Consider the following 104605-nt stretch of genomic DNA (forward strand, 5'->3'; position numbering starts at 1 on the left):
TGATAACAGTGGCAAAAAGAGCAAAAAGTTGCAAAAATGGGTTGAAGTGGCAAAAACAGGCACAGAAAGTGGTAAAAGGGGATTGAAAAGTGGCAGAAATAGGTTTAAAGTGGCAAAAATTAGTGAAATGGGATTTGCAAGTGGGAAAACATGCTTTAAACTGGCAAAAATGGGTTAACTGGGGCAGATAAATTGGCAGAAATAGGTTGAACTGGTCAAAATGGGAATATCAAACAGTGAAATGTGGTTGAAATGGGAAAAAATGGGTGTAAAATATGATATAAAGGGATTGATAGTGGCAATAATGGGTCAACAGAGGCAAAACTATATGGATAGTGGCAAGAATTGGTTTAGAAGTAGCAAAACAGGCAGTATAAAGTGGTGAAAGGGTTTTAAATGGATAAAAATGGGTTTAGAGTGGCAAAAATTGTAGGTAATAAGGAATGCAAATGGGTTAAAATTTGGCGGGAATGGAGTAAAGTGGCAAAAATGGGTCCAAATTAGGCAAAATTTATGAAAAGTGGCAAATAATGGTAATGAAATTGGGTGAGAAAAAAAATCATTTCAAAAGTATTACCCATTTTTTAATGCATCTGGTGACCCCCTCTTAGTATTTCACGACCCCCAATGGGGTCCTGACCCCCAGGTTGAGAACCATTGCTGTAACGTACAATATTAGCCAAGCTTTTTTCTAAATATTGGTTGTATTTTCCTCCTTTAACTGCTTGTTAAAGCACACTTTGGTAAAACCATGTCAGCTTCTCCCTGAAGCCACATTGATGTAAGATAAGTCCAACACTGCTCCTTAATGTCTCATTTCACTTAGAGGATAAGTCAAAAGCAGAAATGTACCTTTTAACTGTTCCTTTATTTCCCTTTCAACCCATGTCAAGTTCATTTTTCTGTGATTGTGTTCATGTCATAATCTTTGATTCACTGAGAGTTTATTTTCTTTCAAAATAAATGCAGGTCTGTATCTAACTTTGCAAAGAAGAGGGATTCCCTAGAATCCCTTGCTGTCATCAGGCAAATCCATCTTGCAAAACTCCACTCTACAAAAATTGTGCCGAACCGTTTTTGGGTCTGGCCAATCAGCTTCTTTTGGAGGTGGTTGCTGGGCGGGATTAAGTTGTACTGGAAGCTGTTAGTAATAGCTGCCACAAGTGTAGGGATACCCTCAGCTGTAGCTGTAGAAAAGCAGCGTTTTATCAGAATTGTGCCACATTTATTTATGAAAACAAGTGCAAGGAGCCCAGTTGAATGCTTCTCTTGGTGTAGATGACATTTTCACAATTCTCTCAACATAGCTTGAAACAACAGATAGACAGCTTCATATATCCATTGCATGGATTTATTTCACATTCATCTGGGAAACCTTAAAGCGTTTGGGAAGGGAAGGACTCCAAAAAATTCTCAGTACCTGATTGGACAAATGTTCTGCCTGTCACATTCATGACGGACCAATCAGAAAAACAAGGCAACATGAGGTCGTACGCCTTCACAATTCATGTACAAATGCTGCTGTAGTATTAGAACAGTGGATGATGATGTGGCTAGAACTTACGCTGAGTCCAATCGTGAAAGAAGCAAAAACATTAGCTTCACAAAGAGAAGCGTCCAGCATACCTCTTTGCTCATGTTCAATAAAAAAAATGTGGCAAAATTCTAGAAAAAATGCCACTTTTCTCCAGCTACATCTGAGCTTCAACGATAGCAAACATTGTACACTCTTTCATTTTCATCTCAATGAGGCTTTCCTGGTTGAATAAATCTAAATAAATAAATACAGTACAATTGAACTCTGCCTGGAAAGAATGCAAACATATGCCGGAGCTCCCAATGTGGCTCTTTACTCTTGTTTTTAATAAAGAAATGTGTTTAAGTCCTGATAAAACTGCCACTGTGGCTACATCTTAGCTAATTGCTCCACCAGCAGCCACTGTACACATGGATCACCGTTACAAACACCGTCCCAGCCCTGTAACAAGTGCAAACTCTTCCCAAAGTAGCTCAGCAGACGAGTGAAAACTCCTTTTCTGTCATAAAAACCTTTCAGTGCTGCTCTTTGCTCTTTGTTTCATAAAAAAATGTTGACGTCTGGTGAGGTCAGGAAGTGGGGGACATCCATAAATGACTGGTAATGGAGGAAAGTTAGTACTTTAAAGCTCTAAATGAGCCTGTATGCTGCATTTATCATCAGAAAATGTCCACATACGAAAACGATTCCTACAGTTTACAAAAAAGTTATTTTTTTAACATCTTAACTGATTCACTTGGCATCAAGGCAATCAATATTACACTTTTTTCTGTCCTGCAGACCTCCTAGAGTCTAGAGGAGTTTTGTACTGAGCTAAGAGGCTAGCTGAGCCCCTTTAATATATAAAAATATCCTTATTATGTCATGAACATTCTTTTAATTGAAATGCTGATGCACTATCAAGAGAATAAACCTTGTGGAGTGAGTGACCGAGTGATGATGAGCGATTCATGACAGTCTGTTCTACACAATGACTCTTTTATGTTAGTCACTGTAGCTGGCTCCTGTTTGAGTACCAGTTTCCTTTCCTCCATACTTTGTTGTTATTTAACTCACATTTAAAAAGCCAATCAAATGAAGAGCTGTTTGGGAGCTGAACAACCAGCTCCACTGATCTGAGCCAAATGATCTGGATTTCTAAAAGGAGACGGATTTCAAATCACAACGAGAGAGACTGGATGGACATCAGCTGAGTAAATCTGGGCAAGATCAGAGTTTACTGAGCTAAACCATGACAACAGTGGACTAAAACAAACCAGACCTCTTTGTGGACATGAACCATACATGAGACTGCTCATCCAGGCTTTAGACAGAGGCTTATTTAATCCAAACCTACTGCTGTTTCCACGTGAGTTGTTTTTTTTTTTAACCTAAATATTGGCACACAAAGTAGCTTAAGAATTAAGACTATTTTTGCACTTTGAGTGCTTGGCATAGTCGTAAAAAGCACAAGACTTGGCCTTTTAGGTATCGTTTCTTCATGCAGAAATCGCTACCTGCCCCCCAACAGAAGTTCTGTTCTCTGCTGCTGCGTGACATCATCTTCAAAGAACTTATAGCTACATCCGAGCTAATCACTACATGGTAGCCATTACTAATGGCCTCCAGTACAACTAAACCCCACCCATAGAAGCTGCCTTGTTCTCCTCAAATGACACTGATTGGTTGAATGATGCAGACTGGACTTTTTCGAGATGGATTTGCCTGATGACATGCATGGATTCTGGCAGATGCATCTGCTTTGCAAGGTTTTGAGGATTTTGCTATCTGGCAAGTTTGACATCATGTCTTATATTGAAGATCTGCTATCTCATATTGACTTTTTTTGGAGTAACTATGGCTTTTTAATCACCATTGAGACATATGATATTGGAATTTTATCTAATAACTTATGATTTTTATCTCCTACTTATCTTTTTTTTAACAACTCTAATGTTTTTTCCTCTCAAAACTTTTAATTTCTAACTCATATTTGACTATGTGTCTCATAAAGGCTCAACGTTAAATGAGAAGCCAGATACGGACGGAGCCTTCTGTCCGTGCTCCGTGTTCATTTCGTCCGTATTTCTGCACGTTTCTATAAAGCTTACGGATAAGGGCCAAATGGAGCAGTACCACCGGAAACTGTGGGGGCAGTGTTGCTGTCACTACCTGATACGCAGAACTTTGAGGAAAAGTTGTGCGAGTTAGCCCCCAACAACGCTGCCTCTGTTTTTATCTTTTATGAAGGAGGTACATTATCAATATCTCCTCCACAGTCGCCATGTTTGTTTTTGAGTTTGTTGTTGTCATAAACTTTTGACTCTGGGCTGCCCCCCCCCCATGGATGTATTGGTTAACATCCATGCCAACGTAAAGGACGCATGGAAGTATGTGAGCAGTGACGGTAACATCGTTTGAAAAGGACGTATACATTTTTGTACGTAAAGGGAGTATAAATGGGTCTTTAGACCCTGCAAGCACATATGAGGACGTTACATTTTGGCTGTCCTACGACAAAATAATTATTCATTTCTGCTTGTAGATTTTTTGAGATCATGTCAACTGACGTTTAAGTCATTTGCTTGAAATGTTTGGAGAATTTGCTGTTTGGATATTTTGAGGAATTTGCGTGGAAAATGTCAAGTATGTTCATGGAAATGAAGGGAATGATAGGGGAAAATGCTTTGATCTGTTTTTTTTTGCATTTTCATGGGAATTTGAGAAATGTATATGTAATTTTTTTTTTTTTTTTAAATTTAATTACATTTTATTGAAATTTCGAAGAATTTGTTTGGATGTTTCCTTCATTTTCATGGATTTTTTTGGGGGGAGAATTTATCCTGTAAATGTTTTTGAATTTACAAAGATATTTTAGGGGGAATACATTTGATATTTGGGGAATTTGCATGGAATTCTGTGGCAAAATTTGTATTGGAAATTTTAGCCTTTATGGAAAATATTTCCATAAAGACTTTTAAAACATATTATACAGTACTTTCTATGGGATATTGTAGAAATATGTTTAAGAATTTTCACAGAAATTTTAGGTACTTTCTTTGAAGACTAGGGTGATTATTTTACTCTTTCTTCTCCAAAATAAGTGGGAGAAACTAAAAGTCCTTTCCAAAGAAAATCTCAGTAGCCAGGAAAATATACAATATTTATGTCATAGTTTTGACTTGGTTGTGAATTTAGATTTAGAATTCTGACTTTTGTTTAATAAATTGAATGTATTTTTATTGTTTGAACTTTTTGGTCTTATGATATTTAATTTTTATTTCATAGTTTCTGATTTTTGTCAATCAATTCTGCATTTTAATTTCATAATTGTGAGTAAGTTCCTCATAATACAAGATTCCATAATTCCAGATTTTTTCTTATTGATGTCTCCGTAGCTTTATCATAAGTTAGACTTTTCTCCTTGTAATTATGACTTTGTGTGCCATCATATTAACATTTTGTGATGATTTTTACCTCTTTTCTTATATTTGTGGCTTCAGAATTTTTTTAAATCAATGTTCAGCTTTCATATGTACTTTCTATTTTACTGGCAGGGATGGGCTTCCATACATTCAGCCTGTGTCTAGACGTAAAAGTTTGCAACACAAATAAACTTGAAGATGTAGTGGTAAAATATTATCCAAGGCTTTTTGTTGGGTTAGTATGACCTTTGCATTTTGAAATCCTGACTTCAGTGTTGCTTGTGAAAGCTTTTAAGGTGGTACTTTTGCTTCTTTTTATGTGCAGAACGCTCCGTCTGCTGCTGCCTCACAAATAATACATCTGTCATAAATGCATGACCTACATCGAAACGCAATCTACACTATTTCACGCGAGCTGTCATATCCTGCACCATCACACTGTTTCATTGAGCGCTTTGCACCGAGTTGATCTAAAATAGGACATCATGTATGACAGTGGTTGGAGAGGAAGAATGTGCCTGCAGCCTGACTGTATGCACACACGCCTGAACATCTGGATGGGGGCGCTGTGACAATAAATGCCCAGAGAGCGTGGCGCTATACATCTGACACAGGAGAATTATAGAGTTAATAGTATTTGGCATGACAGAGAGAGAGAGGGAGCGCAGTGCCGTGCCTGAATGCAGTCTCATCCTGTTTAGTATTCACTGTGCGCAGCGCCTCCAGGCCCCGGAGGGCTCACCTGCCCCGAGTCTAGACGCACTATCACACAGCTTCACGCGGCGGGATCGAACCGGCGGCACCCAGGCTCTACTGTCCGTGAAGGAAAAAGCCACCCAAGGGAGAAGGCACTCCGGTGAGTAGAGAGAGTGGGTCGAGTGGGTGGACTGGTGGGTGGGGCTCAGACAGTCGGGTCGGCTGGGGACGCGCTGCCTGTCTACCTGCCTGCAGCGGCTCAATCAAGCTGTAATCCCGTTACTTCTCGCGATGTAATCTGATTACTTCCACTTTTAATACCTGATGTGCCACATAACTCATTGTGCAGGCTGTACTCGCCATAAAAAAATATTTCTAGCGTCTTTTAAAGGTAGATCAAGACAAAATAAACAATGAAGATGGTTTAAATAGATTTTTAAAAATAAAAGCAAAAAAATTAACAACAAACTCCGGTGATTTCAATGATCTTGCTTTTGTTTTGATAGGATAAAATCACGATATTTTCACTGAGAATGCTCAAAAATAAAGTTTGGCGCCATTTCTCATACAAAGTTTGTGCTTTTGCGAAGTACATTTAAGAAATAGAGTAGGGGTGGAAAATGTATGGCGTTTTTCAACTCTATTGGTATATTTTCAGATTAGACATAGTGTTAGACTTACTAAAAGTGCTGTCCAATCGTTGCAAAAATATCTCAGTCATGATTATTTTGAATGATATTGATGTTTTTGACTAAAAAATACAATCAAATCACTTTGATGTTAAAATGAAAACAAATTTCTGCAGAGAAAGTCTCACAATTAATGAAATGGGGATCACCTGAGTGCAGTCACTGTGTCCCAAGTGCAGGTGTGCAAAGTGGGGGGGCAGGGTGGGCGGTCGACCCCCCGCCCAATTGTTGAAAAATGCGTGTTAAAGTGCCCTCTTTGGAAGCAAAACGCACTCTAAGGCGCCCTCTTGGCAGCCAAAACACACGTTAAAGTGCCCTCTTGGGAGCCAAAATGCGTGTTAAAGTGCCCTCTTGGGATCCAGAATGTGTGTTAAAGTGCCTTCTTGGGAGCCAAAACGTGTGGTAAAGTGCCCTTCTGGTTGGCAAAACACACTAATATGCCCCCTTGGCTGGTTAAAAAATGATTAACTGCCCTCTTGGGTGGCAAAAAGCCATGTTTAAGTACCCTCCTCATTGGCAAAACACACTAAACTGCCTTCTTGGACCAAGACATACTATGAAACTTTACTGTTGCAATGACTTTTATGTTGGGCCCTTTTTTTATCTATATTGAGCCAGAACTATATCTCACAGAACCAGTTTGGATTATCTGGAGCTAAAATGGTGCTAAAATGCACTAGAATACAGGAAATGGCAACTACTTAATTAAAAATGTTCTGGGTGAAGCCCCCCAGACCCCCAAGGGATTTATTTATTTATTTGTATTCTTCACAGTCCATCGTTGAATCTACACAGTTCTTGTGGATGCTGATCCTAACTACAAACTAACTTGAGTAGTCTGTCTAGTTAGTCTGTTTTAAGGCTTTATAATGTGCCATTTGTATAACATATAAACATGTCTAAAGTGCCCTTGAAAACACACCAAACTTAGTGCCCTCTTCAGTGGCGAGAACGCGTTGTATGTGTATGTTGTATGCGCCCTTTTTTTTCTTTTTGCTCCTGACCTTGAAAAAGTCTGTGCACACCACTGCCCAAGTGATTGTAGCATAAAGACACCTGTGTCTGGAAGGTCTGGTCACTGGTTAATCAGTATTCCTGGCTACCATTACACTGCTAAGACAAAAGAACACTCCAAGCAACTCATAGAATATGTTATTGAAAAGTACAAGTCAGGGGATGTATATAAGAATGTCCAAGGCTCTGAACATCCCCCAGAGTTCAGTTAAATCCATCATGAAGAAATGAAGGAATATGTCACATGTGTAAATCTGCCTAGATCAGGCCGTCCTCACAAACTGAGTGAGCGTGCAAGAAGAAGACTAGTGAGATAGTCCACTAAGACACCTATGACTACTTTGAAGGAGTTACAAGCTTTCTTACCAGTCAGCTTTGTGGGAGAGTGGCCACTGTTGAAGAAAACTCAGATTAAATCTGGACTAGAGTTCACCAACAGGCATGTGGGAGACTCCATGGTCAAAAGGAAGAAAGTTATTTGGTCTGATGAGACCAAAATTGAGCTCTTTGGACATCATACAACATGCCAAACATTGCACATCATCAAAAACGCACCATCCCCACTCGGAAGCATGGCGGTGGCAACATTATGCTTTGGGGATGCTTCTCAGCAGCTGGCCCTTGAAGGCTTGTAAAGGTTGACCTCAATCCAATAGAGAACTTGAATCTGGAAATAAAAAGGACTGTTCACGCCTGATCCCTGTGCAAACTGACAGAGCTTGAGCAGTTTTGCAAAGAAGAATAGAGTAAAACTGCAGTGTCTAGATGTCCAAGCAGCACAAAGGTGGCTCTAATAAATACTGACTTCAAGAGGGTGAATATTTATGCAGTCACTTATTTTACATCACAGAAAGGGATTATAAGCTCAGCCTTAAATAAAAAGCAGTGTAGTTAACCCAGGGTGAATTCAGGGTGGTTGTGACATGGTTGAATCTGATGGATGGTGTATTTTCTCATGTGGTTAGTGAAAATAAAACCTGTGTTTCTCAGCCCAGTCAGAGATACCTATTAATGATGCCCTCAATGCTTTGACATCATATAAATGATGCATGGGCAACAATCTAAAATGACACTGAGGCACAGCTTATCCGAGGTAGTCCAAGGACTGACATGTGACAAACGCAGATACCATCATAAACTTGAAATATTTGGGTTTAAGTCAAAATTAAAGACTTTATTTCTTAGAATTCTGAGGTCAGAATGAGAATTCTGAGATCAAAGTTAGAATTCCGAGATCAAAGTTAAAATTCCAAGATCAAGGACTTCTGACATCAAATGCAGAATCCTAAGGTCAAAGTTAGAGTTCCATATTAAAGTTAAAATTACAAGATCAAAGAATTCTGAGATCAAAGTTATGATTTGAGATAAGTTGTAATTCCTTTATCAAAGTTGTAATTATGAGACCAGACCTTTGAGATCAAGTTAGAATTCCGAGATCAAAGTTAGAATTCCGAGAACCTTAGAACTCTGAGATCAAAGCGAGAACTCTGAGATCAAAAAAAGAAGTATGAGATCAAAGATGTAATTCTGAGGTCAAAAAAATCTGGTATCATTGTAAGAATTATGAGGTCAAATTAGAATTCTGAGATCTAAGTTAGAATTCTGAGATTAAAAAAAGAATTCGTAAGTCAAAGATTAAATTCCGAAATCAGAGTAAGAATTCTGACATCAAAGCTAGAATTCTGATATCAAAGTTAGAGTTTTGACATCAAAGTCAGACTTCTCAGATCAAAGTTAGAATTGTGATATCAAAGTTAGAATAATGATATCAACGTTAGAATTCTGACATCAAAGTTGGAATTACTTAGGATCCGGAAATAAAGTTAGAATTCCAAAATTGTAGTTAGAATTCAAGATTGAAGTTAGAATTCTGAGATAAAAGTAAGAATTCTGAGATCGATATTAGGATTAGATATTAAAGTTAGAATTTCAAGATTGAAGTTAGAATTCTGAGATTGAAGTAAGAATTCTGAGATCAAAGTTGGGATCGGATATTTAGAGAAGAATTTCAAGATTGAAATTAGAATTCTGAGATAAAATTCTGTTATCAAAGTTAGAATCCAGGATTAAAGTTAGAATTCTGAAATTGAAGTAAGAATTCTAAGATCAAGGATGGAATCCAGGATTAAAGTTAGAATTCTGAGATTGAAGTAAGAATTCTGAGATCAAAGTTAGAATCTGGGATTAAAGTTAGAATTCTGAGATTGAAGTAAGAATTCTGAGATCAAAGTTAGAATCTGGGATTAAAGGTAGAATTCTGAGATTGAAGTTGGAATTCTGAGATCAAAGTTATCAAAATTAGAATCCGGTATTAAAGTAAGAATTCTGAGATTGAAGTTAGAATTGTGAGATCAAAGTTAGAAATCTGAAATCAAACTTAGAATACTAAGCTCAAAGTTAGAATTCTGATATCAAAGTAAGAATCTGAAATAAAAGTCAAAGCTCTAAAATGAAAATTAGAATCCGAGATTAAAGTAAGAATTCTGAGATAAAATTCTGATATCAAAGTTAGAATCCAGGATTAAAGTTAGAATTCTGAGATTGAAGTAAGAATTCTGAGATCAAAGTTAGAATCTGGGATTAAAGGTAGAATTCTGAGATTGAAGATGGAATTCTAAGATCAAAGTTATCAAAGTTAGAATCCGGTATTAAAGTAAGAATTCTGAGATTGAAGTTAGAATTCTGAGATCAAAATTAGAAATCTGAAATCAAACTTAGAATACTAAGCTCAAAGTTAGAATTCTGATATCAAAGTAAGAATCTGAAATAAAAGAACTCTAAAATGAAAATTAGAATCCGAATTTTTTTTTTAAAAGTTTCTCCAATATTATTTTTATCAGTGGCCCTGATTCCCTTCCCTACAATCATCCTGAATTTACCCTACATCTTGTTTCGCCTGACGTATACTGAGTCCTGAAATCACTGTAGCCTTCATAAGGTGCAGAGGAAATTCCAGTACGTGTTAAAGAAGTGAGACGACGCACACCGCCACCACACCTGTCTGTCTCTCTGTCTGTCTACCTGTCTGTCTGTCTCGCCGATCGGTAGCTCTGCGATCTGTCTGCAACCCCTGGGAGAGTTACAAAAAATCCCCGCTCTGGCTCCTCTGCGCCCCCCCCCCGATCGCTCCGCGCTCATCTCCCCTCTCTCCTCGCCTTGCATGTTTGAGTGCGTGCACATGAAAGTATATGCATGAATTGTGTGCGTGCTCCGGCTGCTGGTTCTCACACACAGCATACATACATACAGTCAGTCAGTCACAATGAATGGCTGCCTGTAGCTAGGCGGAGGGAGACACTACACCGCTTATTCAACGCTGGTCCTCCATTGAAACACTTTCCAGCGGAATACAGCCGAGGGGGTAAGTTGAGCACGGCGGGTCAACGAGGACAACGGTACGGGCTCGGCCGTTGGGACGAGTCGGCCGATTGTCGCGAGACCCCAACTGTCCCTGAATGTTTGTGTGCGGCGGGGGGTACCTTCTTAAATTCGGGTATAAGGGCGCTGTATGGTCTGCGGCGGTTTTCGCTTTGTTGTTTTGTTGTATTTTAAGAGGATGAGGTGGTAAAGTTGTGCTAGCCACTATGGGGGATGGGCTCATGGGGACAGACCAAACTTTAACCACTTCACCGGCTTCACTCACTCTTCGCCGCGGGCTGTCCCCCCCCTCCTTTCCCCCCGGTGAGTGAAGTCCTCCGCGTCTTCTCCATTCTCCCGCATTCCTCAACTTTCTCAACAAAAACTTAAAAGATGCTGAATTTACCACTCAGCAGCTCGCCTAACACCCGACTGTCCCGTCGGTAAACGGGTTAAGATTTTACAGCCAGCCCCCTACTTTCTTTTCCCCTCCTCTTCTCTCTCTTCTCGCCTCGCCATGCCGGATCCATCCGTCTGTCTCGCCCACAGTTGCAGCGCATTTGTGTCCCGGGATGACCTGTTGATGTCGGGTAAAGATGGAGGGCCAGTGTCGCCCTCCGCTCCACTCTGTTGAAAGAAATAACAGTTTAAGATTGGAGTTCGGACAAGTGAAAGCAGCCCGTGTGGCTTCCTGGGTGCTCTCCTTTTAGTGGGGATTTAATAAATAATTTATTCGCTGTGATATATCATAAGCGACATTTTGAAGAGGGGGGAACAACGTGTGTCTGTCCCGTATCGGTTGCTGCCATTCGGCTGTTGGAGGAGGAGGGAACTCGGTGTAAGCGGACAACGAAAGAGAAGACTGGGAGAACTGCTGAATATTTCATCCCCTTGACTATTTTTGTGGCAGTCAGATTTCGTGTCCCCCTCGGTGCCTCGGACGGTTGTGCGTGTTGGAAGGGGAATCTGGCATTACAAAAAAAAAAAAAAAAAGGAGAGCTGCTGTCTTTTTTTGTCCTTTTTTCCGTTGCTGCACTCCCCGCTCCTTCCCCTCTCTCCCTCCCTCCCTTCGCGGAAAGCACGCACACACCGGCCCGGGCCATCCGAGGACTCCCAAATCCTGCCGGGCATCGAGGCTGGCACACGGCGGGGCACAGAGAGCTCTCTGCCCGGTCTGACTGCCTTGCTTGCCCCGCTGCCGGCGGGCTGTTTCTCTTTCGAGGCGTCTTCCGGCGAGACATCGGCTCTGCTAGACTTTCATGTGAGATTAATTGATGTATAATTCATGCGTATAAATAACATTTCGTTTTTGAAGTTTGAGCTCTAGGGAGGCTACTCTGTAGCCACAATTAGGTGCACACGAGTGTCGCTAAATATTGTCTTCTTCAGCCTCAAATGTTTCTTAAACTTACAGCCACACATAACTGGAATTAATTCAGTGTAATATAAAGGCATGTTAACGCTGTAAATGTATAGTTGAAGTGTTTTACTAATGCCACTGCTAGCCTTAGCGTTAGCTTGCTACTAGCTAACAGGCCACCTTTAACCCCCCTTAACCAGGAAATTGAATATGATTAGGAAGTGATTGATGTTGATATCACAAGCATGTGCGAGCATTGATGCAAATGGGTGCTTTGATTGATTATATGCCCTCAAGCCGGCTGCGATGATCAAGTTACTTCTAGGTATTTGGGAGCTACCTGGAGCATGTGGTTTGTCTCTGTAGACAGAGTTTATATCACTGGAGATTATAGTTTTTTTCTCAGTATATTTCCAGGAACTGTCTCACATTTTACAGACTGAGAAGAGTTAACTTTGTCAAAACTCCTTGCAAAATGAAACAGCAGTCAAAACCACACATTCTTCCTAACACTCCTTACTCCAAAAAAGCACAGCTCTGATGAATAGATATTTAATAATTCCTAGGGGAAATTTAAGCATCCAGATGCACCTTTAAAGACACTATATATGAAGCAATTAAAACAAATAGGGATGCACAATATTATCTGCATGATGTCGGCAGATATAACCTTAAAAATTGAGTTATTCTTTCGGCAGATATGGACTTTTCTTCTGATATTTACAACCAGTATTTTGGCTATAAAAATCTACAGATATCAGCTATAAATATTGGACAGAAACAAATAAGCTAGTACAGTTTTAGGCTGCGCCAACAGACCTTTGTCAACATTCCTTACACTTAAATGTGTTTTTACCTCTGCCAAGGAGGTTATGTGATCAGTTGGGTTTGTTAGTTAGTTTGTTAGTTTGTTAGCAACATAACTCAAAAAGTTATGGACGGATTTTCATGAAATTTTCAGGAAATGTCAGAAATGGCATAAAGAAGAACTGATTAGATTTTGGGAGTGATCTGGATCACCGCCTGGATTCAGGAATTTTTTAAAGGATTCTTCATTATTGGGAGATAGGGCTAATGGCGGAGGTCTGTGCTGTTACCACTTTACACCAGGAGATGGCGGACATGAGTAACTTCAACCCCAGCAGTATTTTGGGTGTGTTTCTATTCAAAGTTTCGGCGTTTATAGAGTTTGACAGACGCACGCCCGGTCGAGGAGACTGCCATGACTTCCAGTCGTCCGGTGAGACCATTGGTGAGATTGTCAGTGCATCTGTTAGCACCGACAGGCAATGTTTCCACCCCACCGGGGAGGGAGTAATCGGCGAATGCCATGGTGGGGGGCACATGAGGACGGATCCAGGAATGTTTTGAAAGGATTCTTCACTATTGGGAGATAGGGCTAATAGTGGAGGTCTGCGCTCTGTGGGTGTTTTGCTAGTTAATGACTGAAATTTGTTAGTTTGTTTATACTCACACTTCAAATTGTGTCTTTTAAGGACTGAAATTTCAGGTCTTAGCTGAACTACTTTTAGATATCGGTATCAATGTCCGCTAAAATTATTTTTTAATTATCTGCATATTCAATAACGGCAAAAATCCAATATTGTGCATCCCTACTAGAACGATAGACAGATACTTAATTAATCCATAGGGAAAATCAAGCATCCAGTAGCAGCTTTAAAGACATCTTATACTTGTAGAAACAAAACCAATAGGGGTGCACAATACTATCAGTATAATATTGGCAGATATTACCTGAAAAAGTTTATTTTTTACTGGTAGATATGAAAAAATCTGCTATTATTCATGACCCGTATCCCTGCCATAAAATCTGCCTTTATTGGCCGTACAAAGAAATAAGTTTGGAGTTTTTAGGCTGGATCAACAGATGTGTGACAGCTGAAGTCTTTTGCTTTTTTTTCATTATCATTCCTTACACTTTAAAGTGTAAATAAATGTGTTCATTTGTTTGGATATCGTCAAAAATCCAATATGGTGCATCCCTAGTATATAAATAGACAGATACTTTAATAATCCTGAGGGAAGTTCAAGCAACCAGTATCAGCTTTCAAGACACATGATATGAAACATCTTATTTGAGTAAAACAAAACAAAATAAGATTAAATAAAATCCCCTTCAGTGATTAACAGGTCTTGGATTTAAGTTTATAAACTGAAGTAAATGAAAAGTCTTGTTTTTACTAACTTTAACTTTAACTGTAGTTAGTAGTAGTTAGTTTGTAGGGCTGTGCAGTCAATCAGAAATTAGATTAAATCACCATATGCTGCAATTTTGAAACTGCAGAATGTGTAGTATTTCTTTGACCTGAAATTTGTGTCAAAATACCAGTTTTAAACTTTTTTTGGCAGCAGAGATGTTATGCATGACATATCATGCAGTCATTCAAGTGGCAATTTTTTAGAATAGTCTATAAAAAAATCCTACTTTCATTTTTGTACTTTTTACCTCCGCCAAGGAGGTTATGTGATCAGGTGGGTTAGTTAGTTAGTTAGTTAGTTAGTTAGTCAGTTAGTCAGTTAGTTAGTTAGCTAGCTAGCGAGCAACATAACTCCAAACATTATGGACGGATTTTCATGAAATTTTCAGAAAGTGTCAGAAATGGCATAAGGAAGAACTGATTAGATTTTGGGACTGATCCCATTCACCATCTGGATCCAGGAATTTTTAAAAGGATTCTTCACTATTGGGAGATGGGGCTAATGGCAGAGGTCTGCGCTCTCTAAGTGCTTTTCTAGTTTCTTATAAAATAATGAGAATTACAAAAACCCTGCAATGCACCAATCATATCCAATTTGCAGTACGAGTCCAAATCATCATAATCAGATAATTTTGAAGACTTATCAGCCCTTGTTTAGGAATAAAAGAGTTAAGAAATAATCGCATATCAAATCGAAATTGCAATATGGGAGAAAAAAATTGCAATTAGATTATTTTTCCAAAATCGTTCAGCCCTATTACTTCAACATATCCTATCAAGTCTTTCTTTTCACAGCGTACTGATAGAAAAGGGGCATTTAATTTGCAACAAAAAAATGTCACATGCCTTAAATCTGTGACCATTTGCAGCACATATTATAGAATACGTTTTTACCAGACCTTCATTAGACCTGTGTAAAAATTAAAAACAGTTTTATGACGGTTGTGCTGGTCCAACATGAATCTGTACCAGCTTCTAAGGCAGGGGTTCTCAGCCCGCGACCCCAAAAATAAAGGTGTGAGAGACCGGGGACCCCACTGTGAGATTAGTCATGTGCAGACTTACATTTCAAGGTTTATTTGAAACATTACTTTGGTTTCAGCATATATCACAACAAATAACAGTCTTTTATATTCAATTTAACCAGTTTAATGCTTTTTTAAATTTAAAATGAAAAATATACAATTTGAAATCATTTTGAAATATTCTTTGGTTTTTAGAAGGCATCTGGTGACCCCCTCTAAGTCTCTCATGACCCCCAGGTTGAGAACCTCTGTTCTAAGGTACCAGTGTCTGAATAAGTAATTAGAAGTTTTCACGTGTCCAGGAGAAGAACAAGACAAAGAGCTGTATCCTAAAACACCAGGGTAGCTGAACAACTGGAATGCCTTATGTTTCTATCTAACAGCATCATGAAAAGTGATATTATCAATTCAAAAGCATTCAGGTATTTTGTGGAACCAAGTTTCCTTTCATCCCTTTGGTGATGTGTCATGTTTTTGTCCTAAAATAGCCTGCAGCACTGCTAGAAGTGTGCCCTATTCCATGTACTATGTGGAAAAACCCAGTAAAGTCACCTATTTGAGTAAATTAGAAACAGAACAGGGAAAATCAGCTAACAAAAGAAATATTTATTCATTACTGCAGCTGAACTGACACGTAATTGAAGTGCTCTTCACATTGAGTTTGCATAGCTGCAGCATGACTGAGACAGATTGATAATCAGGGTGCTGCATTTTGAATGCCGCTGTTAAAGTGTGCTAGATGATTTTTTAGTGCACAGAGGTTTGCACATGTGTGATTTAGATTATATCTGAGTAAGACCAGGGGAATTGGCCTTAGCAGTGTGGGGTGATGTTGATTGTGTGGATCGATCTATTCTGAGTGAGTGATGGGGAAAATATGTTATTCTTAACAGCTGTAATAGCATTAATGCCAAAGCTGGCTGCACCCTACGTGATTTTCTGAACCTTTTTTTTTGTAAAGATTTATTTTCAGGGATGCCAGAGTGGACAATGACATGCAGGAAAGGAGCCACAGGCCAGACTTAAATTCAAGCAGCCGGTCCACAGGGCACAACCTAACTGCTAGACCATCTGTGCCAAGATTGTTTAATTTTAACTGGTTTTAAAAATGTGGGAAGCCACAGACTTAAACAGTTTTAACCAAATTCAGTCTCAAAATACATCTGCAGTCATCATCTTCAGTTTAAAGGCAAGATTCACTTTTCCATGTGGTGTTTATTTAAAGGCTGTCTCTTCTCTTTTCCCAGGAGTAGCTCCGCTCATCTGAGGAATCAGTGCACTGTACTGCGGCTTTACTCGTGCTCACCTCAGCAGAATAAGCCTGAAAAAGCAACACATTTTAATGTGATTTTCTTATAATCAAGTGGAACGTTATTTGCAGATGGCTGATTTTTGTCAACAGTATTTGGGTGATACAGGAATTGCAGGTATTCTGTTGGAGGTTGCTGATCTGGAATTGTACATTTTTATTCTTACAATTCCAGATCAGGAAGGCTCTAAATAGATTAGTAAAATAATCATATTAACATCAAATCCCTCAGGATTATTGGGACCAAAAATTGTTTACAACACCTCGAACTAGGCTGCACCTTCTAAATATTGGGAGATCAAAAATGGGGATCAAAACCAGGGCTAAAATGGTCAAGCTTCCCACCAGCCTTACAGAGAGAGAGAGAGGAGAGAGACACGTGCAGTTTAGCATTAAGTCAGAGCATATAATGGGGCACATGGGGCCCTGCAGGCCAAGGGTCAAGTGGTGGGAATTAACTCTCCTTTTATGTTTCCTGGAAGTTGTTGTGACCTCTGCCCTTTAAGTAGTGAAAGGTGGCGGATAGGATGCCCTTGGTTGAAGTCTCAATGCTCCGCAGTGTGCTGAACTTAAATGAGGCATGCACTTTACTCGTGTAGGAGGAAAACTTTGCTTTGTCACACTTGAGCAATAATTAGGAATATCAGACAAGACAGAGTGCTGTTGTTCTGAACACCAGCACGGCTCTACCGAGGAGAAGCAGAGTAGGGCTGGTATTTAGCTCAGCAGGAAGACAATGGGTAGATCATTGCTTTAGTGACATTTTTAGATTGAATGTTTGTTTATAAAGAGTAGAAAACTAGTGGTATTCTAATTGGTTTCTTGAGCAATTTCCTTCATTTTCATTGTATTCATTGAGTTACACCTTTTATTTCTAATTGGATTAACCGTCATTATTAAGGACATCAGCATTGTCAATCAAATTAAAACTAAATGCAGCATCTTTGACTGCTGGCTGGAAAACAAGTCCATCAGCTCATCTGCTGCTGGTCGCTCACTAATCCACTTAAAGTGGCCGAGGTAAAATCCCCCAAACTTAGTTTGAAGTCCCGTTAGTTAAAGATATTAATCTGGTGTTCAAATCTGTGCTAAACCAGCAGGTTCAAATTCAGTGTATTGTTGACATGTCTGCATCAGCAGATCATTCTGAACGTTTCTGCTGTTATATCGTCTGTAAATATCGGCTGTATTTATAAAGTAGTTTGTGTAGTTTGAGGCTGGAATAACAACCCTCTGTCATCTGAAATCTTTTCCTCTGTTACTCCTCAAACTTTAAAGTGATTTTAGGATTAAAGTTTTACATCTAAACTAGGGATGCACAATATTATCAACATGATATTGGTAGATAATAGCTCAAAAAATTAATACTCTCTAACTTCAAGTATGAAAAGTTTTGCTGATAGTTAATATATTGGCCATACACAATGGCAGAGTGTTTGATTAGATTTTTCAGTTTACAGAAGAATTAATGGACCTACCTCAGCTGAAGTTTGTTTCTTTATCACCTTTATTCCTTAAACTGAAATGTATTTTAATAAACTACAGCTAGTTTCAATTTCTACTAGGACTGTCAAACAATTCGGCTTTATTTAATTCATTAGCAGGTCATTCGGCTCAGTTCAGCAGAAGTCAGCATTCAGAGATTAAAGTCAGAATTCTAAGATTAAAGCCAAAATTCTGAGATTAAAGTCAGAATTCTCAGATTAGAGTCAGAATTCTCAGATTAAATTAAGAATTCTCAGATTAAAGCCAGAATTCTCAGATTAAAGCCAGAATTCTGAGATTAAAGTAAGAATTCTCAGATTAAAGTCAGAATTCTCAGATTAAAGCCAGAATTCTGAGATTAAAGTAAGAATTCTCTGATTAAAGCCAGAATTCTGAGATTAAAGTCAGAATTCTAACATTAAAGCCAGAATTCTCAGGTTAAAGTCAGAATTCTCAGATCATAGTTGGAACTCTGAGACTAAAGACGGAAAACTGAGATTAAAGCCGGAACTCTGAGATTAAAGCCGGAATTCTGAGATTAAAGTCAGAATTCTCAGATTAAAGTCAGAATTCTCAGATTAAAGCCAGAATTCTCAGGTTAAAGTCAGAATTCTAAGATTAAAGTAAGAATTCTGAGATTAAAGCCAGAATTCTGAGATTAAAGTCAGAATTCTGAGATTAAAGTCAGAATTCTCAGATTAAAGCCAGAATTCTTAGATTAAAGCCAGAATTCTGAGATTGAAGTCAGAATTCTGAGATCATTGTTGGAACTCTGAGACTAAAGACGGAAAACTGAGCTTAAAGCCGGAACTCTGAGATTAAAGCCGGAATTCTGAGATTAAAGTCAGAATTCTGAGAAACAAAACAAATTATTGCATCACAAAAATCTTTTTTCAGTGGCCCTTATCCTCTTCTGTTGTTTAGCCTGGTGAATGGGCTTGATAATAACATTTTTGTAGCTTCTTGATAATAGTGTTATTTAACACACATAAATGAACACGTAATGAATGAAGCATCCCATTGTGTGCTTGAGTTGTCTTTACTGTAGGATTCTTGTTGCATCGCTCCTTGCGAGGTCTTTATGCTGCTCTATTTATCAAAACAAAGATGTTCTGTTTTTTTTTGTTTTTTTAAGATTTATTTTTGGGCCTTTTCATGCCTTTATTTGATAGAAGAAGGACAGTGGATAGACTTGGAAACAGGGAAGAGAGTGGGGAGAGACATGCGGTAAAGGGCCATAGGCCGGATTGGAACCCGGGCCACCCGCGTACATGGGTAGCGCCTTAAACCACTCGACCATCTGCGCTCCCTCAAAGATGTTTTTTTATCTGAGATTTAGGCATCCCTAACTAAACTGTATATAATCACCCCCATAATCTAATAATAATGATACAGATGTGGACTTGGAGGAAAATATTTAAAGAAGTATAAAAAGTAATGTGTGGTGGTTTATAGCTGCTGTTTCCTCATCATTCTTTGGCTCTCTTACCGATCTGTGGTGTGACATTTAAGTTGCTCGTCATATCTGAAGCAAACAGGGGAAGAGCGCCTGGAAGCAGGCTCTGATTTCCTGCATCACTAACTGCATGCATGTACATCCTCATGATGTGATGTAGAAAGTTTCTGCTGTAACTTTAAGGCTTGTTCAGTGAGTCATTTCAAACTTAATGCTACAGTTCAACAAGTTCCCTTACATAACCATTCTTTCAGCACACAATCTCTACTGCTTGAAGGGCACATCATCAGGAGGAAAATTAGAAATTAATTTAAAAACTCTAAACTTAACTTCCCCCTACAAGGTCAAGTGTGCAGCATGAGTTATCATTGTGATCTAGCCAGGCTTAAAGTCTGTTGTCTGTTTTGGCACAGAAAACTCTTTATGTTTATAAAACCTTACTTACCAATCTATCAGGGTCAGTTACCGAGTAAAAACATTTTCCTGCAGTTTTGACACTGCCATTTCTCAGTGCTAATGAAAACAGACTTTAACTTCTCATTGTCTCCTAAAGTGTCATGCACTTTATTAGTTTGATAAAGCCTCGCCTCGATGGCAGCTGAAATCGGGTGACTAGTGCGTGATCTGTGAAAGTTTAAAGGCTGTAGCTCAGCGCTGTTTAGTGACTTCATAGCTCCAGGTATCTTCAGTGAAACTAATCAGTTTTACATTCATTAGCTTTGCAAATAAATGTTCTTGCATGTTCTTCTAAAGGTCAGACAGAACGTCTTTTGAACGTTTTTACATGATGATTAACTGTACCGTGGTTCCAAGTGTTGTGTCTTTTTCAAACTGTTACTTATCAGTTTCCCCAGCCATTGCAATGCATCTAACAAACTTAACTTCTTTGCTTCTTTATTTGCTTTAACTCGTTGTTTTACCACCATTAGGGCTGCTCAACTCTGGTAAAAATAGATTTTACATTTTCATTGCATGCATTCATCAAACTTTAATTCTCTTATTACTTTAAAAAGCAAAAAATGAGCAGATAGAACATAAATAATGATGCATAATAAAACTAAATACACAAAAACACTGATTTGACAGTAAGCATTGAAATATTTACAACAAGATTAAACCTGTGGAGAAAATATGTGCATAATGATGTGTGATAAAGTAATAGTTTAATCTCAGTTATCTTGTTCTTACGATCAGGAAGCAAAAATCATGATTGAAATTGAAACTTGATCAATCACTTAGCACTTCTTCTGGTGTAAGACTTCCACATCGCCAATTTTTTATGCATTTTTTTTGCTCAGAAAAAATTCAGTTTGTCCAGCAGGCAACTTCTTCTGCTTAATATAAAACTACCTTTTTGAATCAGCAGGTCTGAGCTGCAACAGTAAATTTGACACGACATTGGGCATTTATTCAAACCACAGCGGCTGCTGATGTCTGCTGATAGTCTACAGATTATAGATCGGCTGATACTGTTAAACTGTTGCATCAATGCATCGTACTCTTGTGGTCAGAGCAGTTGTTGGCACAAAAAGCTTGAGGTACAACCAAACTACTTGGCTTTTGTTGTTAGCTTCCTCCATGCTGTGTTGCCTCTGCCTAGTTGAATGCCCAGCTGTGTTAATTCTTTTCATTTCAGTCTTAGTCTTCTGACTGGTTTTAGTCCCATTTTAGTAGTTTCTACCCTTTATAGTTTCAGTCGACGAAAACTCCAACACATTTTAGTCTTTACTTTTAGTCCAAGCATTTATTTTCTTGCCTAAATCTGGTACCAAATCATGCTAGTGTGTTCTCTGCACCATTTCAAACCTGGGGTCCCTGACTTCTACAGCTGAGAGGCAGAATAGATGCAGATGCATTGCATTTTGAAAGATTTACCCACAGTGGAGAAATATCATGGACTTTGAATGCCCAGAGAAAATTGAAGAACATTTTAGTCTTGCTTCAGTCATCTTGACGAAAACTAAACTTACTTTTTTCAGTTTTACTCATCAAAGATCTATTTTTTGCTAGTCTTGGTCTAGTTTTTCTCATGGATAAAAAGCTGTCGACAAACATTTTTAGCCATAGTTTTAAGCCGGCCACACACTACAGGATTTTAAGCCTGATTTAGCCAAGATTTGACTCCCTCAATGATTGTGGGGGCGTATACCGACTGGAGCCTCATCACAAACGATTATTTGTCTGAGTATTCTGCATGTGTGTGGTGTCAACATGATTCATTTACTGCTCCAAATCCCGTCGTAGCCTCCCAGACCCTGAATCGTAAATATCAAAAATGTTTGAAATTTACGATTCTAGGTCGTAGTGCCGCTGACTGAGTACCCATAACAACCAATAAGAGCGAGCACACCGGGTAGCGTCACCAGATGAATCATACGTACTTTCACTGCTCCAAACCATAAACACAACTGTACCTTAATTCCAGCCAGGATTTCATCCTGAGTCTCTCCCCTGTTTTATGATTGTTGCTGCACCTGTTAAGCATGCCAGGACAGCCTGTTGTGGAGAGACAGCAAGACGGTATCGACAGACATCCATGTTTTTTTTTTTCTGAAGTCACATGATCATGCAAGGCCGTAGGCATGTCGGCAGGTGTGTGGTCTCCAGTGATCTGACAGTCTGGCTGAGTCGTCTAGTGTGTGCGTTCAGAGGATTAAAGATGAAAAATATTTGGAAATTGTCCTGAAGTCTGTGGTCTCTTATGGTTTTAAAATCGTTTCAGATTAAAAAATTGTCTAGTGTATGGCAGGCCTTAGTCGACAAAATTAACCCTGATGCACAGACCGAGTAGTATACTGAAATCAGTGCCATAAAAGTAGTATACTGAAATCAGTGCCATAAAAAGAGAGTAGCATAGATTTAAGCTTTAAAGATTGGCCTCATGTAGCTATTTGACTCTAACGTTGCAAAGTCGATGGACTGGCCAGATTCCACGTCTTTCATCAGGAAGAGCATATTGGAAAGCTACAGTCTACGTTTATGCTAGGGCTGAAAAATGATCCGACCAATCATTGTCATTGGAGGCTAACAAGCTGGTAGCTACAGGCTGGGTTTAGTTGAACAGAAAGCTAATTGCAATGGCTGCTGCTGCTTTAGCTTGCATGTAGCTTTTGTGAAGCAGCAGTTTTCTCAGAATTGGGCGGCATTTGTTTATTACAGCAAGAGCACAGAGCCACAGTGAAAGCTTTACTTGGTGGAGAAGGTGTTTTTTGTCCTTCTGCCGACCGGCCATGGCAGTTTTATCCAACTACAGGCTCCATAGCTGCATCTGCTCATGCTGTCTTGTTGCTCTAGTTTGCCAATATTGAATGTGAGAGAGAGAACATCTGTCCAATCATGTTACAAGCCATTTTTGAAAAGTCCTGCCCTTCCCATACACTTTCTATGGGAGGTTTCCCAGATGAATATGCACAAATAATTTGTGATGGACATATGAAACAGTCTATCTGGCATGTTGGGTTAATTTGAGTCAGTTAGGTGTTAATATCTGACCCAAGAACCCATCTGCACATCCTTAAATGTCTACTGTCCCATCAGATTACTGGGCTGCAAATTCAGTACGTCTTGTTTTACAAATTGCATCCTGAAAAGCTTTTGCATGATTTTAAATATTAGTACATAAACTCTCCTACATTGCTGCTTTTTGTTTTTGCCTTTTGCTGAAAACATATTTACACCTTAAAACAAGCATCTTTTGCAGAAAAGCTCCATTGAGACACACTGGTTCTGTTGCATTCTCTAGGCATCCAAAGGGGCAGATGCTTTACTGTTGATGCTACATTTTAATAGTTTTCCCAGCATGCATTCAAAATCAACCTGCAACTTTACATCGTAATTCAGCTGCTCTGTCAACAAACATAGATGCTTTCATCATCTCTAATAGCACAGAAATGCACTACTGTCAAGATCACAACATCTTAGTACAAGGAGGACAACGGTATGTAAACAAAGCCTGGACCAGAACCAAAAATGCATGGAAAAATACCACCCCTAGCCACTTGAGCTGAATAATAATTACATTTAAGTAATGCATATTGATTTCCTCACATCGACACGGACTGTCAAGGTGCAATATTGTGTCTAGGAGGCACAATAGCCAGCAAACATGAACTTGGTTATGTCAAAACATTATCGATTTGAACAAAATAAGTAGCAGAAAATGAAGTTAATTTATTCACTTGGGGCTTGTCTGGGTTTAAATGATGGAAATGTTATTCACATCAGATTGTACAAAGTGTTCCCAAATCTAATAAGGAGTCTACAATCACATTGTTTTGGCCGGTCAATTAATTAAGCTAATTAACATAATAGAGACACTTTACACAATTAATACACAAACAAATGTTAGCTTGTGGCTGATTCCAAGTGTCATGTTCCCACCCTGAGATGTTGAGCACCAAAGTTGTTGTTAAATCTTTATCTCAGTAGGAACTGACCTATAATTTTCTACTTTAAACATTGAAATATAAAATTAAAAGCCTCTTCATGCTGAGTGCAGCACTGGGGTTGTAAATAGACAGGCTTTACTCCCTCCCTCAGCCCACTGCCCCTGGTGTTATGGCCGTATCTATCAAAATTAATTAGTTGCTATAAACTTAAAAATTAATTATGATGAAATGCTGATGGCCCTTTTATTCTCGGTGGCGCCCTTACGTAGGTGTTAGGCCTGCGCTCAGGACTGCTTAAGCTGGCCTTTTTTTAACCTTTATTTATCAACCGGGGAAGGTTTGCTGAGAATGCACACCCTGGCCTCCTGCTTCACATTCACACCTGTGTGCTCCAACCACTATCTCTAGATGGCAAGGGGGGCATATGCACCTTTTAAAGCTCTTATTCTGTTTTATTATTTAAAGGAAGCTAATACCAGGAGTAGGTGGATTAAGAGTTGGAATTTGCATGTGTTGTTTGTATTTAATGATTGATAGCACTGAAAAGTACCAAAACCAGATCTGTCATACAGGCAGGAATGTGCAAGAGGACTGGTTATGGGCAAACTTTTGCACGCTGTCTGAAATGTTGCCAAAGTTTTTGTGCAAATTGGCCAAAATGCATTTAGCTTGCCCTTCCATAATCTATAATATCTTACATTGAAGTTTAAGATTCTGGTATCAGGAAATGCCTAATTACCTTCGCCAAGGAGGTTATGTGATCAGCAGGGTTTGTTAGTTGGTTTGTTAGTTTGTTTGTTAGCAACATAACTCAAAAAGTTTTGGACGGATTTTGATGAACCTTTTAGGAAATATCAGAAATGGCATAAGGAAGAACTGATTAGATTTTGGGAGTGATCCGGATCACTGTCTGGATCCAGGAATTTTTAAAAGTATTCTTCACTATTGGGAGATAGGGCTAATGGTGGAGGTCTGTGCTGTTACCACTTTACACCAGGAGATGGCGGACATGAGTAACTTCAATCCCAGCAGCATTTGGGTGTGTTTCTATTCAAAGTTTCGGAGTTTATAGAGTTTGACAGACGCACGCCCGGTGGAGAAGAGGAGTCGAAGTGTAACAGAGAGAAAGACAGCGAATTGTAGCGAGAATACTCACAATGCTGGGAGGAATAGAGGAATATTCACCCTCTGCCATGACTCTCAGTCGTCCAGTGAGAGCATGGGTGAGACTGTCAGTGCATCTGCTGGCACTGGCAGGCACTGCTTCCACCATGACAGTCCACAAGTAGGGAAGCCAGTGCTTTGCCTCACCATGTTTGCACCCCACCGGGGAGGGAGTAATCGGCGATTGTTGTGGTGGGGGGCACATGGGGACGGATCTAGGAATTTTTGAAAGGATTCTTCACTATTGGGAGATAAGACTAATGGCGGAGGTCTGTGCTCTCTGAGTGATTTTCTAGTTCTGAATGTGGTGCTGCTGAAACTGCCAACAGTTCATCCCTCAGGCCTCGATACTCAGATGATAAAAGCCACCAAAGCCCAACTTAATGTGTGGTAGCTTTCAGAGGATCCAAACTAGGGATGGAGATTGAAACCTGCAGTTTGAAAACTTGAAGATCAGTCTTTAATATACATCGCTATCATCTCAAGGGCAGGGGAAAACCTCTACCACAAACACGAGAATGATGGCTAGCAGTCAGTTCTTCCTTATGCCATTTCTGACATGTCCTGAAAATTTCATCAAAATCGGTCCACAACTTTTTGAGTTACGTTGCTAACAAACTAACAAACTCGCCAGATCACATAACCTCCTTGGCGGAGGTAATAATAACACAAATAATCAATGTATAATGAAATAAATCTGATTAATTAGATAAAACAATAAGACTAAACAATAATAGAAAAAAAATACAAAATGAAATAAAAACAAATATAAAAAGATAATAAATGAATAAGTGAAATTCAGTGTGTTTGTTGGGAAGAGGCTGATTGGTTGTCCCTCAGGCTATGGCAGGATGAAATGTGTTTAGCAGCATCTATACAGACAGTTCTGTGTATGTCATTTTATGTTCATCTTGTAGTGAATCCGTTATGTTCATATAAAAGCTTCACCTCTGCTTGTATTTTGACAGATTATATACACAGTGGAGAAATCTCAGATTTTAAATGCTGAAAAGCCAACCCCAAACATTTTAGAGTTGTCTTATCTTAATAAAAACTACAATCAAAGGTCTATTTTTCCAGCTTGCTATCGTGTTGTTTTTGTTGTGGAAAAAGATGGTTGACAAGGATTTTTCTTCATAGTTTTCAGTGACAAATGTTGAGGCTCCTCTTAAAGTTGAGCCTTGTTTCAGAGTGCTGTTTTTGGTTTGTTTTTATGGAGAGCTTTGCAGAGGGACGTCTGCCTGTAGCAGTGAGGTCTACTGTGAAAAGTTGTCCAGTCTCTCAGAGTGATATTAACAAAAGCCAATCAGCAAGGTTTAACCAAATTACCACACTGCCATGCTTCCGTTTTAGCAAAAGTCTGAACTCTTCTTCTTTCACTTGTGACAAGTTTCTGTATGATTTCCCATGAAGGGATACATGTCAGAGCCTTCAGCTTTGATCACCCTGCCTCTCTTCTTTCGCTTAAGGCTAAACGCCCAAAATAGTGCTGTGCAATTCAGCAGAACGTCTTACTCAGCGTTTGACATGGCTCTCTTTTTTTGTCTGACTTGTAATTAACGCTTTTGTGACTACATGAGAGCTACACACCAATGAGTGAGCGAGATACCTTTTCAAATGATGGTGAAATACTGGAGCTTTGAGGTGAAGGATTCAGCTCTATATGAATTTGCTTAGTCGGGCTCTCCAGTGATGAATGATGGTTTAAGGCTTTTTTTTAGCTGACCTACTTCTTCATAATGCTCTGATGACCTAAACCTAAAACTAAGCAAAGGTTTCATGTACGTTATTGTAGTGCACACTTCTCTTCATGCATTAGAGGTGGCCTAAATAAAGTTATTCTGTTAGAAGTTGATGGAACTGCATGGATCATCTTATGGCTGTTGTCCTTTGGTGCATAGTGCAGACACGATTAGTCTATGTAGAGCAGCATTGCTCAACCGTGCTCAACCTAAGAGCCAAATTGTTGAAAAATGCCTTTGCAAGAGCCACATTGTAAGTGGTGAAGTGGCAAAAATTGGTTAAAGTGGCATTAAAAAAAGTTAAAGGTGGCAAAGAATGGTTGAAAAACAGCAAAAAATGGGTGAAAAGGAGCAAAGTAGGCATAAAATGGTAAAAACTGGGTAAAAAGTGAAAAAATGGGGAGCACAATTGGCAAAAAAGGATGAGAAGTTACCAAAAATAAGTTACCGATGGCAAAAATGGTAATAAAACAGGTGCCAAAAATTAGTCTAGAAGTGACTAAACTGGCAAAAAGGTAGGAAAAATGGCAGCAGAGAGCAGCAAAAATGGGGAAAAGAGTGGCATTTAATGTCAGCAAGCAGCCTCAATGGGCGAAATGTGGCAAAAAAAGGAGAAAAAAATTGCAGTTAGAAAAAAAAAAAAGGGTTGAGAGGTTTTGCCTGGGGAAAAAAGTGACAAATGTGGGATAAAAGTGGCAGAAACGGGCAAAAAGTGGCAAAGGAAGTGGAAAAAGAAGGCTTAAAGCAGTGAAAATAGATTAAAAATGGCAAAAAAAAAATTCAAATAAGGGCAACAGAAATATACAGACAAAAAAATAAAGGTTGAAAATTAAAGCCAACTGTATAAGTGTGGGAAACAAATGGATTAATCCGACGTGCAATGGATAATTTCTGAGGTCAAAGTTTCCATTTTTTAAGGTCTTTCTTGGGAACAATATTTCAAATTGAGACATAAAAGAGCCAAAAATAATCACAGAAGAGCCACACGTTGAGTATCACTGAAACAGAGTAACAAGTTTGGTTGTTTGAAATTATACAACAGAGTTAGACTGAATAAAGTTATCGAAAAAAATGACCAAAAAATTAATCTATAAAGTCCATACAGACAGAGAAAAATTTATTTTTCACTCAACATACTCCCATTGGGGAATTTTGGGGAATAACTTAGCAATATGGTTCTGTCTTTTTTAGTAATTTATTGAATTAACTCCAACCCACAAGTTAGCTAAAGGTGCTACAGTGCAAATGAAGCTTTAAAATGTATTTTTCTGTCATAAAAAGTTAGACTGAATCCATCTTTTCCAGCTTAGAGTCAATATCTTGGATTGTACAAACTTGTAATTCAGGGTTTTTCCTGGTTCACAATGAGGCAGCTGATATGGTAGGACTTTTCTTAACATGGACATGTGCATGTTTTATGTGTGTACAAGCTCCACCAAACACTTTCTCAAGCACATCAGGACTTTGCAAGCTCAGTTTTTTATTGCAGCATAACGCTGACTTTGTGAAGTGCCCAAATCAGAATAAAATAAAAAATTAAAGCCAGATTTATGTTTCTGCATCCGATCTACACTCTACAAAAGCCTATGCACAAAGCTAACATGCACCTCCTCGAAACAATAACCACAAGCTCTGTGATTGTTCAGCTGGGTAGCAATGCATTTCCTAAAGCCACAAAGAGCCGTACTTTCTATCTCCTCTAATGTCTTCCCTCTTTTCTTCATTGTGATAAATCAAACCCAGCGTTAGATCGTGCAGTCATATTCCCTGCTGCGATCAGCTGATGGCCAGCTGATCCTAATTATAGCCTCCAGGCTCCCACAGCCAATCACAGCTCTTTCTCTCAACACAAATATGATGTACTTCTCACTAATCCCTGCTTGCATTAATGCTGCTTCTGCAGGCAAAGCTTAACTCCACCCCAGCCTCCTCCTTTATAGTATAAAGCTTAATGCAACCTCATATTGAGATTCATGCTACTGTGGATTAATTGCTTTGAACTAATTTTATTGTATTCAGTATGCATTGTCATTAATTTATCTATCCATATGGGGGTTTACAGCTACGGAATCCCTGGAAAGTCAAAGCATGCTGCTTGACTAACCCAGGGAGCATCTGTAGAGTAGAGCCGTCTCTGCCAAGTAAAACTGTAGATCCATTTTTCAATAAAATGGTACAATGGTTAGAGTCACTGTCAGATGGGGCCTTTCTGTGCAAAGTTTGCGCATTTTTTCTGTGCATGCATGGGCTTTTTCTGGCTATTTCAGCTTCCACTGACCAAAGAAATACTTACTGGGTTAGCTGGTGACTCTAAATTGGCCGTAGCTGTGAGTGTGTAATGGAGCATGCCTGGTTGTTTATGTCTACATGCCAGCGCTGTGATTGACTGGTGACCAGTCCAGAGTTTATGCTGCTACTCCCCCCATGACTGCTGGGATTTTCTCCAGTCCACAGCGACCCTGAACAGGAGATAATAGATGGTCATTACAATCTTTAAATTACTGATATAATCCTCAAAATTAACAATGAGTTATTTTTTAAACTTTAAAACTGTAGCTATAAAAATATAAAATAAAAATAATAATTTATTCTACTTTCATTCAGCTATTTTTTTCCACCTACAACTGGCCTATTTATTGATATCAAATAATTATTAATTTTTAAAGATTTTAACCCTTTGAATGCATGTTTTTGTCATGATATCACCATGTTTTTGGATTTAAAAAATATGAAAAAAATAATGAAAACCCAGATTGACACTCAGATGTAATAAAATGCATGTATTAGGCTTTAATGGAAGAAAAAAATTACAGAAACTGCCATTTGAATGGGTTTCAATGGTGCATTTTTGGCGCTTAACAGCTTGAGTATGACTCTTTCTTGTAAACAGTGTATTTTAGACTTACTGTAGGAACTGAGCTGGAAGTAACAAGATCAGATAGAAATATACAGTCTTGTCAAAATTCTTGTCATGTGCATGGACACAGCCAAAATAATCAAAGAATGAAAAGTGCAAAAAAATGCACACAACCTCCTCTAAGTGTTAAAGACATCTAGCTTATCTGCTTGTATGTAGAGCTAATTTTTTTTTCTGGTCAAAAATTAACATCCCAATACATTGTAAACAAAGATACAGCTGTTGCTTACAGGAATTGTCGCCCCTTGATCCTTTCTAGATGAACCAAATTGTCAAATATCACTAAAAACCAACATTATCTTCTCCAGTATGATAGAATCCAGGCTTTCCTGTGGTTTGTCTGGCATTGAAGTGTCTTTTTGGCTGCTTATATAAAGACTGGGGTGACCTTTGGCCCAAAAATGAATAAAAACAAAAGTTTTAGACGCTTAAAGATGGTATTTTCTTATTGTTTTAAAGCCTTTACTATTAAGTCAAACAGAAGGCAAAGATTTTGTCTCATGCTACAGTTCAAGAGAACACGAACAGTGCTTGAATATCTGCGGCAGTTTGATCAAAGTTTCCAAAGAAATGAAGAACGCTCTGCCCTCCCGGTAACCTCTCGCTCTTTGGCTGCCTCATCACAGCACGTTCTGCGCTGTGTTCACAAGATGAGCTGGAGGTGATGCAGCAGCCTGCTGCTTAGGTTACTAGGTCTCGTCTGTGAGTCTTCCTCCCAGTGGAGGAACACGGCTCATCACCACTATCATATTGTTTCCTATTAGTGGTTTGTTTTGGGTTGCAGCCAGGCTAAGAGCTCAGCATCATCCACTTAGAATCAGCTTCTGGCCCAATACTTAGCCTATCCTCTAAGCTTGTACACCATCAATCACTGGGAGGTCATGATCTCTTATAAAATGTTTTTGCTGGGTAGATCAGAGTGGCTGCCTTTTTCTTCTAGTCTCTTTACTTCTGCTTGATGTTAGAGTACCTCTTCTATGTATATTTTGTGTATTTAGGACAAAAAAGGGTCCACTCCGAAGATGATTTTATAGACGTCATGGGTTTGACAATTCCCTCCACGTTTGATCACACGCTTCTTTGTGACGAAGACGAGTGAAATAGACGAGTTATGTAAGCGACTGTGTTTTGACTGGGAAAATAACAAAGTAGGCCAAAAAACCACCAAACAGTTTATTAACTGTGAATTAGATGTAATGAAAGAAGGTTAAAAAAGGAGAAAGATGGCTTATATAACTGTCGCTGGTGGCCCAAAATTCTCTTTCATTTGGATTTTGACTTTTGAATTAAAGTTGTTTACCAAATACTTTAATTTATTAATCATCATAGGCTTTACTTACCCTGTTTCTTCCATTTGAAGTTCCTCCCTCCTAATTTCTGTCATGTTTGCCTCACTTTCTTATTCTCTTCTCATCATCCGTCTAATTTCTGTTTCCTTGTCTCATATTTGGCTTCCTCATCTTGTCCTCCTTTCCTCATCACTTGTCTGATTTGTCTCTTCCCGTTCTTTTTTCCTCTCCTCTCCAGTCCTGTTAACTGTTCCTCAACCTCTGCCTCTCTGTCTTCCTGCAGACCCTGTGGTGCTGGGCAGAGCGTTATGGCTCAGACGCTGCAGATGGCGATCCCTAACTTTGGCAACAACATCCTGGAGTGTCTGAACGAGCAGCGGCTGCAGGGCCTCTACTGTGATGTCTCCGTCGTCGTCAAGGGACACGCCTTTAAGGTGCCAAAAGATATAATAAATTATTTCCCTTTCAAAGGATGACAACTTTAAATTTACTGCTCCATTATAAGTTGTCTCCATGTTTCAGTAATTCAATTGAAAAGTGAAATTTAGACTGATATATTTCAAGTCTTTATTTTTTTTAATGTTGATGATTATGGCTTACAGCTAATGAAAACCCAAAATTCAGTATATCAGAAAATTAGATTGTTACTTAAAAAGGATTTTTAATACAGAAATGTTGGACTACTGAAGAGTATGAACATCTACAGCACTCAATACTTGGTTTGGGCTCCTTTTACATGAGTTGCTGCAGCAGTGCAGCTGATAGTGGCCTTCAGCTCTTCTGCGTTGTTGGGTCTGGTGCCTCACATCTTCCTCTTCCACAGATCCTCTACGAGGTTCAGGTCTGGCCAGTCAAGCGCAGGGGTACCATGACCCTTAAACCAGGTTTTGGTACTTTTGGCAGTGTGGGCAGGTGCCAAGTCCCGCTAGAAAATTAAATCAGCATCTCCATAAAGCTGGTGAGCAGAGCGAAGCATGAAGTGCTCTTAAACTTCCTGGTAGATGGCTGCGTTGACCTTTGACCTGATGAAACACAGTGGACCAACACCAGCAGATGACATAGCATCCCAAACCATCACTGACTGTGCAAACTTTACTCTGGACCTCAAGCAGCTTGGATTCTATGCCTCAGGCTTCATTTCACAATCCTCTCAAGGGCCGTTTTTACACAGAGATTTCGCAATAAAGGCGACAAGGAATGTCGGTCTCTGTTCTGCAACGAGCAATTCACACAAAGGTGTAACAGAGCCGTGCACGCCCGAGCTTACACACACCCTGGTGTCCCATAATTGGATGGCAGCAGCTGCTGTTTTCAATGAAACTCGAAACTCAGGATTGCTCGGTTCAAAACTTTGTATTTTCTAAATGAAATACGGGGAAAATAACATGAACATTCATTTTGATCGATTAGATCCTATAGACTTTTTTTCCTTAATGTTTCTGAGTTGGAGGTCTGACTTTAAGCAGTGTCACAGCGCACGTATTTACGTCGGAGGTCGGAAACTTAAGAGTACCAAGCTCACTTGAAAACATCATGGAACTTTTCAGACGCTGCTGTGAGCAGAGATGTGTCTGCTCTCTCCTCTCCTGTACAGAGTGTGATCAGCTCTCTAACCTCGCAGTCTCTCCCGTTAATCCACATTATTCTTTGTTTTATCCCGCTGTTGTTTTCTCCAATGAAATGCCGCTCGATTAAACCGCGCTGGTTTTTAAATCTCCCATTTATGGAGACAGCAGCGCACCCTCGCCGTTGCGGAATGCCGTGATGTCTTTTCACACTCGTCGCCGAAAATTCTGTTACGGCTCTGATACTACCTCTCAATCCGGATCAGAGGTGGGACAAGATCGACCCCCCATTGCGGAACAGTCGCTTTCATACAGAACAGCGTTGCGGAACGAAGGCGTAACAGACATGGAAAAGAGAGGCAGTGTGAAAGTAGCTAAGCATTCAGTTGTCCCTGTCCCTGTTGTCCTTCTAGTCAACATTCCATGAATATGCTTGGATACAGCACTTTGTAAACAACCAGCTTCTTTAGCAATAACCTTTTGTAGCTTACCCTCCTTGTGGAGGGCATCAGTGACTGTCTTCTGGACATCTGTCAAGTCTGCAGTCTTCCACATGATTGTGTAGCTACTGACCCAGGCTGACAGACCATTTAAAGGCTCAGGAAACCTTTGCAGGTGTTTGGAGTTAATTAGCTGATAGGAGCAGGACACTATGAGTCTCCGTTATTGAACTTTTCACAATATTCTAATTAGCTGAGATACCGAATTTGGGATTTTCCTTAGCTGTGAACCATAATCATCAAAATTAAAAGAAATAAAGACTTGAAATATTCAGTCTGTTTTGATGAATATATGAGGTCAACTTTTTCATGATATCTAATGCATGGAGATGCACCTGTAAAAGGAAAAGTTGGCATTAGTAGATCTACAAACAGCACAGTAGACCACAGCCTTTTGAGAAAACTGTTATGACATGCTGTAAAAACTCCTTAATAATACTATCTTAGGTTACTTTCACACTAGGGGCTTGGCCCTGGATCTGAGTACACTTGAGCCAAAAGTTCAGTCAGTGTTGGTCAGTTTGAATGCAAATGAACGCCATCTGGGCACCAGGACCGGGTCCACTTGCAGGGCTTTTCTGTTACACTGAGCGTCCTGGTTTTACTTGGTTTGACTCGGCACAGTAGCCCAGCACAGCAGGGGCTTTGCTTTTCCACCACAGCCGGGTTGCCTGTTTGAGGGCACGTCTGGAGCTGATGGCGTGGCGGTTTGAGCCCTCATTGATATCATCCACAGTCATTTAAACTGTACCTGCTAAGAGTCACATGGGATTTCACTACTGCAGTAATGTTTCTTTTAAAACTTACAAAAACCAACAAAATGAATAAGGAAAGACAGATGTTGCGGCTGAATGTTCCTGTCTGATCTGATTGTCTTTACATGGTCTTAAAGCAAAATCAAACTTTTTCAATGCAGCTCTTCTCTCTCTCTTTCTGCAATCGATAAACAAACAATCATTCTTGCTTATTTCCTACATAAAAATGGCATACAGTGGGGATCCCCACTGTACCTGAAGGTGGATGAACACAGCCATGAACATTCAAGAATAGTCATGTGCAGTCAAGGCTGTCCACTAGGTGGAAAAAAAGGGAGAGCTTTCTGGGGCCCAGCCAAACTGGGGGCCAGCAAAATCATGGCCCACTGTAAGTTAAGCTGTGGTATTTTATATTTAACCTGAAAAATAACCACTCTTGTCAAAGAAACAGTTTTAATTTTTTTGTATAGTACGTAGCCCTCTTAAAATGTAAATCCTGTTGTTAAAAACAGAGTTAAAATGTTAAAAATAGCTAAAATGGGTTAATAATGGCAAAAAATGATGGAAAAGGGGGTGAAATTAGATTATAACAATTGGCAGAAATGGGTAAGAAATGCCAAAAGTTAGATCAAAGTGGCAAAACATAACCAAAAAAAAAAAAAAAAGGCAAAAATGGGTTAAAATGGCAAAAATGGGTGTATTAAGTGGTAAAAAGGGATTCAAAAGTGGCTGAAATGGTGTTAAAGTGGCAAAAATAGGTGGAAATTTGGTGAAATGGGATGAAAATTGTTATAAACTGGCAAAAAAGGGTAGGCAGTAAAAGTCAGAAACAAATTTGGCATATTAAGTTGTGAAGTGTGGCTTAAAAAGTGGTAAAAGGGGTTAGTAGTGGCAATAATGTGTCAACAGAGCCAACAATATACGGAAAGTTGCAAAACTGGGAAAAACAGGCAGAAAAATGTGGTGGAAAGGGTTTGAAATTGACAAAAAAGGGGTTTTGAGTTGCAAAAATGTGTAAAAATTGGCATAATTGGTGGGTAAAGTGATAAAAATGTATTTAAAAAATAGGCAAACTGGTGTAAAGTGGCAACAGTGTACTTCTGAAGTGTTCTTATTTTTTGAAGGTATCTGGAGACCCCCTCTCAGTGTCTTGCGACCCCTAATGGGGTCCTGACCGGTTGAAAACCCCAGGTTTAGTGAACCTCTCGTTTGTGCAGATTGAATGTAAATGTGACCAGCGTTTCCTTGTTACTTGTCTGCTCACTGAAGCAAACCACAAAAAGTGGTGATATCTGTACTTCCATGTGCTTTATTTTTCTGTATTTGTTACTATATTAGTCTCCCATTTAGAATCAGTGTATTTCTGACTTCTGTTTTACCTTGTCCATTTCCCCCGCCCAGGCCCACCGTGCTGTGCTGGCAGCCAGCAGCTCCTACTTTCGGGATCTGTTCAACGCCGGGGGGAAGAGCTCGGTGGTGGAGCTGCCCCCGGCCGTACAGCCAGAGAGCTTCCAGCAGATCCTGGCCTTCTGCTATACGGGACGCCTCAGCATGAACGTGGGAGACCAGTTCCTGCTCATGTACACCGCCGGCTTCCTCCAGATCCAACAGATCATGGAGAAGGGCACAGAGTTTTTCCTTAAGGTAAACTTGCTCATTATTAAGTATTTATAGGAAGTGTTTTTCTGAGTTTTAATAAAAAATAGTTTGTTTTTAAAGATTTCAACACAGAATCCCTTAGCTAGTTTGTGAAAATGGTGCAAAATGGATCAGTGGTGTAGAAAAACCCCTTTAAAAGTGCCGGGAACGCTTCATTAATGCATGTGGGTCTGTGTTTTGACATTATGCGTGGCATGATGTTGTGATATGGGTCTCGGTGTTTGAATACATTCTCCTGACTCAGAATAATTGAGACATCGTGGCGACACTACAGGTTCCCTCTATAGAAGCAGATGATGTGATTAGGTTTAGAGTGCCTTGCTGCATAAATCTGCATATTAATGAGAGAAACCGGTTTCCTTCAGAGTTGCCCTTAACACCTCCCTGCAGACATGCTGTTTATGAGGAACCAGCTACTTTGTGCTACGTTTAGTATGAACACATTTTAGTATTTACTACAGCAGGATGTGTTAGTTTTCTTGCCAGTCCTAAAATAATGGCCATCAGACACGGGGGCGTTTTGGCACTCAGATACTCCACCAGCCAATTTGGCAAGCTACCAAGAACTATTGGGAACTTATATTTAAAAACAAAAACATCATTGCAGCTTGTAGCGTTAACAGAGGGGGAGGAAGGAAAATAGGTCCTCTGTAGTAACAGGGGAAACTTGATTTGATATAACTTATTTTCTAAGACTGTGTTGACTGATCCAACTCGTCTTTGAAGGGTAAAATTTCTGCATATGTCAGGAGGATTCATTTACATTGTTTTCATGTTCTCTTATTGATTTTTCTTTGAAAAACTGAGGAGAAACTGCATCTGAGTAAGCATGCAAAACCGTTGGGGAATAGTTGTACTGCATGCCGGAAAAGAATGCAACTATAGCATAGTCGTAGATTTTACCAGAACTGGACCACGTGTTTTCCTCAGTTGGAAAAGGGTGGAATGCCCTCTCCAGGTTGGGAATGAGACCCAGGACACGCTAGAGAGACTATGTCGCTCGGCTGGCCTGGGAACGCCTTGGGATCCCCTGGAAGAGCTGGACGAAGTGACTGGAGAGAGGGAAGTCTGGGCTTCCCTTCTTAGGCTGCTGCCCCCGCGACCCGATCTGGGATAAGCGGAGAAAGATGGACGGATGGATGGATGGACCACGTGTCTTTATTAATAGAATTGCACTGAAAGCTTTTTGCAGAAAAGATGTTTTTGCCCTTTTCCTGACCAGCTTCGGCATGAGTTTGTGATAGTTACAGGTGGGGGTGCGCAGTATATGAGGTAGATGGTATAAATGATATAAATTTGGCCTACGGTAGAGATTTGGACTCTACCGACCAATCGCGATGATGTCATCATATCTGCCTCAGTGTGACAATGGCTTCAAGCACAGAGACCACAGAGCAGGAGGAGCTGGTTAAAAAAACTGTGCTACGTAGAGATGGGCGGTAAACCGGTATTAATACTGTCCCACAGCTGGTGGAGAGAGTGATTTGTGACACACAGCTCAGGCTAAGTCTAGTTAAAAGCACATTTACATGTAGCCAGGTAACTAACCAAATGTCAAGGACTCTTGACGCTGTAACTAGGCACAGTTATCAGGCAAAAACACATTTTTTTCCTCTCAAAGTCTGACGGCTATACTGCAACAGAGTCAATGTGCTGTCTCTGTCAGCCTGCCTGGGGCTGTAACACAAGCTAAGTGCTGCTCAGGCTGGTCTCAGAGCCCAGCGCTGCAGCTCTTCCTCTTACAATGGCATAAACAGTTGTTTAAAAGTCTATTTTAACTTATAACTTTCTTTTCTAAGTCCACAGGGAGTCAAAGATCCAGGCTGCGATATTAAATGAGGTCAGAAAAGCTGCTGTAGCTAGCCATATTCTCTGATACAGCAGCCAAAGCTAAGCTAACTCAATGCTAAACACAATACTTCCATCAAGCTCTTCAAAATAAAAGTCCGCGGCTGCTTTTCGCAACGCTTTTATTGTGAATGCCTCTTCACTGGGACACATGTTCAAGTCATTAGTGGCTTAACACACCTCATCAGGTTAGAGATGAAATGAGAAGAGTTGTAGTGAATGCTTTTCTTGGTGGAAAAGATAATGTAGCTCTTCATCCAACAGACTTTGGAATTGCTCCTGTTATAGTTAGCCACTGTAGCTACTGTGACAAGTTCAATCTGGAGCTGCGCATGCCAACAAAGTCATACAATTTGCTGCTCTACTGGCCAATGAAGAATAGGGATTTGAATCCAAAACTAGTACCAACACATCAGATACCTAGCATACTAAATTACAAGACTAACTTCGGTGCTTCATTTTGGTACTTACCTACCCCACCGTGATCCCTGTCAGTCTAAAGGAAAGGCACAAAATGCGTAATGTAAAGAAGTCACACCTGTTTCCTTTACTCGAATGTTCTACTGGCATCTTATTTCTGAATCATTTACGATACCAAGACAGCATTTATTCAGCTGCCGACTTTTAAAACGCTTCATTTCTTTGGAGTATTGATGCAGGCACTGTTTCGGCACCCTTTTAGAAAAGAGTCGATTCAGTACATGTATTGGAACAAAACAAACGATACCTAACCTTAATAATGAATGAGACAGAAAGAAAGTCTGTCCAATCACCCCCTGATATGTTTTCCAAAGGTCCCACCTCTCCCAGACACTTTAAATAAACAGTTGCTCTGATAGATGTTAGATTATCTCTTGCAATGGACATTTGAAACAGTCTATCTGGCATTTCAGGTTTGCAGCAGAAGTCAAATTTCCATTCCTAGCATCTATAAATGCCAATGAGAAGAACCTGCTGTGCTGGCTGTGGACACAGGCCCTTGTTTTAAGGCAAATTAAGGTCCAAAATTAAATCCTTAATCTCATTAACCCTGTTGTAGCAGGATGGCAGATGGATGCTACTCACCATAGCATCTTCCTGCTCTCACAGTGATGTAACATAAGGATATTGCTATACCTTTAAATGTATCGTTTCACTTTTTAAAACTTGCAGAAAACTCAGTGGGCACATCTAAATCATCTGCATCTTGTGCCTTCTGATGTTTTACTTTGAACTATAGCTTTCAGCCACTTAGTTGGGATGCACCATATCACACTGATATCGGTACCGGCAGATATCAAAATTCTGCCGATATTTACGTCTAATATTTTGCCTGTGTATTTCAGCATACATCAACTGTAAATTTTGTCCATATATACAAATAAATTAGTGGAGTTTAAGGCCAGACCAGCAGACCTATGTCAGATGATGTCTTTTTCCGTCTTTATCATCATTCTTTTAACTTTTAAGTGTTTTTTAAGGACTAAAGTTTGTTTCCTTGGTCATCCTCAAGCCTTAAAGCAGTGATACTCAACACGTGGCTCTGGAGCCACATCTGGCTCTTTTGTGATGATTTGTGGCTCTTCTATGTCTCCATTTAAAATATTTTTTACCCAGAAAACCTTTAAAAAAGGTCAACTTTGACCTCAGTAAGCTACACTCATGTGAAGCTATAGCTTTAATTGCCAACCTTTATTTTTGGTCTCTATATTTCTATTGCCCTTATTTGTGATTTCCCCCCCTTATTTTCCTTTTTTTGCCACTTTTAATCATTTTTTTCTGCTTTTTAAGTGCATTTTGCCACTTCTTTTTGCCACAATTGTCCTAGTTTTGGCCCCTTTTAAATCAGTTTTTGCCTCTTTTTTCATCCTTTTTGCTATTTGTAAATTTTCCCCTTTTTTGCCTTTTTTTTGCCACTTCTTGCCAAGTTAAGCTGCCTTTTTCCATTGGATGCCACTTCTATTCCCCATTTTTGCCACTCATGCTGCTTTTTGCCCATTTTAGTCACTTTTCATTCATGTTTTGAAAGTTTTTACCACTTATTGACCATTTTTCTATTCATTTTAGCACTTTTTCTCCATTCTGGCCATTTTTACCCAGTTTTTTCAATTTTATGCCTATTTGCCCCTTTTCACCCAGGTTTTGCCACTTCTTTGACACTGTTTGAGCATTTTTCCCATTTTAACTTTTATTCCCACTTTTTATTGCCACTTTAACCCCTTTTTCACCACTTAGACTGTGGCTCTTGCAGAGGTATTTTTTAACAATTTGGCTTTTGGTTGAGCAGGGTTGAGTAACACTGCCTTAAAGTGTGTCCAAAAGGACTAAAATTTCTTGTTTGAAAAGTAGGGCCTAATGATTTGCCAAAATAATCTAATTGCGACCTTTTTATCTCAGTATTGCGACTGGGATTTAATATGCGAGTCTTATTAGGTTTTCAACTTCTGCATTTTCAACAAATTAAAGTGATAAATAATTCTGTATTATAACCTACAATCAGTCAGGAACACTCATTATACATTTAACTATTTTATTGCAAAATGGATCTGCATTTTAACTGCTTGGACTTTTCAGGGAGTGCATGGTGAGGAACCGCCGTATGAATAGATGCATAAATGACAATGTGCATTGAAAACACTGAAATTATTTCAGAAGCAATTTATCCACAGTAGCATGAATCTGAATATAAGGGTGCAACAAGCTTTAAGCTATAAAGGAGGCAGCCGGGGTGGAGGAGGTGAAGCTGGCTATAAGCTGACTGCAGCTGGGAGTATGAACTAATGCTAATGTATGAAGGGGATTATCATTTTTATGTCACTCATTTTGACTAACACAAAACTTACATAAAACATGAAAAGGAGGATTCATGTAAACAATTAAAAAAAAAAATCAAAACTTGCATAATGTGCATAAAATCTCTGCTTCTGCAAAAAATAATGTATTGAACTACTATTTTGATAAATTTCAAATTAAAGTAATATTGCAACTTCTGAGTTTTGTAAATTGCAGCAGACCATATTGCAATTTAATCTAATTTGTGATTAATTGCCCAGCCCTACTGAAGAGCATATTTAAATATCGGTATCAATATCGGCATGGGCTAAAATGATTCCGTAAATGTCTGCATATTGGATATCAGCAAAAATCCAACATCGTGCATCCCTACTATTTTTAGTTACTTTGCATTCGTAGCAGGTTATTTTTTCTGGAGTAAGATAATTTCATATCTTTTGAGTAATCAGAAGTTCTTTTTCCTTCAAAATGAGGCATGCATTTGTCTGATCAGTAGGTAAATACCCTTAGCTACATATTACGAAATAAAAGCAGAACATAGAACAGTTTCTTGAGAAAATTGTTTGTTTACTCACCGTGTTATTTACTGGTAGAAAACAGCTAAACATGAACTCCTGAAAAGTTTAAATGCTGTCAGCTAAACAGAGTATGGTTGGAGTCATTTTCTACACGCACTCCAGCATATTTGTTCATGCACACCAGTGTTTGACAGTGCATTTGACCCTTGTATTTTGTGTTCATTGATGTCTTAATGCCATGGAAATTCTGCAGGAACTCTCTTTGATGGCATGCTACATACTTAATATATCAAACTGTCTGTCCTCCAGGTCTCATCTCCAAGCTGCGACTCCCAGGGTCTTCACACCGAGGAGACCCCGACCTCGGAGCCTCAAAGCCCTGTCACCCAAACAGTGGGTGGGGGTGGAGTCGGTGTTGTCGCCACAGCTGCTGGACGTCCCGCTTCCTGTCTCACGCCCCTCCCCCTGGTGTCTAAGGTGAAGACAGAACAGACGGCCTCCACACCTCAGCCCACACCTCAGCAGCAGCAGGTAGGCCGCCCTTCAAACCCCCTCAAACAAGTCAGATGTTTCAATAATGAGTCAGTGAATAATGATTTAAATCCTCCTGAGCGAGAGTCTCTTTGAATTTGAAAAGGCTTTGATAAACTTTCAAGGAAAAATCACCCTCAGCAGTGACTTTAAAGATGTTTTTATAACAGCCGCTAAACAGCTCTCAGAAAACACCGTACACTTTAGACGTGTCATTAGCTGATCTAAAATGTGGCATAGATGGTTTCACAACTTTCTCAGGCAGCAGAGCTGGAATATTCTGATGGGTGAGGTTCTTTTTGAAGCTGTTAAACTGAACCATACTATGAGAGCTTAAACTGGAGGTGAACTCTGGTTTGTTTTTGTGTGTTTGTCACATCACCGCCCATATCAAAGAGCTGTGGGAGTTTAAAGAAGACATAAGTGTCTCACTTTTTTTCAAAGCCAACAGAAGCTTAATGCAAACACTTATACTGGTCTTTAGATTTATTTATTGTCATTAGTATTTTCTGTATTCCCTGTAGTGATGCCCAGATCCAACTGTGTGAGCTCGGATACCAAGATCTGGTACCAGTACTGATTCAGCCCATTAACAGAGTCCTGACACTGACTGGGAATCATTTATGTGAATGGCAAGGTCTGCCAATACCAGGGTATTACAGCCCAAATTCCAAAAAAGTTGGGACACTTTATATAATGTAAATAAGAACATAATGTAATAATTTAAATCTCATAAACCCATATTTTATCCACAATAAAACATAAACAACATATCAGATCCTGAAACTGAGATAATTTACCATTTCATGAAAAACATTAGCTCATTTTGAATTTGATGGTAGTGACACATCTCAAAAAAGTAGGGACGGTGGGGGACAAAAGGATGAAAAAATAAGCGGAACTAAAGAAAAATAGCTGGATGATTGTTTTGCAGCTAATTAGGTTAATTGGCAACAAGACTGAGCATTAAAGGAGCACTTTAGGGAGGCTCTCAGAATTAAAGACGGGCAGAGGTTCACCAATCTGTGAAAAAACTGGATCCAAATATCGTGGAGTAATTTCAGAAAAATGTTCCTCATTGTAAAATTTCGAAGACTTGACTTATTCCAACATCTAAATTCCATAATTTCAACAAAAGGTTCAGAGAATCTGGAGAAATCTGCATGTGCATGAGGCAAGGCTAAGGGTCAATATGGGATGCTCACGATCTTTAGGACACTACATTAAAAACAGACATGATTCTGTGCTGGAAATCCCTGCATGGGCTTAGGAACACTTCCAGAGCTCAATGTCTGTCATCGGGGTTCATCCACAAATGAGTGTTGAAGCTGTATCATGCAAAGAAGAAGCCATATGTAAACAGGATCCAGAAACACTAGGGGTGCACCAATTGCAATTTTCTGGCCGATCACTGATCTTTAAAAAGCTCGACCTGCCGATTCTGCTTTTGGCTGTTACCGATTTTTTTTATAACTGACATTAAACACCTTCAATGTTCCAATCTTATTTTACTGAAAAACATTGAACAATACCCGTAAAACAATACAAACATGTTGTTATAACTGCACATGAGGTTGTTCTCTCAAATATAAATGAGAAGTTTAGAGCATTGCTGTCCAAACTACTAAATTATATCAGTTTCTTTGGTCTTTCATTTTCCACATTTTAGTAGGTAGGGGTAGATAAGGTAGGTGGATAAGATCGGTTTCATATGCAAGTATTGGCCACTTGCTGATCCCCCAAGATTAAGGAAATTGGCGCAGATAGATCGGTGCACCCCTAATAAACACCACTGTCTCATCTAGGGCTTGGACTTAATCGAAAATTAGATTAAATTGCAATATGCCCTACTGCAATTTTCAGATTGCAAAAGGTGCAATATTTCTTTGCCCTGAAATTTGTGTCAAAATAGCTGTTTAATTTTTATTTTTCTGCAGCAGATGATATCATGCAGTCATTCAGATGCCATTTTTTAGAATAGTCTTCAAAAGTCCTACCTTCTTCATTTTTGTACCCTTTTCTTATTAAATCTAAGAATGACAAAAACCCTTCAATGCAATAGTTAATATCCAATTTGCACTACGAGTCAATAGCCTCAGAATTAGACATTGTTAAAGAATTTGTTCAGCCCTTGTTTAGGAATAAAAGAAAGTTAAGGAATAATTGCATATCAAACCGCAATCGCAATATTGGGGAAAAAATTCACAATTAGATTATTTCACAAAATCGTTCAGCACTAGTCTCCTCTGGGCCACAGCTCATTTAAAATGGACTGAAGCAAAATGGAAAACTGTTCTGCGGTCAGATGAATTGAAATGTGTACTTTTTTTGGAAACCATGGTAGCCATGTCCTGCAGGCTAAAGAGGAGAGGGACCATCCAGCTTGTTATCATCCAAAGCCTGCATCTCTGATGGTATGGGGTTGCATTAGTACCTATGGCGTGGGCAGCTCAAACATCTGGAAAGACACAATCAATGCTGAAAAGTAGAGAGAGGTTTTAGAGCAACATATGCTCCCAGAGAACACCCCTCTCACAACAGCATGTGAAAGCATTTGGAGCATTGTAAAACTAAATATCCAGCTAACTGATGAGCAGCTAGAATGCTACATCAGACAAGAATGGGACAACATTCCTCTCTCAGAACTCCAGCAGCTGGTCTTCTCACTTTCCCAATGTTTACAGACTGCTGTTAAAAGATTAGGGGATGCTATAAAATGGTAAACACGACCTTGTCCCTACTTTTTTGAGATGTGTTGCTGCCTTCAAATTCATCATGAGCTAAAATTTTTCATTAAATGCTAAAAAGTCTCATTTTCAACATCTGCTATGTTGATTATGTTCTGTAGTGAATAAAATATGGGTTTTTGAGATTGAAAATCATTACATTCTGTTTTTATTTACATTTTACACAGTGTCCCAACTTTTTTGTAATTCTTTAAGTCAGGCGTCCTGAGCGTGTTTCACAGCTGCACCAGGCTTTGACCTGGGAGTCTTTCAGCTTCAGCGATATGTAAGCAACAATCACATATTTATATTGACTTATGTTTTAGTTTTTTTAGCATGGGTCTTAACATTCACTCTGAAGGGCTCTTATTGACCTTTAGGCTCATCAAAGTCCCCTCCTGACTTGATGATTTACAGTTTTTATATAGATTTTTGTGTTGAGTCATGCTGGGTTTAAGGAGAGAGTGGAGAAAATGTGAGAAAGCATTCGTCTGCAGCTCAAAAATAGTTTTCATGTGATGTCAGGTGCTAATCTGCATATCAGTGTGTTTGCTGCAGAGGGAGAGCTGTGTGATCATCATCACAGTTTGGGTTTAGATGATTGTGCAGCACAAATAAACTCAACATCCACAGATTTTTTTTGGGTTTGTTTCTTTACCTTTGAAAACTGTCTACACATTTTTGCTGTAGAAGAAAGAGCTGGAGAAGAAGGTGGAGTTTGTAAATCACTCGAGGGGAAATTCAGTTCCTACACTCTTTTATTGAACATGCCACAGACACGTAGGCTGAAAGAGAAGCTCAAGCAGGATCCTTGGACATGCACTAAAGGAGACTGTGTTCATTTACCTATAATCAATATAATAAAGAATCAGGCCTGAATATTTTATCTAGACCAATAAAGGATCAATAGTTGGATCCAAAACATTTTTTTCTTTTTTTTATCAGTTTTATCCTGATTCAAATGTCTTCTGTTTCCCATTTCTACTATTTCTGATCAGATATCTTTGAAAATAGATTTTTGAAGCTGTGGTTTGATTAGAGAAAAAATATTTTTTTATATTTAAGATCTAAGGTTGGTAAAATTTCACAGAGAGAGAGCAGAGGAAACGAATGGAATGTGGATTTATTGACTGATTCAGTTGATGAACAGTTTAGTAAATATTGATCCATTCAATCCCATTTAATTTGATTCTGTTTCATTTGGTCCACATCCAACTAAGATGTTTTTATTGCTTTATAGCAGGGGTGTCAAACTCAAGGCCCGGAGGCCAAATCTGGCCCGTGATATAGTCACACCCGGCCTACAGAATCATTTCATATTTTTAAATCATTAGTGGCTGACTGTATGAGGTCTGCTGATTTCTTCCAGTACAAAAATGTAAACTTAATCTCCATTATTTCAAATATCCTTAAGTCATAAAAAATAAAAAAAGAAAAAATTAATTTGTGTTTTCAGTTCATAGTTTCAATTTTGCATCTCATAATCATGATTTAAATTTATGATGTGGACTTTTTATCTCAAATTTTGATCTTTTAGGTTCACAGTTTTAAATAAGAAGTCATATTTTGACTTTTTTAGCTCAATATCTCACATTTTATCTCACATTTTGATTTTTTTCTCATATGTTGATGTTTCAGATTCACAATTTAAAATTTCAACTCATATTTTGACCTTCAAAGCATGACCGTATGTTTGCCTCTTAAAAAACTTTTTGGCATTTTTATCTCAGATTTTGAGCCTTTAAACTTTTAACTTTTTTCAAATCTCAGAATCATTTAGAATCATTTCCCCCCATAGTTTACTACCTTTTTAAAAATGAGGCTGACAGTTTATGGTTTAATCTTGATTCTGTCAGGCCCTCATGTTGGACATAAATTCAGAATCTGGCCCCTGCTGTGATTGAGTTTTACACACCTGCTTCATAGCAGGGGTGTCAAACTCAATCACAGCAGGGGCAGGATTCAGGATTCAGGTCTAATCTGAGGGCCTAACAGGGTCAACATTTAGCCATAACTGTCAGCCTCATTTTCACCAGTAATTAAATGTGAAAAAAACAGCATTAATGATAAATCATTTGGAAATTCAAAAAAGTTGAAAGGTTTAAAGGCTCTAATCTGAGATTGAAATTCCAATTTATTAGTTCAAAAGATCAGAACATGATATTAAAAATAGAAAAAAAAGTTTTTGAAGTGTAAATATATGAGGAGAAACTTGAAATCAAAAGTTTGAAAGGTGAAAATATGAGATCAATTTTGAATTTATGAGTTTTAGAGTCAAAATATGACTTAAATTTTAAATTATGGGTCTGATGGGGCAAAATATGGGATTCAAAAGCCAGAAATTAGGAGTTGAAAATGTCAAAATATGAGCTAGAATTCAAAATGATGACTTAAAAAGTAAAAAATATGACTTAAATTAATTCGGAGTGTAAAAGGTCAAAATATGATAGAAAAGTAAAAATCAGTCATTTAAAATGTCAAAATATGAGGGAAAAAAATGAAATCATGTTTTTAAAGTCAAAATATTGGATTAAAAAGCCAAAGTAAGGAGTAGAAAAGGTCGAAATATGACTTGAAATTTAAAATTGGGAATCTTAAAGATAAAAATGTGACATATAAAGTACAAATTCTGAGTCGATAAGTTCAAAGCATAAAATGAAGTCAAAATCGTAAGTTTGAGTCGTAATCTTGAGATGCAAAAATTGAAAATATGAAATAAAACCCACATTAATGTCTTTCCCCACATTGTTGACTTTTTATGAAATCTTTCTTACTCTGTACTTTCTCAGATTTTTATGGTTAAATAAAGAAATTTTAAATAACCAAGTTGTAGTTTACATTTTTAAACTGGAGGAAATCAGCAGACCTCATACTGGTGGGCCAGTTATAATACAAATTTGATATGATCTTGTGGGCCGGATATAATCGTTCCACAGGCCGGATTTGACCTCAGGCCTTGAGTTTGAAACCTGTGCTATATACGATTATGGTACAACTTCATGACTGTTCAAACAACGCAAACGCTTTACCCCAGTCCCGTCTCCAGTCCCCCAATTTCTCTTGTCCTGCTTCACTTTCAGGTTTCTCTGAAAGAGAGCTGTAGACAAGGGTTGATAAAAATTTGATGATAAGACACTACAATCCATTTTAAGTGACCTAAGCACCTTAGATACTATGGCAAGAGTTGAGCTTGACACATGTTGACACACATGCTGCTTAGACGTCAGGGTCAAGCTCAATTTTCTCCGGGCCTTTTCACCCCTGGTAATCCCGAGAAACCGCCGGTGGTTTTTAAGTTCTTGGGACATCCACAGCATGACCAGGGGCTAATGGCAACCCTGCTGCCTACCCAGACAGAACCCTTGGGCATTCTGATTCACCACACCAAAAATGTTTCATTTTACATCCCTAATTTTTAACTATCACTGTCTATAAGCTCCAGGTTCTCCAGATGGCTGACCGTGTTTCTCTTCAGCAGGAAGGCTCTCCATACTCGGTGGTCTGCACCCCAGTGGCCAAGCGGCTGTGGGAGGGGGCAAACCGTGACGGAGGAGGGGGGTCTGGAGGGGGCGGGGGAGGCGGGATGAGGAAGACCGCACGTTACTCTTCCTCGTCATCATCTTCCTCCTCCTCCAACAACACTACCCAGGATGCCTCTGCACGTGCGCCCACAGCCAACGCTGCCATGATGGGCGGCGGTGCCGGAGTCGTCGGTGCCAACCCAGCAGGAGGAGCCGTAGTCAATAGTAACCACAACAACAATAACAACAACAACGGCGGGACACCTGAAGGCACCAGCCCGGGCACGCTGAGCATGTACACCAGCGACTCGCCAATCAGCTACCACGATGACGAGGAAGAGGATGACATAGCCGAGGACAGCGCCGAGGAGCAGTACAGGCAGATCTGCAACATGTACACCATGTACAGCATGCTGAACGCCGGAGCAGCAGGTACGCTCTCTCTGCAGATGATTCTTCCGAGTTCAGATAAAGTTCACTGTGTTTTCATGTGACTCTGAAGTTTTCTGTCTTCAGATCTCGAACTCTGACTGTGCTGTGTTTGCGAGAAGCAGACTTGTAAAGCTTGTTTACCCCAAAACTTCTCAGGATGTAGAGGAGAATAAAACACTCAAAACACAGACAACAGTGAGCATCCCGCTCAGAGCTCATGAATTGTTCATGGTTCATTTAATCAAGGCAGTCCAATTAATTGAATATTCTAGAATACAAACGAAGGTCCACTCAGAACATGTTAGAAATAATCTGTAAAGACAAGTTAAGCCTGTTTTGAGAGGGAAAACATCTACATGTGACCAAGCAAGTTATCTGTTGGAAAAATCTACTCAATCTTAAATGATACTACTGACATGCTTCTCTCCTCAGTGGTCGGGGAGCGGGTCGAGGCTCTTCCAGACTTGGCCCCAGACTCTGGCGGTGGGCGAGGAGGCAGAGGGGCTCGGTCCAGGCAGGACCTGGCGTCGCTGCCGGCAGAGCTCATCAGTCAGATCGGAAACCGCTGCCACCCGAAGCTGTACGAGGAGGGCGACCCTGCCGAGAAGCTGGAGCTGGTGAGCGGCACCTCCGTGTTCATCTCCCGCGCTCAGCTCATGAACTGCCACGTCAGTGCCGGCACACGCCACAAAGTGCTGCTGCGACGCCTGCTGGCTGCTTTCTTTGACAGGTCAGTGTGCAGTTCATCTATCAACAAGTGGGTTTGGGTTACGAAAGAGAAAACTTGCCTTAAACTTCTTTGTTTAAAGACTTTTTTCCTTATATATTTTATCAATGTGTGTTTTCCTTGCTCAGGAGCACTCTGGCTAACAGCTGTGGGACCGGCATCCGCTCTTCGACCAACGACCCCAGCCGCAAACCTCTGGACAACAGAGTGCTGCATGCTGTCAAATGTGAGTCATAGAGAGAGACACTAAGGGAAGTTATACTAGTACCACAGAGCTGGGGAGGTTTCAGGGGAGATCCATCTTGCAAAGCTCCAATCTAAAGTGATTGTGCTAGGTGTGAGAACAGACCTGACCAATCAGTGTCATTTGAGAAAACGAGGCGGTAGCTAGGGGCAGGGGTTAGTTTTACTGCAAGCTGGTAAAAATGGATGCTGCTGGTGTAGCGATTAGCTTGGGTGTAGCTGAAGTACCACCCCAGACAAATTGTTTCTACAAGAAAAACCCAACATTATACATACCCAACATTATACATACCTAAGTTGAAAAGACGTTCCTGCTCTTCTTCCAAAAGGCCTGAACTTAAGGTTGTAGTTCCCTGCAGGGTTTAGTTGTGTTGAAAGCCGGTGTACAGTATGGCTGCTGGAGCAGCAATTAGCTTAAATGTAGCTATAGTGGCAGTTTTATCAGAACTCAAAAATCAAGTCTTTATTACAGCAAAGAATTGCACTGAAAGCTTTCTTGGTTTTGGTGTAAGTTTGTTTCACTAACTGCTTCCATTAAATGTTAGCAGCCAGAATAGCTACAGTGGCAACTTCTCTCTGGAGCTGTGCATGCCCACTATGTTATTATGTTGTGTTGCTCTGATTGGCTATATGGGCCTAGAGAGATGGACTGTTTGTCCAATCACCTTCTGAGGTTTCTTTTCAAATGCTCAACCCTTTCCAAATACTTTTTATGGGCTCCTGCCCAGATGGAAATATATATTCTCCCATTATTCACTGGTCGTCAGCTGGCGGCCCAAGGGCCATATCAGGACCCGCAAAGCTTCCTATCCGCCCCCCAGGAGATCATTAAAGTCAGAAAAACAAGAAGATGTTGTGGTTTTAAGGGTATCTTTTGGCTTTAAATGTCTGCAGCTGTTAAATTAATCCCAAAAACAATTAATATTGAATGGTTTTAGAATGACTTAATATTTGATCTGTTTTAGAGATATTCATTTGTCAGCCATTATTAGTAGATATTTATAAAAATAGATTAAAAAAAATGGGTTAAGACTGGCAGTTGGCGGCTTAAAGAGTGGGAAAAATTGGAGATTAGTGTCAAAATGGGTTGTAAAGTGGCACAAAAGGGCAGAAAGAGTGGTGAAAAGAGGTTAAAATGTGGCAAAACTATAAAAAAATTGGTTAAAATGGCAGAAATGGTGCAAAAAGACATGAAAAGGGGTTAAAAATAGTTGAAAAGTGTTATTAGTGGATTAAAGGGTGGCACACGGGATAAAACATGCAGGAAAAGTGGTTCAAAAGGGCTTAAAGAATGCAAAAATTGGGTTACATGGGGCAAAAAGTATCACAACTGGATTAAAAGTAGCAAAAATATCCTGGAAAAGTAGTGAAAAGGGGTTAAGGAGCAGCAAAGCAGGTGGAAAGTGGCAAAAACTGATTTTAAAAGTGAGAAAAAATGATCAAATATGGGTTAAGAAAGGCAAAAAATGTTGCAGAAAGTGCAGAATGAAGTAGTGTCAAAAATGAGTTAATATTGGTGCTTAATCACAACTGGGGAGGGCACCTTCTCTGGGGTTTTCAGGGGCCCAGCCACTTCTGTGGTCAGGTATTGTAGATAATAGGAATAGATCTCACTGTTAAAGACTAACTCCGTAACCATTTTTTTGTAAGAGGTAATCTAGTAAAATACTTCCCCCAACATATACTGATTTAAAATGTACTCAAAAATTACAAATAAGCAGAAAGGCTGCTCAGTTACGGGGATTTTAGTAAATATAATAAGTCACTCTTCATCCTTTCACACAATATTTTTGCATTTAAAAATGATATGGAGCACAAGTTTTGCTTTTATGGTCAGTTAAAAATAAGTATAAAAATCAAATTAACAAAAAGCTGTGAAAGTCTAATTTTTTAGATTCTTTCAAAGTCCTAAAATTACATCGGAAACGGTGGATCAGTCCATCTAAACATGTTGCTGTTTGCTCGTCTCTAGCAGGGCATGCCTTCACTTCTCACTGAAAGTGTGGTGGCGTAGCTTTGATTCATTCTGCTGCAGACAGCCAGGTTGCAGACGTTTGTGTGATATATTGCATGGAGTCAACCTGGATAGACTGACAGGCACCTTACAGCAGAAACAGAAGGCTGAAAAGTTGTTTCCATGCAAGAAACCCTGCTGCTGAGCTGAGCCGGGGCACGGCCTAGCTAACAGGTCATCACCCTGGACAGAGGTCGGCCTCAAGAAGCTTGGAGCAGCAGAGGAGTTAATCTGGACTTCCTAGAAAAGGAGGTTAGAAATAACAGACCTGTGTGCTCCTTCAGGTGATGTTATGAAGACATGACTATGCCTGGTTTTATCTTAAAGGAGGAATGTTTGCAGCTTGTGTTCAACCAATTAAATAAACACAAATCATCCAAACTTGCAGAGTTTTACAAAGAAGTCCCTTTGTTTTGCTTTCTCTGCATCTATAGACCACTTTATACTTTTTCCTCATCTTTCCTCAGTCTCCTCTAATTCCCGCCTCCTTTCTGTCCTCAGTTTACTGCCAGAACTTCGCGCCGAGCTTCAAGGAGAGCGAGATGAACGCCATCGCTGCCGACATGTGCACCAATGCCCGCCGCGTCGTCCGCAAGAGCTGGATCCCCAAGCTCAAACTGCTGATGGCCGACAGCGACGCCTACTCCGCCTTCCTTGCCGACAGCGTGAAGATGGAGGCGGACGGGCTGGGGGCGGAGCAAGGCTTCGACCCAGCCTCCCTGGAAGCTGTGGCGGTAGCAGCAGCCGCCAATAATAGCGAAGCTGGAGGCGGAGCCACGCAGGCAGACGCTCTCCAGGGAGCGGGAGGAGACGGCAGCACTTTGTTTTGAGTGAGTGAACGGACAGATAGACTGATGGACAGGTTGTTGGCGTCCCTCTGGGGGCGATGAGTGGAGAGCGGTGGTCGTTATGACAGTTGTCGCTCGTCCCCTGACGCCGCCGTGTGTTCGGGGATCTGTTTCTTCTTCTACACCTCTTTTTGTTCGTCTGTTCTGCTTTCCTTCCAACATTTCTGTCTCTCTCCGCCACCCAGAATGCCTCACTTCTGGCCGTTTCTCCTTCCTTCTTCTGGCAGAGAGACACAGAAAAACAAAGAGAGAGGCTGCAGAGGAAGAAGGTCGACATCAGCCCCCCCCTCGACCTTTCTCATTCCTCTGCAGCCTTTCCAGACCTGATTGTTTCAGCCTTTATTTTTTTATGTTTTTAAGAGCGTGTACGGTCACTAAGGCCCTTTTCTGACCATAATCAATCACAGACATTCCCTGGGGAGGGGTTGGGAGGGTGAATCTGTTCGGAGAAAGTGATATTTCCTTCCCCAATCTCCGGTAACACTGTTGTTTTTGATATTGAATGTATGCGAGGTGAAGCATCTGGACCGCAGCGTCAGAGAGAGAGAGCTTGTACAGAAGCCCCTTTTTTTGTTTGTTTGTTTCACTGTGTTTTAGAGCGTGGGGTTGTTGAGGTGAGGGGTTGAACTGAATATTAATATGTATATCGGCATGGTTTATGATCTCCCCGACCTCTGCTCTTTAACCTTGTGCCGGGCATGCTGGGAAACGGACCTACCAGCTCTGAAAGAAAAGCTGATGGGGTTTTTTTGACTGACAGATGAGAAAAACAAAGATTTGCTTTACTAAAAACTTTCTCATGTCCTTTAAGCCCAGTTTGGACCAAAGATTCGCGAGGTCCACTTGTGATGGAGCGCTCTGCAATGTTCTGAAAGCTGACCGGTTCACGCCGCTGCAACTAGACAAGACGATGCATTGTTTTTATCGCAACACTCTCTAAGTCGCCCAGCTTAAAGTGATTTATTTCTGACTTTACTGCAGATAAATCTATCTCTCCTAGAGGGACAGTGCTGCACATTCAGAGTCTTTTTGTCATTATGACATCATTTATGTCCTAAACAGTGCAAGACAGAGATTCATCACACAATCCTGTTGTTTTCAACATCCTAATAAAAGTTCCAAATTTTTAGATGAAATGTCAAAACTAAACAAGAGTACCTTGATGCAGACAAGATGGCCGACATACATCCAATCCATACTGGAAGTCCCAACTGTAGGTCCGTATGTCTAAGGTTAGGCTTAGGCATTAAAACCTGAGTGGTTAGGTTCAGGGTAAGGCAGTGGGGAGGGTGATATATTTGAGATCCAGCACCAGGGGTTAGGCTTAGGCATGAAAAAGACTGACAAACACCGGCAGCTGAGTCCAACGCGAAGAAGAAACTTCCGCTTGAGACTTCCGTCATGGATTGGATGTATAGCGATGTCCATGTCGGCCATGTTGACTGCAGTTGGGTCCCTCTCAAATTAAATGAAAAAATCTGAATTATGCAATAGTAAGTAGGACTTAACAATTTTGGAAAATAATCTAATTGGAATTTGAAATGCGAATATTTCTTAACTTTCTTTTATTCCTAAACAAGGGCTGAACAATTCTGTAAAAATGTTGAATTCTGATCATTTTGAGTCATATTGCAAATTGGATATGATTTGTTGCATTGAAGTGTTTTTCTCATTCTCAAATTTAGAAAGAAAAAAAGTACAAAAATTAAGAAGGTAGGATTTTTTTGTAGACTATTCTAAAAAAATGGCACTTGAATTATTGCATGACATGTCATGCATAATGTCACTGCTGCAAAAAATAGTTCAAAACTGGTATTTTAACACAAATTTCAGACCAAAAAGTATTGCACCTTCTGCGATTTGAAAATTGCAGCTGGCCATATTTTGATTTCCCACCAAAAACGTTGCTTTTTTGGCAGCCTTAACATGCCTATAAAGTCCCAAGTTTTGCACACTCATAAGCCCTGGTGAAACATTTTTTATTGTGGTGGTTTCAACCATGTATGGCAGAAAATGGCCCCACAAGGGCTAAAAATGACATTTTTTAAGGGCCCCTCCACACAGTTTGAGCTACATGCATAAAAAAACAGCACACATATACATCATATCCAGACAAACAAAAAACTCATTTACATTTTATTTAAAAAATGTACAGGAAGTGAGATAATAAATTCAAATTGTCACATTTTTGGGTGTTTTGGGGCCAAATTGCCAGTTGACTATTTTTTATAATTACCCAATTTTCATGTGTTTTTTAAAGTGGTGGAAATGGTCTTCCATATGACTAAATATCTACTTAGAATAATTCATTTTCTATGGAAAATTTTGCACCTTTAGCGTTGAATTTCTAATGCATTAGCTCATATAGCGCTATGCATCCTGCTTATGTGTGCAGCTGAGGTTGGAGACAGGAGAGTGTTTCCTAGAGAAAAGCGTAGATGTAGTCTTTTTCAAAATTCACGACATGATTATGAATAGTCTACTTTTAACTAACAAATTCTACCGTTTTAGCCTTTTAAAATGAGATTTCCTTTTCTGATTTCCTTTTTTTTTTAATGTGGCATTGAATGCGAGCTAAATCGGTCTGATTCGAGCATCGTCTGCGATGCTCTATCTGGTTGCGCATCTTACGTCTGAACTGGGCTTAAAAATGCTCAAAAAGACCATCTTTTTTACATTTTTGTGTTTGAATTCTTACTTTTTCATGTGTGTGATTTCTGCCAAGGCTCCTGATGGAGAGGAAACATGTTAGCGATGATTGTCAAAGAGTTCGGGCGTGATAAATGCACTGTTATTCCTGCGGTATGAGTACAATCGTTTTTATCAGAAAGAGAGGAAGGTGTTTTTTATTTAAAGAAAAATGCACAAAAAAGAGAAAACAGTAGTCGAGACCCCTTTTTTTTACCCCCGTTTATCACCGTTTTCAGAAGAATTTGAAGGAGAATAATGCGAGTTTCTGCCTGCGAGCTTAAAGGCGTGTGGTGTGTTTGCATGTGGAGATGCAGCAGTCTTCTTTTGTTTTCCAGCTCATGTTTAAATTGTTTCCCCTAAGAATACTAGCAGCAATGCCAGTTAACGGCACAAGTTTCCTCGGGCTCTGCCGCTTGGCTGCGTGCTCGCCTGGCATGGACAAAGGTGCTAATTCAGGCATTGCCACACTGCAAAGGGAGAGCAGCTCTGTGTGTATATGAGTAGGTGTGTGTTTGAATGGTGTGTGTGCCGCAGCAGAGAGAGAGCGGAGAGGCCAGACTGTTTTCACACACGCTCAGTGGATTCATTCACCCATCACTGCGGTGAGCACACATACACGCTAATACGCATTTGGGCGCTGTCAGCCGCATCAGCTACAGTACACCAGAGCAACGTGGGAATTAAAGGGGAATCGCACCACAGCAGAGCACAGACACCACTGTTTGTCGCATGTAAACACTCGTCTTTAACGCAGTTTGTGCCTGAAAAAGTTGGACTGCACTGGCTGAAAGTTTTCTTTGTTGGTTTGACAGTAAAGTTCTGCTTTTATTTAAGGTTAAAGCTGGAAAACAGCAGAATGTTGGCATAGAAACAACGCTGAGTGTCAGATTCCTGCCCTCTCATTCTTGTCTTATGTGCCTGAATATTAGCCTTTAATCAGAAGAAGGAGGAACAGAGAGGTAGATGTTCCCTCTTCAGTGGGTTTGACCTCCAAATTTCACAGTACATCCAAACATTCTGATCATTAAACCCCAAAGAGGGCGAGCTTCTCTTGTTCCGCTCAGACTTGAATATTCAAGCTCGAGGTGAACTTTGGGTCCTCAAAAGATTCATGCCTCGTCCTCCTCCTCTTCAGACAAGATTAGAATTTCATTGTCAGGCATAAAATCAATCCCAGAGACCAAAACACTGCTCTGAAAATATAACAGACCACTGTTAAAATGATTGTTCTGCTTACAGGTTGTTCAACATTTCTTCAAACTCTCAGATATAATATTCTCATTTACCATGAAATCCAGATTAAAAGCTGCATCGATATATAAAGTGGTTTGTTTTTGACACTCCCATAGATAAACAAAAGGTTTAAACGGCCTTCCTGCATGACAGTGTCACTATAAAAATGTTTATTTCTTGAGTTGTTACACTAGTAAAAAGAAAAAATTAAACCTGGATTAAAAATTCAGATTGTGGTAGCTTTGTTTTGCAGAATCTATTCTGACACAAATTACAAAGAAGAGAGAAGAGAGAGAAAAGGAAACCTATTTAAAACCTACAAAAACATAGTTAACACTCCAAAAATTATTTAAAAAACAACTATAAAAAAAATAAAAGTGCTCAAGGCTCCACCATTTAGGTGGAGTGTGAAATACTGACAAATAAAATGATTCTCAAATAAATAATCTCCTGAATGGAGCAGCTTTAGAATGCACTGGTTTACAAGATACACATCTCTGTGCTTCATTTTTTAAAAAAATTTCAACAAGAAAACATGAACCCACATAAAGGACTCCTGTCCTAGCAGAGGCATCAGCTGTAGACCTGGACGTTTTACCCTTTAGACCAGCGTTACTCAACCCCGCTCAACCAAAGAGCCAAACTGCCGAAAGAAACCTTTGCAAAAGACACAAACGAAATGGAGAAAAGTGACAACAAAGGTTAAAGTGGCAATAAAAATAAGCTATTGGTGGCAAAAATGGGTGAAAAGGAGCAAAATAGGCACAAACTGACATAATCTTTGTTAAAAAGGGGCAAAAAAGGGCGAGAAGTGACAAAAATTGTCAAAAAGAATCAATTATGTTGCAAAAAATGAGTTAAAAGTGACAAAAATATGCAAAAAGCAGCAAAAAGGTGGCAATAAAAAATGCATTTAATGGAATAAAGGGGGAAAATAGTAAAAGCAGGATGAAAGTGGCTAAAATGGGTAAAACAAGATAAAATGGCAAATAGAAATGGCATAAATTTATTAAAAATTGGCAAAAAAATAGCAAATAACGGGTAATGAAAATATACAAACAAATATAAAGGTTGACAATTAAAGTCTGCTGTTTCAGTGTGGGAAACAACCTTTTTTCTTTTTTTCAAAATAAGTCAGCCTTAGTTTAATCTATGTATTACTGTAGTGGTTAAAATATAGAATAATTTATAATAAAAAAAAATGTAAATAATAATTGCATGTCAAATTGCGATCAAAATATTGGAATAAATAATTGCAACTAGATTATTTTGCCAAATTGTTCATCCCTGATTTGCATAAGTGTCAGGTCCAAACAGAGCATGTCTCAGCGTTCATACTGGTATATTGGTGGCACTGGTATGCAGGATGCAGCCTACTTTACATTAAAATTAGGTAGTTAAAGTGCGTCTTAAACTCAGTTCAGACTGGAGATTGCTTGTAAGTCTAGTTGAAAATCCCAGTTGCTTGCAACAAGCTGCTCTACAACATCCTTATGATGTTTATAGCCAATAAAAAAACTGATTTCTATTTCCCATTTATCTAGTTGCAATGCCCAAATACCAGCTATTAGCACCATTAGAAGGCCTGATTCAAGCTGTGATGGCTCAGGCTGCACAGCGGCAGCAACTGTCCACAACAACTGCCGGTTTAGTTGCAACTCCTTGACCTGAACTGGATCTTATAAACCAGAATCTTAAGGACTTGCTATTATGTAAGGCGTATTTACCACGGCTGCTTTGATGACTTACCTGCAGCAGCAAGGAAGACATCGCTCTATCTTTGCTATCAGTCAAAGATGCTGCATTTCAGCTGCAAACACCAGGTTATTAACCACAGGTGATCTGTTTGCGGGGTAATTAACCAATAGTGATTGGTCCTCAATTAATTATGGCATCTCTAGTTGATGCCACTCCAGTAGAAATCACATATAAACACCTGTTTAAAAATGCAAGCCCTAAGCACCAGTAACGAGTAATTTCCTGTTTTTTCATTTACCAGAAAATTGCATACAACCTCCTGCATATACCCATAAACACTGACTAAATTTGATCATATCTGTGCAACTCAAACAGTGTACTCTATTTTACTCTCAGCAGATTTTTTTGGTGAACATATAAGAGAAAATCTGGAGTTTTTTACAGCTCAGTACTGTAGATTTTGAGATTTTATTGTTATGATATAACACATCGATGTGTTTCAATATTAATAATCTTATTATTTTTTTAACACGTATTTATACTGGTTTCAATCATATTTGGTCTGTTTTTTTGGTGTTTTTACTGTTTAAAATCACAGAAAACTTTCAGCACCTTATCTCCAGTGTGGGATCAGAGCTTGTCAGAAGCGTCTGTAATGGAGCGTGCGTCACTGTTTATACCTGATGGATGTTTTGACTCACACACACCCACAAACACACACACACTGTCAAGGTGAAGGGCCTGCTGTTAAAGCGCCTCTTAAATGAAACACAGGAACGTCGCTGCACAAAAATCTAATCTTTGAAACGAACCCGTAGAAAAACCAAAAAAAACGTCTGAGGCAAGGGACTTTAACTGAAGCAGTTTTGTAAAACAGTGGTATTATAAAAATGTCTGATTTTTACAGCCTGGCTTTTGAGGAAAGATGTTTACGTTTTTTATATATCTACATGTATATCACGATTTTTATTCTGAGGCTTTGAGTCAAAGAGACGAGCGCCTGAAGGTCCTAGACTGAGGAAAGAGGGTCATTTAGGGGTGTTTGTTTGGAGGCCCTCTTTGCCTCGCTTTCTTTCCTGGAGCACATGGTACGACCTGTTGAGACTGAGGCCTGATTTATATATTTCTGGGTCAAATCTACATCATAGCTACATCATGCACTGCTAACTGCTATCGATACTGGCCCTGAAACACCTACATCAGTCAACCCTACTATTTTGTCCTCTATAGGGGTCAGCAGCTGGGTGATACTCAGCGTAGCGTCTTTCTTGCCTCACGGTGATGGAAAATGACAACTCTGCTTCTCCTTAAAATGTCTCATTTTACTATGAAAGAGCTCGCAGACAACTCATTAGACAAATCCAGAGTAATCTGCATCTTCTGATCTCAATCGTGACACTTTCTAGTGTTGCCTTAGGCTATTTTCATTTATTTTTCAATCAGTAGCAAGTTCTTTTTGCTGTGGTCAAGCTAAGTTAGTAGTCTAACTACTACTGATCCTCAAGAATTTCCTAATTTTCCTTTAAAATAAATGCAGGTTTTTATCCAAACAGGAAGTACAGTACTGTTGTATTTTGGTGGTACAAATTACAGGTTAAAAAAAACCCACAATAATAGTTTGTAGCTCCAAGCTAAATCGTTATTCTTAAACCAAGAAATCAACTAAATGTCCTCTCACAAAATGTAAATACCGTCCCATTAGCAAGGCTCGCTGGATTCAACTGAGTCATTTTGTACATGCACTCCTCCACTGATAAAATTTTGCTCCTTTAAATGTCTCATTTTACTTTGAAAGAACTCACAGACAGCTCATTGGTAAAGTCCAGAGTAATCTGCACCTTCTGACATCAATTATTACAGTTTTTGGTTTTGTCCTAAGCTATTTTAATTTACTTTTCAATCAGTAGCAAGTTCTTTTTGCTCCTTATTTTCTTTCACCAGGTTTTTATCCAAACAGGAAGTAGAGTACTCTTCGCTTCAGATGGAAAAATTCAGAAGGGAAAACAAAGGCAATTTTTTGGGAAAGTTTCTCGACTAACTTGACTAGTTCCTTAAAGAAAGCAACTAAACTTGAACTCCTGAGAGGGAAAATGCTGTCACTTTAATCAGGATCATTGGACATAATAGTCATTTTGTACATGCCCTCCTGCATAGAGAAAATGTTGCCTTTTTTGTCTTGAGATTTAAATTTGCAACCCCATTGCAAATTGAAAAGTTCTTAATGACTCAAAACAGTTTTAAATGCAAAATGGTGTAATTAAAGGATATGATTAATCACAAGTAATCAGAGAAATTCTGAGATTAATCTTGATTAAAGTTTTAATCTTTTGACAGCCCTTAAATTTGATGCATTTTTCTGTTGCCTGCAGCTATGTAGCTCACAAAAGTGGACACACAAGATGCTTGTAGACACTGTTCAGAGGCTGGCTAAAAAGCTTTCTGTCTGTGAAGTTTGGACTGGTAGTGACTTCATCAGGTGTTGCACGTCTGTACGAGGCTTCTTCATGGAGTCTGGGCTGTCTGAACTTAAGGGCGTTTGCTACGGCGTAGATTTGACCCAGAAGTATGAATCAGGTCGCAACCGAGTTCAGTAGGTGAGGACAGAAGCAAGAAGAAGACAGAAAGAAAAATAAAGAGAAATTTAAAAAAGCAAAAAGGATTGTGGGAGTGTAAGGTGGGAGGAGGAGGGGGGAGACAGTTTGCACATTTCTGTTTTTGTTTAAACTCTTTTTATTCCAATGCTTTGTTTAAAAAACCGCCGCCTTAAACGAGTCAAAAAAAGCTGGGATGGATAGAGAGGGAAGAAGAGGACAGTGTGAACCTCCCCAGAGAGGAGGGATGAATGAGGAGGGGAGGGGGTGAGGAGAGAGAGAGGTGGGGGGGTGGCTGGGACGCTTGGATGATTTGGTGTGAATGCATGCATGCATACTGGTGTGTGTTTTTGTGTGTCTTTTTTGTTGCAGGGTGGGTTTTTGGAGAGCTGTTTGTGGAGGCTTTGTGTGTGGGGGATCAGAGAGCGTGGGTGTGTTTTTAATGTGTGTGTGAATATTAATGTATGTATGCAGCTTCCTTCCCTCCATCTCCATTTATGGCATGTTAATGTCTGCCTCCACACAGCTTCAGACACTCGTACAGTGTCTGTGTCTGTGTGGATTGCGCATGTCTGTGCCCGGCTGGCTTTGCTGCTGCCGCTGCTGCTGCTGCTGCGTCGTCTCGATCTATGTGCTGCATACGTGTTTGTCTGGCTCCACGCGGAGACTGCGCATGTCTGTCACTGTGTGTGTGGGTGGTTTGGGTGCTCAGCTCTGCAAGGTCTGTGTATGTATGTGTGAGTGTTTGAGTGGGTGGTATGTGCGCAGAGGTTGAGATGAGTGGCTGTTTGTTTTTGTCTGCCTCCTCTGCCTCTCACACAGACACATCTGCGGAGTCACATATCTATATCCACAGCTCCAAGTCTATACATCTGTACGGCATCGGAGCTGCAAGCACGGCCGCCATGATGCTCAGCTGTTTTCTGGACAAAGAGTTTGGTTTTAAAAGTCATTTGAATGTAAAGTCAAGGAGTCTTTGCAAACTTTGACTTTCTCTTTACCTCCTTGAATATCCCGACTTTACACTCTTGCACGGGACAGCAGACTTTGAATTTTCCCCAGCTTTAGGGATGTCCTGACTATGTTTGTTTTGCTGCTGGTACCAGCTAATAGATCCCCCTTTTGAATGAAATAACAAAAGATGATGATCTAATGGAGGGTTATTGCACACATAAATGTAAAGAAAGCATCACTACAGAGCTTAACAGTTTGAATACAATGGTCCAAACTTTTTTTTAAGTCTCTGTCATCAACTCCTCCACAGACTAATGCATGCTGCTCTAAGATAAACTAGCAAAGAGTAACATCTGACCCCATGGAAAGACCTGTCCACAAGTCTGCCGTACCTTGCACCTTATTGACACGCCTCTTTTTCCTCAGAGGTTGTAAAGCCGTTGTTCTTGCTGTCAAAGCTGGCTCAGACTACACAAATTTAGCCATCGTCCAACCTTGGGCCTGAGTGTGAGTGTTGGGAACCAGAAACGCCCTCGTAGTGTGGCATAATCAATGATGCATCCGAGGCTGTCATGTCAGAATTTTCTTGTGTCATCGTCTAGCTTTTATCTTGCCTCTGTGCGCCTAGCGATGACAGCCCACAATGGTTGGTCAGGGTTACACTTGTGTGGCCAGGCTTTCTGCTAAGACAGATAAAAAAATTGTTATGTCTTAGTTAACTGTAACCCAACTTACTGTGCTGGTAAAGCCAGAGCTGGGGCTGAAGAGGGTCTACCTCTGTGTACCATTTATATCCTTACTTTTTATTATTTCTTACCAAGTATACTCAGTAAGATATCGGGAAAATTCAAGTACATACTGTATGGAGCAATTATTGTTGCAGAACTATTTGCAGAATGCATACAGAGATCTGTAAACCAATCTACAAATGTACAGATAGATTTACAAATGCGTGCACTGATTTACAAATGTGTTCACAGTTCTGCAAATGTGTGCACGATCTACAGATGCATGCAAAGATTTGCAAATCTGTAAAAAGATTTGCTAATTTGTACACTGATCCATAAATTCATGCACAAATCTGCAAATGCGGTGACCAACCTGTAATTGTGGACTTCAGAAAACTCACTCTTTTTGCTTTAAGTTGTCAAAAAACTCACAAGCCATCAGTTAAGACTGAAATCTTCCTCTCAGTTGGCTGTTATACACGTGACTTTTGAAACACTTCTGCTGTGCAGTATCTGCAAATGTGCACTCAGATCTGTAAGTGTCAGCACTGGGTTTTGTTACCCTCAGCGCAGGCTCACAGGCAAGGCTGCCTTCCTCATCACATAGGCATAACATGGAAAGCAGTAGTTTAGACCTAAATAAAGCTCTTTATAACATCAACATGCAAGAAGTAAGACTGTTGTGTAAGACTGTTATTGTTCATATTGCACGCATTTGCAGATCTGTGCACACATTACATGTGTTAATTGATGTGAATCAATTAACAATCAAGCCTTTTCAACTGAGTTAAAAGTGCAAATAGTGTAATAAGAAAAAGGCAGTAAATCCCAAGACATTAACTCTATATTTTGTAATTTGGGGGATTTTACCGTGGCTGATTTGAGTGGAGGAGGATGACTGACCTGCAGCAGCAGCAGATGAGTTGACACGTTTTTCACAGAGCTTTTCTCAACTGGAGACACCAATCAGTTTTGGTGATGCATGACTAAAAGCATCAATTTTGGTCTACATTTTAATATATTACAAATGAAAGTCAGCTGATAATGATTGGTTACCGATCAGTTGGGGCATCTCTACCCTCCATGTTTCAGAAAATCTCCTTCTCTTCCCTCTTTGTCTTCGTCTGTTTTTATAATTTCTTTGTTTACGTCTCTCTGCCTTGGCTCCTTTTTTGTATACATTACTATCGCTATCCCCCGCCTCACCCTGTCTCTCTCTCTCTCTCTCTCAATCACACACACACAGGAAGGAGCTAAACACTGTCGGTCCCTCGCCGCTTCATTACGTAAACCACCTTTTTTTTTTCACCCACCGCTGCTTCATTTGTGTCGACTCCATTTTCTTCATAGGATGCAAATCCCTGCCAAACTCTCACCCGTATATCTGCATCCCTCTGTGTGTGTGTCTGTGTTTAGTGTCTGCAACAACAGATGGAGCTGCCAAATATGTTGCTGCTGGTCTGTGTGAGAGATATTTGAATGCAAATATGCAAATAAGTGGGTGTAGGTATGTCTGACCAGGCACACCAGAGCTTTTTGTGCATGTTTGTGTGTTTGCTGCCCAGCCCCCTCTCCTGGGACAATGTGTTGTGATTTTTGTGTGTACTGCACCTTTAAATAATCAGATCAGACTATCGATGAAAAAAGGTCTGTCTGTCCCTATATTCCCCCAAAACCGCTGCAAAGATGAATCAGAGCATCCACACCGCCAATCATGAGGCATAAATGGCCAGACTGTTTGAACCGAGAGTCCAAGTGGGGTTAAAAAAATAATTACAATCATCCCAGACTTGAGCAGTGAGGAGGGGATGAGGAGGGAGGGGTGTCGTTCTTCCTGAGGAGGAGATGTTTGTTAAGAATCTCCCAGGACAGATGAGGCATTGCGGCAGTCTGCCGTCACATGAGCGAAGCCACAATCCAGACAAAGAGACGAGAGTGAGAGGAGAGGAGAAAGGGAGAGGGGAGGAGGTGGTGAGGGAGGAGGTGAGGGTCTCTTTATGCCCCCGTGCCAACAAGACAAATACCTGGGCATTTGTTTGTTGATGCAGGGTGGTGTTTTAGCAGAAGGGTGGGGTCGTGGGAGAAACTGTACATTTGTCCAAAAATTGACTCCAGAGAGAAAAGTGCCCTCCAAGCAGGCGATGCCGCTGGATATCGAGATAAAGCTTCCAAAACTTGAGTTAGAATTTGTCTGGAGGATGAGGAGAATGAGCTTTTATCCTTCTATTGAGGGAAGAAAAATTGCACTAAATAACTGTAAAACAGTCAAAAAATGTCTTTAGTGTAAGGTGTAACACATTTGTGCAGAAGAATTCAAGGACCAAGCAAAAGAAAAGGAAATAAAAGGTGGAGAAATCCCTTTTTTTTTTTTCACATATGCTAAAATGTGAAGGGCAAAGTCAAAAGTTGAGAGCAAAGTTAAAGAGAGGCGTAACTTGGAGAGAGGCAATCAAAGAAAAGAAAGGTCTTTTGGTGTCGTTTTTACCTCTTTTTGGTTTAAGTTTGACCAAAATCTAGTTTGGTGTTCAACACTTTGCTGTTTGTTATCACTTCATTATATTTTAACTTGATTAATAGAGCCATCAGCATGTTTGAGGATGAGTTTAACACTTGAAAATGATTGCATACAAATTGGCACTAATCCCATGCTTTTTTGCCATTTTAGGTGCTTTCCCTAGTAAAGCTACTGTACCAGTGCAGTAGCTGGGTGCTACTCACTGTAGCATCCTCCTGCTTTCACAGTGATGGAAAATATTCACACTGCTGCTCTTTTTAATCTCATTTTACTTTGAAAGAACTCTATTTTCATTTACTTTTCAAACAGTAGCAAGCTCTTTTTGCCATGATTGAGCTAAAGCCCAAAACACATTGATCGCCTCCACTAATTTCACACCGCATAGCTGCTCATTCCAGCAGCTGGTGGAATGTTCTCCTGCGAGAGCAGCTGTTTTTGTCTATCTTGGCTGCTGTGGTAGCAGCTCTGTTTGAGAGCACAGAAAAATAAGTTTGGTGCCATCTTTAGTTTCAGATGCAGAATAAGTCGGCGTCCTTGGCGTCAGGCTCCTGGTACAGCAGTGGCTGGTGGAGAGATTGACCTTTGACGCACTCCTACTGTCGTTGTTTGCTAGGGACGGCAAATGACATGACACCATGGTTTGGCCCTGGTGTGTTTTGGGCTTTAGTGTTACTATTCTCGATCTTTCAGAAGTTCCTTAATTTCTTATCCAAACAGTTTTTAAAGTACCCCTATATTTTGGGGGTAAAGATTACAAAACACAAGCAAAAAAATAAGTTTGTTTAGAAATTCTCCTAGCTTACTTGGTAACCTTAGAGAAGAGAAATCAACTAAACATGCAGTCCTAAAATTTGTAAATACCGCCACATTCGCCAGGAACATCAAACTTACGATTAATTTTTTACATGCGCTCCTGCATGTATAAACTTTTGACTTTCTTCTTGACATTTCAGTTTGTAACCAACATGCACATAGAAAAATCAGTCCACCATGAGTTTCCTTATTCTTAAACCTTGGCCCAGTACTTGTCTGCACATCTGGCTGAATGTTTTACCCCGCTGTCCTGTTTGAGCACTGCGATGTGTAAATGTGAAGACGGTTTTTCTGTAAATGTAGATTTTTGGCCCCTTTTGCCAAGCTTGTGTGTGATGGTGAAGGCCAAATAAATCTTTATTAGTATTCAGCAATTAGAGGTCGAGAAACAGCCAAATTTGTAAAAGGAAAAGCTTCTAAAGTGTGGTGCAGAATATCCTCATAGTTAGCTGTACAGTGGTTCCCGTCCCATGCTCAGTGAAATGTGTAATATCAGTCAGACTAAAATTATTATAACAGATTGTTGAATCCCCTGGCTTATGCTTCCAAGTGTAAATATTTTAGAGTTTTATAAGCCGTAAATGTACTTTGTTTTACCAAATATATCAGCAGGCGTTTTGACTGCCAGTGGATTGAGAAAAGCAGTTCAAAGATAAAACGTGATGGTGTTTCTTTTGATTATATGGCATTTTTTTAGTACAAAGGTCTATCAAGAAAGCTTCAAAATGGAGAGATTGTTTTATTAGTGGAAGCTGTTTTTGAAATGTTAGGGTACAGGAGTGTAGTTTTAGTATCTGGTGACATCTTAAGCCAAGGACAGACTGCACAATCTTTCCATCTATCACAGTGGTCGATGTACCAGAATAGGCGAAAACGGCTCCATATGTTCTTGCTGAAACTTTACAAACAAATATGACAGACTAAACATTTCCCATTCATTACGTCAGACGTAGTGACTTTGGATAGAAGAGGGCTGAAGCTAGATGACACCCAAAAAGACCTGAATGCTAATGCTAACAGCAGTTTCTCTCTATTTCTCGCCAACATTTCTTTTTTTTGTTCAATGTAGAAGTCCAGAGCTGGAGTGAAGTTCAAGTTTGAGTCTGCTGCTGCTTTTGACACAAATATCAAGTTTGAAATTTGATGAGTTTGATCTCAAAGTCCCATTTTATCATTCTTCATCTGCTTCACCATTTGGTTTGTTTACATCTGTGACTTTTCATTGCACAGTGGTCTGCACTCCCATTGGTCATGATGGAATAAATCCTGGAAGGCAGAAAGAAAAATCAAAGATGCTAGACCTCTTGTAGAACGTGCCCCAGGCATAGCTTTGATTGTAGCTCTCATTCAAGACACTTGACGGGATAAAACCATCCAGGGCTAGTGGGTCAGGAAACCCAATGACTGTCATGTAGTTTTTAAACTAAGCAGACCTACGTCAGCTTTCTTGTTTCATCCTCATTCTTTGAAATTTAGTGTTTGAAAGACTGAAGTTTTACGTCTGAACTACATTTATAAATTGGTATCAATATCATATATCAATAATATTTCAATACCGTGCATCCCTAGCTATAACTGTGCTTCCAATGTGTAGTCTGACCTTGGCATAGCTCAGAGGAAGGGAACCACTGTACTTCAGGATCAGACCCCAGTTTTTTAAACAGTTCTGTCATTTAAAAAAAAAGTCTCTTTTGTCACTGTAGAGGATTTTAAAAATCTAAGATTGTCAGTGTTTGCAATCATAAAGGTTTAAGGAGGATCCAGGAGACTTCTTATCCGAGTGTTTCGCTGTTTTGGTGGGCTCTGGTTGTGGATTGGGTGCACAGGGGTTTGAACTTGTTTTTTTTAATATATAAATAAGACGTACGTTAAAGCACAGAGAAAGAGGCGTTTTTCTTGATTATCTGTCTGTGCCTGTTTTTATTTCCTCTTCGATTTTGAGGAAAATGTCAGTAGAGGAAAAAAGAGGAGAATGAAGAAGTTTTTGAACACTCCACTGCCCTGCAAAGAGCAAAAAAATCTAAAAAATAAAAGAAAGAGATGAAATCGTCGTGACCTTTACCTTTGTAGGGCAGCTATTGTCTGAGCACACTTTTAATGTCGAGCGGGGCCAGAGCAGACATTTTTTAAAGAGTTCTGTCGCGCTTTTAGAAGAGCTTTGTACACATTTCATTTTTCTTTTTACTTGGGTTTTCTGTTGCCGTTCTGTTTTTGTTTTTCTACATTTGAGCTAGTGTACTGTAGTCCTTGAGAGTTATTTTTGAAGACAGATGCTACTAACAGTTTGAACATTAACACCTGTACGTAGAGTTTGCCAAGTCATGGAAAAGAAAACGATGAAAAGAGAAAGAGGAGACGTGTTTAGCTGTAAAATAGTTTAGAGAAAGAGAACCACATATTTTTGCATTGTTGTATGACTGAGGTGCTTCGGGGTGGGAGGGGATGGGGAGGGATGAGGGTTTTTAATGCTGGACCAGATGTTTGGGTTTTACTGTACTGACGCTGTCATTGAGGCGGAGCGGTGGGGAACAAACAGACGGAGCGACCAAGGCCACGTTTACACGAAAACGATCAGCTGAAGACGGATTTGTTTTTCTTTTTGAGAAAGTTGCACACTGAGACGACTGGACCGTGCACCTAACAAGACAGGTGACGCTGGTTATCAATGCTGAACAGTGTTGGCTGTCCATGTTGGTACTTCCATCGATAATTGCCCACACTGGCAGATAAAAGTGAACATCTGTCCATGTGACCTTTTTTACCGTTGTCGGCAGGATGCATGGCCAGGAAACAGCAGTGGCATGCCCTTTCCAAGGATTGGCAAGTAAAAAAAAAAAAACATACTAAAATGGCTAAAATGTGAATGTTTGTGTGGCTAAAATCAGGTAGGGTTGCTCCAGTTGACCCTTAAATTGAAGAAAACATTCACTGTGTGCCAGAAAGTCCACTGACTTGCGCATTGCTATTGTCTGGTTCTTAATGCTTCCAAAGAACTTTCATTTAAACCACAACAGTGTTGGTGCCATTTCCAAATTGTGCATTTTCAGACACCTTGAATGCTGTAGTCTTTCAAATGAACAACCAAATTATTGCAAAAGTTTTCCATTTTGAGATATATTCAGAACAGCTGCGTCATTGCCGGTTTTCACAATGATGGAGTTGAAGTCATGCAAAAATAGCTAACTCACAAATGTTTGTGTGGAAGAAATTAGGTGAGACTGCTCCAGTTGACCCAAAAATCTGAAGAAAACACAGACTGGGTGCAAGAACTCAAGAGGTTGCTATTGTTTTTGTAGCCAATCAACTTTCGCGTTGCTATTGCCTGGTCCTTTATGTTCATATGCTTCCAAAGAACGTCATGTTACCCATTGAAATGACAAAGGTCTGGCATCTAATACACTTGTGAATTTCAGGAAAATTGGTGTAAATGGAAGCATACTGTGCACATTTGATAAGTCTTTGTTTTCAGAGCTGCATCATTGCCGGTGCTTTCAAAATTTCTAGTTTCTGGCACTCAGAACAGAGTTTTCAAGCAAATGACTATCCAAAACTGCACCATAAAGCTACCGTTTCCAGCTGAATTTATTGTGTAAACGTGGCCTAAACTATGTAGAGTCGAGACAAACAAAACACTGCTGGGCTCACATCATTTAAAGACTACGAGTCTGAATGTCTGTAAAGTCTTCATGGAAAAACTAAACCCATTTTTTCTCCAAACTTCCTGTAAAAATCGACCAAAATTCAACTTTACTTGACCTGGTCCTTGTACCAGCTTTTTACAAAGAATAAGCTACTGCTGCTTGAATGTTTTCATAAAATGCCTCCTGGTGGTTTAAAAAAAACAGCTACTGCAGCTAAGAGAAGGGGGGGGGGGGGGCTCACCTGCTGCAGTACCTGCCACCTCCACCAGGGTGTGAAACCCCAAGAAGCAGAAGCAGAAGCTACGATTGTAAGAAGAGTCTCGACCACTGTATTCATCTGAGCACCTTAACAGCAGAGCAGGGAGGCTTCTGCTGCTCATTTTTTACAAAATACGACAAAAAAACAGCAGAAACATCCGCTAAAAGTGGGCCAAATGCCAAATAAAGTAGTTGGCAGATTGAAAGTTGCTGACATGACTTCCAAAAAATCCAAAAGAGCACCTCGGATGTTTTTAATACTCGACTTCATCCGTCTGGTTTCTCCGCTCCGCCTCCGCTGCCGATCCACAGAGAGGAAGACAAAGAGAGAGTGAATAATCTTTAAAACAAGCACCTTTGGGTGAGCGCTTGACTGTCCAGTAGAGCCGGAGCCCTCTGCACCTTTCTGAGCACGCTCACTCTGTCACCTCCTGTCTTGTGGCGTGGACGCTGGAGTGAACAGCGAGACTTTAGTTGATGTTTTTTTTTTTTTTTTTTATCGGGGGGTGGGATACGAGATGTAATGTGAGGGTTCTTTTTGTAAGTTCCTTATTTTTGTTGTTTTTATCTTTTTGTACTTTTACTCCCTTTTTTATTTTGTATGTTTTATCTTCGCTCTCTTTATGACATTTGGTTGTTTACTGTAAAAAGATGATGATGTGCCCATCGACCTGTCTCCCCCCCAGGTGGGAAGCGGGAGCAAAGACTGTGCATACTCTCCTCTGCATGTGGGTGGGGGAGGATTTAAAGGGGGGGAGAGTTTAGCAGGGGTGAGGAGTACCAGTGAAGGGTGGAGGATGGAGGTGATCCACTAAGGGTTCCTACACAGATATAAAGCTCGTGTGGAGGGATGTCTGATCATTTTTAAGGCCTTTTGATACTAAAATCAAACAGAAAAACACCAAGATGGGAGCAGTGACCCAACAAGAATTCAGTTTTAAAAGCCAAAATGAGCTCAAAATAGTCAGCGTTACATTAAAAAAGTCCTGATTTCTCTTAAGAAACATGTATCAGGAGGTGTGACTTTAAGGCCACATTCACATGAAAATGATCCATGAAAAACTGACATTTTTTGTTGGTGTTTGAAGCAAACTTCTACATTGTTGAAACAACTGCAGACGTGGTCCCCAAAAGCCACGGCTAATGCAAGAACATTTGTGTGGATGCCCGATGAGGTTTAAAAGAAACCCTAAAATTTAAAGAAAATGTTGACTTGGAGCAAGCTGCACAAACACAACTTACCTTTGGCTTTTGTGCTTCCAAAGCCGTTTGTTTTACCTGTGTAAACAGCAAAATTGGCGTTTTCACATCTCCTAAACGAGCGGAAAAAAATTGTAACAAAAGAGGATGATTTTTGCTTGAAGTCATCTGAATGTGGCTTTAAAATGGTTGGCAAAAGCAGAGATTAATGTCTTCTTTCAGTGATCTTTTTCTCTCCAATGCTTCTGGGTTCTGACGTGTGCTGTGGCATTTACCGCTCGAAATATACAAGCAGGTTATCGGTTGTCAATGCCTTTTTATATTTCTGATTCCTGACAAAATGATAAAGGAAAAATTCACCCTCAAACATTCACTCTGGTGTTAGAAATCACATTATTTAGTGTCTTGCTTGAGCTGCCCTTGCATATTTTTATGGAAACTTTGGATCCACATCCTTCAAACACGGAAAAACACTTCCATGGAAATTTAACACTAGAACTGCCATTGGGTAAAATTTACCCAAGGCTGTTCTTTAATTGTATTTACTTAACGTGGATACAATTTTAAAGACCGTCAGTCTTTCACCTTTCCTAAAAGTATGTTTATAGCACCTGGTGTCATAAAAAAATCTTTGGTTAAACCCAAATTTTATTAATGAACATTTATATCCAGAACTACCATGCAGGTTAAATTTATGCAGTCACACTGTTAAAACATTGGATTAAATCTATATAATAATGGTTAAAAATGCTCCTCATATCATTTTTAACCAGATGTAAATATTCACTTTGGTCTCCACCATCCACTGTTCATATATGCACAGAACTCCTTTTCTATTTGAGTTGCCATTTTTTTTATCTTCCTACCAGCTCCAAAACTGTCCTCCAAGTAACGCTGGGGATGACCCAAGAAGTTTAAATAAATTGCACCAGACCTGAAAAATCTTCCTACATGCAACAAAACTGCTCAATTAAGTCAACCAGTAAGATCTCCCCCGCTCCTGTAATAGTGGAAGATTTCAGAGGTAGTCTTCCTGAAATGTTCAGGAATGCATGTGTGAAAAGTTACTGCAACATGAGCTGTTTTCACACAGGCAGAAAACTCCTGGAAGCTCCTCTCATTTTTGCTGAAGTACATGAACGCAGATAGCTAACCCCCTTCACCTGTCCTTGTCGGGACAGGAAAACTTCTTATGTGGGACAAAACCAGGTCTATATTTCTGCATCGAATCGACACCAGCATGAGCTCTACAAACATCGACACAAGTGCTGCACTAAGGGGCAGTTGTTGTGCCAGTTCCTGGTCCTGCTGCCACATTTTCTGCTTGTTTGTGCACAGAAAACCACTGCAGCTGAACCAAGCATTTTGACTGGAGCTGGAGGTGATTAATGCTGAGCAACAGTTGATTTTACTGCAGAAAATAAAAGAGGGGAGACACTGGAGAAGCTACATCGGCTGAGGCAGAGGGCGGAGATTTTTCATTTGTTTTTTACATTAATAAATGCATGTCTTATTTTTTTTTTAATGCTAGCTAGCAGATTTAATAGCTGCATTGCTGTCTGCAGCCATTTATTAGTCTAGATCAGTGTTACTCAGTGTGGCTCTTGAACCTTAATTTGAAATGTTACTCCCCTAGAAAAAGTTGGAAAAGGGAAACTTTGACCTCAGAAATTATCCTAGCAAGTCACATCAATTAGTTTGTTTCCCACACTGTTACAGTAGGCTTTAATTGCCAATCTTTATTTTTTGTCGATATATTTCGATTGCCCTTATTTGCAATTTTTTTGCCGTTTTTTTTCCTTTTTTTGCCACTTTTAATCAATTTTTACTGATTTAAGCCCACGTTTGCCACTAGTATCCAGTTTTTGCCCATTTTCCCCTGGTTTTTGACTCTTTTATCCTGCTTTTTGCTCTTCTTGCCACTTTTTACCCATTTAAGATGCCCTTTGCCATTAAATGCCACTTTTTTCTCAATTTTTTGCCACTCTTTAGTAACTTTTCACTCTTTTCGTCGTTTTCACCACTTTTTCACCATTTTTGCCAAATTTCCCCCTATTTTTCTCACTTTTCACCCTGCCTTTGGCATTTTCTGCCTACTTCTCACCCTTTTTTTTGCTGCTTTTCAACCATTTTGCCCCCTTTAACTTATTGTTATTGCCACTTCAACCTATTTTTGCTACTTTTTATTACTTAGTTGTGTCTCTTGCAAAGGCATTTTTCAACAATTTGACTCTTTGGTTGAGCAGGGTTGAGTAACACTGGTCTGGAGCCTCGGTTCTGGAAAGAAATGTGGCAAAAAAAAGTCAACAATGTGATTTTATTTTGAAGGAGATGCCTCCATCTCTTTGCTCCGTTACAACTTTTGTTCCATCTCAAGCCCAAAGTGCTGCAGTTTTCAGAAAAATCATGTAGTCATGACTTAAATATTGGGTCATGATTTGTAATTAATGAGGCAGTGGTGAGTCCTGATGCTAGCCCTATGCTTTTAGTACACAAAATATGATTTGTAGTCACCTGGTGCTATCCATTGGACCAATCACAAGTTGTTTTGATGCATTTTTAAGAAGGTGCACATCAGCACAGGGTCAATGCTGCCCAGGTCGAATCAATGCAGAAGTATAAATCCGGCTTAAATGTCAATAAGAAACCTAGAAATCTTCAGGAGTGCATGTGTGGAAGCATCAAGAGTCAAAACAGTAAGACTGCATGGTGCTAAACCAAAAAGTGCATTAAAAGAAGCTAAAATGACACACAGAGCAAGAGGCAAAGCTTCAATAGGATTTAATAGAAAGCAAAAGCGGAGAATTGAAGGATGCACAGAGTGAAATCAGAGGGTGAATTTTTCTTGCGTAGGAACCCTGCTGAGAGCCTGGAGGAACGTGAGACGCTGTGTTGTGTTAAAACTGGCTAAACTTGAGAACAGAGGAGCGAGGGAAGAACCAACAAAGATGGTGTTTTACGTCTCCCTCTCCATCCCTTCCTCCTCCTCTTCCTCAGTGCTGCGGCTCGACCTCATCAACCTCAAAACGCCCCGGCCCTTTCCCTCCTCGTCCCCCTCGCCTCCTCTCGTTCCTGCTTTCTGCAGGTCTGTAGTCTTCTATCCAGAAACATTTACTCCGCTTTTTCCTCCAAATCCCCACACACCAGAGACAACTCATACACTCACTGATAGTAAATATACTGTAAATGTATAAATGAATACAAAACGGGCAAACCTCTGAGATGCCGAAGCTCGCACTCGCACGCCTGCACGCTCAGGATGTGTCTCAGGCCGTGTGCGTGCGCGTCTTCGTGTCACTGATGCAGTTTTTAAAAAAAGTACCAGTTTACCTCGGAAGCTCTCAGCCATAGCAGACCTTAATCCCCTCAGATATGTCAGCGCTGCGAGCAGCTTCTGAACTGCTGTGGCTGCCGTTACAAAGCAGGTACATTTTTTGTTTTTCAGGAACAAACCCGGGAGCCTCAGCAGAGCGCTCTCGGACCATTTTTGAATGCATTCAACGCAGGGTTTTTACAGGAAACGGGACTCCATGTCAACACAGTCTTACCTCAGCTTCATGCTACAGAACAGGAAGGGTGCGGGGCTTTCATATATGATCATAGCAACCGTGAATGACTATTTTTTATTCCCTCTCTTCCTTGTCTCTGGTGTCGTCGGGTGAAGAATAACTGCAGAACTCTTTCTTTTACTCGTTTTATTTTCCAGTATAAATATATAAATATATAAACTGTACATTATGACATAGAAGCACTATCGAAGTTTGATTGTTAGATGTGCACTCGCAGCATGAGGTATTATTCTTTATTATTCTTCATAACCCAGAAAAAACAAAACGAGCTTTTTGGAAGTAAACAAAAAAGAAACAAAAACAAACAATGCAGTAGCGTCTACTGATGTCAAAGAAGATACCCGACCTCACCCCGCCACAAACACAAACACAGACCCCAGACCCTGACCCCGGACCCCGCCGTGTTCCCCCCCAGCCCTGCCCGGACCATTCGACCCGCCTCCGCCCCCTGCCCGGCCCTGTGTACATGCCAGTGTTTCCCCCATGTGTTCCAAGTGCCAATAACTTTGTGAATTCCTAACTGTGACCCAGTAATAAAGATAATTGCACATTAACTACTGTAAAGAGAAAAAGAAACCAGACTGATTAAAATGAGGAAAATCTGAATATCTTAATAAAAGTTTTTAACAAACAGGACTGAAATCACTGTGGTGTGGCGTCTTGATTTTTTACCTTTATTCTGTTTGTTTGACTTTAAAGCAACAATAGGAATTTTTTTTTGTTATTAAAGTTGATCTAAAGGCTCAGTGATGCTCTACACTTTAAACAGATATGGACGAGTTCCTGTCTGTACTACAGAGGACGAATAGCGCCGGTGAATTTTCTTATTTTTATTCATTTATGTTCACTGAGAGTTAGCTTTGTTTCACAAACGCTGAGAAAAAGTCAGAAATTTGTCTGAAAAATGTTTCAAACACCTTCTTTTAATTCTGGGAAGTCAGAATTCTATGAAAGTCAGATTTCCAAAATAAAGTCAAAATTTTTAGAACAACAACAACAACAAAAAATCTGTGTTTAAAATTGGAAGAATTGGGAGATCTGGTATTAAAGTCTGGATTTTCAGACTGAAGAATCGGAATTCTAAGATTAAACTTGTAAATCTGACCACCAATTGAAAATTCTGAGATCAAAGTTGGAATTCTGGGAAAAACTCTTTTGGAATTCCAAGACAGAATCAGAATGCTGAGAAAGATGGGACTCCTGAGACTTGGTGGATTGAAGTCAGAATTCTGAGGTTAAAGTTGAAATTTTAGTGGAAAATTGAGAGTTCTGGGGTTGAAGTCAAAAGAAAAGATTAGAGTTAAAAAAAAACAAAAAAAAAAAAAAAAGAATTTTGGAATTAAAGTCTGATTTGTAAGAAAAAAATCTGAATTCTGTTTAAAATTGGAACTCCAAGGAAAATGCCAGAATTCTTGGATTAAAGTCAGAATTCTAAGAAAAAAAATCCATTGTGAAATTAAAGTTGGAATTCTTAAGTAAATTCTTAAAAATAAAAGTCTGAATGGTGGGATGAAGAAGAAATGAAGAGGTGGGAATTCTTGGATTAAATAAATTGGAGTTGAAGTTGGAATTCCAAGATTAAATCTGAGATTAAAATTGGAAGAATTTGAAGAGTAAAGTTGGAATTGTGGGGGAAAAACATTCTGAAATAAAATTAGAATTCTGGGGGGAAAAAGTCGGAGCTCTGAATTTTAAGAAAATAAAAGTGTGCTGAAAAAAGAGGGAATTCAGGGATTTAAGTCAGAATCCATGGATCAAAGACAGAATTCCTTGGTTAAACTTGGAATTCTGGGATTAAAGTTGGAAGAAAAAGTCCTGATATTAAAGTCGTACTTCTGAGGGACAAAATTATTCTGGGAAATTCTGGGGGAAAAAAAAGCCAGATCTCTATTAGAGCCAGAATTCAGAGAAGGAAAGGCAGATCGCTAAGATTAGTGGGAGTTCTAAGGAAAGAAAGTCAGATCTCTAAAATAAGAGTTGGTATTCTGAGGATAAAACATAGACCTCTAAGATTAGAGTCGGAATTCTGAGGAAAAAAAAAATCAGATCTCTACAAGAGTCAGAATTCTGAGAAGGAAAAGTCAGATCTCTAAGATTAGTCAGAATTCTAAGGAAATAAAGTCAGATCTCTGAGATTAGAGTCAGAATTCTAAGGAAATAAAGTCAGATCTCTGAGATTAGAGTCAGAATTCTGAGGAAAAAAGTCAGATCATTAAGATTAAAGTTGGAATTCTGAGGAAAAACAGTCAGAGCTCTAAGATTAGAGTCAGAATTGTAAGGAAAGAAGGATTTTGAGAGGGAAGTTGAAAATCTGAGAAAAAGGTTGAAAATCTGACTTATTTCAGTCATATGCTACTGTGTTGCATTTTGAGCTTCAGAGAGTCATAGTTAACGATAAATGTAATCCTTCATGATGGAGGAGGGTAGAAGAGCTCTGTGTCTTTGGGTTAAATCAGAGAGGAGTAAAGTGGTCAGATGTGGGAATGGTGTTGTTCCTTAGCCATGACTCTCTAAGTTGACTTTAAAACCTTTATGTTGTATCATGTCATTTTGGATGAATGTATCTTGCAGAGTTTCATTTAAAGGCAAATCTCCCCCTGACCAGCATGGTGATCCTGCAGAGCGCCATGGCGTCCATGTCTCACGTCTTCGTGCCTCCTGCTCGTCCTCAGATCTCCCTGCGGCCATCAAACCACCGAGGACTCTACTCTGCTCTTACAGCTGAAGTAAACATGAAGACACATGACGGCTCTGCTCTCTGAATACGACAGGACGATGTTTCCACATGACGAGCGATTTAAAGTCACTCCAGTAACAGCTGCAGTTTGGTGAAAGCTTTGGACCTGAAGGACAAATCACAGCAGGAAGAAGAGTGAAGGAGAAAAACCCACACAGTGTGAGACTAAACATAGAGTCATGAATGTTTCAGCGCTCTTTAACAACATTTAGAGGAACACTCATGACTAGAAAATCACCTCTGCAGTCCCTGTCGCTTCATGGTTAAAGGAAAAAAACTTTAAATGCACGTGAACTTTTTCAGGAAGAGTTTTAGTACAACTCTACTTCCAAAAGTTTTCCTGCTGCCATCAAATTCAAAATGAGCTATTAATTTTCATGAAATGGTCAAATGTCTCATGTTTGAAAAGCAAAATTAAGGTCTCCAACTCAAATGTTGAAGTTGAGTTAGTTTTAAAATTATGATTTATGTATTTAGGTGAATAATTGCCCCCTAAAACTAATAACTGGTTGTTCCATCCTTGGCAGCAACAACTGCAAGCAAGCATTTGTGATGACTGTCAGTGAGTCTTTCACATCCTTGTTGAAGAATTTTATCCCACTCATCTTTGCAGAAATGTTTGGATTCAGCCACATTGGAGGGTTTTTCAGCATGAACGGCCTGTTTAAGGTCATGCCACAGCATCTCAGTCAGATTGAAGTCCAGACTTTGACTAGACTGCTCCAGAACTTTGATTTAGTTTCTTTGGTCCATTCAGAGGTGGACTTGCTGGTGTGTGTGGGATCATTGTCCTGCTGCATTACATAAGTGTGCTTGAGCTTGAGGTCACAGACTGAAGGTGCATTCTCCTTCAGGATTTTCTAGTAGAGAGCAGAGTTCATGGTGCCAAGTGGTCCAGACCATCACACTGCCACCACCGTGTTTGACTATTGGTCTGATGTTCTTTGGATTAGTTTTACTCCAGATGGAATGGAAAATGTTCAGCTTTTGTCTCGTAGGAATATTTTCCCAAAAGTCTTGGGGATCATCAGGATGTTTTAGTCAAATGTGAGACAAACCTTTGTGTTCTTTTTTGCTCAGCTGTGGTAACTCTCCCATGTTTGCCCAGTGTCTTTCTTACTGTTGAGTCATGAACTCTGACCTTAACTGAGTCAAGTGAGGCCTGCAGGTCTTCAGATGTTGTTCTGGGTTCTTTTGGGACCTCCTGGATGAGTCCTCCATGCACTTTCGGGGTCATTTTGTAGGCTGGCCACTCCTGGGAAGGTTCCTCACTGTTCCAAGCTTTCCCCATTTGTGGATAATGGCTCTCATCATGGTTCTCTGGAGTCCCAGTGTCTTTCCAGAATGATGGATTTTAGATAGATGAGGCCTGGGTGTGGGGGCAATGACTTTTTGGATGGCTATTTACGCTCAGTAAATGAAATCATCATTCAAAAACTGCATTGTGTATTAACTTCGGTTATCTATGTCTAATTCTAGACTTTGTCTGATGATCTGAACCAATTAGGAAATGCTTTTTCACAGCACTGTACTGGATTTTAATGAGCTAATTTGAAAAATTTTAACTGGTAGGTCTGTTGCCATGGCCTGAAAAGTTTTAAATTTGCTTAAAGAAAACCCACTGATGTGTACTTTTTGGTCCATTTACTTGCTTAAATTGTGCAGTTTTGAGATTTGGCATTCCTTACAGTTTCCCCTTCCTTAGGACAGTGGTTCTCAACCTGGGGGCTGGGACCCCACTGGGGGTCACGAAACACTAAGAAGGGGTCACCAGATGCCTTAAAAAATGGAGAATACTTTTGAAATGTTTTTTTTTTCACCCAATTTCATTACTATTACTTGACACTTTTTATCAATTTGGCACAATTTGAATCCATTTTCGCCACCTTGTTCAATTTCTGCCAAATTTTAACCCATTTCATCCCTTTTTACCAACCATTTTAACACATTTTTGCCACTCTAAACCCATTTTTTGTCCATTTTAAACCCTTTACACCACTTTTTACTGCCTGTTTTATCACGTCTAAATCAATTCTTGCCACTTTTATTGTTGCCTCTGCTGACCCATTATTGCCACTATCAGCCCCTTTTTATCGCATTTTACACACATTTTTTCCCATTTCAACCACATTTCACTGTTTGAGGTGCCCACTTTGACCAGTTCAACCCATTTCTGCCTATTTATCTTCCCCAGTTAACCCATTTTTGCCAGTTTAAAGCACGTTTTCCCACTTGTAAATCCCATTTCACGAATTTTTGCCACTTTAAACCTATTTCTGCCACTTTCTGTGCCTGTTTTTGCCACTTCCAACACAAGTTTTTTTTTGCCATTTTTTGCTTTTTGCCACTGTTACCAAATGTATGCCACTTCTAACCCATTTCTGCTACTTCTAAAATCCCATTTAACCACCTTTCCCACCACCATTTTTGACATTTTTTCTTTTACTATTTTAATTCTGTAGGGATGTACATTTTTAAGATGACTATATACTACAGCACAAATGACCAAAAGATATCCATTGCTATGTCAAGAGTGGTTATTATTCAGGTTAAATAGAAAATATGTATATCTTTACAATGGACCCTGATTTTCATGCATTCCATGGTCCCCCAGTTTGGCTGGGTCCCAGACAGCCCTCCCATTTATCCCTTCATATGGGCAGCCCTGTCTGCACCTGACTATTCTTGATTGTGTATGGCTGTTCAACCACCCTCAGGTACAGTGGGGGTCCCCAGTCTCTGGCACCTTTATTTTGGTGGTCGTGGGCTGAAAGGGTTGAGAACCCCTGCCTTAGGACAATAAAACAGGCTGTCCCGGGCCCTTATTTTACATGAAAACAGCCTGGACACTAACACTTTTCTTCACCTTTGTAACAAACTTTTAATGTTTGAAATGTGCTGTTTAGATCAATGTGCCTTTCTTGAGTATTTTAACCCTGATCCTGACACAAGATAAAGCTGTTTATAATTAAAACAGATGGTTCAGGAGTGTGCAGTAAAACTAAAACAAAAATCCCTCTAAGCTTTAACTTTATGGCATAAATGAAGTCATACTAAGGACCTCTCAGTGTGTCTTAAAATGCCTTTACCTCCACAGACCTCTGCTTTGCGTGAGGTCCTGCAGTGACTCATGACTGGAGCACAAACCACATGAGTGCTTCGTTTATGCTCGCAGCCTTTTTCAGTTAATTTTCACCACTGAAGCGTTTAAGGAACGAGGCCCTGAATATGTAAGAGCACATTAAGAGCACACATGAACCACCGGGAGAAAGAGAGTCGATAGAGGCGCTCTACAGAAGTCAAACATCCCTGAACACCACCCCAGATTAAAGCCTGCATGCCTGACTTTGGAATTTTAGGGCTTAATGAGGAGAAATGTCCTCACTTTTATACATTTTTCTGCAACTATGAGGAAAAGGCCAAAAAAGACGCAAGCTCAAATATAAGATTAAACATGAATCATGTTTATAACACACAACTTTAAAGCATCATAGTTTATACATTATACAGTTCTGCACACACCCTAGCGTGGGCAGTGTAACCTGACATGACACAAAAGGAAAAATATGACCGTCAGTGCCCAGCAGAGGGCGCCGTGAGCCTAACTGTGGGCTGCTGTCACAGACATCCTGCCCAGCAACTGTTCGCCCTCTCATTAGCTAAAGCTTTTCAATAAAACGGGCGAAGCCATTCGCTCCGAGCCAAGGTTGTCTCTCATCCATCCAGTGAGAGGAACAAAAGCTGCAGCCAATCGTGTGCTTTACCCTCCTGCAGGGGCGCCAAGGCGGCGGGCTGCAGGACCTCACTTCACCTCGCCCTAGGCAGGAAATGAACCGTTTCTGTCTGATGGCAAAAAAAAAAGGCAGCACATCTGTGCGTTTTACGGCAAAATCGGCATCAAGTATGGGCTTCAATCAGAGCTGAGTTCACCCTGCCATGAGGAATGGTCAGAGGAACCAGCTGCTATCTAACTTCTTCTGCACAATTCTTTCAATGAAATTCTCTCTCATAGTCACATATAGGCACATTAACATACTGCACATTCACAATATAAAAATATATTTAAGGCAACACTGAAAAACCCCATCCCTCCCCTAATCTTCTCCCTCCAAGGCTGCTGCTTCTGATTGCTTGAAAGCACAAAAATCGGCACAAGAAATCCAAATTTTTGTCTTTAAAAGCATTTTAAAGCTGCTAGCTTTGCACAAAATCAAACTTCACCAGCCAACAGAGATTAATCTGTCATTTAAGCAAAGATTTTCACTTTTTTAAAGCACTTTTAAACTAAAATTGCAAGTCAGCATCATTTAAACATTCATAAAGAAGTTAGAAACACAACTTTTCCTAATGTTGGCAACCAGTGTTTGGAGTTTTTTTAAAACGTTTTTCCAAAAAAACAGTTGGAAACTGCAGTTTCAAGCTGTGCTATTAACACCTAGTGACATTTTCCTTCATTAAGATGGGACAAAGTGAGCAAAAGCGGACTTTTGTGCTTCTATAGCGCTGTAAAGTGATGCAAATTCACAGACAGATGCTCTAAAGACAGCAGAGCTTCAATACAGTGCTGATGCATTGTTAAAAAGGCTAGTTAAAACATCCAAATAGCTATTATTGTGTTGCGGTTTGCAGGTTTAAATTGCCAATCTGATAGCAGCAGCCCATCCGATCCCCCCAACACTGTACCTTTATCATCCAACAATAACCGAAATGCACCAGTATGAAATCTATATAACACCACTGGGGTTTGTCTTCTGCTAAAAGCAGCTTTGTTCACAAGAATCATTAAAAGCAGAGAGGAGGAGGAAGTGGAGGAGTCACGTCTCTGCAGGTCAACGGCTTCTCCTCGGAGTGATGAAAGAGAGGACGGGAGGAGGGCAGGGGTTGTCCCTCGCTTCTTTAACTGTCCATCGGTTTGTCTGACAAAGAGGAGACGCTGAACGTGGTCGAGAGGTTCTGCAGTCACTGGAGGGTATCAGAGGGTGAAGAAGAGGATGAGGACGACAATCATGATGGCGACCAGCACGCCGATGGCGCACCACTGTCTCCGACCTGGAGAATGAAACAAGAGACGTGTTAAGGTGAAATACACTCAAGCTGAAACTAGAGATACCCTACTGAGGGGGCTGATTCTCATAAGAAGCTTATGTTCCTGTTTCCTTATCCAAGAACAGGTGTGAGTTTGTATGTCAGTGATGTTGTATTCTCTCTGTCTGGTTCGTATAGGAGCTCATATTTGAAGTATATTTTCTCTGCACTTATCTGAACAGGTGTATCTCCTGTACCAAAATGTTTGCATATGAATTAGGACCTGAATTTTGGTGCAGGATTTGTGCTTAAACATTAAATTTCCACAAATCTTGCAAAAATCATAAATCTACAATGCTTTCTACTGTGCCCTGTATGCAACTTAGCACATGTTTGCACAGTTGCAGAATGGAGTGAGTGGAGGTGAATGGTAAAGTTGCGTACATCGCCTCCTCCCTTTTCTCCACAGTATTTGTGCACGTGTCAGTAGTGTCTGACGTGCTCTACATCGATAAAGCTTTGTGTCATGAATGAGGCTCATCCTTGAGCAGGTAACAACGGACCCGTGAGAAACATTTCCTGAGTTGTTAAACAGGAAATACTGCTGAGAACGGTCCAAACTGGGGGGTGAGTTTCCGTTTGTTTGTGTTGAGTAGGACTGAAGATGAGCACATTCACACCCCTATGTAAGTTATTTTTTGGGTCATTTTTTGGGTATTTTGCCTTTATTTACATCTGTAGTCTGAACTTAACTGGTGTTGGCATAATAAATTTCTTCAGCATCACTAAAGTGGATGTGGATGGTTTTGCAGATGTTAAAAATAGAAGTACACATTGTTCATTCCAATTATTAGTCATGATTTAGAAAGTTCAGCACCACACATGGCAACCCTGAGTCTCAATGCGTTCAGAAATCAGCCTTTCTATAAATCACAGCCTCCATACTTCAAGTTAAACACACTTTCAGAGCCTGTTTGGACTTACTGCTGGTCATGTGCGACACCTTCTCCAGCTTCTTCAGGACTGAATCCATCCGGGACGACGTCTGGTCCATCTCGTCACCAAAATCCCCCAACATGCTGAAAAACACGGGGAGCACGCCGTCTTTTCATTCTATATACAAATTTTAATGCAAGAACCCTACAAATTTCAGCTTTAAATAAAGACAAAGTAAAATGTAATAGAAGTAGTGCTGAATGATTTGGAAAAATAATCTAATTGCGATTTTTTTACCCAATATTGTGATTATGATTTTATATGCAATTATTTCTTTAGTTTCTTTTCTCATGTATTTTCCAACAAAAACAAACAATAATTCATCCTAAACTATAACTAACGCAATATTAGATTAAACGAGGGCTGAACAATTTAGAAAAAAATATCGAATTTTGATGTTTTTGACTCATTTTGCAAATTGGATATGAACTGTTGTACTAAAAGGAATGACAATTTTATATAATTCTCATATTTAACAAGAAAAACATACAAAAATGAAGAATGATCGCATGATATGTAATGCATAACGCCTCTGCTGCAAAAAAAAAAAAGTTGTGAGCTGGTATTTTGACACAAATTTCAGGTAAAACAAATTTTGCACCCTCTGCGATCTTACAGCAGGCCATATTGTGATTTAATCTATTTTGCGAATAATTGCCCAGCCCTAAATAAAAGCTAATTAGCAGTTCTAATTTTAGCTTTATTTCCTGCTTCCTATCAAGAGTATGAATGTTGTGGACACTTACAGCACTAAAGAGATAAGGAGAAATCATGTGTGTTTGGAGTGTCTGAATAACATAAAAACAGACCTTATTGCTCCAACACTGAAGGCATTGGCGTTCAAAACCTCCTATAATATTTCAGCCTCTGCTGAGGAAAACTAACAAGCAGATTTGTGCAGATAAAAACATTTCTGAGGGAAAGGTGACAGTGTTTGTCCTGAAGGTGGTGCTAGAGGAAAGTTCAAGGGTTACTGTGATTCTTGTGAGAGGCGTCTCGTTAAGTCTGCCTTCTCTTAGACTTAACGAGCAATCAGGAAATTAATAATAAAAAAATACAATTAAATGAGGACTAAAACTGTAAGAAAAGGCACTTGATCATTACAAATTTCATTTCTAAGCTGCAGAGAGATTCTTTTAATTTGTCTGACTTGCCTTTTCGTATTTACTACAGCTGTTCTTAATTCCTACATTTCACAGAATCCCCACGGTTGACTTGGAGGGAGGCTGAAGGTTGCATGAGGGGTTGGCTTGTTAATTGTACTTGTGACTTCACACATCCTTTCCTACAAAGGTAATGTCTCTAAAGGACTGATAAATCATTTTAACTGGAAAACAAGCACAAAAAGGGATGTTTGACAGCAAAACAAAGCTTTCACCTTGAATGTCTCTTCTGCGTCTTATGAAGTAAAATTAAAGAGGTAACACTTTGAGTCGCATGTTTTGGTTCTAAGAGGGTTTTGTGGCTCCATGAGATTTTCAGGTTTCAAACTGAGCGGCAGCAAACTGAAGTTCTGGAAAAGAACGATGCTGTGTCTGAACTTACACAGCCTGCTCGTCCAGCTCGTCCCCGATGCGACCTGACATGTCTTTGAGGACTCTGATGCTCCCCGACACCAACTCCAGCTGCTCGTCCTGCTCCTGCATGATCAGCTGCACACAAATACACACAGTTACTCTTATTCATCTGTCCTCCATGCTGCAAAGGTGCTTGAAACAGGTAAAACAGAACTTCTGGATAAAGTCCAAATTACTGTAGAATCTAAGCTGAGAGTAAGCTGAGTAAAATCTCTCATACTTTAAGGCTGTGGTGCTCTTGAGTTTTATACTCTGGGAAACAAATGGCAATAAGACAAGCCTGAGGATCAGTAGGTACCAACTGTACTGTTGTCATGTCTCATGTTCTTATGAGCTGTTCACGTCTGATTGGCTGAAATCGTGCTGGTGGCTCAGCATGTTCTGTTTATTTTGTTCACACTTACAGATCGAGGACTGTGAGCAAAAACTGTTAGTGACGAGGACTGTGAGGATAGCAGATTCTGTTCTATTATTACTATAACAGAAGAATAAAAGCAGCAAAATAAAACATATCTGCACATATCCCATACATGCTTCAGTGCATATTTTAAGTGTTACCTCATGTCTATTTTTACACTGCTGGTGAAAGAATCGAGTTGATTATGAAACATTTTTTCATGAAAAAGTGAGTGACAGTGTCACATCCTGTTGGTAGAGCTGTTAAAACCCCACAGGGTCAGACCTATTCTCTTTATCACTAAATCAAAGACGCGAAGAAGAGAAAATGTTTTTCATTTGATCACTGATGAATCCTCGACCTCACTCACAGGATGTGTGAAAAAAAAGGTTTAATCATTAAAAACCACAGGAAACGCAAACGGCTCGTTCTTGCTTAGACATCGAAAATGAACTTTCCACCTACGTTTAATTTCTTTGGCTTCATTCTCAGCGTGATTCTTTGTAAAAACAGACGGAGACCTCATTTTATAAAAAGACCACAGCAGGAAGTGTGAATGCTGTCTGTGCTTTAATTCTACTCCTGTAGTTTTATCTTTTGATCGAATCTTTCTGCTGACTTTATAAAAACAAAAACAGCAGTGGCATTAGTCTGACTGGAAGGATGCTTCCTTAACAACACCAAGCATGGTTTCAAATCTTTGGCAGTTTTCTTCCTCATGCTCTGATCATCACTTTTTCAGGGGTGAATATGAGGATTTCTGTCTCATAGGTCAGCTGATATCCATTTATTAGGGATGATGCTCATTATTTGTAATAATGTTAATGAAACCGATGGTCAATATGTATGGAATTGATACGCATTTATTATGACAAACAAAATGTTCTTAAAAAAGTGAACTTGCATGATCTGAAGCTGTGGTTCTCAACTGGTAGGCTGGGACCCAAAAGTGGGTCATGAACCTCTTTCAAGTGGGTCGCGAAATGTGTGCCAGGGAAAAAATCCAGCTAGAAGTCTATTGTATGGAAGCCCTAAGGTAGGACTGCAAACTCAATAACAGCAAGGGTAAGATTCTGGATTCAGGTCTAAACTGAGGGCCTAACAGGGTCACCTTTATAACCATAAACTGTCAACCTTGTTTCACCAGTAATAAAATACGGAAAAACAAAACTTAACCCTGATGATAAATCTGAGAAAAGTAAATTTATTAGTCCAAAAGGCCACAAAATTAAATTGAAAAATAATATATTTTTTAAAGACAAATAAGAAAGTGAAAATCATAAGTTTAAAAAGTTAAAATATTAAGTAAAATTTGTAATCATTGAATGAAAAGTCAAAATCTGATTCAAATTTTAAAATCTGAGTTTAAATGGTAAACTATGAGATTATAAAGTCAAAGTCAGAGTTGAAAATATGAGATAAAATACAACATAATTAGTTTAAAAGGTCACATTATGACTTTAAATTTAAAATTATGAATCTTAAAGCTCAAAATATTATATAAGAAGTCTGAATTATGAGTTGAAATGCTCAAAGTATAAAATAAAAAGTCAAAACTCTAAGTTTGAGTCCTAATTGTGAGATTCAAAATTAAGATATGAAATAAAAACAAAAATTAATGTATTTTCCCACATTCCTGACTTCTTATCTAATTATTTTTACTCCTTACTTTTTCAGATTTTTTGACTTAACAAGGATATCTTAAATCATCGAGGATAAGTTCACATTTTTATACTTGAGGAAATCTGCAGACCTCAGACTGATGGGCCAGTTATAACAGAAATATGATAGAATCTTGGGGGCCGGATTTAACTGTTCCACGGGCCGGATTTGGCCCCCAGGCCTTGAGTTTGACACCTCTGCCCTAAGGGCACATACATACATGTACTCCATAGGTTTTCCTATGATGATGAGTAAATTTCAGTGTTCGTCTCAAGATGTCGACTTATCTATCTCCTTTTCCTTTAGATAACACGCAGGTTTTTCCAAGATTTTTGAAATTCCTAATGAAATTAACAAACTGGCATGCTGTCTTGGGAAAATGGGGTAAAAATAATGTTTTTAAAGACCAAGTATATGAGGAGAGAGTTGAAATCATAAGTTTAAAAGTCAAAATATGACTTAAAATTTTAAATTGTGAGTCTGATTGGTCCAAATATGGGATTAAAAAGCCAAAAATTAGGAGTAGGAGCGTCAAAATATGAGCTAGAATTCAAAATGATGACTTAAAAAGTTAAAAAAATATGACAAATTTAAAATTGGGAGTGCAAAAGGTCAAAATATGAGGAAAAAAAAAAGCTTTTTAAAAGTCAAAATATGGGATTAAAAAGCCAAAATAAGGAGTTGAAAAGGCCAAAATACGACTTAAAATTTAAAATTGGGAATCTAAAAGATAAAAATGTGAAATATAAAGTCCAATTCTGAGTTGAAAAGGTCAAAGTATGAAATGAAAAGTCAAATCAAAAGTTTGAGTCGTAATCTTTGGATGCAAAAGTTATAATACAAATATGATATGATCTTGTGGGCCGGATTTGGCCCCTGGGCCTTGAGTTTGACACTCGTGATGTACATAGTTTATTTGCTAGCTAGGGATACAGCAGAGAGTTAAGGTTGCACTGATCACTTCACAGGCTCCATGCAAACAGATGTTGGATCAGGGAAGAACAAACCTACAACCTCTCCTAACAGCTACAAAATTCAAGACCCTATGGCCTTGCAAATAGTCTTTAATGCTTTAAAAAACATATTTCTTGCTTAATTTATTTGTCAACTTTTTATACTTTTTATGACCCTGTTAAAACTACAGGTGTAGTTCCAAAGATGCTGAACACAGAGAGACTTAAATAATATTTTTTAAGTGATCTTATGTACAGAAATGAGTTTAGTACATCATCAGCCTTGTTTTAGGGGGAGAAGCAAAGCTGTAACACCTTGATACCCTTCGGCTGATAACAAATGTCATCAAGCAAGAGTCGAGGTCTGCTACAATCATTCTGATACTGGTATTAGTCTTGTAATATTTATTTATCTACGGCCAAGCTTCCCTTCCTTTAGCTTCCATCTGTACCTGCTGCTGCTCTTGTTGCTCCTGGATGTATCGGGAGTTTGCAGACACCATATGAGCCTCCAGTCCCGTCGACCTGTCCTGACCTGTGGAAGTCAGCAGAGCCTGAACAAACAAACACACACACACCAAAAAAAAAAAAAAAAAAAAAAAACAGAGCAGATGATTGGTTGGGGAGAGGGAAAAAAGGGTCAGTGAGTAAAGTTAGGTCCACAAACAGAAGAAGTAGGTCGCCTGATGGAAAGATGTGGGTTCGACAGTTTACTCTACAGCTGCATCTGACCACAGCTCTTTCATAATCACAGGGAGATGAAGTCATTTGTTTAGTGAATCAGATGGAAATGTGTCAGAGCAACCTGCCAACACAGCAGCTCAGAGTGCAGAACAGAAGTTAAAACGTGCGATGACTCAATCAGCCGGGCTGTTACGAACTGTGAGCGGGTTTAGAGAATCCCTAATAACCATGAACTGGATGATACCACAAACTTCTGCTGTTTTCTTTCTAAGGACCGGTTCCTCAAAACTGCCAAATGCTGGCTTATTAAAGCCTCTCTGTAATGTTTTATATAAGGCTGATTAACTGTGTCATTTCAAGCCTTTTTGCTTTCAAAATGAACTCTGCAGAGGTATTTTTGGTGTGTTTAGGTTGGTTCTGAACATCCACCAACCTGTCTGTTCTTCTTCTCTGCCTGAGCCACTGCAGACGGGCTGGACAGCTGATCCTTCATCTCCTGCAAACACAGAAATTATTAAAATTCTCCCTTTGTGGTGTTTCTAAATCACAGCAAAGATCTGCGGCTCAGAACAGACAGCTGCATTAAGAAGAGGTGCAGAGTGAAGCTGGCGGGTGGATTTAAAATGTCAGAAAGTCTTTTGTTCCGTCTCAGTGAAGCTCTTTGTTTGGCTCAGATGACTCAATCCTCCTCTGGTCTATTTTAAGGATTCTACCTTTGCCTGTAAGACTCGTGTGTGACAATCTAACTCATATTTTCCGCTGCGCCTGCAGCGTGGACATTTTCTGACTCTGCTGCAGAGCAGGTACTGTAGACGAGCTGACAGGCTCTGATGGATAATCAATAGCATGTCTCCTCACAGGTTCTCTGTGTTTTGGCTGCTGCTTTGAGTCATGTTTGACTTCGTCTGACCTGAGCAGAAACCAGAATACTGCCAAAAAGACAGGCTCAATGTTTGGGCGATCATTTCTGCCAACATTGCCTCTTCTGACCTAATCTTTCTAAATAATATAGGCCTTAAAAACATTACAACTCATGCAGTTTTGATTATCAATAGCAGAAACCAAATTCCAAAAAAAGTCTTCTTTCTGTTCTTTTTGGAAACTACAGTCACGTGTCCTGCAGACTAAGAGGAAAGAGACCATCCAGCTTGCTCTCCTGGCTCAGTTCTAAAGCCTGCATCTCTGATGGTATGGGGTTGTACTAGGGCCTATGGCGTGGGCAGCTTACACGTCTGGAAAGGAACTATCAATGCTGGAAACTAGACATGTTTTAGAGCAATATATGCTCCCATCCAGACCATCCATCACAACAGCATGGCTTCACAGTGGAAGCATCTGGGGGACTGAAGTGGCCTGCCTGCAGTCCAGATCTTTCAACAACAGAAAACATCTGGAGCAGCATAAAACGGAAAATCTGCTAAAGATAACCAAGGACTGTTGAGTAGCTAGAATCCTACATCAGCCAAGAATGGGACATTCCTTTCCCGAAACTCCAGCAACTAGTCTCCTCACTTCCCAGACTAGTGTTACTCAACCCTGCTCAACCAAAGAGCAAAGTGTTGAGAAATACCTTTGTGAGACACAATCTAAGTGGTGCAATGTGGCAAAAAAGGGGTTACAGTGGCAATAAAATGAATTAAGGGTGGCAAAAATGGCCAAAAAAAAGCAAAAAAAAATTGCAAAAATGGGTGAATAGGCATAAAATGGCAAAAACTGGGTAAAAAGTGGCCAAAATGGAGAGAAAAGGTGGCAAATAAGGGCAGAAAGTAGCAAAAAAGGGTGAGAAGTGGGAAAAAAATGAGTTACAGGTAGCAAAAATGGTCAAAAATGGTCAAATACATAACAAAGCATGAGTAAAAAGTGATTAAAATGGGCAAAAAGCAGCAAAAAGGTGGGAAAAGAGTGGCAAAAATGGGAAAGTGGCATGTTATAGCAAAAGGCATGTTAAATGGGGGAAAAGTGGCAAAAAAGTGGAAAAATTGTCAATTGCAAAAAGCAGGATAAAAGTGGTAAAACTGGAAAAAAGAGGGGAAAAAACAGAAATGGGCAAAAAAATTGCAAATAAAGGCAATGGAAATATACAGAAGAAAAAATAAAGGTTACTGTATAAGTGTGGGAAACAAACTGATTAATGTGACTTGCAATGGATAATTTGGAGGTAAAAGTTTCCCTTTTTTAAGGTTTTCTGGGGTAATGATGTTTCAAATAAAGACGAGAGTCATGTGTGGCTCAAGAGCCACGTGTTGAGGACCACTGTCCCAGACATTTAGAGACTGTTGTTTAAAGAAGAGGGGATGCTACACAATGGTAAACATGACCCTGTCCCTACTTTTTCGAGATGTGTTTTTGCCATCAAATTCAACATTAGCTTGTATTTTCATTTAATGATAAAATGTCAGAATTTCAACATTGATATGTTGTTTATGTTCTAATGCGAATAAAACATGAGTTTATGAGACTTGAAAACCATTGTATTCTGCATTGTTTACATTTTACACAGTGCCCCAACTTTTTTGGAACTGGGGTTATACAATACCTACAAAAGAAAGTGAAGACACAAATCAGATTAGCATGTGATAGATATTTTTAAGATGGTAGAAATCACATCTAACGCTTCGAAAGAAAACAAAAAGGAGTACTTCACAGTTTTTAAAGGGATATTTTAAAAATGTTACTGGAGTTGTAGAAGTTTACCTGGACAGCTGACCTGGTTCGCTCCACAAAGTCTCTCCTCTCCTGAAGCTCATTGTCACCAAGTTTAAACTTTCCAGGGTTTGACTCCACGATATCTGAGCTGGTTAAGGACCAAAGCAGACACATAAACTGTTCTGCAACCCTAAATGTACTGTACCATTTAACCTAAGCATTTTCCAAACATGGTTGCTGAATTCATTAGCTACTGTCTGTGAGCTTTTAGAATGCAAACTGGTTCAAGGGTTTATCAGGAAGGTAATTCACATCTCCGAGCTCTAACCAGCTGTCATTTAGTCACAGAGTTATTTATTGTTGTCTCATTTAAACTATGTGTCATGGCTGAGTAGTTTTGGCATTTCAAACAATGAAAGCACATTTAAGTATTTTTCTGGTCATTTGATGATGCTGTGTTAAAATAAAGAGAGGCTGACAAAGACCTGGCTTATTTCAAAAATACACACAAATGCAGGAAATGGTCTGTTTTTACTGTTTAAAGCAGGGGTTCTCAACACTGGGGTCGGGACCCAATTTGGGGTCGTGAGATGCTGAGAGAGGGTCTGCAGATGCCTTAGAAAAACTAAGAACATTTTTAATTACACTGTTTCCACTTTTTATCAGTTTTCACCAAATTTGCCTTATTTTAACACTTTTTTGCAACTTAAAACCTATTGTTTGTCAATTTTAAACCCTTTTCCACCACTTTTTTCTGCCTGTTTTTGCCACTTCTAAACTAAATCTTGCAACTCTCTGCCAATTGTTGGCTCTGCTGACACATTATTGCCACTGTGAACCCTTTTTAAAGCCACATTTCACAATTTGATATGCCCATTTTTGCCAGTTTCTGACCTTTTCTGCCTCAGTTAACCCTTTTTTTGCCAGTTTAAATCAGTTTTCATCCAGTTTCACTAAATTTCAGCCACTTTTGAATCCCTTTTACCACTAATATGCCCTTTGTTGCCATTTTGGTCATTTAGCCACTTTATCTCATTTTTTGCATTTCTAACCCATTTCTGCTACTTTTAAAATCCGATTTCACCACTTTTCCTACCATTTTTTTTGCCATTATAAACCAATTTTAGCTATTATTAATGTAACTTAATTCTGTTTTCAACAAAAGGATTTACATTTTTAAGAGGGCTACTTACTACACAAATCAATCAAAGTTTGTTTCTTTGATAAGAGTGGTTATTATTCAGGTTAAATATTAAATTTCACAGCTTAATTTTATGATGGACCATGATTTTGCTGGTCCCAGAATGGGCAGCCTTGTCTGAACATGACTGTTCTTGAATGTGCATGGCTGTGTTCAGCCACCTTCAGGTACAGTGGGGGTCCCCGGTCTCTGGCACCTTTATTTTGGGGGTCACAGGCTGAAAAGGTTTAGAACCCCAGGTTTAAAGGATACTGATGGTTTCACTGAGGTCCTCTAGGTCCCAGTCGATGGCCCTCAGACAGTTCCTCAGTTCATTGGTGCTCCAGTCCAGTTCATCACGACTCACCTTAACCACAAAAATAAAAACAACCAACATAGTGTATTAATTTTACTGTGCTGGCTATGTAGCTGTATTTCCTACACTGACATCATTTCATCAGCTGCGTGGACCGGTTTACGTAGAGGAGACGTGGCGGGTGGTGATGGGCTGAGTGAGTCATCGGGCTCATCTAAACAGTGATGGTATAAATACTACCTTTGCTAAATATAGATTTAGGAGGTTGTTGCAATAACAAAAACATTAAAGGGGATTTGTTAGGAATGCACACATAATTGCACCACAGGACCGCTGAGTCTAAAAAAAACTCACAGGTGAGTCATAAAGTCTCTAAATATAATCACAGCCTACAAAAAAGACAAATGCAGAAAAAGTAAAAAAATAAATAAATAAAAATACTTGGAAATAAAACACAAATCTTTGTCCATAGGTTAAACGAGAGTGCAACAGAGAGAGGGAAAGCACCTTATAAACGACAGCAAAAATTATTACATTTCTGCAATTTGAACCTTGTGAGGCACTTTTATTCTTACTTTTTGTTATAAAACATCAGTTGAAAAATGCACATTAATGGGGTTAATGTTAAAATGTAGGCACATGCAATTTTTGGTAAATTACCCAGTAATGGGTGCTGGTTTTACTTGAGTCACATCAAGGTTTAGAACTCTAGTACTGAAACAACCTTTAAACAGTACCCAGAAAAAAAAAACTACGTTTATAAACTCACAAACAAAGCTATTTTACTAAAACTGATTTAATTATGATCAGAATTAGTTGTATATTGGGGCATTGCTAGTCTAACGCAGGTATGTCAAACTTAATCAGAGCAGGGGCCAAATTCTGAACTTGTCAAATTGGTCAAAATATTACTTAAAATTTAAAACTGAGGAGGACAAAAAGGTTAAATTATGAGATAAAAGTCAAAGTAAGGAGCTAATAAGGTCAAAACATGGCTGCAGTCTTCCATGCAGGAACACAGGTTGAAGTCATACAAGTGGTTTTCTTCCCACGTCATTCCCCGAATCTCTCTCCCTGACTTCCTGCTCTATTGACTATCCTACCTATATAGAGAAAGAAAACCCCAACAATAAATATTTAAACAAATACTTTATTGCTCATTAATTAAGCATTGAATAATGTTTATAGACTTTGAAATTATGTATTTGTGCAGTTTGAACAAATTTTCGTTGTGTTTATAGTAGGGCTGGGCAATTATGGCAAAAATCAAAATCACGATTAATTGGGCTTTTTACCTCAATTATGATTAATGAACAATTATTCCATCCCCAACCTCAGACTCTGTTTTAAATATTTGTATAGTTTTAAAACAAATAACTGAAAGGAGCATGCAGAGATTTACAATTTATGGTTATTTATTGAGACAACTGAAATCAAAATACACAGCTGAAATGAAACTAAATGGCTGCCTATCAAGTGACTACACAGCTAGTAGTTTGTTTTTAAGGGGGTGGTACATTAGTAGAGAGAGATATTACAAGGTGAAAAAAATTGAAATTATTGACATTGCAGGTTTTCGTCAGTTATAGGCTCTAAATGTCGGTTTCGATTATTTTTCGATTAATTGCCCAGCTCTAGTTTATAGCAAGGTCATATTGGCCACAACTGTTGTTTGGCTGCCCAATAGATTTAATTATAATGCAATACAAGTACTTGCATTAAAAAAACTGCTTTATATGTCTTATCTGTATCTTTATATATAAACTTAATTATCTAATTTATGATTTTTTCAGAACTATCATTGTAGTAACTCATCCTCTTAATTTGATCTAATATGCTATTGTTCTGTTTGCCTGAAATCTTTGGACACTGTTGACACTTCAATAAAGTAAAAATATGAGATTTCAAAAGCAAGATTTTTAGAAAAACAACAACAATTATAAATATAAACAAAAAGGTTTCTATCTCAGTTCTCAGTTTTCCTGACGTCTGAGTAGAAAGCTATGCAGTTGGATGAAGCTTGAGCTAGCTAGAAGTCTTTCAAGGACAAACTGGTGCCAGTTTAGTGGCAAAGGTTTAGGGTGTAGTCATCTGTAATCACCTCATGCTTTGTCATATTTTGCATACACTTTTGGCGCTGTTTTAGGATTAGCGGCAACTAGCAGACGCTATTTTCAACCATTAGACTTTTGAAAGAGACTATTAAACACAAGGTGCAGCACTTTATCAAACACTGATTGGACAAATGAAGTAAAAAAAAATATCTGTAAGGATATTTTGGTTAGTTTGAATGTAAAGCTCTCCTAGTTAAGATGAACCTGCGTCTCAGTGGTGCAACCAAACAATGACAAAAGCTAAGTTACAACATAACTTGTTTCAAAGCAGAGTGTAGTGTGGACTTAAAACCACGACTCAAAGCAGAACTCACACATCAACGGGCGTCAGGTGTGCAAAGGCCTAATCAGTTACACATTTTTTAAAAATTAACTGATTTGCACCAGTGGAGAGCATTGCAATCTAGAATCTGACAGTTGGGTGTCACTAATAATCTCACTTTACACACTGTAAATTTAACTGGAGCCACCAGCTATGGGATATAGTTTTGTTCATCATTCCTGCTGCCAAGCAGTTTTACATCATATTTTCTCACTGATATTCTTGCTGCAACATGGCTGTATTGTGCAGTATGCAAACGTATTTTTTGCTAGTTACAATGTTATGCATATTAGGCATACCTTGTGCACAATGCACATAGATCTGTCCAAAAGTATGCAAACTTTTTGTGTAAACTTGTCCGATGTGCACACAAGGGATAAGTAGTTGGCTATTTTTTCCCCAGGCTTTTGGATATTTGCTGACTTGTGTGATATATGAATGTAATAAATGCCTGCACCCTGACATAGCCCTTGAGTACTTTATTCTATTGAAGAAAACAAAATATGATGTTTTGTTGTTGTTTTTTAATGACAGTAGTCAGACATTAATGATAGCTTCCATGAATTTGAACAAGATTAACTTCTATCGATGTAAAAATCTTTCTTGGTGGATTAAAAGTAAATATAGCTAAAATTTGATCAACTTTGCCCACCTCTGATTATGAGTGTTTAACTCCTTTGGCAAACATGCTGTATATTTTGACTTAAAATACTGCCCTCATGTTCTTGCTTAGGGAGTGTTCATAAGTGATTACTGTGTCCAAACACACTGTCCTTGATGGCCTGTGTCAGTGGTAAATGGTTTCAGGCCATTGATTAGCGTAGTGATATCAATGAAGACACGTAGGAGGTGCTCACCTGTGTCCCATCCTGTAAGAGTTCCTCCCACCTATCATACAGGCTCCGAGCACGGGACAAGGCCTTCTGCACCTCGCTGTATGAACATACAAACACACCGAACATTAACAGCTCATAAACATTAAACTGGTTGCCTTCACCCTCCAGACACCTGGTTGTTTGTCAGCTAAGCTCTGCTGCTACCCTCCCCGTTTAACCAAAACAAACACAGGAGCTACATTTCACATCCTTCTCTGACTTCACAGCATGGTGACAACTACCTAATATGACAGCCTCAGAGCCACCGATGTGTTTCCACTGAGAGGCAGATGAAACAAAAACAAACCTGACAAATTACTCGGAGCTAAACCGACTTTTGCTCGTCTAAACAAACATCAACATAGGCTACAAAGCACAGATGCTAGTTAGCTACAGCTAGCTGTCGAGCTAACTTTGGCGATATAACTTTGTTTTTAAGGGAAACATAACACATATCTGTAAAAATGAGCCTTAAACATAACGATATTTGAGTTATGTAGCCGTAACGCTGAGTTTTATATCTTAAATTTGTAGTTTTCTTACCCCTTCACAACGAAAAATGGGTCTTCTATCGACATGATGCTCACTTCCGCTTCAGTCACAGCGCATGCGCAGTTTCAGGCATAAATGAAAGGGTGTTCAATGACACCTAGTAGTTTTTTCGAGATTTTATTTAGCAATTATCAGAAAAAAACGTAATTTATGACGGTTAAACAATTTTAATGATTTATTACAGACTCGGTAACACTGTGTTACTATGAATTACGACTTTCCTGCGCAAACTTGTACAAAAATGTGGGAAAAGTTTGGCAGCGCAGACGGAAGTCTTGTAAAATGACGAAGTTTACATTGAGAGAGTAAGGTCAGTGTATGTGATGTAAAAATGGATGAACACTGGTTTATACTCGGAGAAACGGCTCGTTGGAGCAGAAGAGGAGTTGCCGTAACACATCTGTATGAGATTAGTTGCCATGTTACATCTGTGCAATCACTGCCTGTGTTTTCAATTAACTGGAATAGTTTACACAGACGAAAGCCAGGGACTGAATTTAACTCTTTGGGTGCACCTTCTTCTAACATTCACAGAAAACAGACATGTTTTTATTGATAAAGGCTGACCAAGTTTTAGTATGGGCTCAAAGAGACTTTAATAAGAAAATGTTTATGAGATAAAAAAAATTATAGAATCAAAATAATAACTTTAAATGCTCAAAATCTGAGATAAAAGTCAAACTTAAACGTTCAAAAGGTCAAAACAAGAAATTAAAAGTCAAAAATAATGTTTTTTAAAGGGAAACAGATAATAGTAGTAGTTAACCTTGCAAAGCAGATGGATATGCCCCTTTCCTTCTGGCGAGTCAGGTTAAGTAGTTGTAGTAGTAGATAGTTGAAAATCTAAATCGTATGAAATATGAGATAAAATTCAAAATCATGAGTTTTTAAGGTCAAAATACGAGATGCAATTCAAAATCATGAGACTTAAAGTTCAAAATATGAGATACAATTCAAAATCATGAGACTTAAAGTTCAAAATATGAGATACAATTCAAAATCATGAGCTAAAATTCAAAATCAAGAGCTTTGAAGGTCAATATATGAGCTAAAATTCAAAATCATGAGTGTTGAAGGTCAAACTATGAGACAGAATTCAAAAGCATGAGTTTTAAAGGTCAAAATACGAGCTAAAATTCAAAATCATGAGTTTTAAATTTCAAAATACAAGCTAAAATTCAAATTCATGTGTTTTAATGGTAAAGATACAAGCTAAAATTTAAAATCATGAGTTTAAAAGGTCAAAATAGGAACTTAAATTTAAAATCATGAGTTTTAAAGGTGAAAATATAAGCTAAAATTCAAAATAATGAGTTGATTAGATCAAAATATGAGATACAATTCAAAGTAATGAGATAAAATTTAAAATTATGAATTTCGAAGGCCAAATTTTAAAATAAAATTCAAATTCAAGAGATACAATTCAAAATCATGACAGTTAAAAGGTTAAAACACTGAAATGAAATTCAAAATTCTGAGTTTTAAAGGTCGAAATATGAGATTTAATTCAAAATTCTGAGTTTTAAAGGTCGAAATATGAGATTTAATTCAAAATCATGAGTTTTAAAGGTCGAAAAAGGAATTATAATTCAAAATTATAAGTTTAAGTTAAGATTGTGAGATGCAAAATTGAAAATATGAAATCAAAACAACACAACTTAATTTCTGGTCCCACATTTCTGACCTAATATGTAATTATTTTGAGCCTTTATTAAACGTTTTATCATTTCAGGATTTTTTAAGAAATCTGACCCTAATACCTGTGGGCCAGTTGTAAGAAACATCTGATATGTTCTTGCAGGCCATACATATATAATTATCTATTTGGCCCTTGGGCCTTGAGTTTGACAAACCCGGGCTCTTAACACCTTACCAAAGCTTTTGAATTTTACTGATGAAGCCATTTGATAAGATTAATAGTTATGGTGTATTTGACTGTTTATGATGACATTCTTCTGACTTGTTTACCACCAGTTAAAGCATTTGAAATATATGAAACTTTTATTTATTTATTAAATGGCTTATTTGGTCTCCTATTAACTTTAAATATTATTTAGGGGAATATCTTAACACTAAAAATAGATATTTAGTGATAAAACTGATGACAAGTAAATGTAGTTTACAGCATGGAGGTGGTTATTTCTGTCTAAAAGAGGAGCATGACAAAAAGAGTAAAACAACCTCTGTTTTTAAACCTGTGTGATGTTTGCTGTAAATCTCCCTGGGGCTTTGGGTGATTAATATCAAACACAAGATGGATCCAATCATAAAGACAGACGTGACCTGCCTCTAAAACTAAGATTTAAAAACTAAAACCTGAAGTCAACCTTACTAAAATAAACCATAAAGTTACAGATTTTTCCCCCTCCTCTAAGCAGACCTAAAAACTCCTCCACAACCACTAATAACTACATCACCGTCACACATGAGCCGTATTCAGCAGGTCCCCACTACATGACATGATATCTCTCATTAAAAATGGATAAAGGATGCTCATAGGTGTGGATCAATGCAGAATGTTGCTGTGTCAGCAGATTCTCTGTGCGTGCTTGTTCTCCTTTTACAGCCCTGCTTCCTGCCCCTCCCATCCGTCTCGCTTCCTGTGGGGGTTTCTCTCTCGGTCCCACCCCGTCCTGTTCAGCTCCGTCCTTCCTGCCCTCATCCTGTTTCCTCTGCTCCTCCTTCGCTCCTCTTCCCCTCTCTGTCCTGTGAAAACTAACAGCCATGGTTATAAATGACACTACACCCAGAACGACTCAGAAATGCTGTCTTTTAGAGCTTTCCCTCCCTGTTACATGCAATAAATCTGCTGCAAACTTCACTTCTAAAGTAATAATCCTGTTAGTTTTATGATGCTGGTGTAGCTGAAAGTTCCCTTCCAATGAGTCATTCCTGAAGAACCAGTGAGGGCATGATATTTGGGCTAAATCCCAAGAAGGAAGAAGACTTGAAAATTACTACAACAATAATTTCATGAATTAAAGTTGTTTAAATGTGTCATGACCCTTTCATTTTGAGCAAGCATTTAAGAAGTGGTAGAAATGTCAGGTCTCGTCATCATGTCTGCTTACATAAAGGTTGTTAACGACTACTGATGATGTATTGGAACTTCAAGGATCGTCTCAGTTCATAGGGTAAGCGTTCACTACCAGCCCTTCTAACTCTTTTCCAGTGGTTCAGTGGGCACTCAGAATCAAGGGACTGGGGATGCTGGTTTTGTTCAGCTGGTAGAGCTGATGCCTGTTTAAAGATGCTACAGTCCTCCACATTCTGGTCCTGGGGCTGATTCCCGGCGCTATTTGGTGCACATCTTCCCCCTGCTCTCTCCTCCCCAGATTTCAGTCTCTCTTCAGCGGTCCTATCAAATGAAGGCAAAAGGCCCCCCCAAATAATCTGTCTTTTTTTTTTTTTTTAAATCAAGGGGTATGGGTGAAAGTTAGAGATATGACTGAGGCGCTGTGTCCCTATTTGATGACTTACATTGCATTACGGCTCTGCAGAAGCACAAGAGAGCACAGCACAACAGGAGCTCCACATAAACACAGTTAGACATGCACACAAACACAGCACTGCACCCCCACTGCTGGCTCCTGTTTTCAACTCTGTGACCCCTCTGTTACAGCCTACTTTTACCATATTGTTCTGCCTTTGCACCGGGCATTGAAACAGCAGAGTGAAGGATAAAGGATAAGATACCTAGCTATGTTAGCTTTAACCAAAGCTAACATAGCTACCGCAGCTATGTAAGCCCTAGCTTTAGCTAAAGCTAACATAGCTGCAGTAGTTATGTTGGCTTTAGTTAAGGCTAACAGCTAAGGCAGCTATGGTAGGTTTAGCTAAAGCTAACACAATTACGAGGGTGAACTGAATAGATTTTGGAGGTCAAGGGTCACTGCATTTTATTTTTAGCTTCTTTAGAGCTTTACCTTCTGGATCTGCCTTTAAAATTTTACTGTCTGTCAACGGTAGATGCACGAACGTATAAACCCAAGGCATTAGTTCCAGTTTTTTCATTATTTGGTCAGAGGTCGTGTTTTACCTTTATCTGAAATCATTTCAGTGGTTGATGAAGACTTGTGCAAATACAGGACCCTGCAAGCCCCTTATCTGATTACAAAATATAAACAGAATTTAGATGTTCACAAATCGATTCACATTATTAGGAAAAATTAATGACTATGCATTATTTGTTCAGAGATCTCTTTTTTTAAAGGCTTTTAAAGAAACGTGTTAGTTCAGGTAAGTTAAAAACCCTGAAAGTGCTCCTGCTTTATCAGAATTTAGACTGAGCTTCCTGTCACACTGTTTATCTTGAGGTGTCATGGGGAAATCCTGACAGCCTAAACAAATAAAGCAGCATCATTAAGTCAATCGCTTTTATGGGGATTTTTATGATACACCGGTGACTTGAGTGCATGATGACTCCATCAGTTACATGGTTATATAACACAGCCCACAGCCGCAGAATGTATTTCACTCTTGATTAAAAATGTTCCAGCGATTATGAAATTCACTGTTTTTCCACATAAATGAGAGGCTTAGTATGAGGAAAATACAGTCTTAAACAAGAGGAAATCACCTATTTAATGAGTTTACATGGACGTTTCCTATGTCTTTTGTGGCATGGATGCTTGTTAGGAGGATTCTCCTATCCTGGTTTTACTTTGAACATCTGGAATATTATCAGTATTTAAAGGTTAATGATGAAACTGCAGGCTCATCAACTCAAGCCCCTAGTTATATTTATGAAACACATGACAAGTCAAGTATCAGCCCTCACCTGAGGCGTAGAAGTCAAACATGATTATTCAAAGGTCGGTAGTATTGATGGCGCTCAAGTTACTTCAGATTTCTATTCAAGGGCTTCCCCGTCAGTTTATTTCAACCTGACCTTTAGAAAGCCATGTTGGGTGTAAAAAAAGGTGCTTTAAAGTCAATCAATCTAGACGAAAACAAATATATTTCCCTTTGATTTGTTTTCATTTTTTGCCATCACTTTGTAGAAACCATTGCCCATTGGTTTCATAGAAAACTACCAGTAATCTTCTAGTTTGTTTCAGGGCTAACTACTGGTTAGTTGTATGTGTGTTTCCTGGTTAACAAGCAATAAAGTACTCCTTGGTCTTTGCTTAGTTTTTTGCTGGTTAACTACTCTTTTTTTTTGGCATTTGTACCCTGGTTTACTAGCAAGAAGTTTTCTGGTTAACTAGCAATTTATTGCCTGTTTGTTTTGTTGTTATTACCGACTTGTTACTCATTTGTTCCCAGATGAACTGCTGGTGGTTAACAGGCAATAACCATTTAGTTTTGTGATCAACTGGCAGTTAGTTCCATGTTTGTTACCAGTTATTTGATAAAGTGTCTGCTGTTAATCACTGATTTGTTTCCTGATTAGCTAGTTAATGGGTCCATTGTTCCCTGGTTTGGAAGCAGTAAGTTGCATTTGCATTCTCTGGTTAACTAGCTCAGTTGTTGAGTAGTTAACTAGCAGTTAATCTCTGATTTGTTTTTTTTTTTATTAGCTAGTTAATCGTCCCATTGTTCCCTGTTTTAGCAGCAGTAAGCTGCTTATACATTCTCTAGTTAACTAGCAACATGATACTCAGCTGTGAACTAGTTAACTTGCAGTTAATCATTCATGTGACAACCAGTAACTAGCAAGCAGTTGCTTATTCCATCTCTGGGTAAAAGTGATTACTTGCATATATGGCATATATGGTAAGTTGTGGATCTAGTCTCTAGTTTTTACTAGGAATTAGTTGCTCTTTTGTTTCGTGGTTTACTAATGATTAGTTTCTCAATTATGCCCTGGTTAACCAGCAGTTAATTAGAGTTAATAATCAGAATGATGTAGGTTTAGTTTATCCAGCAGTTCATTACAGCTTTGTTAGAAACTATGCTGATTAACTGCAGGTTAGTTACCAGGCCAGTCTTCTGAATGCACCCCAACATAATCGGTGACTTCTTTTATCATCATTATCTGAATGCACTGTGCAGCAGCTGCAGAGACTCTGTGATTCCATGGCTGAAAATAGGTCACCCTCACACAGAGCACTTGGAGGCATCATGAGGGAACGGTCAGGGCGTCTATTTAAAGACTTCTGAGTGTTTCCTGCGGCTTGTTGACTCTCAGTCAGCTTTCTTTTGTTATTCCAGAGAAGCTCGCTTCATTTCTGACTCTGTTTAGTTCCAGTAGAGGAGATTTTCCTGCTTCATCACCCAGTTAAACATGAGTCACACTTTCCACTCGTGCACAGCTGAGCTGGAGATTAATCAAAGTGATGCAATGAATGGAAAATACTAATAAACTATTTATAGTCTTTATCTTTGAGACGTTTTAAACATCTGATTTTTAACCTACAGGCTTCTATTTGTAGGTTGAGATGGGTTTTACATGCTTAACTAGTATTTCCAGTCAGAATTACCCGAGATTATTTAGGCATCATCCTTCTGTATGTCAAAGTAAATCCCAATGTGAAGACTGATTTCAATGGCCTGCTATGAGTCAGTCCTCTGGTACTTGAAAATAGTGTTCCTGTCATGTAAAGGTACAATACATAGAGTTTTCACACTGAAATGTCTAAATTAAACAACCCTTAAGTGCTATATTGCCTGCATTGGTACCATCCAAACTGATCTAAACCCCATTAAGTGATAATATGTAAATTGCCTCCAGAAATGACATCCCTCTACTCTGAATGTACGTAGAAGCACTCCCAAATTCATCAGAATCAAAACAACCATCATATTGTTGAGTTACACAGAAATAAGATTAGATAACCCTGATAATTACATCAGAGCAATCAAAAATTATGCTGGGACGTCTCCAGAAACCACAACAGGCTATGTTTACTCGACTACCGAGCGATTAAACCGGCTCATCCACCCCAACCAGTAAACATCTACACACCTCTCAGTTCCTGTAAATAGCCTCCACTGGAATTCCCTGACATGATTTAAAACTTTTGCAAATTTTGACCTGAAAGCGACAAAAAGCTAGTTTGAAACTCTATGAGGTCTTTTTATGATTGTATGTTGTATTTCTTTGGAATTCATGAAACATTAAATATTTTCTGCATCAAACAGTTTGAAGCCAAACTCTATGATTTTAACTTTTAATTTGTTTTATTTTACAGGGACAGAGTAAATTAATGTTTCAGTGTCATGAAGAAGACTTTAGCAATGGTTCATTTCCAACTCAAAGTGCCTCAATGGGACTATGGTATTAAAGGTATAAAATATTCAACCCTCAGTAACATCAGTGACAATATGTATGTTTTTATTTGAGCCACAATTAGACTGTGAATTTCTGTTGCTAATTACAAAAACTCCTTTTGTTGTCACATTTGAAATTTTGTATCTCATTGCAGGACGGAAAATTCACACTAAAACTTTTGAAATAAACTTTTCAAAATAAACTTCTGGATAGAGTTAGGGTAAGAGTTAGAAATGCTCCAATACCATTTTTTCCTTCTCGATACTGATGCCAAGGTGTTGGGAATCTGCCGATACAGGTGTGACCTTCCGGACTGACTGTGCAGACCAGTGAATTATTTTAGACCTACATTTGACTCAGAACATGGTTCAACAAATAGAATCATAATGTCCAGCATCTCTGTGAGCCTAAAGTTGTTTTTCTAATGATTATTGTGTTTTACTGCTAAATATTAAAATAACAATAATACAGGTAAATAATATAATGGTTAGCATTCAAGCTAGTGGCAATAAATGATCATAATTGGATTAAAACTGACAAAGATGTTCAGTATCAGGTTTACAGGTGAGGATTTAATCAGTAAAGTCCTAAAAAGTCACACGAGTTCCAGGCCTTGTCCACATTGAGATGAATTCTGGAGTATACGCAACATTTTTTTGTCGTACCAGCATTACATCCACACGGAAATGACATTTTGAGAGGGTCCCAGAGTGAAAAAATCTGTTAACGCTTACTGTTTTGTCTCCATGTGGACAGTCAACCATATCTTTCTTGAAATGTTTATGTCATACATAGCATAGCCCTCTAAAGCCGCATGCACTGTCGAACCAAAACAAACGATGGCGGATACGGGAGTGTTCGTGCTGCAGAAGCTGCTGAGCTTATTTTGGCTTTTACAGCAAAATCTGATGCTCCTTCACCGAGAACAGCAGACACCAGATGTTCTTAAATCCACCATGGAGAACAACCAGACCAAAAAACCAGGAGAAAGTTTGTGGCAGTTTTCTGTAATCCTCTCTCTTTTTGTGCATCTCCGTGGAAGTGTTACAGCGCCACTTACAGGCGTGGCATATACACTACAGCGTTTTCAGTGGTTCAGTGCTTATGCATACATTTCCTGAAACAATCCCGTATTTACAGAAGACTTTTTCAATACGAAATGGAAATATATCGTTTTCATCTCCGTGTGGACAAGGCCTCAGGCTCACTGAAAATGCTGCCGCACGGGATTCAAAGGCATCAGCAGCGTCAATGGGAAGGCACAACGGCTAGCTTAAAGAGGAAAAACAAGTAAGAGGCGACGATTTGTGGTTCAAAAGTTATTGAACTTTTGATAAACTGTGTCATCTCTCGTTGTGTACAACAGCACCGGTCTGGACAGCATTTTAACGATCACAATCAGAGAAAAACTGTCACGCAGCCACCATTCCTTGCTGCTGCCGTGGATCCTTCTTCGCTGCTCGTGCATGCTGTGTTTTCCAGAAGCGAAGAAGAATTGATCCAGTTTATAGTGCTAACATTTAGCAGGGCTAAACGAAGCATAATATAAAGCCAAACCAAACAGTATCAAATCGGTGCCTAAACTTGTGTACTCGTCCATACCAATACCTGCATTTTAAGCAGTATTGGTCATATTTCTGATACTTGAATCAGAATTGGAACAACTTTAAAAAGAGTTAAGGTAGGGGTACTAAAAGTTAAAAGTCAAAAGTCTGACCAGCAAAACTTGATCAAAAAATATTCAATAAAACT

At 39.3% G+C, this 104605-nt stretch overlaps 2 protein-coding genes across 3 annotated transcripts; one reads left to right on the forward strand and one right to left on the reverse strand.

The window, feature by feature from the left end:
• Positions 1-10556: 10556 nt before the first annotated feature.
• Positions 10557-53011, forward strand: nacc1b (nucleus accumbens associated 1, BEN and BTB (POZ) domain containing b). 2 transcript variants are annotated; one of them, XM_041785650.1, is made up of 8 exons: positions 10557-10701; positions 31335-31485; positions 35273-35515; positions 40978-41199; positions 47404-47878; positions 48311-48608; positions 48734-48831; positions 51364-53011. In XM_041785650.1, the coding sequence occupies exons 2-8, from the start codon at positions 31360-31362 to the stop codon at positions 51690-51692; spliced, it is 1791 nt and encodes a 596-aa protein (XP_041641584.1). In that variant the 5' UTR covers positions 10557-10701; positions 31335-31359; the 3' UTR covers positions 51693-53011. The 2 variants fall into 2 exon arrangements, with proteins under 2 accessions (XP_041641584.1, XP_041641585.1); XM_041785651.1 differs by lacking the exon at positions 10557-10701 and adding an exon at positions 11875-11958.
• Positions 53012-79781: 26770 nt separating this feature from the next.
• LOC121509001 (syntaxin-10) lies at positions 79782-95729 on the reverse strand. Its single transcript, XM_041786176.1, has 9 exons — positions 95629-95729; positions 95068-95143; positions 91732-91825; positions 90327-90421; positions 88066-88128; positions 87401-87502; positions 83905-84011; positions 82348-82442; positions 79782-81387 (listed from the first exon to the last, which is right to left on the reverse strand). The coding sequence occupies exons 1-9, from the start codon at positions 95661-95663 to the stop codon at positions 81311-81313; spliced, it is 744 nt and encodes a 247-aa protein (XP_041642110.1). The 5' UTR covers positions 95664-95729; the 3' UTR covers positions 79782-81310.
• Between the last annotated feature and the right edge of the window lie 8876 nt (positions 95730-104605).

The sequence above is a fragment of the Cheilinus undulatus genome, linkage group 4 (genome assembly GCF_018320785.1).
Source record: "Cheilinus undulatus linkage group 4, ASM1832078v1, whole genome shotgun sequence".
NCBI lineage: Eukaryota > Metazoa > Chordata > Actinopteri > Labriformes > Labridae > Cheilinus > Cheilinus undulatus.

Coding starts and splice junctions, on each gene's coding strand:
- LOC121509001 (XM_041786176.1), bottom strand. CDS start 95,663: ATGTCGATAGAAGACCCATTTTTCGTTGTGAAGGG. Junction 88,129..90,326: donor GAACCAGGTCAGCTGTCCAG/GTAAACTTCTAC, acceptor CTGTGTTTGCAG/GAGATGAAGGATCAGCTGTC. Junction 84,012..87,400: donor AGCAACAAGAGCAGCAGCAG/GTACAGATGGAA, acceptor ATTTGTGTGCAG/CTGATCATGCAGGAGCAGGA.
- nacc1b (XM_041785650.1), top strand. CDS start 31,360: ATGGCTCAGACGCTGCAGATGGCGATCCCTAACTTTGGCAACAACATC. Junction 41,200..47,403: donor CCACACCTCAGCAGCAGCAG/GTAGGCCGCCCT, acceptor TCTCTTCAGCAG/GAAGGCTCTCCATACTCGGT. Junction 48,609..48,733: donor CTGGCTGCTTTCTTTGACAG/GTCAGTGTGCAG, acceptor TTCCTTGCTCAG/GAGCACTCTGGCTAACAGCT.